Here is a 111636-nt window from a genome sequence, read left to right on the forward strand (position 1 = left end):
CGAGCACTGCTTTTTCATTCCTCTGTTCAGTAAGAACAGATGGAAAGCTAGTGCTTAGAGGAATTGAGCAGTGAAGGTAGAGGGGAAAAAATTGAGCTTCGGCATTGTCAGTGGCACATATGAATTCTTCACAGTGCTACCCCTTCTATTAACCCGACACACTTTTCACATTAATCTGGACATAATAAGCATGGCGCTACAGCTTGGTAATGGCAATGCAGTGTACTCTGCTGAAAGATAACACAGTCAATGGACAACCAACAGAATCGGTACTGTTCCTAATATGACAAGTGGTTAGACTGTACATGTTTTTCCCTCTAGTGCACTTTAAATGTCAAAGGCAATTATATGTGACTGTTGTCAGGAAGTGAATTCCGCACGGGTCCTGATTAGTTTACTCCCCCATAAAAGCCAGATAAATAGATTGAACTATACGAGGGCATTCACTGGAAATGACAAGACCCTGAACTCTGATCCCATTGATCTGAAACAGAAATCCAATCACTCTTCAGTATATCTAACGGGATTCCCTTCCCAGGTCAAAGGCCTGAATAGACGAATTACCGCGGCTGCTTCAGTTCATCCGGAAAATGCCAGGATATGTTTTTGGTTTTTTGAGCATGCATTTTGAGAAGATGGAGTTACGTACATACGTGCAGCTCCAGAACTGAAAATCCAAAAAGAAAAGGAATGATGGTTTTGGTTTGTAAGAGCTCTCTGTTGGTCCAGCAAGTGTACTGTCCTGTAAGACTATTACCTGTAAGCAAGGCTGACACTTTCTTTAATTTAAGGGTAGTATACAGAATAAAATGTAGTGACCATTTGCCAGAAATAATTGCTCCTAGAATTTATGCACCTGAATCAGCTTTCTATACATAACCAATGTAACTATAATATAGTGTTACATTGTAACTATAGTATAGCATGGTGCTCCTGTGAACCATAAAACCTAGTTCTAGCACTGGGTTCTCTATCCCTAGCACTACTTCTCTTGAACATCAATTTTTCCATTAGAATTGTTGAAATACAACCAATGGTAATCATTGCTGAATTGACTGTTCTCATCATTATTTTGTTGTTGATGATGATGATTGGCTGTTTAGACTGAAATCCAGAATCTATATCAGCTCTGGATCCAATTCCAACTTGAATGTTTTGTTCAGTGCTTTTTTCTGGAACCAAATGTGGTGAAATATCATGTTTTACAGATTTTATATCTTACCAGCTTAATTGGGACAACCTAAAAACAAAAAAATTATGAAACTTGAAACAAGAATGTCAGTGCCTTTCACAGGTAATTGGAAATTTTGTTGTCAAACAGTTGAGAAACACAAACAAATCAATGCTTTGGGACACAGCTCATTTTGATCAGGATCATCAAAGTTTTGGTACTGTAAAACCTAAGAGTGTATATTTATTTATAAAATATCCAAATGTCAAAACAAACAGTTTTATTCACATTAATATTTTTTTTCTATGCTCCGACACCTTACCGCAGAAAGGCAGCCCTAAAATAAGAATGGATTTGTGTTTCACACTTCCATCCAAGTCCATATTCAGCACAAATATGGAACCATAATATGCACCATTACCACGGGAGAATGCATGAATCATACGTCTGTTAGTGGAACTGGCGCACCAAAGGGTCGGTGGTATTTTAAAAGTAGAGCAGTCAGTGACAGTGGTGAGTAATCATTCATACCAGTTGCAGGCCGATATGACAGTCTCAAAATGTCAGAATCAAAAATCTATTGTTCCTAATCATTGGACAAGCCTTTTTAGAGGAATAAGTTTACAGTCATTCTACCCGAAAAAACATTCTTAGACATATTAAGAATGACACCAAATCAGTAGTTTCTTTCTTCATAAAACATTTCAAATGTCACAAAATGAATGCTGAAGTTAAACAAACAACAATGTTAACATAAAAGTTGAATAGAAGTAGGCTATATTACCCCACTGAATTACTACATCCACTTTCCCAGGGACAGGTAAAGCTCAACAGGACAAAAATAATTAATACTCCAGAATGAAAGGTCCATAACAATAGTTTTACATGTTCATAATCCGCTGGTTGTTGTTGTAGATAAATATGCAACCATCTCGTTCTACTGCAAGATAACAGGAATGAATGCAATGCCACAATTAACTGAATGAAACCATGAAACCAAACTTTAAAAAACATCCCCTACCTTGGACTGTAAAAAAGGTATCCCCTTATGCACATCATTAATACAACAGAAAAGCTAAAACAGCATGTTGGCAACCATGTAATGCTACACCCACTATCTCAGTGTAAAAATGCTGAATCTCCAAATGAAGCTAATTAATCACGTCCTGTTTACATCAATGTCCTCTTTGGTATTCTGGAACTTCTTTAGATGCAAACTCTTTCTTCTTCGCTTCATAGAGCTTGAGCAGGTACTCATCTGGGGTGATGCCAGCTTCTTTCAGCTCCGACATCGCCTTGTCAAGCTTGAAAACGTTTCCGGCACTCCCGATCTTGCGGGTGGCTATGTAAAGGCTGAATTCTTTAGAGCTCATTAGCCTGCAGGAGTCCAGGTTACAGAGGTTCTTTACGGGGACACGGGTCCGGTTCACTTTTGGGAAGAAAGTCAGCCCGGACATCCTCTCCAGGTCCGTCAGACTCACCTGGAACTCAGTCAGGGGGTGATTAAACCCAATGGGGCGGTTCGGTACCACAAAGGCTCCTAAAGCCAGTGTTTCTGATGGGAAACCTTTCCTCTGGGCGAGGATGACTTTAAACAGGTGAGTGGGGACCGCCACGTCATCTTTCCCGATTACCTGGCCAAGAGAAATATGCACTGTTAAATGTGCACAGTGATAGTAAAATGAATATGAATACAGTACACATAACTGTGGATTTCAAACTGCATTTTTCACCATAGGTCCTATAAAGAGCCATAAGCTCACAGAGTTAAAGGCAAAGGTTTTGCAAACTGTACCATATCATACTCGTACCCTGATACAACATGACTTCAATTTATGACTTCAGCCAAATTATTAGACTATAAAAAAGAGCACACTTTTATACCCAGTTAATTTATGGAGTAAATATCATATCCATCTACAATGTGTTCCTAATGGTATTTGAAATAAAAGTTACAAAACCCCATGCAGCATGTTATTAAATATTTCAAAGTAAAAAAAAAAAAAATTAACAAATAAAACACTTGACATTGTGCCCAATAATGTTTTAACAAATACACAGAAAGTCCATCACCACTGGCCAAGATAGAGTGAGGAGGTGCTTACACTCGCCAAAAAGCTGTTGTCACTAATAACAACTTAAATAAGAGATTTACTAGGGAAAAGTGGGCAAACGCCAGCCAGATGGCCCTGCTTGACACCATTTAATTATATTTCAGGCGGGTTCATGGTTTTCTCTGTGAAATGAGCTGGCACCTGACCCACTGTAAAAGAGAAATGAGATTGTGTGTGTCTGTGCGCGTGTGTGTGTGTGTGGGTATGCATGTGTCTGAGTGTGGGTGTGTGTGTGTCTGAGTGTGTGTGTGTGTGTGTGTGTGTTGTGTGTGTTGGGGGGTAGTCGGGACACACTCTGTGGGGCTGTCACTCTCATCCCTTCCCAGATGAGTTGGCGCACTAATTGCTCTGTGAGCAGCTTTAAAAATGACCTCGGCCATGAGAGCTATCGCACCGAAGCCTGACAGAGTCACTCTCCAGTAATTGTTGAAGCCATATGCCACAGGCCATGACAATCTCATAATGGTTATGAATAACATAAATACTGTTTATGCGCTAGTCTAACATTTTATTGTGCTGTAAAACATCAGTTATAAAAACATGCTATTAAATAGAAGATTATAATCAAATGTGCCTCTTTATTACCATACTCAGGGTTCTTCCTGTTTTCATAAAATAAATCTAGATTTTTTTGCAGATCCTTTTACCAAAACCAAATGAGCACATTTTCAAAGTCTGCCTTTCCCATTTGTCGCAGTTAATAGGCTATATGTTAATCTACACATGACCAAGGATATGCTATGCTAATTCCTTGTTATATGGTAGGATCATATGGCTGATAGTTACTGATTACAACCAGCATTGGGAAATTTGTCAAATTATCCATTCAGTAAAGAATCGTGCCATCATCATTTCTAAGCATCTTAGAAACACGATGATATAATCTAATCTTAACATGGCATTGATGAACAATTGCAAGCAGGTAGGAGTTGTCTAAACATCCATGCTCATGTTGTCTACTAGCAGTGTACCACAAAAATAGCAAAAAGACAAAAAAAAAGAAACTTTACAGTATCCTATTGCATTGAGACATACCCTCCGGTGCACTGGGAGGAACATGGTCAGGTGTCCTGCTATGAGGGGGACTGATGAAATGGCCAACATGTGAGAAAAGTAGGAGGGTGGGATAAAAGTCCTCCATCCCATACGGTTTTCCTCATAGCATGTGACTGACAGACAAATGAAATGTGGCCTGTGTACTCAGCTGAGATCAGTCATCTGGTCAGCAGCAGACAAGAGGCCATCAATACAGGCCTCCAACTTAATGATCCCCCCTTCATCCAGCCGAGTTCCCCCATGAGGACCGAAATCTTTGGTGTGCCCTGTGTTTTTGTCATGAGGATGCAACAAACATACGTTCTTTTGAAATCTCAACGGTGCTGGGGCCATTCCTTAGGGATTTTGGTCCATGCGGACTCGATGGGATCAGATTTTTCCATTCAGTCCATTCAGATTTTTTGGCCACAGCTAGATTGCTGTATTCATTTAATGTGTACTTGTCCTGGTTCAATAACGGCAAGGTCCCTCAATTTTGTACATAAAAATGGATTAGAAAAGTTATTCGAAAATTTCTAAAACCTCAAATGACTTAGTTTTTTTGAGGAAAAAGCATTTATGAAATCCAAAAGAATGATTTCTGAAAAAAAAATCTTCAGAGTAGGTTTATTAATCGGTCTCCTCCAGTAATAACTGAAATTCCCTAAATAAAAAACTAATACGTCCAATTAAAAAAAATGTGCCTAGAAAGAGTCATCTTAGAAAGTTACAAGAGCATGGACATTCATTATGGCTTTTACCCCAGGTGGCGAAGTTCCAACTGCAGCATTTAATTCTCCAAGCTCTGACACTCTGGGCCTCCTTCAGAAGTGGAGACTTAGCCCTGCTGATTACGGAATTGCATGTCTGCCCACGATAAAGCAGTCAAAGGGTCGCCGTTTGATGGGGCCTGCAGGACCGAGATACCGCACCGCGGCGCATTGTTCATTAATGGGAGGCCGGCTTTGCCAAGGCAACGGCGCTAGCGTCTGTGGGGTTCCCTAAAACCAAATCCCTCGAAGGTGACAGGACCTGGTGCAGCTCACTGAAAGGAATTATCATGCACAAATGTAAGGGGGCGGGGGGGGGGTGGGGAATCAGGAAACCAGATCATGCAGAGACTCCCAGGCCCCTGACTTTGTCTGATTGAAAGTAGCATGGCTACTTGTGAGAGGCTATTTGTGACGGGTAACAGGCAGCTGTCCATGTCTATTCAGCCATAAAAGAGACATGAAAACTCTCCCTGTGAAATCAACAGTAACAAATGCTCCCTCTGGAGGAAACAGATGGCACTACACTGTCCTGGTCATGATCACAGGGTAGGCTAAATGCACTGAATTAAAGAATATATGACAAAGGTTCCAAACCAACCTGCATATTATTGTACATACAGCTAATACTATAACAATCTCTTTAATTGAAGCATATGCTTACGGCATTGGCAGAGAAAATGTAACTAAGCAACACGACAGAAAAACAGACTCAAAGCTAAAGAATTTATTTGTATCACCATCCCTATCGTGAACTAGATCAAGAAAAACAAGACTGTGATATGATCCCAAAATTTGATGATCCCCAAGGTTACATTATAAAAGGCTCCCCAGGAAAAAGGCTAGGAAAATACAACTCACAATGGAAGACAAAAGCCCTTTTTCTTTAAATATTTCTCTAATTAATCTTGTGGAATTTCTCCAATTTTCTGAGAATAAAAATCATGCAGCAATTTTCAATGCAAGCATGCACACACACACACGGTATGCTAGCACTGCAAAAATATGTTACACATCATCTGAAGCACTGCAGATTTTACCTTGAGTAACAATGTAAAATGCTAATAGACATAAAATCAATGTACAAGAAAACAATGTTTTGCTATAACCTCAGCACACCACATACTGTACAGTAAGATACTGCAAAATAAAACTGGATGCACAGTTCCTAATAAATAGGGCCGAGACTCCTCAGTTTATGTTGGGCATGTGTGTGCAAGTCGTATGGTCTCATGCTGGTGTACAAGGTTCTTTCAGGGCCAACATCGCCACCTAATGCAAATTTGCTGTAAAAACCTTTTCATTTCCATGCAAAAAAAAAAGAACTTCGTATTGTCTTTTTTCTAAATTGGCTTCTCACTCCTGGATGAAATTTGCAGTGATCACTCACCTGTTTTACCTTGCACTTCGAATTAATGCTTAAATATCACAATCTTCGAGTATACTTTTCTGGCTATTGTTGTCCACAGCGGAGAACATCTTTCCCACTGAATTCTGTGTCGACATCACTTAAGACAACATTTCTACTGAAACATCAGCAAGTTTGACTGTCTTGGTCCCTAAGGTTCCCTCTAAATGCACCCCAACAATCACCCACCAATCACCAGTCAATGATGTGTCAGACAGTCATGCTAATCATGCTTAAGGGAATTGCGGCCTATACCGCAGTGTCATGCAGTTAGACAGTTAAGCATTGAAAACAATACTGAGAAAGGCAAAGCAAGTGGAACAAATGTTCTTGCCCTAGCCTGTTTTTTTGCAGCATAAAAATATTACAAATTATTATAAACATTTGGTTGACTTCTGAATGGTTTTGTGCATGGGGATATCATAATCACAATGTAACATCTTTCACCTCATAGGATATGGTTTTCTTCCCATCAGCCCCCACTGCAGGCAGGACAAGAGGCCCCGAAATGATCCACACATCCTGAAATCGTTTTGTCAGGTCTCTACAGTACATTTCCAGTCTGAAAATACAAAACATTTAAAATAAGAAAAATGCATTCAAAATGATTCCAAGTATTTTCATTTATTTTTATTTATATTGTTAAAAATTCTTCTTTTTCCACTCCAAGATTGGTAAATACATGACACATTTTAATGACTTTGTAAAACGAAACAATGCATCTGAACTCAAATTTGTTCAGAAATTGAACTAAAAAAATCCCACTAATCCCACAAACAAATAAATCAATTTAAATCTGTAAATTTGACCTTTAACGATTCTGAAACTTGAATTCTAATCATAAAACTGTATTTATGAAAAAATATTCAGATTAGACTGCACTGTTATACATAAAACTCTGTACCTTTAAATAATTATCTGTGCCTAACAAGACAGTGCAGGTTACTCATATTTTTAAGGTCCTACCTATTCCAGAAGCCGGAGTTATTCTCAAAGTTCTGCGGTACTATGTTGGACAGGTAAAACGTCTCCGCCATTGCTTGCTGTTGAGCAAAATGATTTTCAGTTTCAGTCACAATGACAGACATCAAGACAACGGTAAGAGTCATTTCAGAGAATGTAGTTTTGATGAGCACGTAATCCAAGCCGCACAGGTGTGGGCATGAGAAGAGCATGATGGGATACCTCAGAGTACTTATTGTCCCCCGCAGGGGTCATGTGGCCTCTGGACCAGCCGCTGCCCAGGTAATCCTCGTTGCGTGCCGTGAAGAGAACAGGAATATTGGGATCCGGCTTGAACTTACAACGCTTTCGGTCAGCATTCCCTGAAAAGATAAAGATCCCCTTTTGTATTTTCAATTCTTTTTACCCTTTCTATGTATGCTCCACTCTGTAGTGTGATGTTCTTATTCATTCTTTTTCTTCTTCCCACCCCCCTCCCCCCCCTTTTCAGAGGTCAACTTTATTTTTATTTACAATTATACTTTAATTATAATATAATCAATATAAAAATAATTCAGCAGATTAATATTGGTGATAGGTGAGACATTCATAGACTGAACAACCAGAGGGGACAGACATAGACAGACATGGACAAACGAAGACAGGACACAGACTGGGGGACAGAGGGGAGAGGGGAAAAGGTGGATTGATTTATGAATGCTATGCTTGAGAGTATGCATGCTTTTGATAATAGGTTATTTGTTCCTAATTTTTCCATTATACACCCATAACGCACAAAAAACCTATATAGCGAAACGCACAAAAGCAAAAGAGGAAGTAAGAATAAAAACTTGCACCATGCAATCTTTTGGTGAAAAGAACAGAAGAACACAAACAATACAAGACAGGACACACCACTGTCAAGGAATTGCAGAAAGTGAGCCCTTAGCGTTGCTGAACGTTTTTTCTAGGGTTGAGTGTTCCGTTAATAAATTGAATCAAAGGGTTATGGGTAGTTTTGTTGCCTTTCCAGCCAAGTAATATAACCTTCTGAGCAATCATTAGTTATATACGAGTATAAATGTTTGGTATTGAGGGGATGGCTGAACTGTAGAAACGTCACCCAGCAGTTAGAAAGACGGGCTGATAGGGATGCTATACAAACAGCAAGTGATCATGCCCGATAAAGTTGCTAGGCAAAGACAGCTGAACGACAATGAATTGATTCGACAGAGTGTCAGAGTGATGAAGCATTAATTGTAAGCCAAAGAAGTACATGAAAGAAATTCTTCATTATGTTTGAGCAGTGTGAGCACATGTTGCCCTCTCAGTATCCCTTAAGATGTAGTTTGTGGTGGGTGATGTGAGCTATATGTAGCCTTTTGTACTGTATAAGTTGAGTCTTTGAATTGCAGGTCATGGAGAAGGAGTTATTACACAAGGTTTGCCATTGAGTGTCAGAGTATTGTATAAGGTCTGATATCCATTTCTCGATTGAATGGGATTGTGAAAGTAGTTGGTATCAACTGTACTCTTTATCGTTTCTTTTATTTGGAGATAATGAAAGTAACAATTGTCTGGAATATTGTATCTGTCTGTATCGGAGTGAGAGCAGAGGGTTCCGGGGGATTGCGTTTGCGTTCCACCAGGCTTGTAAGATGTGCACTAATGGCTTTGGCTTGAAAGCAGCTGTGATTTTTTTAATGGATTTGTCAATGAAAGGTATATCCTTGATGATCAGTTCAGTGGTTATTGACTGCTCTGACATGATGGGTTTGCTTCTTTTGTCCAATTTTGTATGTACTGTAGTTGAGTGGAGAGAACATAATTCTAAAAAACGTGGTGCTCCAAGACCTGCAAGTGATTTGGGTTTCTGGAGGGTAGACAATCTGATTTGGGGAGTCTTCTTTCTCCAGTAAAATGAATTGATTGTGAAATTGAGAGAGGACACCCAGCTTGAAGGGGGATGTTCAGGGGTCAGGGAAAAGAGATAACTGATTTTGGGAAGGACATTCTTCTTGACTGTTGATATTCAGCCTATTATAAATATTGGTAGTCTTTTCAATCTTTCCTAATCTTCTTTTATAGTTTAAAGCAAAGGGGTGAAAGTGAGTTTAGAGAGTTCATTTAAATTAGGTAAGATGGGGATTCAGAGGAATTTGATCCTTGAGGTAATCCACTTTAATGGCAGATCTCTGGCCTCCAGCATTCAGGTTGGATTTGAACAAGCTCATGGAGTAACCAGATACCATGCCATACCTGTTGACAAGACTATGGACTGAGAGAAGGGAGGATGCAGAGTTTTTTTTTAATGGATAAGAACAGATCATCAGCATGTAAGCATGATGGTATGGTTTGTTCTGTATTCCTGTTATATTATTATTTTGTCTGATGGATGCTGCAATGGGTTCCATGAAAAGTGTGAATAGTAGTAGTGATAGTGGACATCCTTGTCTGGAACCTCTATGTATTTGGAATGGTTTAGAAATGTGTCCATTGGTTATTACCGATGCATTGGAGGAGTTGTATTTTTTTATCCAGTTGATGAAATATAGGCCAAAACCAAAATATTGGTGGACGGTGAAGAGATGAAGGCAGTTTGATCTGAGTTGAAAATACTTTACATATCATTTTAATGTCTGAATTGAGGGGTGATAATAGACAATAACTAGAACATAGTGGCTTTGTTTGGTTCTAGTAGAAGTATAATGAGAGTAGTATTCGTGTGGTATGGGATAAATGAACTGGAGAACAGTTCTGTCATTATTCTCAGAAACAAGGGTGCAAGAAGTGGCCAAAATTGGTTCAAAAATTCTAATGGGTATCCATTAGCTCCTGGTGATTTATTATGTGACATGAAAAAGTGCTCTTCTTTGTTCAACCAGAGTGATTGTTTTTTCTAGGCTGTCCAATGTTTTGGATAGTTTTGGTATGGAGACATTCCTCAGAAAAGCATCAGAATCTTCTGGTGTGGTGTAATGGTCTAGCAGGTAATAGTTTGAATAGAACAATTTGAATACATCATTCATTGGTTTACTCTATTTGGTTTTGTGTAGTATTGCCAGATGTACCCTGAATTGAAGTGATTAATGATTTTCTGTATTTTCTTGTTTTGATAGCAGTTTCTAGTCTTATTACAAAATTCAAAATGTTGCTGTTGAAATCTGAGAAGGGAAAATTCAGTTTATTTCCCCCTTATACATTTTTTGTCTTATTCATTCTAAATGATGTACTTTAGTTCAATTGTTCAGCAATGCCCCACCCCTGTGCTGTTGTGGATACACAATGCCATGCAAAAAATAAATAAAATAAATTTAAACAATTAAATAATAATAATAATACATTTAAAAATGCAATTCCAAAAGTCTCACTTACCATACAATTTCTCAGCTGATATGTGCTCTGCCACCCATCTTGGTGTTCGCCTGGCCTGGTCATATGACAGCGTATGATTGGCATAAAATCTTATGTCAGCACCCGTCAAGGGAAAGCCATATCGTCCGACAACTCCCGCAGATGGCTCTAAAACTAATACCATAAAAGATAATACATACATGGAATGGCAGTGGAAATCATTTAGCTGCACAGTGACAAAAGTAAAGCATCAAAGCGTTTACGTTGGGGTAGTATAATTTAACTATGGCTTGCACTACACTTGACCGCATATAAAGGCGGCAGTATACTTAAAATGAAATCAAACTTAAGAGTTCCTTGTCGTGCAGATAGTGGGCGCCGTCATGTTCTACAAATTGGAGCCAGAAAGGAAATGGGGCAGTAGGCGCAGTAGTGAAAAGCGGGACCATTATTTGGGCATTAAAGGGGAATTGCACTTTATAACATTGCTGCTTCTCATGACTGATATTGTCCTTCTAATGAATGTGTCACCCTTCATTTTTCGATTAGTTATTTCATTTTAAATGTCTAACGTTAGAAAAAAAGACCTATTTTTTTTAGCGCAAGTCCACGTAGCAGTACGCTTTCCGGTTTTTTCTTCTTCTTCAATTTCGTTTCGCGGCAAAATCGAGAAGCCAAGCAAAACGTTCCGTTAACTTAGCGTTGAAATCGAACAAACTAACGTTCTTTTGTTTGATGCGATATCGGTGTTATAATGAGGTGTATTGTACCCTGTTGTTATAATGCCCCCGTTAAACTTGCCTTGAAAGCACATTTTCATAGTTTTCTACGCGATGCAACTTTGTGCCCGATATGGCTGGATGTAATCAGACACCCCAACATAACAGTCGAAGAAGTTCGCAAACGAGGACTAAGTATACTGCCTACTTAATGCAGCGACCACTTGAAGCCGCCGACTACCAAGGCGGCCGTCTGAAGCCTGGAGCTGTACCCACGGTTTTCCCATCATTGGTCGAACCGCTCGAGGTAGGTACTAAAGGCTGCTTTAAGCGCTATCGCGTCTGTCTGTGATACATAGGATGTCTACGGTAACAGTTAGACAGCTTGCTGGCTGTTGTTATAAGGTTGCCACCATCAATTTATTTCGTCCTCAGACATTTTTAGTTTCGCTAGCTAGTAGTAATACAACACTATTTCTACGACCAACCTAATGTTATTGTCTACAGGTACGCCCACATCAGAAGTCGCGCAATGATATGCATCCTCGAGTTCGACACTAAACTGCCTGGGTCTACTTCCTGCATTTGTAAAGGAAAACAACAAAATAGCGTTAAACATTAATATAATTAAATAACTAATCGAAAAATGAATGGCGACACATTCATTAGAAGGACAATATCAGTCATGAGAAGCAGAAGTGTTATAAAGTGCAATTCCCCGGTCTTCCAGTAAGCGCGTGAGGTACAGTGACTAGATAGTGATGCGACTGTCTCTGATTCCTCCACAAAATATTACAATTTCATCCAAATAGCACACTAACTTAACCAACCCGCGCATGGGGAGACATTGGATGAAGAAAAAACACATATTGCGACTACATTTTCTTGTAGGAAAACAATGTTTACTTCGTATTTTTACCGTATTTACCATAGATTTACATTGAAAAGGGTGGCTGAAACACCCAAAATGGAGCCAACCGCACTGGCGCTATTGAGAAGCGTCTCAGCAAGACCAAGAAGTGAGCTTCAAAAACACAGCCGGTTTAATGTTACAGACTACATAAATATACGAAATATAAAGCATCGAACATGTAAGGTGCTCATGTCGTGTGCTGGTGAACTAATTGCAATCGAAATTCGGCGTTGCCAGCTAGTTCTAAGTTAACTCACCCTCCTCTTTTCCGTGAAAGATCTTTTCCTTGTAAATGCTCAAGGCTGCAACACACGATGCAGTGCTTGCAGCTGCCCCACAGACAAACCCACCGAAGAAACGCAGCGATTTGACATTTAGTTTCATTTTTATAACTTATCTGCGTAAGCTTTCAAAAGTAAGATGCGACTTCACTTGATTTCCATTGACAGAACTGTGAGCATCTTTATTTCCTTCCCTTACCCTGCACATGACCAGGCCGAACTGTCAACAAATGCTCACGGGGTGGACGTATCTAGTTGAACGCATTGAGAATATTTACACTGCCATCTGGTGGTTGGAATATAACCCCAGCAAGTTTAAATTCAGGGTTCAGTGATTTGGAATATGACTCATTTAATTTCTGTGAAACGCATTTGTGAGAGTTTTGTTGTAACTTAATTTTAGCAAAATTTAGCATTATTTTGGTATAAGTTTTATATGAATAATTTAGGAATTTATTTTGTTTTACAAGTGTATTGAATATATTCTTTGCGTATGTAACTTTTCCTTTTTAAGTTGGAAATGTTTTTGTTGAAATACTGAAGCAACTGAAGCTGCTCACACCACTTATCCATCAGCCATCCAGCAGGAAAGCGAAGGTAATTTCTGGGCTGCTTGTTCTACTAATACCAGTATCCCTTAGAAAGTAGATTATGAGATTGATTAACAATCAAAAACAAAAGACAACAATCACACAACACCTGAATGAACTTTTCATATCACCAAGAAGAAAGAAATCAACAAATAGATAACCACAGCATTGTTTATCGAAGAGGATAATGAAACAGAACAGGATGAGATACACAATAATTTGAAGAGTTTATCAGTATTTTATTGTTTCTTTTCATATACAAAAAGATAAAGTTGAAATAATCATTTCAATTTTTTCCCCTAACAGCTTGGGTGTATTTGTTTCACACTGGGCAAATACTACATTCATACTGGTTTATTCTGGCACCAAGTGCAGAGTTGAAACAAACACCCCAACAACTAGGCAAATCTAATTCAAACTCTTGATACTCAGTTCTAAAATTACCACAGTAAAAATGAACAATAATCCACTGCAAGTTAATGAACTATGTTACAATGATCTTTCAAAAATGTCCTTAATTAATTACGACAATACGATGAATGTTGGATTTCAAGGGCATTTCATAGATATAAAACTTTTCAACATACTCTTCAATCCAAAAAGGGTTACAGCAACAAGCTCAACTCTCTTTATACATTTTGTCTTTTACAGGATCCTTTTTTTTTCTTTTTTTAGTATATTTATGTTAAAATCAGTAGTACAAGCCATCTCTGTTCTACATTTTAGCTACAATAGTGAAACATAACCTACACCATTTACATTTCACATGTCCTGCTATAGAAACAGGACTTAAACATGACTTCTTGACAAAAAATAAAGAAAACCATTTTTTAAATCCCTTCTCTCACTCCCACCATCTCATTGTTGAATGAAATAAAGTAGTCTGTGCTTAAAAGAGTGATCCCCCCAATCAAAACAAAATGCCTTTTTTTAGCAGTAGCCACGTGGGACTGAAGTTTTCCATCACTGAAAAGCAACAAAATGGTACTGTATGGAACAGTGGCATAATTTTGGGTAGAGCAGGTTAAGAACAAGTAGGAATCTAATAATTACATTCCTCAAAAGGAGGAGGAGGCTTTATTTTAGATAGTGGCACGTAGTGTCAATACTACTACTCCGAAGGATGGGGATTAATACTGCAGAAGCAAGGGTGAGCATGAGTTCTGGCAATGAATGCTATCTCACTAAAGTTTGACACTTAACATGAACACTGATCTTTTGGGAAAACATGAGGTCACCCTAAATTCAAGTTCAGCAAGCCCAAGCTGGTAAATGAACACCATTTTATATTTACAGCAACAATTTTAAAGTTAATTACTGGCCCACAAGCTATAAGGCAATGCTATTGCTAATAACAACAGTAATGTAGTATAAATAATTACAGAAATTATTATAATGTATACCAATGCACTTCAAATCAAGATGAAAGGAATATGTTTGAATATGTTAGCAGAAATGGACACAGCATTGAAAATGAAGTTACATTGAGGGAGAATTGCAATAGTTGTCAATATTAATGTGTGAAGATTCATTTTTAGAAGTGGGTGTGCGCACATCAAGCTGACTTTTGGTCTGCATTATGAAAATGTGAGGATTCAAACTTATCAATTCTCAACGAATTGCAATGAAACATAACTGACTATTGTTTACTATAACTGCTGCTTTGCAAGCACTGACGATTCTCTTCCAGAAGACAATTTTATGTCACCATTTCATTGTATTCCCATTTTGTTGCATCCTTATTATGAAGCTTTCCTCACAGCTTAGCAGATTTGCAGGGAAAAAAATCCAGCAGATGTCAAATAATTAATAGTTCACAAAAACAGCATGACATGTTTCCATGTAAACCGCATTTAAAAAAACGTAAAAGAAACAAAGGAAGCACTTGAATATCTGCCACACAGTACCATTCTGTTGCTTGAAATGAGAGGGGAGAGTCATGAGAAGGGAGAGGTTTTCACATTGTCAACGGGTGCATTCATACATGTTACACCAGCATAAAGAGGTTTGTTTGTTTGGGTGTTTAAAATGTACATCATTTTGTAGTGTCAAGGAGTATCCAGCTAGCAACACTGTTTCACGTGAGGTCTGAGGTAATTGGTTCCTGAAATACCTGGATCTTGACTGCATCCAGAATTACAGCTGGTCACTTTTTGTTTTTTTTAGTATATGTATATTTTAACATATAAGCATTTCGATAAGTACTGCAACATAAACAAAAAAGAATCAGAGCAGTTGCTTCAATATGACAAGGGGAAATAAAGGCACAGCATCCAAACACCTCTCAATTTCAATTAAAGGACCGTACTATTTCCTTTTTTGACAGAGCATTGGTTTTGTTTACACATCACCCTCCAGAACTCAGTGTTTGTCATCATGAATCACCAAGCTGCATGTTATGTCCTATTGAAAGATAAATATATGATATTGTTTATCTTTTAATGTTTGTTCAGGCATTTTGCAAAAATTATGTAGGTTATGTCATCAAACCTTTAAATCATATATAGGCCCAACTCATAACCATTTCTTTAATATGGCAGCTGAATTTAAAAAATAAGAACTTCAAATAAAGCAAAAAAGAAAAATAACCTCCCAGCCAAAAAAAGACAGAATTATTATTATTCAGCTTAGCATCCATTGCATATTAGCACTACATATCTGTAGTGTGCACCTACTACTATTAAACACTCAAATGAGGGGACATGTGCAGTAGTAATATACATTCTTAAAACATACTACCTATTCCAAAATCAGTCAATTGAGGAGTATTCACAGAAAGCCAATTAAGGCCTCTATATTCCCAAATTCAATACTTTGCACATTGCACTCCCTTCAGATCAGACACCCTACTTAAAAAAGTAAAACTAATTCACTGTTTTCTCCAGTAAACAAAACTAAACACTGAGAAGTGTGTGACTGTACTGGAGGCCTGGAGACCTGTCTAGGAGGGGCCTACTTTCAACAGGTACAAGAACACATTTATTTGTTCCACCTTTTTGAGTAAACCAGCTACTTAGAAAATGACCTAATTTGGCAAAGTATGGATTGTCTACATTTCCCTTACGAACTGTTTTCATTTAAAGCCTTGAAACAAAACCAACCAAACCCTGGCAAAAGCATGAGCATGTCCAACCCTATATCTTAATATAAGGGGAAAAACAACACTTTGGTTACCTGCTTTCAACACATTAACTGGCCATCTTGAAATACACAAACCTGGGCTACTGTATATCTGTAGTTTCACTAATCACTAATCAGTTTTTGCACAGTTCCAACTGTGCTATTTGTTATGTTCAGTTGCATTAGTCAATACAATGCTTTATTTTACATATATACAAAAAATGATTAGTGATTGCTTTCTAGAAGCTGGGCAAGTCAACTGGCCTATGAAGCACGGTAATATATTTGTACTCATTTGCCTAAAAATTACGACAAATGCCTTTATCTGGGATAACATTGAGTTTGTGGATATCCATGAATACAGCTGATATTTATTGAAGTAATTAAGGTTAGGTCATCTCAAGGGCAATGCACCAAACTACAAATATTGTATCTGTTTAAATGCCCATTTCCCTACAATCCTTGCCAAACTGCTAACCACTAGCCTTACATATGGCACAACACAGCACATCCGATCTGTGTTGAATAAAATGATTTGGTAGATAGATCTAGGGCCACTTAAGAGTATGTTACACCTGAAAGAAATGTATATTGCTGTTTATATTGCTTGCTACATTGTTTCTCCTGCCGCTGTGTTGTGCCCTCACATGTTAAGTGGTTCCAAGATTTGTTGAATTTCCTGAAGATGACTAAAAAATGTGCAGATGGCCAATAGACTTGATGGTCACATCAATTCCACTTGATAAAAGCTACCTATTTTACAAGAGAGTTCTTAGCTGCAGGATCATGGAACGATAATTAGACAGTTAATGGGACAAAAATACATCATTCAAAAAATGTATCTGCCTTTACTGTGAATAGGAAGCCAAATGCATTATTACGAGTTAGATTTTTTTTCTGTCTAGAAACCGATAAACAGTTGAGAAGACATGAGAAAGATCTTCAGATCATCTCTCCCAGCAGTCGTCATCCCACCAAATCAGCCTTGGTTCTACTACTAAACAAATACCATAGATATAACTAGACCGTAATTGATCTGGTCTCAACTTCTTTGGGATATTATCGCAGAATGCAAGACACTTGATCCATGATGACAAAAACAAATAGTCTGGAGTCCTACTGTGCACCACCTATACCAAGGGGTTTCAGTGATCAGGCCCATACTTCAGTTCATATGGTTCCAATTACGCACACTGCAAAGAGAAAAATATGAACTCCAAAGATAATATATGGCACCAAAAAAAATAACTTAAAGCTCTCTGGAGGGAGTCATGTTTGGGGAGGGTGGAAGCAACTGCTGTGATATCTCCTTTAGTCAATGTGCAGAGAGAACAGATGAAAGAGTATGGATATCAGGGACATTAAATCTTTTTCTCAAACTATAAATCAATCAGCGGTGAACAATCACCATTCATATAAATATAATGTTTATGTCTTAAAGGTTAAAGTATAAATACCTCTAATTCTGCAATACTTAATTTTAGAGAAAGCTTTAAATAGTGAGACATGTAGAAATTTGTCAGCTTTTCCACTTGGCAAATTCAGTTCATTCTTGTCTTACGTTGAATAGTTATTTTCCTTTTACAGGCTTTAGGAAAAATGACAACATAAATCATTTAAAAATACTTCACACCAATGGTAAAGGCAGAGTGTCACATTGTGATGTGCACAATTGTTTAAAATACTACATCTGAGACAACCTGAACATAGGTTCCAGCTGTGAATGCATTTTAGGTATTGACAGAAAAGGTTTCACACCAAGGGAAAAAAAGACTCACTGTCCCTTTTACGTAACAGACATTAAAAGAATTGATGAATAAACAGATGGTACAAACAATGAATAATGCCCAGGTACCACATACAGGCAGAATTCTACAACTGTGTAGTTATTTACATTATTTCTTTTATACAACATAACATTACAGCACTTCCTAAAAGATTTTGGACTCATTCTTTTCCCCCCCACAACTTCTTAGTTATGAAAGCAAATTTACATTAAAATATACCTAGTACAAGACAACACAACTAACAAAATATATAACAGAACTAATGCACATAGAAAATCTGAGGTATTTCTGGTTTGAGGTGGTTTGTGGTCATGAACTATATATATATATTTTTTAAATGCTGTATTCTGTGTGTGTTTTTAAAAAATTTTTTAAGTGATTTTATTTTTTGTTTGATTCTGACCTCGGAAGCCTGGATTCTCTGCATGTGTTTGTATTTGTATGCTTAAATCTACTGAGTTGCATGTTTTACATGTAAAAAGAATATATATGTAGAAACATATATTCACCTTTGAGTTGAAACAGCAGCATTATAGACATTCACTGAAAGATTATGGCATACTGAGATTAGTTTTTTTTTTTTTTTTTTTTTTAAACCTGTGTCACTAAGACAAAATCGGTCCTTATTTGTATATTGAGACAGAGTATCCAGTCAAAAATATGAAAGTTGTCAGTTTATCTACTGACTTTCCAGATTGTGAAAACATCACAACAAAGCCAGAACTACCAGGTATACACCCATATTTGGTCCCTGTGAGTAGAGGTATAATTGAAGGGACCTGACGAAGGTGAATGGACTGTTCTTTCCATTCTCCAGTTCACTGCTGTGATTGAGGACCGAGGCTTGTCTGCTATAAGAATGTGTCTAGGTCCATAGCTTCTGTAATTTGAAAATGCACATTGATTAAATAAAAAAAGAAGTTGGACATCATTTAGACAGCTGTTTAAGCCCACTGATACAGACATACTTCATGGTCTTAACCAAACACACAAATTCACACACACATATATACAACAGTACACACATATATATTCCTTCACCTTGGTCTTCCACCTAATGTTGTTGTTGTTGTTGTTGTCTTAAAATGTTTATTGTTTGGGCACCTTCCAGAGTAGACTACATATTAACCTTGGCTCCACTGCCTTAAGTGGCTATGAATGTCATAGGATAAGCCCCGCCCACCCCTTGCTATCCACTCTGCCCTACACAAGTGCAGGTCCTGGCTCTCTTCTTACAATGACCAGTCAATGCTGACAACACCTTACCTCAAAAGCTCTGCCCCTTTATACCGGTTACCTGAGAAGAAGTTCCGTACCAAACTAAAAGTACTGTCCAATCTCAAAATGCAAGCCATTTCTTTTTTAAGCTGTCTTTCACCGTCTCCGTAAAACTGGTAAACCAACCTTCAAAAAATACCAGTCCTATAGAACAAAAACTGAAGAAATTAGTCCTGTTGCCTTCCATTTTTTGACGTGTTCTAGAGACACCCGTTAGTTCCGTAAAAGACACGTTTATCATTTTGTTAAGCACTCGCTTTCAAAAAAAAAATAGAAGAAAACAATATTCCCTTGAGGAAAGTAAATTGTGTAACAGTCTTGATGTTCCTTCAAGGTTTTGCAGCATTGTTATATAGTACAAGATAGTAGATGGTTGCTTGGTTTTTTGTCACAGGCAGGCCTGTTCAAAAGACAAAATAAAAGTAGAACAATAAAATCAAAATGACTGAAATTAAAGAGTTGAGGTACCTGCACCTTTGTCAGCATTCATAAGTCGGCACCTGAATGCATTAGAGATGTACATTTAGCTTATTTTTTCACTCTTGGAAAAAATACAGTAGAGAAGTGTGCTGGTAATATTGATCTGACCAAAAAGAAAAATAATTAATAAAAAATATCAGGATAAAATAGCAGCTGCATTCATGTTTTTTTTTTTTCTGAGATCTGCTGAGTCTAGAAAGACGAAGCTTTTCATTTTGTTTGCTTGTTTTCGTTTTCCGCTTTCGTTTCACGACAGACTCAGATACTGGACTCTTTGGGTGGCACGTCCACATTGGTGACCGACGTCACTATGGAGACCAGGCAGTCCGAGGTAGTGCCGCTAGTTAGCCTGCGGATCTGGGAGATGCGTTCCTCCACGCACCCGGCGGACAGACGAGCCTCCGCGTCGTGGTCCCAGCACTCCTCTATCGTCTCACACATCTGCTCCAGGCCCTGCGGCACCACAACACCAGAGAAACACGCATCAGACTATCCGCCTAACATTTCACAGGCTGCATGACGCGCATCACAAATAGACTTACATGTGTGATATATACCGTAGCATAGCGTTCAACAGCCTGCAACTCTACTGCTCTCCAGCCGATGATGTAAGTGACATTATTACCAGTGGGAGTTTTTCATTTGAGTGAGTCAAGAAATAGAAAAAAATAAAGAATGGACTCTCACAGCATGTTTTGCCCAGCAGTCCTTGAAAGCTGGCCTCATCTTTTTGTGGACGACACAATCCTGTAAATCCTCCAGGGATGGATGCTGCCCAATCTCCTCCTCAAACGGCAACATATATTCATCAACAGGACCTGCAACAGCAGTATGACAGTTCACAAAATCACACTCCTTCCTCGGCATAAACAAGTGTTACCAACTTGCAAGCTCACCTCACGTAAGACAAATAAGTTCTCTGTGATTTGCTATCCATGCTAACCTGTCGGAAATTCATTGTGGGTCAGATTCAAACCTATAACTTTAAGATTACAGGCAGGTTATTGTTCACTATGGAGCATGCCCTTTGGAAACAAAATCCAGAGTTAAAGTTGAAGTGTTGTGGAATAGATTTCCAAGCATAAACCGCAAATGAATAGTAAGTAAACGCAAAATTGAGGTTCAAGTGCTTACGCTAACAAATTGCGTGTGCTTCAGAATGATCGTTCATGAACTTTTGATCTTTTTATGACATGTATGAAATGGATACAATTCACAGTGTGGTTCGGCCAGAGTTTAACCCAGGTACTTGGGTTTATGATACCAGCAGCATTTATGGAATTCACCACAAATCAGGCTCTTACACAGAATTGCTGACGAATGTACATCCAATCATGAACATCAGTTGCATTTAAACACATATTATTATGGGCAACAGTTTTGTCATAAACAGCGAAAACTGAATTCTGAATGTGCCATACAAGTGAACCATGGCTATCAGTGTTAATTTTTTAAAATGTATTTTAATCTTACAAGCAGCCTATTCATACAAGTGGGCTGCAGTCAAATTAAAGAAGCATATTTGTGTAAAGAATATGTACTGGTAAAATCCAGGCATGTTTCATTAGCAAAATATCAGTCAAATGATAAGAATTCCATTCCACTACAATTGGTCTATTCTTACATCCGATATATTTAAAAATGGTAAAATATAATATAAGATAAAACATTTAAAAAGCTAAGTAGGAACTCATAAACCTATCATGTCACGGATGACACAGCCCCGTAATAATGGTGATCCAAACGTCCGACCGTTACCGACTCACCGTCCGCAGCTTTGCAGCGCGACACCAGCTCCCAGAGCACCAGGCCCATGGCATACATGTCTATCCTCAGGAAGGCGTCTCGCTGAAAGGTGATGGCCCCTTCCAGCACCTCCGGCGCCATGTACCTCCTTGTCCCCACCTGTCAGCGGAGAGGCCCGGCACACACACAGTAAGCTAACACGGTCTGCCGCCTCCGCGCGGACGATGACGCGCGCCTGAACGGCGACCTGCCCCCAGATGGCGACGTACCTGGCCGTGAGTGTCCCCTGGGGGCTTCCCCGGCTCAAACAGCACCGCCAGCCCGAAGTCTCCGATCACGGCTGTCAGGTCGGCCTTGACCATCACGTTCTTACTCTTGAAGTCCCTGAGGAGAAGTAGGCAAAAAACACTGTATTTACCAGGGTACGGCAGCTTAAGGGCTAGCCTAACTGAAAAGCCACTGACTTCAGTATGTAGTTCGAGCTGCCGTTGATTCGATTGGATTGCTTATGACTTTGTCTTTCCCTTTTGTCATATCAAACTCTAAAACGCAATGGAAAGAATGCTCACCAGATGGCAGTGAACATCCACAGCATATTTTACACCTGCTGAACACTAACTCACAAGCACATTTCTGTTATTATACATAGAATAGTTTAATGACAAGTGCCCTCTGGCATCCAACTACTGGAAAAATTGTGGTATCGATACTTTCGACGAAAATAAAGAGTTTTAGTAATTAGCAATCTGACCACAGTAACCAAGAACCAAGAATCTGTAGAGGCTAACAACCTGTGTCAGTGTCATTCAGTCAACTATTTAGTAATCGTTACAGATGGATTGACTGCAGTAAATCTGTTTAAATACACAGTATTTGTCATAAAGTTAGCTTTTGAGTAAGCTGTGATGACACCCATGAGTGACACACTTGAGACACAAGGCCAAGGGAGATGATTGTGTCCATTACTCCGTCCATCTGGTATTAAACTCCAACTCCTTTGTTAAAAAAGCAGGAAATCTACCTGTGAAACAGTTTAATCTGTTCTGCCTTCAGTAACTGTAAAATTCACAATCACAATAGAACTGTCTCCAGTGAATGCACAATCATATTACTGCTTCTATGGGGTAACCTACAGAACTGGACCACAGTGTTACCTGTGTGCAATGGCCGGTTTGGGTCCCTCTCCTTTGTAACGGGGAACGTCCTCATGCAGGTAGGACAGGCCGCAGGCCATGGTCTCCGCAATGTGACACAACTCGTTCCAGCTGACTGCGTTGCCCTTCAGATAATCTGTCAGGGACCCCTACACACACACAAAGGAGCCATGGACCTTTTAGCGCTCAGATATGGTTTAGTCAGGATTGACTAAAAAACAGCAAACAATGAAACAAATGAGTGCACAATCAAAGAGAGGAAGGAAAGGAAAAAAACATGAATCTGAAAACAAATCACCTTGCTAAAATAAGACTTTTATGCACTTTGTCAAAACAAAGACCTGCCTTGAATGTAAGGTAAAAAGAAAAACATGAGGTAAGTGCTTTAAATGTATCAAGCACACAAGACCATAGAGACTCTATTTTCTATTTTAAAAGACAGAACCGAAGGTCATCTGACACTGCCCCATGTGAGGCGTCATGCATGGAGCCTCAAGTGTCAATCATCCAGCGCAGGGCGAACTGCAGGTCTCTGGCTCACCTTCTCATGAAACTCAGTAATCAGCCACAGCTCCGTCTCCAGGCTGGTTCCTCGTTTCTCCGCTGCGATGTATCGCAGCAGGTTTTCGTGCTTCATCCCAGGCGTGGTGAAGATGTCTCTCTCGTTCTGCCATGACTGCTTGTCCTGGTCAGACACCCACACCGGCATTACCACATCAGCACCAACTTCAAAGCTATGAGAACTGCATACTCCAGTTCCTTTATTTTGTCTTACTGGAATGCATTCTAAGAGATGACTTTACATTTATGTCGACAGCTCCAGAATCAAAAATATTTAGGCCACAGTAATTTCACAGAAGCACCGAGTTATGTCGTACTAGAAGTGCTAGAAGGTTTTGGAAATGGACTGTTAAAATTCTGTGCACAATAGCACACACACGCGCACACATACACACAGGTACATTCACGCATGAAGCACATGCTGAGCATTCAGAAGAGCAATCCTGACTGACCTGAATGGGGAAAATCTTCACAGCTACATATTCATTCATCAGCTGTGCCTTCCAGACGCAGCCAAAACGCCCCCTAGCTTTGATTTCCAGTAACTGCAGCGGTTTAAGGCCAGCCAGAGGGGATGGAGGGGATGGGCCAGGGTCCTGATAAAGCAGGTAAGAATACCCAGCATGCCCAAAAGTTAAAGACAGATACAATAATGACAATTTTCATAATAGATATGAAAATGGTATCGCTACAGCGCTGCTGAAATTTAGATTACGTGAAAACTTGGTGGATTCTGTGACATGGAAACACTTGTTTCAGATGAAACCCAATGACAACCAGCAATAAGGCTGAATCAACACTAGGGGGAGTGTTTGCTAAACACCGTGACCCAGAGAGTAGCGTGGCTCAGAGAGCAGCTGTAGGAATGGCAACAAGATGGCAGCCAATGGAAAAGAGAAGTAGGAGAGGAAGCAAGAGTGTGAGAGAGAATAGGAAAAAGAGAGAGGGAAAGGGAGAGAGAGAGAGTGAGTAAGAGAGAGAGAGAGAGAGAGTGAGATAAATACTCACCTCATTGATGTCCACGTGGCCATAAGGAGGTTTGCGATGTCGGTACATCCAGAATGCCAGCAGCAATGCCATGGACAGTACAATGATGGGAAGCAGTGTATAGACTAGGATGTTGAGCAAGGGGGTGCGAACCACCGCTGTACACAACAACATAGTTACAAACCATCAGAGGGGGTAGAGGGGTAGGAACACTACTGTCAACTCTTTGTTTTACTGCAAAAGGTAAGAGTTAAGACTGACTCAGCAAAGAGGGCATAATTAGATATTTGCATGTACGACAAACTCATTTTAATGAGCATGGTTTGTTTTGACAGGTGTTTTGGAAGAACAAGGAGTAATACATGCAAAAATGCAGAAAGAAAATGCAAGACAGTTTCAGATCCCGAAATCAGAAAAAAAAAAAACTAGCACAACAGGTAGTTAATAGATCAAAATCTGTCAGTCTTATCAGTGGCCAGATAAATAGTTTTTCAAGTGGGAGCAGGTTTCTTATTTATGTCAAAAATAATTCAACTAAAAGACACAATCTTGAGGAAATTCATGGAGTATATTGATACTTGCTCTCTGATTTGTGAATAACAGCAACACAGCAAGAAGGGGGTATTTTTATTTAATTTTCTAAATAGACAATCTGACTAATTATGAGATCGTGAAACCTTTCCAACCTTTGCAGTACAGTAAATGTTGCTGAGACATTCTTACGTTTTCCTAAACATAATTTCCTTTTTAAAACAAGCCGAAAAGCAGATACCGTAGACATGCAAAATGAAGAAAGGCTCACCAGGTCTGGTGACGACAGGCAGGTGGGTGAACCTCTCATTGCAGAAATTGCCCTCGCAGCAGCAGAAAAAGACCTGGGGATTCTCCTCAGTAGCCACACACTCCTGTCTGTTCCCATGAAAAAGAATATTGTATAAGCTCAGGCTGTCAGACATAACGGCTCTTTAATGCCTCCTGGGGAGACAAAGGATTTTATTGGACACAGAGTGTGGAAACTCCATACTGGCTAAGGAATAGCCCTTCCACACCACTAAACCCTATTATGACTACCACTTTCACATTTGAATGATTACATACGAATGCATTTCCCCTTACCTACAGAAACGGGCGTGTACATAAAACTTTGTTTTTTTTACGTGTCAGAAGGCTTAGAGAAAAACATGCCTTGCCTATTCAGAGCTTTTAAGTTAAAATCATTGATTAAACATTGCTGAATTACTGGCCATCATAGGCAGCAGAGGGAGTGAAGATATCATATATTCTTACTAGTAATACAATAAATTACATTAAATTGCATACCATTGTACCCATGCAACATGACACAGAAAAGTGTAGAAATAATGTGAAATATCAGAGACATAAATACGCAGAAAACTGTGAACAGAGCTCTTAATTCATAAGCGCATTTGCAAGCGTATCTCACTTGATAATTAATTACAATAGGTTGGCTATAAAAACTGAAAAGTAAGACTTAAAAACAGCTATAAAACTTGCAGCTACAATACTACTCACACTGAATTATATTACCTTACCCAGGGTTCATAGAGGTTTTCAATGAAATCAGTTATTTTTTTATTGACATACTTTAATTTCATACAATTTAAACAAGGATGTTTGAAATATATGGCCAGAATTCCTTGACGAGCATGTGCCTGAGTACACCTGCCAGCTGTCAGTGAAGTGCAGTTTTCCCCATATTTCACAAATAACTTATTTTTTTAATGTAGTGTTCTTCTCTCTGTAGTGCAAATGTAAAGTATAAACACTTGTGTTGTAAAAAGAGCTTTTGTCCGTAATTTTGTATACCCATTTTGTAAAAGTATACCTGGGAATAACAAAGTACTGCATAGGCAGTAACTCTTATTGCCTTAAGTAGGGGAATGTCCACAGCAAATTAAATACAGACTGACATTTTTTTAATTTTCAAAGAAACCTTTTCAGCAACAAACACCTGGCAGATCTTAAAAGTAGCTAGCTAGTTACCAACTAAATTACCTTTACGGTGGCCTGAAGTGAAATTCTCCCCACTCATCAATAAGTTGGCTGGGTATCAATAAAGAGAGAGCAGAATGTAGGACCTGACCTGTCGTAGCAGTTGAAGTCGTCCAACCAGCAGCCCTTCTTCACTAGTTTGATGATACCCGTGGTTGAGTTTTTGAGCCAGGATGCGTAGCAATGTAGCCTCTTGTCCTTCTCAGCTTCACAGCGCTCCACTCCGCTCTGATTGGTCTTTTCACTCTCCCAGTTGACATTGTAGTACAAACACTCCCTGGTTTCCACCTCTCCATGGCTTGGTCCTAAGGGAAAAAGCGGGTCAACAGATTTTGTATTATATTAAGAATGGAAAACTTAATTCATTAAGAATGAAACCTGAAACCAAGCAAGATTAAAAACCAGTCAGCTCAACAGGCAGAAATCAAAATAAACAGGTCTCGATAAACTGAATTAAAATAACGCATTTAAAACCAAGCTTGAGACTTTGCTGGAGATCAATCTGTGCATGTGTGCTTTCTAATCAAAATGGGCAGTTGGTTGGATCAAATCTGAATGGTAAACTCCACAGATGTGAGAGATCAGTTCATATGCTTGACAAATAAAATGAGACATGCAAAAAGGTATTCAATAGATTTGTTACATGGATGTTCCACATAATTAAATTTTTTTTTTTAATTATGTTTGCTTGTTCAGCTTGAATGATCACCTTTTAACTGCTAATTGGCTAATAAAAAAGAAGAAACTCTATGTTTCACTTTCTCCCTTTGTTACAGTGTCAAGTTCTTTCTGCCTCACTGTTCCGTATGTGCGGTAAAACTATATTTATCCCACTAGTAGGGGTAAAATGAGAACCCACTGAAACAAAATGGAGGCTCTTTGTTTCTGACATGTTTATACTGTTCCTCAGGATTTATTTTTTATTTCTCAGAAAATCATGAAGATTCTCCTCGGTAACCAAAATAAAAGAGGGACTGTAACTGTAAGTACAAACATTTAACAAGGAGACTGTACTGCCAGAGTTCGGACAGAACCCTTGAAACTCTTGGAAGTGGCTTAATACTGGACTTCCGCTATTTTTACTCTTTAGTCTAAGCATCACTTTGTAAGTACATTGCCCTAATAAATACATTTAACTGAACTGTCAACTTAGAATATCATTGTGAAAGCTATATTTATGTCTATCTCACACAATATAAGTGAAACAGGTCATCACAAAGGTCTTCAAAAATAAAAGGCTACCATTTTAGTCAAAGCCACAGGTGGTGTGAATTAAATCATGCAACTGCTATTACTTCTATCACATCAATCCTTAAACTTGAGTTAGAATTACTATTAAGTGATGAACAATATGACATTACAAAATGGAAATGCCATAGTTTTGCCTCCTCTGGCCACTTTGCTCATTTCTTCAATGAATAATCTATCACAGTATAATCTAATATCAGTTTGCAAATTCTAATATTTTATGACATCTGCCTTTATGGCAAAACCCAAAAAAGAAAGATGATTAATTCTATTTGAACCACAGCTTCTTTGAGGATTATTCACAGGACAAATGCAAGGCCATTCTTAAAAGTGTAGTTTACTTTCAAAGCATTATCAAAGTAAATAAACCACTCTGTTGTAATACCCACCAAACTACTACAAAACGCTGTATGAGAACTTGGGAAAAGGTCACATAAATAATTGCATGCAACCACTAGCAAATAGAGACAAGACACTGTTTATTTTAAATAATATTAAAACATTTCAAAAAAATCAAAAGAACAGCAGGAAAGAGCCTTACTATCTCTCGCTGGAACAGGAAGTGTGAATCTGTGTTTACTATACAACACAAATTTGGCAGGGCTGGATACAGCAGATGTTCTCACAAATCTGTGCATTACGGTTGCTAGGCAACGTGAAATGTAGGGAGTATTGCCGTCAGCTCGTCCTCCAGACAAAGCCCTTTTCACTCAGTCATTCACTCACTCACTCACTCACACATAAATACACAAACACAATACACACACACACACACACAATACCCAAACAGCACTGTGAAAATAACTGAAATAAGGATGAATGCCAATGCTCTGCGTACACTGATGTACTGTACATGAATACTAAAAAGCTAGGTGCCTCAGTAAAAGACCCTGATCAACAGTCAAGAACAGAATTTACAAGGTTCCATAGCGGATATTAAGGCTAATGAAGGCTACAGTTGCCTTCAACATGGCAAGAAGTTGCCTGTGCTCTCAAAAGGTTACCTCACTCACTGATGCATGTTGCAACCAAAGGCTGACTTCAGAGTGAGCAGGCAGAACAAATGGAAAACTGCTGAACTCCCATGTAGCCTCAATTTTATTACAATTATTACCCAATAACTAATCTACACTGACACTTTTACATAATAAAACAAGCCATCTCACTGAACTGGCCATTTCATAGCTCACTCATACTAACCCTAATTCAGCACTGAAAGTTTACTCAATTGCAAAAATTATGCAGTTACTGTACACAGGTGAGCCGTACAACTGTACAATTTTAGTCCATTATCGACTCCCAGAAGCCTTTGGGGCTTCAAAGCATCGCTCACATCCAACCCCCAAGTGCTGTATCCAACACTGCCGTATGCTCATCCATTTATTTTAACAATTATGTAATATGACAGGTCTTTTTATGTACATGCATGTACAGCCACACATTTTTCTCAGGGTAGAGAGTTGTGTAAATTCACTGTCATAAAACTTGAACCATTTACAGCTCAGACAAAGAGAAGCAGACACACTACAACAAATTTGAGGTTTAGTTAAATTTCATGCAAAATTAAAAGGAAAATGCGGTGCTGGGACCCCTTATAAGCCAGAAGGTAAGATAGGACAGAAACACAGAAGCAACAGAGAGTAAACATATCACATGGGTATATTGGAATGTCTTGTTAACACATCAACTATCATAATGCCTAGAATCACTTGCAAGCCAGGTCTTTATATTAGTGTCTAACATGGCTCTGTGTTCAATATCTTGGACCACTGAAGATATCTAAGGCCACAAATATATCCATACTGACGCCAATGATATGATGGAAGACCTGTGAAAACAAGGTGTTGCCGGAAGGGTTTGGTGGCAGTTGGCCTAGAGTCCAAAGTCTGCAGGTATTTGATTAAGATATGCATGCGAACAGGGCTTGTGGTTGAACAAATCATTTCAACGTGGAGGAGTTTTACAATGGATTTCATTTTTGAACATATTATCCTCAATAAGGTTCTGAGATGTGAATTTTCTTCACTGACGATACACAAAAAATATTTTAGGGGGCCTCTATCCCTAACTGGGTTGATGTTTTGGGTTGATATTTTACAACTGAACAATGCCTACTATCTACTTCCTTAACACTTAATTAATGTCCCCTTATTTGCAATTGACTGTGGGCATAGAAGCTACTCAATTTTAGAACTATCTGATCCAATTTCTATTTTGAATGGAGAATTTTGTGGCAGTTCAATTTAGGCTCATGAATTAAAATACCTGAGAACCACTACTTCAGAATCTGAAGACTCTCTTACGACTATAATAGCTGCTATAAGAGTTATAACATACTGTTTGCAACTAAGTGATGACAAATATACGTCCATGTTTGCATGAAAAAGACAGGACAGTCTGCATTTTTATACTCATATTTACTGCTGAAATATAAAGAAAAGATTATTTCTTCGGCAAGATTAAGCCTTTTGAACACCTTTCCTCAAGTTTCATCAAGGCAAATTTAGCTCAACTGGAAACATTTAATGAATTCATGTAAAGATTCATAACTTCTATTAAACTACTGTGCAAGTTCATTAAATATCTGATCAAGAACATCGTAAGCAATCTTAGCTTTGGACCAAAGGAGAGATTAACTTGTGTATACAAGCTGTTATCACGTAACTTCAAAGATTTTTGGTTTGGCTCGGCTTCATGAAACCACGTGGAAAGACTAAAAGTGATTAACTGTCGGCAGCCTACAGCAACAGGATAACATATGCGCATCACAAGGACTGTTATCTTCAACAGGTGGAACACTGACATTCTCTGGTAGCTACATTGTGCAACCACTGGACTCTAAACCACAGCACTGTATGACATCATGTACAGTATAAAGCAGATTACAAGCATAATGTACTCATCCACGCCTGAGATACATATTTGTTTATTGCTGCAGACAGATAACCAAACCCGAAAAGCTGTAAAGAATAGGCTGTATCTCAAACTCTGGAACACCACCATCACAGGCCCATGTGTGCAAAAACTAAACTTTTTTTCCAGTGGAGCGATCTGATGTGCTCACCCATCACTAAACATTTGTTGTAAAATAACTAAAATACAATTTAGACATTTCTCTGCTGATATTAGGTTTTCATAAAAAATCTAATAAAAAGCCTAATAAAATTAATGTCATATACTACGTGCTGCTTGCATTAATCTGGTCCAACTTCACACTATAACACATTGCTAACACAAATATAAAAAGGGGTACCACCTGCATGCTGATGTCATTTACTGAATAACCAGAAAACACCAAAGGATTAGAAAGTAATCATAACAGCAACAGAAGATGTTCTAATGAAGCCACAATCATAACTGAAATTGATTTCTAAAAGATTCACAGCTGTATTGCAGTCATGCTTGCGCAGTTGAAGAATTCAATCACGGATCCAACACCTGTGAGCTGAATACCATATAATGCATCTAGTTAGCTAGTTAGCTACAACCCACTGATTACTAGGACAAGTTTACTCTCACAGTCTATAGCAGCGACACCTGTTCAGGAAGCAAGGGAAGCTGAGCCTCCTCTAAAAATAAATTTAAATATATTCCAGTCCAAGTCATATCAGTTCAAGTTTGTGGAATGAAATATAGTTTCTTTATGAAAAGCTGATGATAACAAAATGATTGAATCTTGTATAAGCTGACATGTTGCATTTTTTTTGTTTGTTAAACAAGCCCTGGACTTGCAGATGGCTGTCAGTCATTGTCTAGAATGGCACCACCCCAGCTAGCATGCTAGTTAGCTCCCTGCCAATCTGATGGAGAATTTTGCAGGCTTGTCATTTTAACTGGGCAGTCCAGATTGAGGAATAACAGAATAATGGAGATAAAAAGCTTTTCTCATCCAAAAACCAGAATGCCTCCAAGCACTAAACAATCCCAACCCCACTTAATTTCCAGCATGAGGCAGGAGAAGAGACAGGAGAATGCTATGATGAGAGTATTGCCAGTGGCACAATCCTTGATTGTTACACTAATTATTTATTTTTTTCTCTCTCCTTTTTGTTATTTAAATCAAGATTTATTATCTTGATTTATATCTTCTCGTAACCAAATTTTTAAGAGAAATCTTGTAGCACCAGTAATTTCAAATCAATTTAAATTCTAAAAGGGCATTCATGTCTCTTGAGGGAGTTTAATTTGGCTGATGATATTATTTTAAATATTTTTTGTGGTGGTAAACCTTCCCCCAGTATGTCAGTTGTGACATTTCAATCACATCTTCCACATCCAAGATCACACCTTAATTTGTGCCTGAAGCCATCTGAATGATGGCTCCTATGTTAATCATTTCACACTTTAACAGAGCATAACATATAATATACATTTGTGTTCTTAATTGCAACCCCTGCAGAACGATGTGGTGAATAGCACAATTACAGCACAATGAACACTCGCTGAGGACAGAAACCAAAGAAATAACACTTGTAATTTTGTCATTGTACACTACTACTATTACAACCACCTCCACTACTACTACTGCTACTAAGCTTGCAAGGAAATAAAATGTCCTGTTCAGCTGCACAAAAAAAAGGGGGGGGGGGGGGTTACCCCGAATATGCTCTCCTGCCACCCTGCACAGATGTTCACATACAAAACACCAGCACATGGGAAATCAATCATTTTTTACACCAAGAATAGTACTTTAATAATAAAGCTCTATGTAAACAACAGAAGACATCAAAGATCTAGAGACTGGTCACAGAACATCCATCACACAACAGCAAGAAGCATCATGTCGGCTGAAGGAAAATGACCAAGGCTTTTTAAAGGTATGTTTCCTCTTCCGCTTTAGAGTACTGAATGCACTGAAATGAATTTTAGCTCAACTGCATTTAACTTGCACATTTGATAGCCTATACTGCTCAGTGACATTACACATAAATGGTACACATGGTACGTGATTTTAGAAATGAAATATTAATCCGCACATAACCTAATCCATGCCTGCAATAAACATTGGACTATTTATAGAATTTGCCTCCTCAAATATCAGAAGCATGTGTTTTAAAAATACCACATTCAAACACTTCATTTTTAACTGGCTGTAGAACTGGTAATACTGCAAATTGACTGCTCGGACCCACATAGTTCTGTCTTTATTCCACTAAAATGACAATTCAAGCAGGTCATGTGCATTTCACTGCCGATGTGTCGTTTAGAAAAATAATGAAAGCTGGCAATGATTGAGCAAGATACAATCTGGAAACTTGTGCCTGATAATTTATTGAAATGCATTCAACTCTCACCTCTCAGTATGAAGTATCAACTCTCCTATGAGGAAATGTCAACAATGTCAACCATACATTTCTCCCTGCCAGGCTTGCCACCTTCATTTCCTCTCCACAATTCTCTCATCACTGGTAAAACATCTGTTCTTGCCAGATTTGTAATGACAACCAAATATTGCACCAGTCGTGGCCATGTCTGAAATGGCTTGCTATGGGTCATCTGAATCAGCATTTGGTGAAGCGGATAGGTAGAAAATGTCGCTCCATGCTCATGAGCCTGTATTCGCTCCCCCGCTCCACTTTCTTCTCCCAAAATCTGCCCCAAAATCATTCACCACTCAGAAAAAAGGTGTCGTTCAAAATTCTCTCCATTTCTTTTTATTCTTTTTTGAGTTACAGCATCATTTAACCCAGGCACTAATCACAAAAAATATTTTGTAATTTTGTATCTTATATTTTATATTTTTGAAGTAGAGTAATAAAAAACGATTTGTATAATAGTAACATTTCTTCAATGAACACAAGTCAAAACTCACCATTAGGCTACATAATTTGAAAATTGGCCTAATAAGGAAATGAAAAGAGCCTTAGCATTACAGCAGCTCTTTTGAGGAACACAATTTCCTTTAGGGTAGTAAAAATGAATTTATTTGAAAATAAATGAAAAAAGGAACCACAAGCAGCCTAGACTATGCGCAGTATATAGACATTGAGCGCTTTCACGGAGAAGAGCCAATCTATCGCATAGGTTATTTAATGGGTGTGCTTCTTAAATTTTACAGAAAATGGTGCGTTATACACCCATAACATGATGGAAAACAATTACTTTAGTTTTTACAGTGTACACAATATAGCTATATGTAAGTGAAAAGATTGTCTTGACATTTCTGGGCACAGCGCTATTTTCTGTGTGGGGAGAAGTGGGTGTGGCTACAGAGCATCTGGTTTGGGATCAGATTTCAGTGTTTGTAGCTGCCTACAGGGCTCATTCAAGAACTAAAGGCAACTTTGGAATTGCTTTTCCTATGTGGCATCAGTTGAACTTTGCCAAGGGGATGAAAAGCAATGTGGAGTTGACTTATTTTCTGTCAGGCCTGTAAGTGACTCTTCCTCCAGTATGAAGCAATAAAGACTTTCGCAAGGAGTGAAATTTTCTAAATAAAAGAACAAATGATAAAACCACTATTACATTCAACATAATGGAATTAAGCAAGCTATAATCGAATCTCAATTCTAACTGTCAATTGCTACATTAAGTGGGACATCCTGGGTGAGTTTGCAGGGTTGAAGACAAATGATACTTTTTTTGACTGTAAACACAGGACCACAGCAAGCCTAAAAAATCTTGTAAAGTATGCCTTTAAGCACAAAAGTAAGCTGAACTGAACACCATCAACCTAGATTTTCTTTCTTTAGTGGCTAGCTTGCTTGAGTAACATCATCATCTCTCAAAGAATGGGACTGGACTGTTTTCAGTAGGAACCTGTGACTGCCGTTGTCTGACACCCACCCATAGACTATGAGCTCCCACACCACTGTAGTCCACAGCAAAGCAGGAACCATGAGCATGCACTGTAGTTTGAGGCTATATGTCTACACTCACTGCAGGTACAGAGTTGGCTGAAAGTACATTTTAATCAGAAGGACAGCTATTCATCCACAAATAAATAAATAAAAAACCCAGGATGGAATTCCCCTTTAAATATGACTCTTTAGTAGGTGTGGGTGGAAGGATTTTCTTAGCTTCAGTTCTCATCCCTCAGTAATTCTACCACTTCCATGTTGAGCAAGTGCAGCACTGAGAGAGAAGTGTTGCTAACACAGGCATGTGTGGCTGGAATGCTTACCGTCAGCAGCCACACCACCCTATAGCATTCTCCTGTCATGTGGCCAAGTGGGGCTAGGCCTGGTTAGATGGGAGGCGTTCTCAGATGGCCCAGCTGATTGTAGGCCAACAAGGGGCAGCCTTCCCCTTGGATCAAGTATTAATACTCATGCCCCAGTGCAACGGTTGGCACACCGACAAGAAACCACATTTAGGATGAAATGCTAAAGTGTTGTCTAAGAACAAATTGTACGGTAATCAACATTATTTTACCAAACAAGCATATCTTGTCTAAGGCTTTCACATTTAGCTACCATTGCAACTATTGCTTACTAGTGTACGGCTAACAAAATTGCCAACATTGATTTTATATTACTTCGTACATATTGCTTCATTAATATTACAGTATTTATTTTGTTACATAAAAATTTCTCCGTAATGCAATAATGACCTAATTTGTTCAGTCTGAACAATCTTTTCCTGAGCATACTGAAGGCAAAGGGGCTAGTCTTATTTGAAATGCTTGGACCTCTGTTGTCAATGGCCAGCTGTGTCATGAAAGAGTAATGCTAAATAAAAGCTTCCTGTGGGAGGACATTTGAAAAGCCAAGATAGCCAGGTTTTGTAGGGATGTTAATCATTATCTGTATTTTCAGATTAACAACAAACTGGAAATAGGCCTACTAAAGGTTTAAAGAATAATGCACATTAGAATTAAAAAAAAAAAAAGTTATCCACAGAACAAAAGTCCTTCTAAATAATGAATATCAAGTATTAAATAATTTCTCAATTTAAGGATCTGCTAGACAAATGTTACAATGAAAAGTCATGCACAATGCGAATGAAATTGGACATAGAGTACTCATAAGCCTATGCATTACAAAAGGCTTTCAGAAATTCAATAAGCATATCTTTAATTGCCTAATCATAAAGGTTACAACTTTGCATTGTAGATAATCACACTGCTTGATAATATGCGTTGGGAATTAATGGACACACCACAATGTGCCTGTGAAACACTGGTTCCTATTGCACCTGTGTTCTCATGCTCCATTTAGCACTCACACTTTAGGCATAATAATCATGACTGATTACAGTCCAGTGGCATCTAAAATTACATTAATACAATACACAGAATCCTTCTGTTCACAAGAGAACATGCATTTAAAATCTGAGAAAAACTAAAAGAAAAATTAATGTCCTATAAATAAATAAACTTAAAAAAATATAGCACTTTACTGTAGTTTGTAACAGACTAGATTTCATATACTGGTTGATTAAATGAACAAAGTTCTACTGTTGAGAGTCCTGATATGCAAATTGGGAACTTCACATTAATGGGGAGGTTCTATGTTATCCACATTAATATGGTTAATATGGCATGAGCAGCTTGGATGCAAGAAGGTGACCACTGTACGTCACCATTTTGACGTGTCAGGATGGGGAAGCATTTCTGCCTAGCCCATGCTCATGTTCAAGACACCACAGAACATGTTAAAAGTCAGTCTGTCAGCTTTTCTACATATTGACAAGTTCACAGTCTGGATTTGGACAGGGACAAAATAAATGATGCACTGGACAAAAAGGTCAAGGTGAATGAAATATGCAAATAATTGCACTGCAGAGATTATAAAGTACACCTGGGGGGGGGGGGGGGGTATTTCATGAAGCAGGATTACTGAGGTTGCTGGATAACTATGCTGAGTAAAACCCAGAACAGCCATTTTTACTTCACTCCATGTTACCGATTTGGGAGAGTTCCAGGTTTTACTCAGTGCAGTTATCCAGTAATCCTGCTTCGTGAAACAGGGCCCGGCTGACCACAGAGACAAATTTCATAACCGATACAATTTTAGCTCGCTGAAAGTGTGCTGGTGATAGGTCAAGATGATAGGGGCTGAAAACTGAAATCTAATGCCCAACACCAGGAATGCTGAATGCTTTCTTGGCGGCGGCGGTGGTGTTGGTGGGGGGATACGTTGTGTTAACTTATCGCATTGGCTCTGGGCCTCAATGTTGAGGAATGCTGATTACCACATGCTTTTTTCTGTTCAATGGCTCAAGGCCAACTATTGACATTTGCCAAAGATGCAAGGGAGGTCCTGCAGATCATCCGCTTATGCCCCACAATTTACTGCCCGGCCTTCAAGGGTCTCTTTTTCTGCTTGCACTCTGCCTGTAAGCCTAAGCTTAAAAGCACCAGAGAAATTTGCGCAGATATCAACACAAGTAAATATTTCACAATCATTAAACTGAGTCAGGGTGCACAGAGAACTTCACCATGAACTTATTGTGCAAGGCATTTACTGTGCTGAACATAAGTGACAAACCGTTTCAATTTCTGTTTCTACACTACACTACAGGCACCGTCTTTCTACTAGCTGAATTCCTGTAAGAAAACCATTTTCTGGACTTTCTGTGTTCTGAACTTAATCTTTACTTGCCCAAATAATTTATTTATTGCATTCTTATTCTGTGGCTAAAATAATACAAATGTTGATGACACTGAGTATCTGAACATATTTCTAATAGCACGTGTGTTGTTACTGAATTAATATACACAGGGTCTGAAACTGTGAAAAGTTATCAAATGGATTTAATTAAAATGGTAAGATGTCATAAGGGAAAGTGCAATTCAATCAACAACAAAAAAGGTGACTTTGCCCTAGAATGGTTGGCAATAATTGAGCTCATAGGCCAACATATTGTAATAGGGATCAGGGTTTCCCCCAGAAAAGTAGGCCCGGTGGCAAGTATCTTTTGACAGGGCCTGGCGCGGGCCGGCGGCCAAGTGTCTTTTTTGACGGGGGCCCGGCGTGGGCCAGTGACAGACTGATGGCAGCATTAAGGTAGGGCCCTATAGTTTCTGTGAGAACAGAAAATTAAATTAAATTAAAATAAATAATATAGTCTATTTTTGCACTCTACACAAAACTTGAAAAAGTCCTAACTGGCTGCTGATTCTTACAGCCTTGGAATGCTGGGCACATTTCAACAACAACAAAATAAATTAAATTAAAATAAATAATATAAAGGTTTTTGCACTCTACAAAAAACTTGTATTCAAGTCCTGATTGGTTACTGAATCTTACAACAAGCCTCGGAATGCTGGGCACATTTAAACATTTAAAAAACTGTCTAAGGTTTTTTGGATTTTACAGTAGGCTACCTTTCCTCCTTGATATTATCCCTAAATGGCACCAAGGAAGTATCTGTGTTACTGACTGTTTGGCTAGCTAGCTAAGTTAGCTACATGACCACGTTGTTATAAAACTTTTTCCCGACCGTGAAAACTGCCTGACTTGTTTACATTTTGGATAGATGAGGCTCCTGAGTAAATCTATCGTTGTTTCCGTCGCAACACTTTAGACACGAGCAATATTGAAAAAATTCTGAAATTTCTTCTTACCGTGAAGAGTGACTGACCCTCAACCGTAGTGTTTTTTCCCCAAAGATGGTATTTCTAGATATAGCCTAATTTTTCCGCTGTGTTAACACATTGCTACGGTTGCCGGTCAGGCACTCTTCACCGTAAGAAGAAATGTTATGATTTTTCCGATATTACTTGTGTCGAAAGTGCTGGGACAGAAACAACGATGGATTTACTCAAGTGTCCAAAATGTAAACAAGTCAGGCAGTTTGATGACATCAATGTCATCAAGCTAACGTTATTAATAAACAAGTTAAGTCGTTATTTCGTTGGCGATTAATAAGTCATGTAATGTTACAATATATTGAACGTCACATTCATGCTTCTGGTTTAACGTTACCTACACACTGCTTAAGTTAATATTTAAAAAATGCACTTACCGACGAGATGAAGTGATAACGCAGTTTGTAGCGAGGTTAGTTAGCCTACTAAATAAGAAATGGTGGCTTGCTAGGTAACGTTAGCTTGTGATAGTTGGAAGCGTCAAGTGTTGAATGCAGAGACTGTAAAAATGTTGAATGTCACTCTACGCACAATGAGGGTAAAGGACACTGATCTCAGACCTGCTGTTTTCCTACTGCGTTCACGTTTTAACCAACAGATGCTGGTGAGCTTTTCAACCGAGCCGCCCCACTGTCACTGTAGTTTAAAAAACATCTTAAAAATACATTAAAAATATATATATATATTTCCCCGATGCTTAGGCCTGTCGGGGGGTTAACTTAGGCCCAGCGGGCCGCCGGGCTTGCAAAACACTGGCAGAAACCCTGGGGATGGTTAAAATATTAAAATATTCAAGAATAAATGCTTGCTCGTCAGCATTTATACTACTATATGTGACCTTGTACATCAAACAAGATACTTGTAGGCTACTAGCAATTTAATTTAGCTAAGCTTTAATTTAACCTTTGAGAGATAGCTAATTTACTGATGTTAAATAAACGTCAGTAGAATTTAGCTTGCTAGCTTGCTCTAGCCTTTTGATAATTTTGGAGCAAGGCGACTGGCTAACGTAGCTAAAACAACTGCAGTCACTTTGAATTTAATGTTGTTATCAATGCATGTGCTAACTGATGAGCTAACTGACCTGTTGCCTAAATGCACTTTCTTTTCAGATGTAGCTGCTCACTACACCGCTGCCTAAAGACTAGGAAAAAAAGGCAAAGCCTGTCAGGGAAAGTACATCACAACAAACCGTATTTCATTAAAGATTAGCATAAATTAATACAAAAAATAACAAACCTGAAGAAATAAGGCAAACATATTGTTCCTGCTTTCATGCATTGGGTGCAGCCAACATTTGTTCTTCTGTGTTCTTTTAGTAATTTACTCATTCGCATGATGTGCAAATGCACGGAATCACAATGCCACACTCAAGCTCCTCGTGCATTTATCCAATCAGCCTCATTAAAAGGCAGATAAAGCGGATAGCCCTTCTTCAATTAATGAGAAATGTTTCTGAGCAGACAGCCTCACCCTCCAGGACCAGTAATTCATACAGTGGCATGTGTGTGTGTGTACTGGACTCCTTGTCTGCCTTTTGGCCTGCGACCCAGGACACACTCTTTGTTTTGTTGAGTCCTAGCCAGCTGGTCTTCGCCAGCTCCTCCTGGCATGGGCTCTCCCACGCTGCACTGTCAAAGCGTCTGTGAACTCCAGTGTTTTTCTTGGCATATGGCGTACCTGGACTGCCGACGCTCTCTTCAGACCCAACAAAGAAAGGATTTCTTCCTGTAGATAAAACCCGATGCTGCACAGGGTCCCTGTGACGAATGCAACTCTTTTATTTTGACATGCGATTCACAAATGAAAATCACACCGGACAGTTACTGCAGGGGTTAACACTGAAATATCATTTTTTGTTATATTTCAGTGACTTTATCTGAAAATTAATACATTCATAAATTCAGTAATAGGAAGTATATGAGATTGGGAGTAACATACGTTATATCATTATGTTACATCCCAATATAAATTTCAGTTTTCAAACAGCAAAAACTTATTTTAGATAAATATCAAGCATGTGAATTCCATAACAATCACTTGAAGCATTACACGAATCCCTCCTAAATATTACAGTTACTTTATATCACATTTCAAAGCAACGTGCCCCTTCGACAGCCTTATTTTCTACGGACTACAGTCTTAGAGGTTGAAGTTTAAATATTATGCTAAATAAAGTATACTTTCTTGACTAAAACTAGGTTAGTGACTGCATAAGTTCACTGTACACTTTATGTATTTATGTGTGAAGATTGGATATCTGGTCATGTGTCACAATTAAAGTCAGGAATAGTTTTGACTCCTAGTTTCCCATTGCGGACAAAGTACTCTGGCATGTTTGGGTGCAAGCTGTGTTGAATATATTTCTTAAAATGCCATTATGGAGATATTAAGTAGAAGGTTACTATCTAAAGATATTTCATTTTTAACGTTCTGCTATAGTGTCAATACTCTGACTATATGCATTTGAAAATGAAAACTATAAAAAAATAGTAGGTGTACAAGGTTTTGTGAAATGAAATAAATCCAAAATTTGGAAGCACCCATGATAAATATGGGCCTTTCAAGTTTTATTTTCTCAGATTTTCGAAATGAAAAACAAGTCATTCATTTGACACAGCTGTCCATTATCCAGTCGGAGGTACAAAGGCATCCAAAGTTAATTACTTAGGTCTCCAAACATCTGTCCTCAGAAGGATTACAAAGGATGAGATGCAAATGTGTAATTAATGCAGAAAGGGACAGTCAAGCTGGGTACACTGGGTTGCATTGTCACTCGGGGAAAACAGAGACACCATTGTTGCATGGGAGCACATTACATTAACTGTCACAGAATGATCCTGGCACTGAGGAGCAGGGGACTGCGTTTTATATTAGACCACAACTCACACTGAAGCCTTCACTATTCAAATGCTGTAAAATACGGTAGCTGTTTTATTATTAACCATCAGTAAATATTTCAGAAGGGGATGAAGCTTAGAGCACAAACCGAAATGAAGGCTTAAAATCATATGCTATATGCATTTAATACATTACTATAATTTATTTGCTTAGCAGACCTCTTGTATTTACATCAAAACTACATAGCCTACATTTCAAATATAACATACTCCATTGACCTGCCGAGTGGTTAGCACATTTTGTCTGAAATGAAACCACCGATAGTACAGTCCCATTTGTTAATGCACAACAGTGTTGGAAAGCACTGTCATGATATTGCTAGATCAAGAAAAGTGCAGTGAACAATTTCAAGTATATAAATAATAAAATTAATTTAGAGCTGTATTTGGCAATATTTCAAAAATTTGTGAACTGTTTACAGGGGAGTCTGACGTACTTCCTGACTGTTAACATATATTGATTCTGAAATGCGTACAAGGCCTCACTGAAATGTTTTATTTATTTTTCAAAGCACACAGAAACTAGAAGGCATTGAAGCATCATGGTTCATACGAGTCCTAACAAAATACCTATGCCTAGTGTACCCAACAACAAATGCCAGTAATTTTGCCAAAAGTCAACAGTTCAATAGGAATTAACATTATTTTTGATTTAGTTAATGGCATAGCTACAGTTGCTACCAAACATTATGGTATTTCAGTAGACAACCACACTAAATGCAACAGTTCAAATAGCCCCTTGCACTTTCACAGTTTTCACCAGTGTTTTCATACTTTTAAAATACCTAACCAATAAAAATAATAAATTTTTTCCAATCCAATACAAGTTCACAATAAAATCTCAAAACATTCCAACTTAATTTATGCAGGGCGTTCCTTGAGTAACAATAATGCTAATAAAATCAAATTAACAGAAACCACAATTGTAGTTGCAGAAATATGTTACAATTAACACCACAACACCCAGCCAAGATGCATTTATTATCTTTCAGTCAATAATATTAAATATATGTGCAAAAAAACATAACATAAAAAAACGTAATTCTTCATCAACTAATAACAAAATTTCTGTAACACAGATGGTACATACTAATTTTCAGCTCAATGTGCATTAGAGAAAACATAGGCTACCCCTCAAAATCTCCATTAACATGTCTGTGACACAATTACCATAGTATGATGCAAGATACACAAATAGTGCCACCCCTTGAATCTGCACATACACTGCTGCAGTCATGAGCTAGGCTCCCGGACCACTTCACTTCACTTCACTTCACCAATGCCTTCACTGAATCTACTGCAATTTACCACAATAACCCCAATTACTGCTTTTATCATGTTACCCAAAGTCTGATTACATCAAACAAATGGTTTCCAGTTTCTAAACATGGACAGGCATAAAAGGACTTTTAGGAAACTTGATGGAATTGCCTGCTCTCTCTGTTTTCCAGAATTCTCCAAGTTGTCAGGTGACAACCCAGCCAACTGTGTGTACTTTATACATATTGTCCACTCACTGTTCTCTCAAAACCATGGAACAGGGATTAAAAAGTCCAATATCGCAGACAGAAGCGCTGAGACTGATTTACTTCTTTATAAATTTCAAACGCTTTCATATCTATCTTATAGGGTGGTCGCCAGAACTGCACACATCACTATCAGTCTCAATGTGGTCTGATTGTGCACCACTGATAAAATGTTCTTTGATTTATTCTTAATATATGTTTTTTTTTCATACCTCAGGATCCTGTTATCCTTCTATTTCTGGTAGAGCGCAACACTTAGTTCCTTATAGGCTTTATCCATTACGGTCTCAAGTCCTTATCAGATTGAACATTTAACTAATTTTGCTCCTTCCATAAAATAATTGGGTCTTAAATTTTACAGAGCTTACCATTTAGCTTCATTCAATCATTTGCCAGGTATGAGCTTACTTCTGGATTCTGATTTGTCTTTACTAGTCAAAGAAAGCAGGAACTGGTAAGCCAATGTAAAGGTCCCTTAGTGAGTAGTTTTTGTTCCAATGACTCCATCCATCCCTCCAATATCTATACCTACTTATTCCTGTTCAGGGTCACAGGGGTTCTGGAGCCTGTCCCAGCGTGCTTTGGGTGAGAGGCAGGAATACATTCTGGACAGGTCGTCAATCTATCGCAGGGCTGTTCTAATGACTATTTTACCCTATTTATAATTTGTGGAATATCCACAATATGTACTGTGATGCAGCCACAGGTCACACGGTGAACAGAATAAAATGACCTCAAAGATAATTCACTTAACACTTTTTTATTTATCCAGGAGCATAAGGCCAAGAGGAATCCTTCATAAAACAAGAAAAGACAAAATGGGCAGCCAAATACCTTCACAGGCCAAGGCAGGACAAAAATCCACACCAAACAAAACCTTATAAACCCGCAGCAGCCGTGCAGAAGCCTTCCTTTAAGCCTGGCAGTAAGGACTTTCATTACACCGAATGAGCAGCTGCCGTGGAATAGATTATGGCCAGCTTGCTAATGTTAGTCTACTTTTCATGGTCATGGATCATAATAGAGTTGATGTGGTTGCTCACCAATAAGACAGAAGATGTTAGGGAATGATACCTCTGGCTATGGAGTTGGATCATTTGTCCACTCTGTAACCGCATAAGGACAGCTCTCCAGCCCTTTTCGGTTTATTTTGCCAAAATACTGTACCTGTACTTTACTTTAGTGTAACCCAGTTGGGAAAAAGGGTTTGGTTTAATAAAAAGTTATTAATTTGGTTCAGATATACGATGTTAAATTTGCAATGTTAAACTGTCGAAATGTTTTTTGAAATATGTCTTTTTCATTATTTTGACATACTTATTATAAGTCTTTTATTTTGACACACCTTTTGTAAACGAATGGCCAATCCGTAGTAAGGGTCAGGGGTGATGATACAGAAGGGATGGCACATGCGATGGGGAGAGAAGAAAGGAAAGTTCGTGGATTGTAACAAAAGGAAAGTTTAAAAAACGTAACACGTCTTCTGTGAGTAATGTCTTATAATTTACAAGGTTAACGACATATTAATCTAAGGTGTAAGTCATAGGAGTGAGACTGGTTAATGTAACGTAAACTTCGGCAAGAACTTACTGCTGTTCATTTGTCGGTTCCACTGTTAGTATAACAAGCTAGCTAACTAAGCTAACTTGAATGTGTATCTTAGTACGGATAATTAGCGACGTTAGCTAAATCAGCAAACATCAGCTAAGCCCCGGAAAAGAAAACGCACAGTGAACAGATTAACCAGATAGCGGTTTCAGCTACCGGCAACGCTCAGACTTCCTCTGGCTACGCTGGAGACTCGCGCTGGAACGGGCCAAGGATCGTCTTCCTCTTCGCTGCCATTCTCCTGAACTGTGAGTCAGTGCATTTTTTGTCTTTGTCTCGCAAGAGTGTAACTGACGCTTTTTGGATATTTTCAAATCAGGCCTGCAACGGGGGGTTTTGAGTACTCTTTTTTTTTATGTTGTAGCGTGCCGGTTGTAGGTAACATGTAATTGAGCTCGTAAGTGAATACTTGTTATTGTGATTGGATTTGATAACTCGAGTGTTAAAGTCATTTGGACTAAAGAAAGGGTGTTGAATGTGAATTAATTTGTGTTGAGCTACAGATATAACATGCCTTTAAGTGCACTATTCACAAACAAGTGTTTGTGATACATAATACTGTATTGAGACATTTTATTTTATTTGAACAATAAGTAAATATTTCAATTACTTGTCTTCTTGTTTGTCTAATTACTAAGTTAATTATTCATAAGTTAAAGGTTAAAGGGTACTCAGTTCATGGAAATAAGCCTACTAGGAAACTCAAACTAATATAAAAGTGAGTGACATTAGGGTAAACGATCCTAGGGCCCTGCCCTCAACAGCTATGGGGGTTAATGGGGCTATATTAGGAAACAGTGATTCAATAAAATATTCTGACATTATAATAAAATAGCAATAATAGCTAGTAGGGATGCACTGCTATTTCGGCCAATGATCAGTATCAGCCAATAAAACTAACAATTTGCACAATCGACCATCGATGGTCAGCTCTGATAATGTCCTGTCAATTAAAAGGAAAAAAGTTTATTGTTTAGGCATACTTGTAATCCAGGAGTTGGTTTTCATTTGCCTGTCAAATACAAAATAATTGCTCTTAGTTTTCCATATTCAGTGCTTCCCCTATTGTACAGGCTTGGTGGGCTTCCAGGTGAACAAAATCCTTTTTTTTTTTTATTCTAAAAATAACACCAAATATTTATTCACTTGAAAATCAACTATCATTTGCCTGTGGGAGCCTCTGTGGGGCGCTGTTCTGAAACATGAGTCAACTTCTGTGTTGTTACCTGGGAGACTTGACATGATGAGAACACCACTGCAGTCAATCCCTTTCTGTTACTGCCGAGCAACAGCACAAGCATATGCGGGTACTGTTAGCGTGGAGTGGAGTGGGTCGGTGACCTGCTTGCTTTCTTTACCTTATCAAAGTGGGATGCAGCATTAGGTGACCCAAAATAAAATGAATCCTTTTAATGGTTAAGCCAGATTAACGTGAATGTGTAATGAAGAATAATTGATGAATCTCTGCGACCAATCAAAATAAAAATGTCAGCCTGCTTTATATAGGTGTTTATGATTATTCTTATTTAATTCGATTGGCAGTGTCTGCTTCTGCCGTACCAAGTGAACAACCAACATGGTTAGCTTCCTAATGGCTCAAAGATGTGGATTTGCAAGAATAAACACAGTGTCAACAGTGTACTCTAAATGATGGCATTAAATAATTTAGATAAGTTATTATTCTGGCTTAAATTTAAACAAAACATCTAGCTATAACCTTCAGATATTCAACAATGAGTGAACCTAGGCATAAGTATTAAAGGGTAGAATATTGACCATAGCCTGGATGAATTAAGACAATGAAAAGCTTTACAAATCAAGCAACTGCTTTCAAGCAAAAGCTACTCAAGGGAAATTGTTACCTCAAAAAAGAAAGTTTTAAATTAGATGAAGTATGCATTATGAAAACACAGGCGATTCAACACGTCCTTCCTGCAAGGATAGAAAGAATACACAAAGGCATGTCCGAAGTGATATAAAAGTTTACGGTGAACTGACTGCCAAGGATTCTTTTCCCTCACTACAAGCTTTGTTAGTCACCACCTGATGCTTTACTGCTGAAATAAAGATCATCTGATTTGACCAAGAGTCATTACTAGAAAGTGGTGCAAAGAATATGTCACATTTAAATATAACTATCCACATAATCTAAAGGTCCAGGAAACTGAAATCTGTGAATTCTTTGCTTATTTGTTGTTTTAATACTTTTTGGCATTCACAAACGACCGATAAAGATTTAAAAATGGTTATTGCAAAAAGATAAAAATAAATTAAAAATGTATAACAATTAGTGCCAAAATTTGCTTTCTTTCCCCTTTGGCCAAATTCCAGGTTTTCAGTGGGCGGGGTTAACTGTGAAAAGTCCAGTGAAACCTTTCGTACATGTAATATGTAAATGACGGTCTTGCCACTTTTCTGTGGGTAAGGCAAGCTAAGTTGAAAATGCCTAAGCATTGTCCCTTCTCTGGATGCTCAGAAAGCAATATGCTTTTTTCTTTTCACAAAAAAGAAGGGACCTACCAGAAAATGGGTTTTATTTTCGGGGCCCACAGGCACTGAAATATTACGATAACCCATACAGTTAGTATTTGCAGTGATCATTTGCTAGTGTACAATAACTCAGTGTTACAACGTTATTACACATTGAATGATCTTCAGGTTTAACTATACAATGATAAAGCCTAGGTTATATTGCTTTCTTTCGTTTTGTCTGGTAGTGTAAGGTTACTGTTCTAACCGAGCTAGCAATGAGGAATGGTTTATATATGACGTGGCTTACAGATATGAATGTTAATGAGCACAGGATACACGCCCACCCTGTCCTTGTCTGCTGAACAGGTCATAATAATCTAACAGTGTTTATTAAAATCGAATGGTCATAACTGGGTTAAACACCTGAATCAATCTATTGTCACTTCTGGGGAATGTAACCACAATTTCAATCCAGTTGCCTGGACAATGAACTAAAAAAATGTGTTTAATTACTAATACTACTGTTTTCAGTCTTTTTTCTTGAATATTACGAAGAAAATCCTTTAAAACTGCACTCAACCATAAGAAAAAAAGAGTGAACACATTCACAGTGCAATGTAGCAAAGGCTATGGACGCAATATCACCAAAGACATGATGTGTCTCTTCTTAGTTGATTCTTAGTGTAACCTTATGGAGTATAGAATAACAGGAACTCAACTCACACATCTAGACTGAATCTATCATTTCAGTACCAATCACTAAAATATTATTCATATCCTGACGCACATTTAAGCTATATTATTGCATTAAATGTATATGCTTTATATGCAATTAGGCTATTAAATATTGTTCTACGACAAACCCGTTTTGATAACTGATAGCCCTATATTTAAACAGCCATGCAGAAATCTGCTCCACACTTCCCTTTCTTTGCACATTTTTTTTTGTCATTCAAGCAATCAGGCATCCAGAGCTCATTTAGATTTGCTCAATCATGCATATTCAAAATGTACGAGACAGAAATATGCGAGTTGGCAAGCAATGAAGGATTTTTGTTTACTGAAATATAGAGAAAAGCCCTGCCTTTTAAAATGTAAAAATTACTTTTAATACAGAAGTCAATATGCTTTATTCAAAAGCCTGAAGTGAAGTAACAAATTGAAGTAACAAAGTAACAAATTTTGTCAGCTTTTCTGTAAAGCTCTTCGGTGAAGTGTGTTTTACAGTGTAGCATGTTGCTAATAACTCACTGTTTGCATGCTTGTCACTCCACTAGGAGTCTGTGCAGTGGGTTTTATCAGTACGCAAAATACAAACATACCTTTGGAACATTCAGACACTGGCACTGGAGCGATAAAAAACTTCTTGGTCCTTCGTTCTTTTAATAACTAGACACATACGGCGGAACAGAATAAGGCCAGCATTGCGAAACCTCCACAGATGGTGCATAAAGGTCAAGGGCAATTTACAAGGACATATCATATTATGGTGGGCTATGTTACCTTCCTGAGTCAACTCACATTGATGCCATATACATTTTTTTAAATTGGTAATAAAAATATGTGGTCTGTGGTTCCCCAAAAATAATCCTATATTCCAAATATCCTTTTCCAGATATCCAGTTTTAAATGGCAGCGAAAACTACAACAACCCTAGAGTTAACCTGGTTTACTTTTCACAGAATGTGGTAGGGCCTAAATCTGAAAGGGTTTCTATGCCAGATTTGATCAGTACAAAGAGGATTTTTTTCTTGTAAAACTCACAAAATGATGTCTGCTGTGTAGCTGCTATAATAAAACGTTGGATAATCATTTGACAGGCTATTGCACTAAATAAAAAGACTTAAATTCTAATTCCTACGACGTGAGTAAATGATCTGCTATTCCTGTTCACAGGTCAATGGACATACTGTAGCACACCAGTCCCTTTGAAAAGTGAAAGTATGTTAGTAGTGATGCATGTGTCAAAGAGGTTAGGCCTTTCTGGTGCACTAAAACAGGTCAGCTAAAAGGACTCTACTTGCTTTGGATGGGATTAAAGGTGAGTGCTGCTACAAGTTTAATAGTATAAGAATAAACTATGGGCCATAGAGTGGGAGAAATACACTCTGGAAGTTTATACCAAGCTTCATAATGTAGCATCAGCCTAATTATTTTGCAGGACAGAATGAGGTCACCTTTTACCTTTTTGTGGTTAAACACATTCATAGCACATATATCAAATTCTGCTCTGGCCACTTCATGGTGGATTTGACCAGCCCTGAGCTTGAAAGCCTACATTATTTAATTTTCTGATGACACTATTTTATGTTATTGCTAGACCCCAGAGAAAATGTTATTTTGCATGTATTTCAGTGTCATCACGGGGATAAGAGGGCCTGTAATTTAAGCCATACGTCATCGAGTTAATTGCAGAAATGATCTCAGTTAATCACTCAATTAACATTTCATCAGGTACATCAGAAAAATAATGGCACAATGTTTATGTGCATTGACACTTATCACATCAAGCTCAGTGTTCTGTCTTAGATAATGCAATAATTTAAAATGTCTACCAAGAATACACAGGACGTAGGAACTGTTGATTTAAACAGAACAATCTCTACAGTGTTACAAAAACAGTGTAAATATTGTAAAGATTAAGCTAGCTGTTTAAGTAAAGGAAAGAGTCTACTGCTCTAAATTGTGCACAAAAATGTATTCACTGTCAGTTAGCTTACGTTTTCTTTCATGGATTGACGTTGATGTGTGAGAACCTGCCCATAAGAGGATACACTTCTTTCTGAATCAACACAATTTGTAACAACTGACAAACGTTTGGCCTTCTGTGTTAAACTGGGGAATATATTTTTCAGCTGTATCCCAGAACTGACCCAAAGAACCATGGGTATTTTCCCAACAGCAAACTTGTCCAGCCGTCATGAATTTATGAGAGGGGTGACTAAACCATGTTTTGTTTTCCAATTCTTTGGGGGTGTAAGATGTTACTTCACTGAACATTTTAACAGATTTACAATTTACTGTTCTGTCTGTTGTAACAATGTTAATATGCATTAATTATCAATTGCTCAAGCTTATTGCAGGTTTTCTATATTCTGCTTTCCTCACTCTTCCCATGTTCCACAATGTTCAAGAACCAAGCTGTTAATGTCTGCTAACAATGCCTTAAAGGGACAGTTCAGTCAAAAATGAAATTAGGGTATGTTTCCATTTATCCACAGTAGTGTCTGTCCATCCAGATAGTTTTGCTGAAGGGTGACAAGTTTTCTAGATATAGGTTGCAACCAAATTTCCTCAGAGGTCCATCTTCATGTGGCCTCATATAGGCTACATTCAAAATTAAACAGCAAAATCTCTCTCCAAATTACTAGTTACTCACGATCATCAACAGGGATTCATTTGTAAATACTAATCTGGGTAAGTGGAAATATACCTATATATTTTCATTTTTGGGTGAACTGCCCCTTTAAGCTCATTTAATGTACCAGAACAGTGAGTCGTGTTTATCTCCAAACCCTGAATAAAATCCAGTGTAACCAAGTTCCCTATCTAAAATTGCAAGGCCCAAGAGGCAGTCTTATTTTAAGACTGCAAATGTTTCTCTCAGATGTTCCGTCTTATTTTCCTGTTTGGACAATGCTTTACCACATACTTACAAAAAATGCGCACTATTTTGGATAATCCACTTTTTAGGCTTCATTTAGGTCTCTCAAAGATCTCTTTTCCCTTGTACGTTTTGACAGAAGTTGCAAAGAACCCATTCTTGTGTCTGCCTCGGTTGTTTTTTTTTTTGTGTTTTTGTGGCTTTAAGCTGTGGTCTGGTCTGTTCTGGCTGTAATCTTTGTTACCATCATGTGGTCTAAAGGCAAGTTACAAGATGTGGGAAATAAATTTCATCTGTCAGGATGCAATGTACCAGTAGGATATTGTTTTTCCTCTGTCATTAGTCTTGATGTCGTATATGTGTCCATGTTTAATTTGTCCATACTGATCCGTAACTGTGTCACTTTATTGGTTTGCACTGATGAACTCCTCATAATTAGTTCCTGAGTGTATAATTAATCATGCCTGTACTGATTGCTGAATGATTACTGAACAGAAGAGTGCCTACTGGAACACCTTGTGGGTAACTACTGAAATTCAGGTTGACAACCCAGATGGCCACATGCTCATATTTTCTCTGGGCTCTTATTGTTGCTAATGGCAAATAAATGTTCAAACAATAAAGTAATTTTTCAAAAAAGTAAAACTTTGCACATTTTGTAATTACACTTGCAGTTATTGAAGTGTTGTATTCTAGTCTAATACAAAATCAAACAATTGTGTCTTGCGCAAAATTGCTGATATGCAGTGCTTAAGTTAATAAACAGGCCATTATATTACATGTAACTGTGGAGATAATGGATGCTTTTCAGAAGCATAGTAATTGTAGTGGTATCAGGCCTTTCTCATTATCAAAAAATAAATTAAATAAATTATACATTTTATAAGCCTTGGGAGTATTGCAATGTTGGAAGTTTTCATCTGCTGTAACTGTTGCTTGCATAACAAAGATGAATGAAGCCATGCATATGTGTTTTTTTTTTTTTTTTTAAACCTACGGTATTAAAATATTCTCTTATTAGCTTTTGTCAACAACTACTGTCTAACATTTCATTTCTGTGGTTGAGTTGAACATGTTATATTTAATTAGCCTACATGGCCAGATGTGATAATCTAATCTAAGCACGCAGTAACGGAGAATGCAACTGAGAAAAGTAAACCGCAGGCACTCACAGACTGTGATTGGCTACTGTACAGTGAGGCAGGAAATTCTCTGCTGACTGAAACACTAACTCCTAAAGTGACACTATGGGCAGTGTCCCCTCATGGGACTGCCAACCACAGTTGCCATTGTCAAGATTCGATTAGGGACTGAACAGAAAACTAGTACTTTTGGAGGAAATGCCACACAAGATCATTGTCATACAAAATTGAATGCACTGTGTCCTGTTTGGAACACCATACTGAAGGAAGGACATCACACAACCATGGTTCTAGATGTCAAAACATATTTGCAAAAAGAGACATACACTCAAACCTGTTCCCTCGTTTTAATATCTTTATGAACTATTTGCATATGGTTTGCTTATTTTACATCTTTACTTGCATGGGATAATTGAACAGGAATACACCAACAAGTTCAAAATGCAAGGAATATGTGGACAATATCCAGGAACCACGGTGGTTATCACTGGTATAGACTTTAGGCATCAAAATGATGAGCTTAGATGTGCTGCATGGCCAGTTCCCATCACTAATCAGGTTCCTTGCTGACTGTCAACCATCAGTGCTTAACTACCGGTAATAACTTTATCAACACGCGATTAAGGTGGTGCAACTGAGATAACTGTTCGATAAGTGACTTGACAAAAAGGCCATAATTATAACACAGATGAAGTCACTTTTGAAAATTGACACCATGTTACATATCACTGTTTCATCCAGAGCTTTGTATTGACATCATTGGTTGTATCAGCCAATGAATCCCATTTGCTCATGCACAGTACAAGATCGCTCCACAAACATGATGCCAAGGTTAAAATGTAATCTTGTTTTCAATAACATACCCCACAGGAAGTCTTTACACTACAGTGATGTAAACAATTGCTAGAATATGGAGGGGTAGTTTTATGTTGTCTTCTTTTATAAGAATCATATTTTCCTTTAAGTTCCCCTGTTAACTGTGCCTTAAATATTCTGATATACAATTCGGTTTTTTGCCAATTTTAGGAATGTTGGAGTCTATTCTGTTCATTTTAAAACATTTTTCAACATTTGTACTTTGTGTAAATGAGTCACTCATGTAACTACAGATTTGATTCTGTTCGTTTTCTCAAGGTTCAACAAACAAGAACAGCCTTCATTCTACTGGGGCAGATTTTTCAAAAAGTTAAAGAAATGGTAATGTGGTCTTACATCTCAAAAGAGGAAGCTTGGCGAACTCTCATTCAGACTTGTAGAATACTTTCCTTTCATGGGGCAAAGAATGAAAAAGATTGCTGACATAATACTCTATTAAGCTGAAATTGGAAGCAAAATGAGAAAACGTGCAGTGGCTCGTCTCATTCACAGGCCTGTTTCTGAGCAAAAAGCCAGGTCCTCACACAGCACTATGCTACCTCCAAACACTCAGCCGACGTGCTCAGCCGACTGTTGGCAGGCAGCCAGCTGGATGCCAAAAAGGGCTTTTCCTCCTCTGTTGCTCCCCCTCATTCAGATGCTAACTCTTACACAATTCTATTTATAGCCGCTGGCAAAAAACCAACCGCAACTCAACTGCATAACCACGGTGCAAAAAAATATATAATAATAATGGAGGAGAAAAAATAGCGTACATGCACCCAATGATTCCGCTTCCGATATTACTGGTGTGTGCCAAACAATTTCAAGGAGGGAGGGAATCTGAGGTCATTCAGCACAGGGAGCTGGAGGAAGGCTCGCTCGCTCTCTCGCTCACTAGCTCTCCTGCGCAATGAAAAACGGCAAGGCAGAATTCACACCGCACGCCACATCCTTGGAGTCAATGGATTCCAGGATTTAGAAGCTGCGCACACAATTATTTAAATGGGTAGTATTTATAGTTTTGATTCCAGTTAGCTCTTAAGACTGGAAATCATCACATTTCTGATGATCTTATCGTGCAGTACAAGTAATGTTAAAACACAGGGAAATGCTGGCTCAGTTATTTGGAAGATATAGTACCGTTTGAAACAGAACAATAGCACTTAATGCTAAAGTCTGAAATGCAAATACAGGTAGGCCTATATGACAAATTTAGTCAAAAACTTCTAATTAAAGCACAATGTATTGTCTTATTTAATAAGCATACAAGTGCTAAAACTTTTTCACTAAAACATTTCTTATTTATACTGATTCATTTCAAATAAAGGGTGCAAAAAAAGCAAATTTATTATATATTGATTAGAGGCATATGGTTTTGTCAATAATTTAAAACAAACTTACTTTCTTTATTTGTACAACTGAGAAAACTTGCTCTTGCCCATATCAGAGCACAGTGACGTTTGACAGCTGGGTCCTGAGACAGAAGAGGTCACTAGACAGGCCACAAAATCAAGCTTAACACTCCCTACCGCCTCCCATCTGGAGTGGGAAGAAAAGAAAAATCAACCAGCATCTGTTGCATCTCCATCTGAAAGCAAAATCCAGCCAAAGGAAAGCTAGATGGATAAAGCCCTAGACCAGACAGGGGGAGGGCGGCAGGCCACCAACAACAAAAGCAATATTCAGCAGATGAGAATAATCAGCAGTATTGACCTTGGATTGGTCTCCATGTATTATGCAGTAATACTTCGTAACACTGATTTCAATCTGAGCAGGGTGGATGAATTTATTATTATTATATATGAACTGAATTATATGCAACACGCAGGCCCAAATTCAGAAAGTTATGTAAACTACTCACACTATAAATATCAGTCTATATTTTCAACGACAACCACAATGAATGGATCCAAATAGACAGGCAAGGACTGAAGGGGACTGCCTATGGGAGCCATTTTCAGCAGGCAAACACAAAGTAATTAAGGAGTACTTGAGCTCCCAATGCATTATGTCCTATATTATTGATGTCCTATGGTGTTTTGAGTCCCTCAAAGTACTCTGGACTGATGTTTTTACAGAACATGGTTTTCATTTGTTATGAATGGATGACCTCCAACATATCAGCTGGAAGGACTCAGAGAAAAATAACTGGCCAAGTGTTTGGGTGGAGAAAAGCCAAGAGAAAAGAGAAATTATTCCATTTGAGGAATGTTTTTTTATTTTTTCTCACTGTCAACCGTTCATGCTCAATAAATAAACTAGTGGCTATGCTTCTGACCTAGCTTGAATGTTGTGGTTATTATGATACATGTTACTGCTACAGAAATGACCAGTACTCAGCCACAACATAGAGGAACAAGAAGAGAAAGAAGAGAGAGACATTGTAATTGTGCCATTATTTTCAATAATATCTCAGAGTTTGGGGGCTGTGTAGAAGGGACATGACCACATGTAAAACTACCTGTGTCACCTCACTACCTTAAGAAACATATATGCATATATGCATACGCACGCTTCAATGATAACCTGTTGTTTCATGACAGGCAATGCAACAGAAATGTTTAAAAGCAGATCAGCTGGATATTCAACAAGGATTGCAGTGAATCAAACTCAGAGCTGCTTGGAGTTAGCTACCTCCAAAACCATGAAAGCCACCAACAGTGCAACATCCTCTACCCTATTCGCATCTGATGCTGCTGGTAAAAAAAAAATTTTAAAGTTAAAAAAGGCATTTTTTGTGTCAGAGACAATCTTCACCTATGTCCCCCTTTCAACTTGCTTAATCCACAAATTAACACATTTAAAGCTAAAGGAAAACTTAAATCTTGACATTTTCATGTTATATAAGAGGTGCACATCTATCAACTATGTGACACAGTGGTGTGTGAATTCTATTGATGTGCAAATGAGTTCAAGATGTCACACATAAACAAAAATGCATGGCCATGGTTTCCAAGCTGCACACTGTACTTCTCTAACGACGATTTGGCTACTTATCATGTTGGAAAGCGGTGGCAATAATATTTATAGGATGAGGCCATTTGTATGAGGCCGAGAAGTATGATCAACAACTAAGATGATTTTGTCGTTTAAGATGCCTTGCCATGTTTGGCACAAGCCGGCGAATGCTATCTTTAATTTGCCTGGCACAGTGAGTGTGGCATGCTAGTGTTGCTACATTATGTACATACTCTACCGAACAGAAAGACATGTCTACCTAACCTGTCTAGCCATACATCTAACGTTACCTCTTGCAGCTCATTTTACAGTAATTTTTTGTTGCCATTAATTTCCATATTTTGAAACCCCCCTTTCTTATGATGTGCAAAAGTCAAGTTGTCCAAAACTGCCTGATGGTTAGCTGAACATATGGCAAAAAAGTTGTTAATATTGCTTTTGGATAATGCCATGGCTGTCAGTACCCCAAAAATGTGTATCACTGCAAATTCATGGTTTTTGTCAACCTTAACTTCAAGTGAAATTTGTAAATCACTTGCAAAAATACATTTTAGGGACTGCTGGGTGGTTCATTTGGCTAGTATTATTACACTCAATATATCCATTTATCCTGCATTACTGTAAAGTGCATTCCGCAAGGCACACTACACCTTTTGAGATGTCCCATTCAAGATTCAGTGGTCCTTTATTGTCTTGGACAATCCCTTTCTGAAATATACACTCATTTGTAATGAATGCCTGTATACCTTCTGAGATAGCTGTGTGTACAACCACACATGCCGTTTATACCATTGTGGCTTGTTCGAGTTGATTCTGTTTGTTCTGCAGTTCTTTTATCCAGTAGAGGGCAGCAATAAAAGATTACATACTGAGTACAGAAAAAAGGTGGTGTTTTCTTGAAATATGGGGTGTATGATTACATACAGTACAGGGCCAAAAGTATGCGGACACCCGACATCCATCTCATCCAAAATTATGGGCATTAATATGGAATTTGTCCACCCTTTACTGCTATTACAACTTTCACTCTTCTGGGAAGGCTTTATAATAGATGTTGGAGCATTGCTGCATTTATTTGCTTCCATTCAGCCAGAAGAGCCTTAGTTTAGTCGGGCACTGATTGGGTGATTATGCCTGGCTCGCAGTTGGCTTTCCAATTGATCCCAAAGTTGTTGGATGGGGTTGAGGTCAAGGCTCTGTACAGGCCAGTCAAGCTCTTGCACACTGATCTCCACAAAACCATTTCCAAATGGACCTCGCTCTGTGCCTGCAGGCATTGTCATGCTAAAACAGGAAAGGGCCTCAATGTTTGCCTTCACTGGAACTAAGGGGCATAGCCCAAACCATGAAAAACAACCCCAGACCAAGTGGTGTCGAGATACTTTTGGTCATGTACTGTACTTAGATGTGTGTACCAAAGCGTGTTATAATGCTTTTGCATTGTAAATGGTACAAGTGTCTTGCTTGTGTCTTGCTTTACTTAAGCCATTTTCCAAGTCTCTGTGATCTCACATCCAGGGTTAGATGTTAAATAGAAAACAACATAAACACTACATAAATAGGTGAGGATTAGCCAAATTTGGCATCTTTACACTAAGAAAACAGAACAGACAGAAGAATCTTTTTTTCTATTTAAGGCTATTTGTATATTAATTTTAATAGTAGAAAAGCAAATGTACCTACCACCCGCAAAGCACTGCAATTCTGCTTACACCATGTTTTGTGTGTTTTCCTCAGCAGGCTCTTTCTCTATGGTCCAATGCTTCATCATCAATTCAAATGTTTCGTTTTTGACAAAAGAATGCTGATAACTGAAATGTGCAACTACAGCACTGTTGTTTGTCCTGCTTTATTTACTTCCCAGTGCAGAGGTTAAAATAGCAACCTATTTTCCAATATTGGCCAACCTCATAACCGATGCATCCCCATTTGAGAGATCTCTGTAAATCTCCATGATTTCCTCTTCAATACTAGTATATTTATTTAAAATCTGTCTTGTTGGGAGTCACAACCTTCTTGAAACCTTTCTTCCTTTCAAAGCGATTTAAGACTCATTGAGACATTGCAGTTTGATGCATGTCATGTGGTTCTGTGATCTTGTCATAATCAATTTACATGTCTGAAAGAACTTTATAGGCTAAATGTTAAATGACAATAGTCAGCCTGCAATTCAAAGACACATGCTGGCTATTGACCATTCTTCAGAACGTCCATAGACTAAGCTTTGATGTATTTTAACAGTGAACATGGACAAGGTGTATATTATTTTTATATGTGGATTATATTCAGTTAATATATCACTAACTGTCTATGCGGTGTGTTGACACCTATTAAAAATCATAGACATTCCCACCATTACAATTTCGGTCCTTATTTGTTAAACTTTTCTTTTTATATTTCTACACTATTTTCCCCCATAAAGAATCGGACTGTGAACAGTTAGTTAAACATTAATTATCAACCCAATGCCATCAGTGTACCAACATGAAGGTATTATTAAACTCCTATTCATTTAGAAAGATAATCTACACAGCATAGGACTTAGGCTAATACTTCAGTTGGCAAGATTTATACTCCAGGGGCTGCTGGGTGTCTTATCTTGTTATGCCACTGTTCTAGTGCATGCATAGATCCCACGGTTTGGTATAAAATCCAGACCATGTCAGTGCTGAATGTGAACAGCAGTCCTGCAATGTGATGCACAGTTGGCTTAGACATAAACTCCAGCATCTAGGCATATGAAATGTGCTTCATACACTTTTTTTTTCCTGTGTGCACAATAGATGTAATGGATCACTATAAAGAAAAATATCATATTTATCAAATTATCATATGAGTAATTCCATTACAAAATCAGGGAATGTTGTGTAGTTATTTAGCCTATACATACCTGAAGGGTATCTACACAAATGTTGGGATATTTCTTTGGCTCTGCCATCTGCCAAATCTAGCTCTGGCAAAAATTAGCCTACATTTAGCATGTAGCCTATATATATTTACATTCCTTGCATTCCATACTGCTTCGGCAAAAAATGTATCTGAGCAGTGAGGTCATGATTGTCAACCTAACGGAGTTTGTATCAACAATAATAAAAATAACATTTGACCATGTGAATGGCATGATGGTAGCAACATGTCAATCAGATATAACTGTTGTGTTTGGCTTGCTATGCCAGTAGTCAAACTTGAAATAACAAATATTTCCTTTAAACTGATCATTGTTTATCTGGTTTTCTTTAATTAGTTTGACCAACAAGCATGCCAGTTGGTTTAGTAATCCACAGTTGACTAATCTCAGAGCTCTCACTTTGTCATCTCGTGCCATAGCAATTTTCTTCTAATCACGTAGGGGAACAGCCTGATTCACTCACATAACACAAGCAAGCAAGGTATTGAGGTGTTTTATGAAGATATTAAATTACGAACAGCTGAAAAGCTGTGTAGATCTGAGGCAGGTTTAAGATGCTATAAAACAACAGAACAAAGTAGAGTTGGCTGTTTTCAGCAAGTTACAACTCTTGAAATCGGATTATACGATTTCACTACGAAATTCATCAAAAATCTCACCCATCTTCCAAACCATCCCCCCCCCACCCACCCAAACTCAGTGTGTTAGTGTTATTACGTCATTTGCAAGTTGAGAAATTATAATAAAAGTTTAAGGAGAGGGGCCTACTTATTTTACTTGAGTTAGTGGGAAGCACACATGATGTATCACACTTTTCGCATTCACTTTTCATTTCTTGCTCCCGCATGTGGTGCATCAATCGCGCAGTCGTTCAGAGCTTTTATAGAATTCGGTTCAGCAAAGAGAATGCTTTCATTATACAGAAGACTACCACAAAACAAGCCTTGAAAATACATTTGCTCCAAGTAGCAGCTCTATGCATATCGTTCCTGTAAAAAAATATATTTCTCTTTATTCTATGCGGTTCCAGGAAGGGACTGGAAAATCCAGATAACTAGACCAAGTGTTACTGAATTCCTCCCGAGGATTCCATGTCCTCACGTGCTTGTGTCCCAGTTCTCTTCTGTAAGACATCCAACTGGGGACTGCCTTATTAAAATGACACAGTAGGAACTTTAGTGCACACAGAAATTGTTCTCTTTTCAAATAATCATAGTTGTTGAGTAAAATGCGAAGTAAAATTAGAGAAGTTCAGAAGTCACAAAGTTCACCCCAGATAAGTGCTACTCTTTTGAGCTACATTTAACAATGAACACTGTTCCTGCCAAGCTTTTGATGGTACAAAATCATGGCATGCATTTATTTTGTACACAAAAACACATATAATATGACTGTATCCATAGCACCAAGATTTCTGCATGGATCAAGTACGAAACAAGCATAGGCCTAGTTCATCTATTCTTTCCAGATCACCATCAACAATGGCAAATAAGCCAATCTTCCTCTTCTGTCTGCTTATAACTTATTTAGCACTTGCATCTCATTGCCAATTTGCCTTTTATTTTCCACAACTTTATTATTGACTTGTTGTTATGGAATTGTTTTCTTGGCTCAATGCTGCTCAGACACAGTGCACCACATTTACTAATGATTACATTTCTAGTACATTTATAAGTGGAATCAATAAATTTCCACAGGTGATACATATGAACATATCAATTTTACAGCATTCATTCACAGTAATACATGCAAATATTACTTTTATATATTGTGCTGGTAGCTTGCACGCAGCAGTCTCAGGTTGCAGACACTACTGGAAATAGGTCCAACCAAAAATAAGACCAAATGTAATACACATACAAACTCTGGAAACATAATACTGATGTACAAGCTGCTTTTTTTTAACTTGAAGTGTATTTTCTTGCTTGAGACCACAAACCCCCGAGAACCCCAATGCCAGCCACTGTAAGGCTGGCAGATCCTCAGAAACCTCTGTAAATACCTAAGAAATCCTTCACCACATACATAAATTGTCCGGGAATATATATCAAAAACATACACTAAAACTGAAATATTATTTTAAACACCAGGAAGTGAACTATCCCTTTAACATATCAGTTAGAGAAAAAAATACACACTGTCTTTTTAAATTTCTGTTCTTGCTGAAGGCAAACCATCCCCCATCTCCCCAGTCCCCCCACTCTCTCGCTCTCGCTCTCTCTCTCTCACACACACACACATTCTCGTGAAAGCATAGGGCCAAAATGCATAAGAAAAACATAGCCTACATCTATAATACAACAGATACTGCACACACTTTGCCCTTTCTGAGTTCCAGGTTGGGGGGTAAGGTTTAACAGTAACGATATCAGCCCACAAGCAATCACAGCCTCCAACCTCACTCTAAACTTGAGAATTCACCACAATAGCACATAGAGCACACCGTTAAGATTCATTGTTGCTCCTGACCCAGATGACCTATGACTAGAGGTCTATTACAACAGTGCGTCCAATCCAATCCCTCCCTCACTGACAACAGCTGCAGAAACACACCCTGCCATTTACGCAAGCATGGATTCATAGTCAGAGATGATCAACAACCAGAGCTGCAGCCCCTGCCGTGCAGTCAGAGGCAATTCGGGGACAAACGAAAGGAGAGCTGCACAGGCATGAATGAAAGCCAATCACTGAGTAGGCTATGCTCTAAAAATCCTTCTTTATTAATTTATTTACTTATTAATTCATAAATGACCATGCTGAAATGATTATATTTGCCCTTCCTGAAATGTATTTCCATTGCTTCTGAATGATCAGGATGAAGAATGAGTCTTTTCCCTTTTTTACTATCCATACACTCAAACTGGGAAGAACAAAATGTACTCGGATAGAGCATCATACAATAAATTCTGCAATTCAAAGAATTTTATGGAATTCTCACAAGAATGCATAACCATTTACAGTTCTAAATTCAATGCCCACAATACTGACAAGGTCAGCTCCACATCTGATCTGATTCACAGAAAGAAAATGCATGCCTTACCTATTCTGACTTAATAAAGGCTCCAACAAAATATGAACCCTGCCATTCAGCAAGTAACCTATATGCAGCCATGTAACTGATTAAACATTTATGTAAACAATGTGCCACAAGCAGAGGGAAATGTGTTATCAAAACTCTATATTAGTAAATGCGCTAAGCTGAATATTACCTCTTGCCATTCCTTTCTAAAATAAAGGCAAATTTCCACATGGTGAAAAGTAACATTTTTACCTTATGTCCCAAATTTACCAGATGGAAAGGCTGTACAATACAAGAGTGTCTGCTTTAGTTGCAGTATAAACATGTTTCCTTGTTAACTGTTTTCAGCTAGTCAGTCCGCTTTTAACAATAGATGCCTATTACGTAGCACAAATACCAGATATAGCCCAAATCTGGACGCTTAAAATGTACTATTATATTTTGCTTATGTAATAACATTTCAAGCAGAAACTAAATTGGAGTTTTGGTGTGCATCTATTGTCAGGATCATGATAATGGTGCCACTCAACAATGTTACCAATATATCCATAAAGAATGGATGAAGTCTTGCATACGCTTTCTTTACATGTTAGCTTCGGTATTATTTATACAGGTTCAGTATGCCAAAGTTAGTCATTTGTGTAGTAGAAACACTGAATTTATTAGGCTACATTATTAGACAATAGACAATATGGCTTACAATATGTGGTATGCGAACGATATTGTTTTTACATTCAAATTTTAAAGAATATTATTCATTATTCAAATCACGTTCACGAGGCACTTCGAATATTGAATCATCTATCAAACGAAGACAAACAAAGCACATTTTCACCGTTCATCGTTTTAAACATGTATACTGGGTAGGCATATAGCCTACTACAGGCAGGCAGGCAGGCAGGCGTATTTCTGTTGATGCTGTCAAACTCGTATATACAGAGCAAAAAAAACTCTTTTAAACTGAATGTTTATTTTTCGCTTTTGGGGGGAAAATAAAATAAAAGACAGAAGCATCGTTACGCCTGTGATGCATTAGTGTAGGCTAACTGTGTGGTTCGGTTTCCAAACACTTTATCTAGTTTAAACGTTAGTCTGTGCACTACATTTTACTTGGATTTGGCGAAAAATGAACTGAGAGGCGTTTGTTTAGAAGCGATGAAAATGAGCACAAAAGCTTCGATTTTTCACCCTCTGTCCCCAAAATACCCCTCCCCCAAGATGGGCAAAACAAGGGAACTGCTCAACAAAGCAGCCGTGCAGGACGCATAGTGAAATAATTATTTATAGTGAAAATAAACATGATTATGACGACAGTTTATTAATGGAATAACCACGCATACAATAATTGGTCTTTGTGATTCCAATAACATAGCATATTTCACACATATTTCGCAAGGGCAACAAAACAGACAGTTTAAGTACCAGTTAAAATAATTATTTCTGTACACATGGCGATCTAAACGCTCAAAATAATGAAATGCTATGGCACCAATACCTACAAATAATTATTTCGCGACAACTGCATAGATCCCATTATTATCAACAGAAACAATATCACCATCAGCATTCCAAACGGCATCACCATATCGTGCTTCATTATGCTGGAATGAAACCTATCTGCTAAATTACGGAGTACTGCTCTGCTGCACGTGGCGATCCAAATGTGTGTAATAAAGCAAAAAGAAATATTCAAATAGGATTTGTTATGCATAGTATTATTTAGTTTTGTATTACTGTCCCCAATAACAAATACGGGTAAAACCGCAAAACACGTATTTCTTATTTATATTTCATTTGGAAGACAGTCATACTTCCCAGCAGTGTGCCAGAATTACAAGCTTCAACACTGACGTGAACCTTCCATCGTTCAGCAAAAGCAAAGTCATTACAAAACATACGAAACGATCGTTCGTTAAAAAATAAATAAAACTGGTCGGGTTCTCAAAATATACCCATCTTTAAAATATGTTCTGATGCTAATAGTAAAAATGCACATATCAAAGCACTTTAAAGTGTTACACATAAATGTATTATTATTATTATTATTATTATTATTATTATTATTATTATTATTATTATTATTATTATTACGAGGCTTCTAATATTTCGCAGCAGCAATAGTACATAGTAATAATAAAACCAATAAATGCCGGTATACTGTGAATTGTACCACTGGCACCAAAAGAAGGTAAATGAAGTATAGAGATACATATCATACAGCTACAACGTAACAAATAATAGTAAAACAACACTCATTAGGTTATGTGTGGTTACAACTAATAAAATGTTAGTCATTAAATGACTCTATAGCTAAAAATTCACTTTTTTAAAAATGTATGCCACTTATGACAGCAATCAAGTGTCTCTTGTTATTCATAAAACCAGTTTCCAAGTCCGTTTTGAGTTTTTTGTATTTCCTTGATATAATGCGCAAAAAATAATGCAGACGATAAATTCATAAACATGGGCTTACCTGCATAAAAAGTTCCCCAAAGAAGTGCAAAACTCAGCCAGGATGCAACCATATTCCTTTAATTACAGAGAAACACCAGATTTTCTCCTTTTCAATCGCTTTTCCTTTTCGTACATTTAAGAAGATGAACGGCACACCACAACGAGCCAAAGTGACCCACGGCCTCCGATGTCCACCGCACCGAGAGTTTGCGTTGCTTTTGTGTGTATAGCCCCCCAATGCAACGAAATTGCACGGGTGGAAAAAAAACTTTAAAATATAAAAAAATCCATTGGGATAGAATCAATTCCAGAATTTTGAATCGGTACAACAAAAATGAGCGCCTACAACATTGCCCGTTTTTCCCTCCTTGCCGGTCGTGCCCGTTAACCTTTTTCACTCTTAAACACTGAATGGCCAGAGAGTGGTCTGAAATTGACATGCAAGAAACTGAACTGAGTCCAAAATGGCTTCTGAGAGGAGAGTAAGCACAGCCAGTAGGGAAACCCGGATGTTTAAATACAAAGAGAGGAATGCAATCAAAGAGGCAAGGGTAGGGGGAGTGCAGTTATGTTGGTATAGGGATTGTTGTGGCTATATGCCCAGGCTGGTCGTCAGGAAACGGTGAAATACTTCAAATAAATATATCGGCTCCGTAAGAATCAAAACGTAAGGCTCTATAGCTGTTTTAAGAATTTGTCACTGGAATGGGAAATCATTGAGAAAACACAGGTATATAGTGGTAAATACAGTGGGAAAATGTAAAGTACATGCTGAGAGTAGCCTATGCGCGTACGTGTCAGGTGAATAAACGCAGCGAATATCAACAATTTGCCAAACATAGCCGTATCAATACAGATAGCTTCAAGTTTGAAGAAGGCATCATCCTGCATCATATTACCGTTATCTGTACCATACGTCACAGATATATCACAATATGGCAACTCTTACGCAAAAAAGAAACTGTTGTATAGCTTACTGAAAATCGGCAATATATTGATAATTGAAATATACATTTGAATATATTGAGTCTTTCCAAATATATTTTCAATAGATGGCAATATATTGTCATATATGCTTAATAATGCATTCCATTTCTTATATTTAGATATATCACAACAAAGCAATAGTTGGACTGTTTTGCTATTTTATCACTCAATGTTTCTCAGTTCAAATGATAATACAGAATATTGAACATTTGTTGAAAGTTTCTGATTTCACTAATAAATGTGTAATGTTTGGGGTTACATGCTAAAAAATATTATCAGAATAGCCTTCCACTGTAATGAAAAGGACATATAAAATTGCCATAAAATCTATTTTAGTTTAATATTTTTTTCACCTTTGTTATATATTTGCCTTTCTCAAAAGTTAGAATTTAGACTGACTATACAAATTATATGTGAAATGCAAGATTTTAAATTATTAACAGCTACTTTCTATCAGTCATGTCTTTTGATAAATTGACAGTTTTTTGGTATTTGGTAGTATCGTGTAGGACTCCCTTTTGCCTTCAGAACAGCTTGGATTCTTCAGGGCATGGATTCGATAAGATGCCGGAAGCATACTTTTGGAACTTTGGTCCATGCTGACTTGATTGCATCATGCAGTTCCTGTAGATTTTCCAGCCACACATTCATGCTTGTGAACCACCCATTCCACTTCATCCCAAAGGTGCTCCATTGGACTGAGATATGGGGAATGTGCAGACCATTGGTATAAACTGAAGTCACTGTCATGTTCATGGAACCAGCTTGAGATGATTGCTGCCTTGTGATGTGATGCATTATCCTGCCAGAGACATACATTTTTAAAGGAGTAGACTGTGGCCATTATGGGGTACACATGGTCAGGAATAATGCATAGGTATGCTATGACATTCAAATGATGCTCAGTTGGTATTAAGGGGCCTAATGTTTTCCAAGAAAACATTCCCAAGACCATTAAAACACCAGCAGCAGCCTGCACCATTGACACAAGGCAGAATGGATCCAATTCATGTTCATACCAAATTCTGACCCTACCATCTGCATGTCACAGCAGAAATCAAGACTTGTCAGACAAGGGGATGTTTTTCTCATCTTCAGTCATCCAGTTTTGGTGAACATGTGCCTGCTGTTGCCTTATCTTCCAATTCTTTGCTGATAAGAGTGGCAACCGTTATGGTCTTCTGCTGCTGTAGCCCATCCACTTCACACACACACACAAACACACACACATGCACACAAACACATACACATGCACTCATCACACACATGTATACAGCACATCAGGGCTACATGTATACAGCACATCAGGGCTCACCATTCTACAAACTAGAGAGCATCCAACACTGCATCAAGCCTAGACTTGTGCACCCCAAGGGGCTCTGTCTCTACTACATGAAATGAAAAGCTGTTTCATGTATGCTCCGGACAGCTCTCTGTGTAAAGAAATTCTTCCTGATATTTGTGTGGAATTTACTTTTTGTAAATGAATGGTGGAATTTGCACTTGTGCCCACTAGTTCTGCCGATTTAATTCAACCAATTTTAGTTCACTGTGAATCCCTTTAAAGAATTCACAAACCTCCCTTAGTCTCATTTTTTTGTTGTTGTTTTTTTTTTTTTTTGCTAAATTGAAGAGATTACATATCTTAAGCCTTTCAGCTCTTACATTTCATACATTCCATCTTTCCTCTGTGTGCGCCGTAATGCCACTGGCAGTAATGTAAGAGAACACAACAGTGCATGTTCTGCTCCAGTTTATGGTTACAGTTTGGTTACCTATTTAAAAATAAGCTAACCGTAATGTTAGTAACAATTCTGACAAAAGGATTCAAAATCTTTACATTACATTGATGTAAGTTACCATAGAAACATTTAAGTTCAGGCAACCTTAATTCCATACTAATTTATATCCACGGCTGTTCTATAGCACATGTAAATGTAATGTCCTTTATACTTGTATGTATGCACTGGCAACATCACCAAAATAGCACGTAGCATCTGTGTTTGAGTTAAAAGGTGGTGTGGGTGGGTTTAAAACACAAATCAATTATTCAACAAAAACTTAGCACAGCACCAAATGTTTTTATTGACACACCTACCCCTGTTGATACATGTTGTTTTTATTGCAGACCTCAAAATGACCATACCATACCATACAGAGAAAAAAGAAATGGCCTGCTTTCAAAGGACTAAACTAGCAATTCTTCTAGTGCCCAGGCACATTTGCGCTACAGTTATTGTCAAAATAGGGCCACAGAATGTGGACAGCGCTGAGTTTGGAAGCTGACAAATGGGTTTTAAATGGGTGCCTATTGAAAAATTGTCTTTGTGACCATGCTCTCTAAAAGCCTATAGCTTGCAGCATATGACAATAAAAGCTATTGCTCAGAGGTATGCAACATTTTTTCCCCCTTTTTTTCCAGATCTGTGGTACTTATTCACATGTAATGCTGCATACTTAAAGAGGTCCCTGACATGCCTTTTTACACCATGTACAATTTTCTTGTAAGTGCATTCTATTTACAGAGTGCTAAAAGATCCTTCAGGCCTTTATTTACACTAGAGTGTATCTTCATGACTTGCCCATCAAAGGTCCTCATTATGTTACGTAATGAAGAAACCAATAGACGAAAGGATTGTCCTCACTAAACGCTGTAATTTCAAGAGTAAACATTTATATAAAGTACTAGACAATAGGAAGACTCACACAAATGCAGGTTACCACCTCGCTGTCAAATAGCAGGCGCAGTGTTTCCAATATATTTTTAAAATGACTGCTGTTATTATGTGAAGCCTGAGTAAAGGATTGTCAAGTAAAGTCAAGAACTGCCAGGCTTTGTGAGCTTGGTTTAGTGTTAATCATGTCCAAAGATCTGAGGAGACAAGGAGCTCATTTGATTTAAAGCAATAGATAAATTTTTCCGATTGTCCTGCTTGCCGGACCATATATAATAAAATGAATTAGAATGAACAGTATTTGTAATGGAAATTGTATTAATACTCTATGATTGTATATTCCTAAGACCTGGCAACTCATGCTTGAGATCACTCTAGTTTTAATCTCAAGAACCATATACTCTATTATGCAGAAACCTATGCCACAGGAGATTCAATAAAAATAAAATAAATTATATTTTTATAAATATAAATCTTTGAAAATATTTTGTAGTATTATGACGCTTGTAGTATTATGTCAAAAAAATGAAAACACTTAAACTTTTTTGTGTGTTTCAGGGGGGTGACTTATTTGCTCAGAAATCCCTAACCAAACCTGGTTACTGAGCCTGAAAAAAGAAATGTACTGTGAACATTAGGTAATGCATGCATGCACATCAATTTATTCAAATGATTTTCATTTCACCAGGCGCAGGTGCTTTATCAGCAGGTCAGTAAATATCAGTAAATATCCAGCTGTATAAATGGATTGTATGCTAAAGAATCTAAGCTGTGTAACTCACTTTGGATAAGAGCATCTGCTAAATGTCAAAAAATGCAAATGTAAAAGTGAGACTCTCAAGAAACAATTTGCAACTTGCTGAATGACCAATACCTATAGCATCTCTGAAGATCACTTTCCCAAATTGCTTTCATAATAAAATGGGGTAAGTGAAGTGTTGAAAGAAGTGGTGTAGTCAGTGTGATTGAGCACACAGTCTGTAATCTTGGAGAGATTTGATGCCCTTTTTCATCCACACCCTTCTCATCAGACAGAATTTGTATTGGTTGGAAACAAAATGATCTTGTTTTCTTGCACCCTCTCTCCAACTAAATGAGACAAACAAGATTGAAGCATTAATTACAAGGATTTATTCACAGCAAATTCAAAGTACTATCGTGCATCCTATTGTTGTGTTTTCACAGGCTCAAGTTGGGCCATATTCACAGAGATGAGAAAACATAAGAATGGAGTCGATCCATCCACGGCTCATAAGTGCACTCTTCATAATTTCCAGCTCATTCTTGTACTATCAAGTCAAGAAAAGCATTTTAGAATGCTTTACATGAGTGTCCTATATTGTGAAAAATGATACCTGACAATTATGTCGAGAAATCAAGCCAGACAAATGTGGACACAGCTACATCTATTTGTCATGCTCAAAAAAATACCTGTTGGATCTAATGTTTAGAACACACTGAAGGTTGTGATGATGTTACTTCAATCCCACAAATCTTGGTAACAATACTGCATTGTAAAATATAAACAAAGATAGCCTAGTAACAATACATCATAGAGAACAGACAAGCTACAGAAGTTTTGAAATTCTGGAATCCAATTATATTTACTGTACACAGCTTAGGACAAAAATCTGCATAAAAGATTAAAGTTCAATATAAGAATCAGATAGCTTGGTGATCTTAGTTGCAAAACAATTTCATTTCTGTGGCTATGGCTCATTGACTATCAATGATTTTAAAGTAGCAAAGACATTTGTAGTATTAATTGCAGAAAAAATACTTCCTTCTGGTCCATGGTGGGCAACCAAGAAGCCAAACCTGTGACCCTCAAGTTACTATCTCATTTATTTAACAGCTCATTCATACTGGTAAATTATCAATGAGAGCACTTCCATGATCCATATGGCTCAGTCATAATGATGGTCCAATGAGTTTCAATTAGTGACAGTACAGACGTGGATGCTGTCATTCGCATTTTTGTTAGTCAGAATGTTCAGTTAAAAATATAATGCACTACTAATTTTGCAACAATGTTTTTCAACATACAGTATAGATACAAATAGAATTATACAGCCATATGTGCTGTCTTTGAATTTGTGTAATAAAATAGGTCTTCTACTCAAAATAGCCAATGATCACAAACCCATCTGTGGCAGTCTTGGTCCAGTGGAGAGAGTCGTGGCAGTCTGGGGTCACGCCTGCAGGAGAGGGGGTGCACACACTTGGATTGCCTTGGCGAATCAGCCCAGGGCTTAAAGGTGTGCTTCTTTCCAGAGAGAGAGAAAAGGAGAGCCGAGGTGAGAAGCTGAAAAGCATCCACTGTGTTTGGTTCATTTTTACTTACAGTATTTGAGTTTAGTTGTCAACTGTCATTAACGCTTTCTGAAAATGCCCATCTGAAGAGATGGACCTTTCTGCATTGACAGAGTTGGCTAAATGGGCGCATAACATGTTGCCTTTTGAGTAAGATAAAGAAATTATTTCTTAAACTGTATTCAAGAGCTCAGCTAATGGCACTGCATTGTGGAGGAGATGGAGGACAAGATGAAAGAGCTGGCCGGTGTATTAGCATCAGCACCATTGAAAAGGCCCAGCTGCGGTCCTTGGAGCTGATCCATGTGGCGCATATTCAGGCTTTGATAACGTTTAAATACCATCTGAATAAAAAGTGAAAAAATTTGAGATTATTCATTTTTTTCTGGTAGAATATGTGTACTTAAGAACACATCTGTTAAATCTTGAATGACATCCAGACAGATGATTCCCCATCAATGTTGGTCTCAGGCTAAAATTCATGTCTGATTGTTTTTATTTGTTCATCTAGTGTTATGATTGTTTTATTTATGGATAAAATGAAAGTTGTAAATTACATCTGTCTGTGTGCAGTGTTCCAGGTGGATACTGCAAAAAATGTCTTGCATAAATGCATAAATGTCTTTAATTTTTCTAAAAATGACACTAAGGGTTGGGTTTAGTAAAGGATAGCATCTGCATATCAGGCAGTGATGCTCAGCAAAACATTTACTAATCTGATGTAATGGGTGAAAAGCTGATATAGTAAGATATAGTAAAGAACTGTGATACAGTACTAGCTGAACTGTGCCTGTCTAATAAGTGGGTAATCCCACACCATCTGTAGTCGTGCTATGTGGTGGGACACCATTATGGCCTTATAAATGCCAGGCTCCAGCAACATGCTACCTCTATACTTTCCTCTAACATTTCTCTGGAGTGTGGCTTCACTTGCAGTTGAATTTATTTTCCCCTGGTGGGGTTTGGCCACATTCATTCTCCTGAGTTGTAACCCTGTGTCACTCTTCGCTTGGCTTGCAAAAACCTTGCTTGTCTGTCAGACTTTTGTGTATAGTGTGAGGTAAATAATCCCAGGTTGCCTAGTTCTCACTCCAGTGGTTTGTTGTCTTTGTAAATGTCAGGCTAGTGTCACTCCACCTTCTGCTTCAAGAAAGTTAGGGCACTCTGTTCATTGCTTCACTGAACTTGAGTGTAGCCCATGATTCCCTGTGGTAATCCACGATGTTACTGTAACATGGCCAGCCCTGGATAAAGTATCCAGGGATATCGGTGAGCCCAGAAGATGGTATGCTGAATATTGCGGCCCATATGTTCCACTCAGCCTGGACTGAATCTCTGAAAATCAATTTTCATGTTATCATGTGCTGTTACCATCTTTTTCTCCCCAGTTTAAGAGACCCAGTCGCATTTTTATCAGCAGCACAAAACAGAGAAAGTCCACCTGTTGTATGTTTTGGCAATCACCACACCTTGTTGGCTCTAACACCAATATCAGGCCGACAACTAGTGCATTGACGGGGTCTGGTTAGGACTTCAGATGTTACCTATCTCTCATTGAGTTCTTCAAGTTTATGTCCTTCATGTCCTTAAAATAGGTTGTTCTGAAGCACTCATGTCTCAATATATATGGCAGGACAGCTCATATAGGACTTAATATGACGCACGTCAGTCAGATGTCAGATTTTTAAAGAAGGTTTGGTCATCTAACAACATTGAGGATTTGGTATGAACGAATATGAATTACTACCTCAGTAAGATTTTCTGCGATAGATGTCCTGAATATTGAGTTTGAACTGAACATGTTCTGCGCTTTGTACATGGAGGTGGCAAAAACATTTTGGACAGTTTTTTTAAATTATTTAAGTGCAATCAAATAATGGTTGTGGGCCTAACCTACAGCTACTATTTGATGCACATAGACTATTTTTAAATAGCTTTAGATAGTGCTAGATGTGAAATATATTCATACATGTCGACAGAGGGTTCTGGCCACCAATGTAGATACTGTAACAGTGGAATATTTTATTAGTTTGAGCCTTGAAATTTCATTGCACAATTTCTATTAATTTTTAAGGAAAATAAATCTAAAAACCATGCATTTTAATTGCTACGCTTAAAAGCCTGCTGTTGTAAATTGCCAATCAACTGCCATTTTTGGCAGTTGATTGAAACTCTGTTTCATTGAATTCAGAGACATTGGGCCTGAAACTTTTCTTAAATTATTCGTACTTTGGTTATTAAAAATGTTCCAACGAAAGACCAATATGGGATTCATGACACATGTGCACACCTTTGTTTTTGTGCATATCCCAGGTGTATGAGATGATGAATGCTGTCTCTGTATATTTTGCACGCAAATCTGTTCATGTGATAAGCATAAGGAAACAGCCATGAACAAATACAGATAAGAAAATGATGAATGCCGAAATGTTCTTGGAAATGTTCATACACGCAGTTTATAATCAAATGTGATCGTACACATGTTTCGTGAATGAGGCCCATTATTATTGTTATTTTCAGCAAGCAAGTTGTTCTTACTCTCTTACTGAGCGACAAAAGGGTCACCACCACTAGATGGTAAAACATGAGAATGATCTTGTAATAAGGACACTTTACCACTAGGTGGCATTTGCGAAACCACCAAAGTAGTCATAGTCTCTGGAGAGACTGTATTATGTTCTTGCTAATATTACCACCAACTTGGCATTAGTACATAGGTCAAAGTTTATTTACCTGGCCGTTGCAAGCAGATAGATGACCAATAAAATCAAGTAGCCTGAAATGATATATTTTCCTTTCTTAAATATTTGTTTTAGTTTAATAATTGACCAAGGAAAACCATGTGCAAGTATGCAAATTTGTGAAAACAGTGGATCGGCACAGTGCTCCAAATGTTGTAGACATACTATTAAAGATGTCGAAGAATAACTCAGTTCTACACTGAGACTTCACTCAGGTTTGATAAGCTTTATTACATGGTATCATGGAGAGAAATACAGAGTCTGCAGTTCTGTGTAGTTCTCTGAAAATCGCCAGTTTAATTAGCAAGGTTTACACCTTCCAGACAGACTGAGAAGCTTACATTTTTTGCAAAGAGATAAGGAACAATTAGCATACAAATATTTCTCTAAGGGCACTAATTGAACGTGGGAGGTTACACATTTGACAACATACCAAAACTATATATTGGGCAGCTCATAAAGTAATATAAGGCACTAGACATAAGGATATACACTCAAAATAAGTTTTCTTTGTAATTTTCCACAAAAGAAAAGAAAGCATGTTAAATTCATCCACAAAGGGGCATAAGAGCAACACTACTGCTGTTTGTAGGATTGAAGATTGTCTGAAGGAGTTTGAAGAGAGTTACTGTATTTTATAATCAAGAGCCATATGAATTTTTTATGATTCAAATTATTCATGTTTGCTGCTGACCACTGTCCTTTTTTCATTTATATTCATATTATCCGGCTGTTTCTGTAATCCATTAAGGTAGACGGGTATTATCAGTGCCCTTTAGTTGCATTGATTACTCTTTGCATTTAATTAATTAAATTCTGCTTATTAATTCAGAGTCAGAAAGCCATACTGCTTGTTTGCAAAAAGCAGCCAACTGCCCTTTTTACTGGCTGGCCCCAGCTCATGAGTGATACACGGTGTGTTTTTTCTAGCATCTTTACAGTTTTGCTCTTTAGTCATATTGATCTTCCTGGAAAACACATTGGTCTATAAAACAGAGAATATTGTGGCCATTGAAAGCTAAATGCCAGATATTGCACAGCATTGTGCCAGAGGTCATTATTATGCATGTTTTCATTGGCCACACCAGACACATTGAATATCCCCATGCTCAGTGTCAGATTCTGTAAGCCTTGACAACAGTACCATTTCATTATATTAGAATGGTCCCCCCAAAACAATATTTTGTTGTTAGGTTCTTTTTGTTAACTTACTTACAATTTGGGTGATACAAATGCAACAAGACAACATTTTGAATCTTGGATAGATAGCTTGGTGAATGTTCAAATAAAGTAACCATCCATCCATTATTTATGCCCACCCCACATCCTGGGTGGGGTCGTGGGGGGGTGGTGGTGATGGAGCCTACCTCAGTATGCATTGGGTGAGAGGCAAGAAGACACTCTGGACAGGCTACCAGTCTATCAGGGCATTATCAGAGCATTCACTCGTACAATGTCATTGGACTGTGGGAGGAAGCCGGAGTGCCCGGAGGAAGCCCACGCGGACATGAGGAGAACATGCAAACTCCTCAGAGAAAGGTCCAGGGTGGATTTGAACCCACCACCTGTGGGGTAACAGTGCTACCCACTGCACCAACCTGCTGCCCTCAAATAATGCATGTTCTTTCCGTGAATCAGATACTGTATCATGCATGTGCTATTTTGTTTTTTAAATGTCATTTTACATATGTACTGGAGAGCCTTTTTAAGTTAAAACAAAACTGTAAGAGAGACATTTGAGACATTTACAAAAGCAATGTGTTGATCTAATATGAGGAGAGTCAGAAAGGAAAGTGAGCACGGATAGAAGTTTAAATGCCAAGCATTTCTTTCAGCCAGTGGTCCTCACTCCTGGTCCTGGAGATGCACAGGGTCTGCAGGCTTTTTACTTGTTACTCAGCATGTGAGCAGCACAGCAATTGATCAGCTAAAGCAGTTGATTACACTGTTAACTCAGGTTACTTGGTTCTTGGGTCTGAATTGATCTTGATCTTAAGAGGAAAAAACCCCCCAGCAGACTCTGTGGCTCTCCAGAACCAGGACTGATTATCGCTTTATGTGCAAGTTAAATGTAATATAACAGCTCTCTTTTCTAATGTGTGCATGTCCCACTGCTACTAACAAAACCTATCATACCCCTGTACAACTAAAAAAAAAAGTAAATCATTGTTTATGCATAATTAATAGAAATTACATTATCAATTTAGATTATTGAGGTGGTGCAAATGGGATAATTCCTTGAGAAGTGGCTGGACAAAGAGGTTATCATGACCTCTAGCTGGCAGAGGACTGAAGTACCATGAAAGAAAACAAGGGAAGACAATCTGGTGGCCGTTAGCATAACTGACTGTAGTGAATTTCAGTTCCTTCGCCTTTTGTGGAGGTTTTACATTATCCCTTTTGAAAGAAAACCTTCTTTTGAGGTGCACAAAATGTCATTAAATGATCCAACACAACACAAGTATCAAAAAAGAATAACACAGAAGCTGCATCTAAGTGAAAAGATGGAGCAATTTGCATCAATAATCAACATTTCTAAAGAGAATTTCAAAAAGAGAATATTTATTGACTAGTTGTTGAATACCCACACACTGATACAACATATCATAGTAACATTGCTGCATGGTATGCCATCTGCCAAGTTATGCCTTTGCAGGCATTCCCCTTACCTCAAATCTATACAACACCGAGAACGATTATGCACTGGTATTCCTTACAAACATTAACTACTGTACCCTGTGGACCTCATGCAAACACACAAAGTTCAGTTACGACTACAAACAGACACATATTAATGCCCAAACGTGATTTATTTTGTGTTTCTTCCATATCTTCCCACTATTAGTAATTTCCCCCATGGTTCAATATATGTCTCAGCCACAATGAAAAACTGCTAAACTTTCATATTAGCCAATTGTAATACACACAGGTATAAAATAGAATAGCTTTATTTGTCAAATGCTTTATAGACCTTAGGTTCCAAGTGTGTGAAATAATTCTGAAGACTATATTGCATATTAGAATGTATGATGTATGTTTTCTCACACTGACTCAGGGCACTACTAAAATACCAAAATACATTTTACACCTGCATTACTAAAATAACAATAGCTACCAAAATACATTTGGACAATACATTTTGATCTAAATAGTGCTTGGCAAATATCTACACACACACACACAGAAAGCAGAAAGAGAGTGAGAGTGAGAGAGAGAGAGATGGCTTTTCTGTGTGGAGTTTGCATGGTCTTCCCATGTCCACGTGGGTTTCATCCTGCAGTCCAAAGACATGCAGGTAGGCTAATTGGAGACTCTAAATTGCCCATAGGTATGAGTGTGTAAGTGAATGGTGTGCATGCCCTGCGATAGATTGTCCTGTCCAGGGTGTATTCCTGCCTCTTGCCCACTGTGCGCTGAGATGGGCACCCCCCGTGATCCTGACCAGAATAAGCAGGTATAGATAATGGTTGGGTTGATGATTACTGTCACTTGCTATGTATTTTATTCACACTCTACAATTTCTAACTAGCAAAATGTTATAGTCAAACACAGTCCATCAATCATGGCCCATGATCTGCCAGACCATGAGTGAATCATCTTGTCAGGACAGAGACATTTTCATGCATTATCATTATAATCTTTGTGATTCATGCCCATGTTTGATAATTTTAGTACTTGTATAAATAGAATGATATTCCTTTGTGGTGTATTATAGCAACATTCTAAAAGACGTCTTATTGAGAAGGGAGCCACATGTATGCAAAATTTGATTTACTTGATTTTGTTGGATTTAACTATTTGCTTTCTGGGTTAAATCATGGGGTAAGCGCTAAGGGGGATAACCAGGAGTGAATTAGTTGATCTCTTATGAGATACTGGCTATAGTGAACATATCCTTAAGATCCAGTCTCATCATCTATTTAATAAATAAGAAGCTGATGTATGCGGACCTCCAATGATTGGACAGAAAAGCATATGCTTTTATCATTGCATAACTATCTGCCTTCCAGTTTTAACATTATTCTAAGGTACCATCAGGCTGAACTCGTATCACTTATTTTTCTGATGAAACATTTATAGGCCAAATATATTTCAGCAATCATTATGTACATTTTTACCACAATAACAATACATTTAATACAGCTTTTTACTTTAATATGTAAGACTGCTGTGGTGAGTAGGGAAAGGGGGTTTAATTTACATTTCAAAATTGAGTGCTGGAAGCTGTCGAAATCTTACATTATTCTCTTATACACTGACAGCAAAAGTAAAGTTACCGGGATTTCTGGAGCAATCTGAGCCCTGTTACTTGTGGTTCAGCAGAGAGAGCATCACTGGATCATGACATTACAATATAAATACCATAAAGACCATTCCTGATGTAAATAAAAATTTTTTTAAAATGCTCTACTTTCTGCAACTGAACTGTACATCTGAATTAATTAAACAACTGAAATAAATGGCTCTGGTATCTGAATTTCTGTGTGACTGAACAAAGGTTATTTTCATGGCAAGAGAAAGCAAGTTGTATTTCCATTTCGTATGAGGTCATCCAACTGCAGCAGTGAAATATGCAAAACTGTATAAATGTCTTTCAGCGTATCAGGTCTTAATAGTTGCCATGGGAACATGAAACGGGTTATGATTCTATAAGTTTTTCTTTAGATTTACATGTTTTCAAAACCCACTGTTGAACCAGCGCATAGCTCTGAGTAGCCTTTTTGTTCCTTGTTGTTGTTGGTAAACAAGAAACAACCTTGGTTGCACCAACACACAGTGGAGAAGATGATGTTTCCTTTTGTAATGCTTAGGATATTGTCAGGCAAGGTTAGCTCATGTTTTCTATCAAATATCCAGCATGACAGTTGTGTATTCAGTGTCCATAGTGCACTACCTTCTGTACAACAGAGTGAACAGCACTCAGAACCAGCAAGGCTCCGTGTAATATTCTCTAAAATGGATATGAAATTACAATAAGAGGCACAAGACAAATGGCAAGTTAAATGCATTTCTGAAACATTTGGCACCTGAAACGTGTTGCATGCATGAGACATGGAAATGGAAAAATACTGTCTGTCTGAGTACACAAAATATGCAGAAAATCAGTACCGATCTTTTTCAGTGCATTGATTTCAGCATGCCTGAAGCCAAGCCATGACTCAACATGAAACACAGAGAAACTAACGAATCAAGCAACGGGAATGCCTGGCTGATAATGTTTGAGAAAAGCTGATGTAACTAATGTGGTTATCAATTACTAATCAGAATTGTAAATCTTGAAAGCTGAGTGTAATCCAGGGAACAAAAACACATGTATGAAGCATATACCCAAACAAATAGAGAGAGGCTAGGCAGTGTTATTGTGCTGAACACACCCCATTACATATGTAATGGAGCAAGGGGCTGAACCTGTACCATTACTGGAACAGTGAAACATTATAATCACATTCAGGCACATACCCTTGGATTATGCATTATAATTTATTATAAGAGCTTATGATCATGTTAACTTCCATCAAGAGTTAATGTCCAAGAAAAACAAAAACTGTATTTTTGGGGGCAGGGAGGGGGAGGAAAAAAGACAACCTGACCTCCAACTGGCCCTTTGACTCAATTTCCTGCCAATGCGGTCGGACGGAAAAAAAAAACTACAGGTTGGTTAGTTTAATGGGTTTGACTTCATTACTTTTGGCTATTTGTATAAATTTTGGTGCGGCCGTAAGGCAGATTACCTGTCCGGTATTAGACAAAAGCTCCAAGGCTGTCCAACATGAAGTACAAAGGCTCAACTTGGAGCTAGGCTTTTGTTTTCTTTGTTTTCCTTTTCTATATCTCTCCGCTGACCAGTATTTTCAAAATAAGTCTCGGCAGTTCTGGTCCGGAGCCATACCAACTGTGAGACTGTGTTCTGTTGCACCACTCATACCCTCCTGCTCCTGGTTGACTGACACAGTGTTGGGTCACACCTTTAAGTCACACTGGCCTGTATTCAGCGCAGAGTGGGTTGATTTGCATTCATTGTTTTTATTATGATTAAATTTTCAATCAATCTGGTCAAATGATACACCAGCTGAAAGTGTTAAAACTCAAGGTTCTATCTCTATAAATTATTTTGTGATGACAATGTTTTAGCAACAATGGTTCTTTATTTTTAACATGTCGGGTGGCAGAAGGAGCTTGGAGGGGGGCTCAGCTTTGTGTTTTGGAAATTCATAGACAAAATCACAATGAAGTCGGTATGCTTGTCACCGCAAGAAACCAGCTAAAAAATCCATAGTCATTTTTAGTCTCAAAAACATTCTTATTCTGAGAAACCTCAATAGAATGTCCATTGTTTACTTAGAAATTCTCTGGAGGAATTACCATTGTTGTGTATTTTGCTGTTGCATACTTGCCACAAGTATTGTGTAGAAAATAATGTTGTTATCTCCGATTTGTATTGATTCTCTGGAACCAAACGGGCTGACCTATAAGCTTGTCTGACTCTCAGTACTGGTCAAGCAGTCCCTCAGTATAGCTAATGGGACCTGCAAATACTCAATAATTTCTGCCTGGTACACTGCCCCAGTGGCAAGCTACTATAGTGATGACTGACAAGCATTTTACATTTCTAATGGTGTATTGGTTGTTAGGCTTGCATAAAAGCCAGGACATGCATTGTTTGTACTATGTAAGAAAACCACAGTGGTTTCTGTTGGCATGCTGAAAATGTTACACATGAGTCTCAATGTTCTTGAGTCTTTATGTCTACAAAGGTTGCTTTACAACAAAAATTTATTTAGCAAGCCTAGGTCTAAAAAGAAGAGCATTTGTAGGCCTTGGAAGAAATCACTCATCTGAGTGAATATTTCTGAGGAGGACAGTGAAAACAGCTTTGACTCCACAGCAGAGGGCATGTTCAAGGACTGTCCAATTTGATAACAGTGGGCATCTAAATACATCCTCTAAATATTTTTAATTATTAATTAGAGTATGCACACTCCTTATAAATAAGGAGTGGGCATACTAAATAATGATAAAATATTCTGAGAATACTGAGAATTTAAAATATTTTGACATGGTGATGGGGGTGGTGTAATTGAGGAAAACTTCAATCAATTGATTAGTCAACTAGATAGCTAATGTATTAATTTTCTACAAGCTTCCATACCTGCAGCTGTCAGAGGTTGCAAGGGCAGAGCAAGGAGAGGGAGGTAAAGAGAGGGAGAAGGAGAGGGAGAGAGAGGGGGGAGGATGAAAGGAAGGGAGAAGGCAAGCTACTTTTACGCGTTCTTCTTCCATGAGCATATAGTAATATAATACAATATATACAATTTTACACCTTTAAAGACCCATAAAATCATTTTGTTGATGTGTCCTTTGGGAGTTTCCAAATGGCCTTTGTGGAAACCAGCCTAGACACACCGGAGCTCAGAAAAAGAAAAAAAAAAACATGTAGAATGCTCATTTTGGTGCCATTGTCATCAAATTAAAGCCAGGATTGTGGCTATGGCTACATTGTATTTGTAAGCCCACCAGGCACTGCCACAAGAATCTGTGTCCACCCCCAAAAAAATATATACTGTATAGCTATATATTTTAGGTGAAAAATATTTTCTTCCACAGCTTGTGTTATGTTTCAGTAATATTCAGTATGTTTCAGTAATATTTAGAATAAATCTGGCTCTTAGAGACAAACTCGAAAGGGTTACCTTTCAGAAGGATAGAAGAATACCAGGATTATGCCAATAGTTAAACAAGGTTCAAGAATGGTAACCATTTTATTTTGGCTTTGTCATTTTCAAGCTTGTGTTAAAAAAGGGAGCGCTACAGAAGGGGTTAAGGATGAGAGAACCCCTTTTTACATTTGTTTAGCTGTGACATTCTACTATCCCACATATGACATCTATTGTATTTCAGCTCAGCAGCAATTGCTGTCAATAAATGATGATCATTTTTTAAATGTCCTTTTTCACCTGTTATTTAGGTGAAAAAATAGCAGATGGGATTTCCATATTCACTCTTCCTGGCCTCCAATTATAAGCAAAGTTCCTGAAGTGATAAACTACTGTAGTCACTGCGTACTGCATGTTTTGTCTGATAACACCAAGAACAGATTTCATGCAACACAGAGTATGAGAAGCTGGATGCATTATTCAAAGGCCCAGAAAGTGTACACTCTTCTTTAAAAGCCCATAATTCACATGACATTTCATTAAGCTGTGTTTGTGCACTCTGTTCTTCCCTCTCCACATGAAACATGCATGCTAAGCCCCAGATGGTAACCGAGCTCTACCACGTCTCCTCAGATGTACCCAGATAAATAGGCTCACTACAGTCCATATAAATGGCTTTTGAGCTACCAAGAATGAATTGTTTTGTTCAATTAGAAAGGGGGTTGTTAGACATGGTAACACTATGCAGCAGCAGAACTTGTATTGGCCTCGACAACGAACAGAACTGGGTTCTAGCTCCAACACATTAGTGAGTGAACTGACCATTTCCTGACTTAAGAACCCACATGTCATTTCAGGCCCAATGTATGGTTTGGTTTTTTTAATTCCTTGAATAAAGTAGATTTGGATGGTTTAATTTGGGGAAATTCTTCCTGAACACTTAATTGCTTGCAAGGAAGACATAGCTGCTAGTTTATGGAAATTCTCAGGACCAATAGTAGTGTAGAAAGTAGTGTAGACTGTCATAGTCTTTGATAAGCGTTATTTTGTCAGCAATTGTACAGTACGTCATGATGGTGCCCCACTCTAAATTACATTGCCATAAAACTGTAAAAATAAATTTATGAGATCTGCAAAGTGCTGGGCGATATAAAATAACAGTATTGCACATATTTTTATAACCACATCATGAAGTAGGCTAGTTATAAAAAGTACATTTTGCCTCTAACATAAAATTGCATTCCCATGAGGCCAAACATTTAAGAGACATTAAATGAAAGGCCCAACACTGGGATCTAACGCATACACACTTAATCATCCCAATATAATGGTGCCAGTTTCTATTACTTCTTAATGGGAAGTTTTGAGGGGTGCCATTCCCCTCCTTTTGAGTGAAAATCTCCTGCTATTGCAAATTATTAGATGTGTGCTCACCTTTATTCATACACCACCCAATTAGAAGGTCATGGGTTTTGACCTCTGAATGCTACCTCTCAACTCAAATGTATGGGAGTGGGTGGCAACACTGTAAGAACTCGAGATATACATTCGTCCTGTGGAAAATGGTTGGAGCACCATATTTGCCCCCCCTCACACAAACACTATATTCTACATACTATTCTTAATGACTCATAATACCAGACTAAAAAGGACTTCCCCAGGTCTTTCTTTAGCTGTAAAGTAGTTTCAGGTCACTTGACAATTGCCCAGGGACCATGCTTTGAACCAAGAATAAAGCACTCAACTGTTTGCTAAATGAAATAACATTGAGTAAATGTAGGAATGATTTCTCCAGTGTCCTTCTGAAGAAGTCCCTAAAATGTTCCTGCATTTCTTTCACTATAATATAGGTGACTTACCTATTGATGTATTGTAATACATTCTTTAAAAGAAGAAAGAACTACATTGTCGAAACTGCCACACTCAATTTCCCACAAAGGTGTCTAACCTTGTAACAGTTATTACATTGCACAGAAATTGAATCTCCACTTTGCTTGCAGCATTCAAGGATTGGCAAGAGGCAAAGTAAACGTGCCACTGATATTTGGAAGCTGCTCTCACAGCACAAAGGTTACATCCCCCTGACATTCCCCATCAACAGACATTTCCATTGTAAAGAGTGAACAACATTAGTGGAATAGACGTGCGTGTGGGAGGTTGGGAGGACGGGAGGGTGTGGGTCTGGGGGTGGTATAGCAAAAAAGATATCTCCTGATTTGACTTGTAACTGTCATGCAGTCTTTCCTTTTTAAATCACAGCACAACTTTGTATCAACAGTATACATTTGTTTTATTTTTAATGACTGTGATGACCTGGTAAAAGATGAAACTGACACGTTCAATGAATAATTGACACCAAACTGATTGTCACCTATTGCTATTGTGTGAGATACCACTGATCAAACAAATGGAGCAGGAGAGATGTGGGTGCAAAGGGAAATGAAGTAAGCCTGTCTGGAGTGGCAAGATGAATTCTGAAAGATCCATGCACGAGACTAGCCATAGTGATTTAGCAAGGTGAAGAAAAGAGATTATAAAGGATTTGCTTGCCTTATTATATCACAAGTAACTCTCATACATTGTGTATGTTTTTTAGTAATATATTATTCAGCAACTATATGCTGTGGCATGTTCAGTTTCAATGGAATTTATCCTGTCATGTTTAGTGTATAAATTTATCATTCATGGAAATGATTTTAATCTCCAGAACCAAGTATTGTATAATGTTGAAACCTACATAACAAGGACCATTCAATGAAAATAAAGTAAATAATATTTTTTAAATATTTTTATTGTAACATGTTTTTTGTATTATCCCCCCAAAAATGTTATACTTAAAGGTCCAAGAAACTGGATTCAAATTTTGGTTATATTGCTCAGAATTGACAATTGTCATGACCTGTTTAGCAGACAAGTGTGTTTATACTACGATCATTAACATTCATATCCGTAAGACACATCATATGAAATCCATTTCTCATTGCTAGACTAGAGCCAGTTAGAGCAGATTTCCCCATGCAGTAACATTACACTATCAGACAAAATGAAAGAAAGCAATATAAACTAGGCTTTACCATCATATAGTTAAACTTGAAGACCATTCAATGTGTAATAATGTTGTAACACTGAGCTACTGTAAACCAACATTAGATTCTACAGCAGTCTGAAACTCCAGACATTACGTCTGAATAAAGAAAGCTTTTGATTCCACATGTATATGCTTGAAAGCATTTAATTATCACTAGCTAATGGTAGGCTTACTAACGGATCCACCACACATCTGTTCTGCAACAGGTTCCGGACAAAAATGGACATTGCAAATATTACTTGTAAGGATTGTTGAAATATTGCAGTGCCTGTGGGCACCAGAAATATAACCCATTTCTTATGGATCTCTACATTTTTAGGAAAAAAGCGCATTGCTTTCTCTGCATCCAGAGAATGGGCAATGTTTAGACATTTTCAACTGAGCTTGCATTGCCCACAAAAAACTGTGGCAAGAGCATTATTTACATGTTAAACGTAGGAAGGATTTCACTGGGCTTAGCATTTTTGTTACATACCTAGCATCCAGCAAACCCTCCTCTCCCCCCGTTGAAAACCTGATGTTTACCCAAGCGGAAAAGCAAGCCAATTTTGGCACTGGCTTTTATACATTTTTTTCTATCTTTGCAAGAATCATCAAAAAATATTTCGGAGCCGTTTCTGAATGCAAAATAAATGAATAAATAAAATAAATTATTTTGCTAAGAATTCACAGATTTCAATTTCCTGGTCCTTTAAACTTTTTTCTGCCAAGTCTTAGGAGGTTATGGTGATCGATTCTGCAGCTTATTAGCATGCACTGTTTTCGATTCTGTTTTCATATAGGGTACATAAACTTATTTTTATGGATTGGTCATTTTATGCTGCACTTATGTTGTACAAATTTGTAGGCTCCAGACAGCACATGCACCATTAAGCTCAAATTAAACAAAGCTTTCATCTAGTAGGAACCACAGAGAGAAGATGTAACAGAAGAGAATCTGAAAAATAAATAAAGTTAAAAAAAAAGGTAAATTTCTTCTGTAAAATTACAGTAAAAAAAGTAAAAATATCTTTTGAAAACTATCTAACCAAAATCCCACAAAAATCTAATCTCTCAAATTTGCAGCATGTACATTTTTTTAGAACACATGTTTGGTTAAATTACCTTCACTTCCCAACAGATGTCAATAAATTATAAGCTCTAAGAAAAAAATCTGGTCTGTCTAACTGCTCCTGGCTCTGAAATCAGCCACTTTAAATTTCACAACACCTGAATCTTAACAGCCAATCATGACAGCTCTGTGCAAAAAGGCTTGCCTACCTGCCTATCAAACACGTTGCACATTCACCATTACAGTGCTGTCAGAGCAGGCAATTAAGAGCTGGGCAGAGATAGAAATAGTGCTATAGCTAGCTAGTTTCCTATAAAACATAACAAGAATGGCAGAGAAAAGTCTGCCAAAAGTACCAGGTCTGTCTTTTATTACAATGGTATATACTGATTTTTTTTTTTTTTTTTTTTTTTTTAAAGAGACAAGACTCCAGTGAACATCAGTTTGGTGAGAGCTCAGAGACTTGAAGGGCTTTAAAAGTGATACTGAGCTGGCAGTATTTCTGCTGGACAGGTAACTATTTCTCTGACTCTATTTCGGTTGAAAATTGTTGTCAAACTGTGAACTCGAACTGTGTATCTGACATAGCTAGAGCATGTTATCTAGTTAGCTGACGTATTTAGCCCACTGTTTTTTATTATAGTTATGCTGTACAATAGGTGTTAGCTTACCTGTAGCTAGCAAGCTAAGTTTATAGCTACCTACTGTATGCAATTCAAGCGAGAAAAAAAAAATGAAAACAAATCACATACTCCAGTTCCAGTTAGTGATGTGACTGACATTTTAAGATAAGATAAAGTCTCTGCCTCATTTCAGCAGAAATTTCAACTATCAACTTTACATGGTTACTAATAAAATAATTCTGATGCATCACAATATATTCCAAAAATAGATATGTATTCCTATATTGCGGGCTTTGTTCCTGGATAAGAGAACAAATATGATCGAAACATTGATGAGATTTGAATGCTACATCGCTCAAAAAGTCTTTAGAACTCTCACTTAAGCCTGGTGCACTTTGAATCTTAACCGATTTTAAAAACGTGGGAGACCACAGATTTTTAATATTTTAATCGTAAGAACGCACACACCAGATGATTCAGTCAAGACGCAGGACCACACACTTGGCGTTTATACTAAACAATTTCAGAGTGGCGATTCCAGGGACTTTTTTTTATTTCCGCAAGCTGATTCCCCATCTCCACGGAGACCACACTGCCGGCAACGTTACAATAATTACATATTTACATAATACAATAATATTGATACTTTTGTTGCTACGTGCAGTTGCCTAACCGCATCGAGTATAAAACAATTTTGTCCGCAGAGAACTTCTATTTCGGCAAGCCGAAAAAAATTTGGTTGGTGACGCTTTCCGGTCAGCTCACTCTCATTGGCTGTTGCGGGTTTCTGCTCAATATTTCATTGCTTTTCCTTTCACACTACAGGATTTCAAGTTGTAAATATCAAACATGTTTGATATTTACGATTCGAGATCGGGGAGACTCCGATCCAGTCGGTAACATTAAGATTATATCTGTAAACCCCTCACACTACAGGATCGTTTAGGCAGATAATCGGTTCAGGCCAGCCTCGAATCGGGAACGCCCCCGCGGTTGTCGGGAAGAGCGAATCGGGCACAAAATCGGCCCAATTATCCTCCAGTGTGGGGCTAGCATTAGCAGTAGATATCTCCTCATGTGGTCTTTCTACAAATAAAATATTTGGTGTTATTTTAAATGAACTTTTAATACTTTACCCTCCTTGTTTTGATAATTTCAGAATTGATGTTTCAAAGAGACAGATGGACTGCGACTATGATCTGCCATTTTTATCATTATTTTTTGACACCTTAGCTGTAGTGATTCTGCTGATTTCCCAGGATCCATTGCTGACAGCTCTTGACACCTCAGGCTGGGGAATCTTTCTGTGGAGAATTGGCCTCTTGGTGAAAGAAGGCCAAAGATAAATTATAATTGTGCAGCATGCTGAATGTGCTCCATTAGTGCCATTTCCCCCCAGGGAAGCCTGGCTGATTTATCACATATATTGTCCATCTGATGAGCATGTGCAGAGACATGCTCTGATGTGAGAAACCATCCACAGCACTGCCACTGATCCCTAATCAGGCCTTGGCAAATTTGTTACGTGCTATAACCGAAAAGAAAATATTAATTGATCAATGAAAATATAATAGCGGAGTTTGCTATTCCATTCCCAATGGACATAGCATTACTTTCTACTACTGTATGTGGGAATAACAATGCAATTTTCATAAAAATAGAAACTGAAAACCTGGAAAGGTAATTTGGTTTTATCACATATGTTCTCTAGCCATGATTAATTTCATTTTGCAATATGGTTTCATTTCAATTTGAAGCTTTATGCATGAGTTTATCTGGGTAGAAACTGTCTTCAGACAGCCTCCTTTCCTCTTTGATAAGGTAATTAAAGTAGTTATCTCCTCCATGAAGGATTGTTCTTCTTATCAGTCAAGAAAGCAATTCAATCTGAACAGTGTGGTCGATAGTAACTAGGCTAATCTGTGCCACAAACGTCTGATATCCAGGATCAGGCAAAGGTAAGGAAAGCAAAGGGAGGGGACTAAAATGTGCATTTTCACCATGTGCAAATGAGTCGCTTCCAATGCTACATTGGTAATCTGGTTTGAATTTGAGGAAACAAAGAAGTGCAGTAGTTAAATTATTTATTTACGTTTGGTATGGCCAGACTGCTAAATGACAGAGTAACCATCGAAAATGGAGGGAAACATGTTTCAGTTTTCAGCTGAGATCTCTCCCTGTCTATGTGGTATTTCGTTGCAAAAGCAGGTCAGCAATGTTACAGTTACAGAGAGAAATAAAAACTAGGGCAGGCTTAACAGTTAAGTCTGTTGCCACTGCATGTGCATTCATTGCCAGCTATTTCTTTGATGATGACTTGCTGGAAGGATTCCTGAAATCAAATATGACTGAACAGGCTTCTGAAACTAATTTAAGTCATTAAGGTGCTTTGCAGCCACCCACAGAAGAACTTAAGTTACCTTTGGGAATGTTCATCCCTGCTTCTTGTTTATGCTTGAGTGATGCTCAGCTTCAAGACACATTATATAATCTCTATTATTATCTTTGTATTCATTGTTCATGTTTTAAATAAGCTATTCTCTTTGATAAATGTGTTACGGCATTAATCAAACAATATGTACAGGGGTATTACTTAGCTGTGTCATTCTCTCAACTATTAAACATTTTTCAAATTATTTGTCTACTTGGAGACATAGAAAAAAACATGTACATTATTTGTCATATGAAATATCAAGGCTTGAAAAACAAATTCAAATAAATAGTTATAATGAACATCCCTAATTGCTATCGGTGAATTCCAGTACCACATTCTCATGACAAAGTTCTGGTTTCAAATTAATTGAATAATGGTAAAGAAAATCTATGTACTCTTAAGCACAGCGCAGTTCATAGAACATCCACCAACATTTTAGATACCCTGACAACCTTGAAAAATTCCAATTATAGTATTAAACCGTATGATCCATTATTATCACATGTTATTGTCAACAATTACCCTGTAAATAACTCAAGAAGGGCAAACAATTATCGCAACAGTCATTCAAGGTGGTGTGATATTTTTAATAATAAAAGCAGGTGTAAAGGAAAATAACTTTACATGTAATATTTTTCAAGGTCTTAAACATTGCTTGCATACCCAACAATACATGTGTGCAGAGCACTGTGCATCTACACACTAAAATATTGGTATTTTTAATATTTATTGGGATAAGAGAGATGAAATGATACCTAAAGTTAATTTCTAGTGAACTGGAAACTTGTTCACTGTGTGAACTGTAAGAAGTCTGTATCAATTGTAACTGATGTCCAGTAAAAGCATACAATTGACATTCAGCATTTCAGTGTTGGGGACACATCTTACAAAACAGTTCTCTGACTGAGTTCAACCTTCCGTGTAGAAGACGAGTCAGAAGACGAGAGGGAACTCATAGAGTAGAAGTTGCAATGAAGAGGTCCTTCAGGTAAAGCAGATAATAAATCAAAAGCCAAGCCAAGGAGCATGGAATTTGTTGAAAAGCCAGAGGGAGATTGGCAGCAGGGGCGGGAGATGATAAGGAGAGGAAGTGCACATATCTCAGTGATCAATTTTGGCATGATTCATTCTGTGTGTGTGTGTGTGTCATTTCAGTAATTCATTTCAGTAATTCAATTGTGGTTCATTTATCAAGGCATACATAAAGGGTTTAATTAGAGTCAGGGATGGACTGTCTCACTTGTTAAATATTATGACTTTTCCACAGCTTGTAATATGGCATCGCATACTGGTTCAGAGGGGTAACCAGCTGGCTTTATCGCACTGCAATTAAATGAATGTCCATGAGTTACAGTGTTATTTTTAGGACCCTTCAATGAGCTATTTTTCTTCAGGCTCGCAGGCTTGCCCAACATTAATGTGGCACTACATATTAACTGCACTATAATCAAGGTTTTTATTCAATTGAATATCAGTTTAATCCAATGTTCATATGCAGGGCTGGTTCTAGGCACAGGCAACATTTCCTTGGGCGCCATTTTTCTGGGGGCACCAAATGAAGGGAAATAAAGAAAATAAAAGTCCATATGTTGTAAGTACGCAAACGCAAGTGACAACACTGGGGTCATGTACCACAAATGCACTACGTCGTACATACTCAATGTCCATTCTTACAGTGTCTACCTGTGGAATTAATAAACCCAAATAACTCCTTGCCGGCCACAAGGTAGAATGGAGGAGGCCATTGGGATGCTAAGGTAGGCAACTAATTTCAAAGGTTGCTAGACTAAACATTTTTGTGTGCATTTGTCAACAGCATCATGTCTGAATTTGTGATACATCCAGAAGGGTTCAGCGTATGACAGATTACAGATTCCCAGACAGATTCCCAGGCAACCATACTTCACCATCCCAGCAAAATGTGCCTAAGGGATCGACATCATCCTAAATCTCAAACTGATGCGGGAACAGCTTGACATCTCTGTTTTCAGCTCTCAAACAGTAATTGGATAAAATTAAGATCGTACCGTGCACGTTAGCTTTGTTCATAAATATGCCATAATCAGTCAATGACAAAATGAACAGGAAAATGCTAACTGATGAGCTTTTGGTTCAGTGAGGAGTGAAACGTTCAATCTGTTGGAGCTACAGTCTGTGGAGTGCATGCACAGCAAGTACTATGGTGATGCACAAGGGGATTTCTCTGATATGGAGGTGTGATGATTGTTGCCCAATATGGAAGCCTATCGCTTTGATGATTCCCTTACTATGCGACATCACAGAGACAATGCTCCGGCCTCACGCATCGCACCACGCTCGGTTGAAAATAACAGCCACAAGCGCATTCCTAGCAGCACACTGCTCAGATCACGAGCTCATTTGTCAAACTGTGCCGGCACGGGAAACGTGTTCAATGGACCGGCGCCCTGCTCACCTGACATGAACCCCATGAGAGCACCTCTGGAACAGCGTGTTCCTCATCAGGATCCACGGCCATGGCCGCTTGCTGCTGAGCTGTGGGCAGCCCCTTTTTGCCTAGCGGAATCTGATTTCCCGGCGAGAAATAATGACTTGCAACGTCAATGCCATGTCAGTTACAGGCCTTGCTGGGAACAAATGGAGTACACATGAGATATTGAACTGGGGCACTGAAACAAAGCACCCTTTTGGTATTTAACCTCCTTTGATTTGTTAATGTGTTTGAATGCTTTACATGGCTTACGTAAGTGCCTCAATGTCATGTGTAGCCAGTTTTTTTCTGCTAAAAATAAAGAAAAAGAACATCGGTAACATTTGTTCTTGTTAAGTAAACAGGAGTGAAATTATTTGTGTGTTTTAAGAGCCTCTCAGCATAAATAATGTATATTTTATACTAGACCATACCTTATTTGGTTTCACTGTATGTGCTAATCATGTGTCAGAACTGCGTGGGCAGAAATGTCCTTGATGTGTGGGCACTGAGCAATCAAAAAGATGCATTAATTCTCCACATTTGAAATGTTACTCATACAGTATATAAGAAATCCAACACACTTAGCATGTAAAGAGAGAATCCAGCTTAATGTTTTCTTTTTTATTGAAAATGAAAAAAGTATCTGAGGACGTTTCTGAGCCACTACCACTTTTACATAAGTTTTTCACTTGTTTCTGTTGTGTGTTTCAGTTTATGGATTCCTTTCAAATTTTAATTGGACAGATAAAATGAGGAAACTTTTTGTGTGAGGAATTTTTGAGCCCCTGCCCCCCAAAATGTCTGTACACCTCCCTGTGCCAGTGATTTTTTTAAATTTTTTTTACCATTGCTACCAGTGGTTATGTCACTAATGTAGAATGGTGAATAATGTAAAAAGATATTGAAATGATATGCTTTTTGTCTTGGTCATGAAAATATGAGTCCTTCAATCCAAATTAGTCAATCCAAATTAGTTGGGACTTAAAGTAAAGCTTGAAATATCAGATTTTCAGCTTTGCTGTTGGTAGTTATTTGGCCATAATCATGTGTACAGCAACTTTGTTAAACCAGTTAAAGTAATGCTACTCACTTCTTAAGTTATTTTACTGCCTTTTTTGTTTGTGGTTCTCATACCATTCATTTATATTTCTTTGTACATTTTGGAAGCAGTTCCCTCTCATGGCTCCTGCTTTCCTACCCATTGTCTCGGGATCCACATTATAGCAACGGCATTGTCAAAATTCCTTTAACTCAAGGAAATAATGTTTGGCAATGTTATCAGACCAGGAGTTCACATACACTTGGGGTCAGTCAGCAAGGACGTCCCCATCTCATTGCATACGAGCCACTATGACTGGCTGTGTGAGCACAGTCTCCCTGCTCCAGTTGTACATCAAGTCTATACCTCTGACACAATGACTGTGCATCTCAGGGTAGTTGGGCCTCTGAATACAAATTCAACTGAAGGAATCCAAATGTATGTATTTGAAAACAGTCTTTTAGTGACTAACAGATCGTATAGTTTTCAGAGCATGCTAGCCTGCTGGGATTGCTAGAGAGGCGAAAGTGCAGACACCACGCCCCCGCTCTCCGCTGCTATGACTCATGTATTAACTGCTAAAAATGTGAATATTGCATTCCATCTTTAATGTTTTGCCAATTAAATAGGCATAATGCAGCTACTTTTAACATTTCCTTAAAGCTTATTCTTATTTGTCTTTGTTTAAGGCAAACTAAGAATATGCACGTTCATAGTTCATCTTGACTTCCTAAATAATATACTTACTCAATAATTCTCCAGCCCGTGGGAAACTGGGGATAATGAAGTTAATTAGTTACCAGTACTCAGTGGAGTTCAGATTTTATTGGTATAAAGGGAATTCATTTCATTCACAATTGATGCTTGTAAAAAGGCTGAGCAAGATAATAGGTGAAATTATTGAAATTAATCCTCAACCATTCATTCGATAGTGAAGCTTTTATTTATATACAACTAACACAAATGAAAATGCTGTGCTTTTATTCATTTTATTACTGCCATACTGAGTCTGTAGAGACTTCAGTATCCATGATCAAAATTTATTTTTAAAATGTAAACATCTGGGTAAAAATAAATGCACACCCCAAACTAAAATTACATTTGACATTCAATGTGTTATTTAAAGATGGAAATCCAGTTGAAAAGGTTACTCAATTTACAATCCAAATACCTTTAGAACAGAATTTGAATGAATACAGTGGACCGCATATTATGTTACAGTAGTTTCAAGTATGCGCCGCTATTTAAATCTTTGGATGCAGTGTCTTTGTTTGACTGTGCTTAATATTTTGTAGACCAGCCTATAATCAATTTTAATATAAAAGTTCTTTTGTGTGTGAGTGTGTTTTTAGGCTGTGTTTTTGTTCCAAAAAGCAGATAAGCAAAGAGTGCCATTTGAGAGAGGCAGCCTTGGTTTAACCAAGTGAAGGGCCTCTCTAATCTAATACACAGTGAAACTGGGCAAGGACAGATGTTCAAATACTGTTTCCCTGCCAACAGGAGGAGTACGCATGCCAGGAAGGGTGAAAGGCTAAAACAACGGAATCTCAAGAAAAAAGTCCTTCCAGCAGCAGATAGGCGAAAGCTCCAGAGGCCAAAGCAGTCTAATGAAACATGAGAAATACGTTGTTATGGGATACACAAGCTTTCCTTTGTAGCAATCATATGTTTTTCAGCACAAATGATGATGCATGGAATCAATATGATGGATTTTACTTTTCAAATGTCAAACACATAGAGAAAAAAAATGTCCACACTACCCTGGCTTTAAATCCCCTTTCCATCCTAAATTGTGATGAGAAAAGGAGCCTGTACTTTTGAGTTTGCCTTTTGATTTAACTTCTCACCTCTACTGGGAGAATTGTAAACATGCTGTTATTGTAGGAAGCATTCTAAAAAAATCCAGTCCAAAAGGCAGACCACATAATGTTATAGTTAATAAAAACAGGTCTTGCTTGTGTTTGATTAATCTTCTCTGGTGGGCCACTTATTGGAAGTAATTGGTCCTTCAAGTCCCAGTAAGAGGTTTTTCCTCTTTGGTGAGCATGATATAACTCACCTATATTGTTTTCTAAAATAGGATGTCCACTTCCTTCAAAAATATCCAGCAACAGGCAGGGAGTGGTAAATTAAGCATATCTATCATTTGATTCTTGTCTCAAAATCCTTTACTTATTACTTGCATGCATTTTTAAAGGGTGATATTTACAATTTGTTTACAATTGCATAGAGCAATGTACTATGGGATTGTTGGCACTCTGCTACCAAAAGCTGCCTTTTTGAAAGGGCATTGATCATTCTGGGTATGCAAGTGGATAGTTTTAATGGTTACTAATTTGCTATAAAAACCAGGAAAAGGTGAACGCATTGATGCAAATCAATTTATATTAAAACCAAATCTTTGATACAGAGAACAGTAAGTGCCTCTTCAAAAACAAATGTTGAGGCCAATGAAAACCCATAATGTACTGCTCCATTGTGTTTGTAATCTAAGGTCTCAGCATTTCAAAATGTGAATAATAAAAGTAAGCAGAGATCCAAATAGAGCAGAATTGTTTTATTTTATTTTTACCCTGAAGGAACTTCAATTGTGGAATCAGCGTTTGAAATTAAATATACAATTGAGACATAAAAGAATACTTCACAGTTCATTACACTGACATGCATGCAACACAACCTATAAAAACAGTAAAACAAATTACAGCATCCCAGTCATTAGCTATTCAAAAACAAACTAACAAAAACTGTTGAGAGCTCTTAACTGTTAAGGATTCTTTTGGCTTTAACCAACGGGCACCGCAGGTAAGCAATATCTATACCATTCTCTGCATTGTGAGTTTTCTGCGGAGGTTCCCCTATAACCTATTCTTATATCTTTTTTTGGAGGTGGTAGACTTTTCTATCCAATTGTTAAGAACAAATTAAATTACATTTGGACTAGGTTTTCTCTTACTAATGCCTAAATTTAAACATTTTGAATAAAATATGTATTGGTGAAGTTGAGGAGTTTCTTCTCAAAAACCATCATAATAAAGCCGTCTGAAATTTGAGTCAGCCCAACCATCAAAACCTAGACTAAGAAAATCATGTTTCTTTCATTACTGAGCTTTAAAGACATTTTCTCTTTCACCCTAGTGACTTTGTAGCATTGTATCTCATAACCATCAAATAACCAGGATTTCTCTCGCTGCCAACAAAAGTGTGGATAATGTGAGCAGGGTGAACAGAGGAAATAAAATCACCAGAATGCTGCGCAACGTGCCCTTGGAACAGAAAAATATCCACTCTGGGGTATGTAAGGCTTGGCATCTCATTTTCAAATTGTTGCAATTTGCAAGTCAAGACTGTCACAGCCACTGAAAGAAGCTGTCTTAGATTTAATTTAAAAAATAAATAAAAAACTCTTCAAACATTCAAATGGCTTTTGAACTGTTGTTTTGTTAATTCTCTTTGGTCCTTTTTGAAACATTTATGCTTAAAGAATATCATCTTCAGCACACTTTTCTGGTATAACCCGTAGCTTGTGAGCCTAGCATTAGAAGCAGCAAACAATATTTGCAATCCAAGGAGCACTGGCTGTCTGAACCACTCAGTAGTCTTTTCAAGGAGGCTAATGGCCTATATCAGAAAGTATTGGACATGTACTGTATGTCTGTATCAAACTCCAGCCGCATAAATTAGTAAAATGCACTTTGTCAACTGAATATGTGCACCTGCTAAGCCAATCCTTCATGAAATTGGTCTTACTCCTTTGGGTGCAGTTAATACGCAACTACAAATAGCCTGCTGACTAGACCTACATAAAAACTAGCATATACGTACAGTACATTCTGTAAGTATTTGGACTGCGACATGTTGTTGTTCTTGTTCTTGTTCTTGTTGTTTTAGTTCTGTTCTTCTGCACATTGGATCTGAAATTAAACAATGACTGTTAGCTCTAATTTGAAGGGAATGACATCCATATTGGGTGAACCATGTAAGAATTACAGTCATTTTCATACATAGTTTCTCTCATTTTAGGGAACTGAAAGTAAATTGGCTGCACAGCCGTTCTTGGCCAAGTTTGTGTTGTTGCATCGTTAGTTCATGAACAAGAAATCTAAGAAAAAGGTCTACAGTTGATTCTAGGTGTGGAATTTGTCTCAACAGATTTCAAATGCAGAAATGCTGTTGAACGTGGAAATTGTATTCTTCATGGTATGTATAGCTTTGGCTTACGTTTTCTCTTTAGCATATGAAACACTTGTCCAATTGGATATAATACGAGTGAATGGCATGCTTTAGCAGTATGTTTTGGATCATTGCCTTACTGTAGGATGAAGCACCAGCCAGTGAGTTTGGAGGTATTTGCTTGAACTTGAGCAGATAAGATGTTCTGTATACTTCAAAATTCATTCTTCTGCTGCTATCAGCAGTTACATTATCAATAAAGACAAGTGCAGCAACCATACATGTCCAAACTATAACACCACCCATACCATGTTTCACAGATGTAGGGGTGCTTTAGATTTGGGGCAGTTCCTTTTGGCTTTCAGATTTTGCTCTTGCCATCATTCTGATACAAGTGAAATCTTGGTCTCATCTGTCCACAAGACCTTTATCCAGAAATATGCAGGCCATTTTAAGTACTTCTTAGCAAATTGTAACCTGTGTAGCCTCTGCAGTTCTGTTCATGTAGTCATTGACACATCCATGCCTGCTTTCTAAAGAGAATTTCTGATTTGTAGGACAGTTGTTTGATTGTTTTTCTTATGGTGAAAATTATTTGGTCATTAACTATAGAGATTTGCCTTGGGCTACCACGCCTGTAGTGATTACTGAGCTCACAAGTGCTCCTCTTCTTAATGATGTCCCAAACAGTTGACTTTGGTAGGCCTAATGTTTGCCATATGTCTCTGACTGTTTTTCCTTTTTTCTGAGCCTCATAATGGTATCCTTGCCTTTCACTAGCAGAGCTCTGGTCCTCATGCTGACAAACAGTGATAACAGACACCAAAGGCAATCAAGAACCAATAAAGACTAGATACTGAAAGCTCTCTTATACCTGCACTAAGGAATTGAACATACCTGACTAATCAGAAATACCTGTGATAAGATTTCGGTCTCAGACACCTACTGGGAAGAAAGTACACTTTAAATACCTGGATTAATTGGTGATGCACTCCAGATGCGTGTGCCTACTTCACCAGTAGGCGTGGTCCTGCAATTTCCCTGAACCTCTCCCACAAACAAAGCCCTGCCACACTCATATTTTAATGAAAGGAGGACAACTGCCTACTTAATCATTAACCTCTACATGACTATTCTGTTGTTATGTTTAGTTGCAGCCAAAGTTGCAATCCCCTTTTCTTGTGACTGACAATTACTGCTAAAGCCGAGTTCACACTACACGACTTTCAAAGTCGTCAGATCGCTGTACTGTTCACACTACACAACTTTGTCTTGTAATCGGGAATCTTGAAGTTGTTGTGGTTTGCACACTACATGACTGATCAGCGACAGGGGGTCTCACATTACAAGATCTTCCACCAGGAGGAATCCCCGACAAGTCTGTCTGGTCTCCAAACTACGTTTTGTCATGAAAACACACGCGAGAACTGACACGAGAAATTATGCGATACCATGCGCGAAACAGGATTTTTTTCTTCCAAAAATGGATGTGCGCAAAAAACGAGCGTTTGTGTGCAAGTTGTTTGTGTGCTGAGTTGCAGCAAAAAAAACAAGGAAAAAAAAGAAAATAATATGGGTGAGAGAATGGATTGGGATACGCGGGCAGCAAGGATAGTATGTTCTGCAGAGAGAGTTGGAGTTAAATAAAGCCTTGTATAAAATAAAGCCATAAATAAATAAAATAAAATAAATAAATAATAAATAAATAAAGCCATAATGTAGCCATGCTTGTTGATGTTGTCGAGTTGCAGGTGTTACGACTCCTCCCCCAGATTTCCCCTCACCCCGTGTCATTGGCTGTAGCTCGTCGCCGCCCTCATTGCCAGTCACAACAGTTTTCACACTACAGGATTTGGACAGGTCCAGATATTTAGCCTGCTTGATATCTTTCGGGCGTCTGCGATGCATCGGCGAGTCTCTCGGATCGCATCTTTGAACAGTTCACACATAGTGATCCAGCACCGATTTGCGAGCACCGAGGGAACGCCGATTTGCCTCCAATCTGGGGCTTTTGTCGGCGATCTCCAAAAACTGTCGGTGAGTGGGAAATTGGGGCTAAAATCGTGTAGTGTGAACTCTGCTTTAGTCTCATGTTCTTTATGTAACTACTCCAGAACACAAATGAACATAGTTCACTGAAATAAAAGTATAATTAATTGCCTTCCAGAAATAAACCATATGTGTAATTTTACCAGCTTTGGTAGAACGACCAAGCAAAAGCATCTCAATAAATTATTGATCACAATCATGCAGTTTGTTTTATCACATCATAGAAAATGAGATTACTGAGGCAGAACTGAATGCTACACAGTTATTGTCGAGCCACCATCTTTCAATGAGTGCTTCAAAGCTTCTTGGAAGATCAAAGTCAACAGTTTTACTTAACCTGAGGAGAACTATGATTATCACAGACATCTTGAGTGATGGTATTTAGCACATATTTAGTATGAATGGCATTTCTGACTGAAACCTTATATAATGAAATGGAAAACTGGTGGTATACTTGTAATGGTCGAGACCAGGCATACCCATAATTACGATCATAGGGATGCACTGATTTGGGGGTATAATAATAATAAATAATAATAAATAGTGACCACATATCACTCAAGCTGGGCTAGAGGTTAAAGCTATCTGGCATTGCTGATGTGACAAGAATAATCCATCCATTTATTGTTCCAGTTGCCAATACATTCACTGGAACACCCCAAGGAGCTCAGCATTAATCTTGCTCCTGAAATCAATAGCGAAATTGCATCTGTGCTGATATTCCTCCTTGACAGCTGACCATAGAGGGCCTTGATTACTGAGGATGACATTTGTCCACTTGTAAGTGAAAGACCATTAAATATTCTGCTTTCATGATTGTGTAAACCACTTTGCACCACTCCAGGGTCAGTCTGCTTCTGCTAGTTTTGCATGACACCTCTTATTTACTGAAACTTGCACTGTCAGTTCAAGGTCTTGCTATCTTAATGAATGAAATGATATATGCCCTCTTCACGGTTAGCAAGTTAATTGTCAACACCTGATGTTGCAAGGTTTGAAAGCCCTATTATAAAAACAGCTGTCAATGTACAATGCAATATGTTTTTCAGTACAAACCCCTCTTAACTGCTTGATAATTCAATGTAGTATATATTTTAATTAAAATAAAAGCTACAAACAAATAAATCATTAATTTTCATTGGAGTTGAAAATATAATATGTACAGTGATATATAATTGTATAACTATTTGATGACCTAAATTATACATTTTCTGCAAATGGTGTAAAAGTGGTTAATGCAGGTGTATCCTGAATGGCTGACTTTGCAGTTATGCAAATTATTTAAATGGGTAATGAGTCTCATGGTAATATAGAGTAAGTGCCTCCAGAACATTCTTTTTTTAATTGTTGAACCATTCCTCAAGGTTATTAATTCCTTAAGCTTGTGGGAAACATTTTACACTACGGGAGCCTTATTTGTTGACACCATTGATAATAGGGGGTTCATCTACTTATTCAGAACTGATATTCTCTTTGTGAAGACATGAAACATGTGCTTGTTGAACCTGTTCAATGTGTTTTTCTCTTCCTTTTCATCTACAAAATAAAGAGAAATTGGTGTCAATTAATTAGCAGTGCCCATGATAAAAGCAATTCTCTCTGGTCTGAGAATCTCAGAGAATGAAACATGAACTTTGCTCCAGACTTTTATTGAGAAGGTGACACACATTGCCCGACATTATGGATACAGATAGAGAGGGTGTGCTCAAGGACTATCATGCTATATATCCAATTTTATGTATTTAATTATGTTCTAAACAAATAACATAAACATGTCCGGAAAGTAGATATTTGCTATTGATGAAATGAATGCAATCTTATATCTTCTTTGTGGGTGTGCAAAGTGAGTTTCTTTCCCACAAACTACAATTCAGTAATTTTGAGCGCACATTCAATTTTGAGCATGGATCACATATGTTACCTAACATTGTTTTAAGCAAGTCAGTATTGTTTAATAAAATCTAATCAAGATATACTGTACTTCAAGGTTTAAATGTCAGTTATCCTTATTGCGATTCATAACACCAGCACCAACCCACAGTGCATTTCCCTGCCCTTTGGCCAGAGCTCAGAGCTGATGGTGGCCAGGTTTCCAAAATAATTGGTCATAGCACCACCCAGAAAGGGTTTCATACAGCACAGCATTCCCTACTTCATTAAACAACAACAGTTTCTTTGCTCAAGTCTGTCAGCACCAGCTACTTTACGCTTAATGGTGCAAAACCTCTCCTGCTCAGCTGAACTGCAGAGTGTCCTCCATGGTGAAGTAAAAGGATGGACTGCTAGTTATTAGATTAGGCATTCCAGAATTTAGAAATAAAGAGAAGTGGTGATTAAAAAGTCTAATTATTGCCATATCATAATGGTAACTGAAATAACTGTAATGTATTCATTAGACATACTAGCATGGAATGCTCTGCTTAGCCAACAATAAGTAAAACATGCATGCCATTTTAAACCAACTGCTGGTTTCTTTTGATGTCTTTCAGTTGATCAAAATCTGGAAGTTAATTATTTATCCCAGCTATGACATTTTGATATATTGATATTTTGACATGAACAGCATCGTCTTACCTGTATCAGGTAGTAGGAATGCTCACATGTGCACAAGATGGCTATCTTACAATATAACAGGGACAATAATAGGAGTGATATGATTAAAATGAGTGAGAATTTTCTATCTATTGCTGCTCCACACCTTCCAACAATCCCTTCAGTAATTATATTCAAAATGCAAAATCTGGTATTAGCTAGATGCATAAACTGCAAATATGATTTTCGAATGTAAATGGAAGGGAACTGTTTTTTGGCCACAGTTTAGCATTACAGGTACTGACAGACACTTCTAAAAATAGGAAGCAACCAGTCTACAGTTTAAGATGTTATACAGTAACACCCACTAGCTAGGTAATGCTAGCTAAGTACTGAGAGAATAAAACTATTTTTATATATAAACTAAGATTAGTCGGCAAAGATGAGAGCTGAGATGGCTGCAAACATTCTTAATTTTTCTGCATTGCTGAATTCATTTAATGACCAGACAAATATTAGCAATATATGTGTCTGATAGAATTCATAATTTAAGAATGCTATGTGACTAGCCACTAATGCATGCATACACACTAGGGGTGGAGGGAGATGCCACTACTTGTATTTGTATCTGTATTTGTTCAACCAACAAAATTATTTGTATTTGTATTCGGATTAAGAACCAAAACTGTGCATGGTCTAAACCGTACAGTAAAATGGTGATCAAAACAGTCAAACAGTCAAATAAAGTTTCAAACATAGACAAAATGTTTTTTAAACATCAAAAAATTGTTTCCTTACTCTGAACTGAGTACAAACTGCATGAACCCCACCACCATCTCTACCTGAGGGACAAACTGCATGAACCCCACCACCACCTCCTCTACCTGAGGGACAATCTGTGTGAACCCCACCACCACCTCCTCTACCTGAGGGACAAACTGCATGAACCCCACCACCACCTCCTCTACCAGAGGGACAGACTGCAGGAACCCCACCACCTCCTCTACCTGAGGGACAAACTGCATGAACCCCACCACCACCTCCTCTACCAGAGGGACAAATTGCATGAACCCCACCACCATCTCTACCTGAGGGACAATCTGTGTGAACCCCACCACCACCTCCTCTACCTGAGGGACAAACTGCATGAACCCCACCACCACCTCCTCTACCAGAGGGACAGAATGCAGGAACCCCACCACCTCCTCTACCTGAGGGACAAACTGCAGGAACCCCACCACCTACTCTACCTGAGGGACACCACCTCAACCTGAGAAAATGGTTTCCTCATCTTCATTATGAACTATGGTATGCTATGAACTGCTAATGAAATAAGGAGATAACATTTGGCGAGAACGCATTACTCAAGTGTTGCCGAATATGGTATCTGTATTCGGCACTATCTCTAATACACACACGTATACAAAGTCCTTAAATTTGGGAAAACACTTGTATTTATGTTTTTATTTAAAGAAGCCAGATAGTACCATGGTTATGAGTTATAGAGAAAACATTTGTATGAACTGGATATTGTGACAAAATGATATTCATTGTTTGAATAAAAAATGAACAGGCTATCATTATTAAATTTCTCATGAGAATTCTTGCTTTCCATCAGCTGTATAAGCATTCAGATTTTATACATGTTACAGAGCTACACAGTGATCTATGAATAGCATTCAAAGCAACATTCTCAGAGAAATATTGTGCTCATTTTCTCATTCAGTTCTGATTCTGTTCTTTTCACACAACATAATTTTTTTCCAAGCAAGTGGAAAACCATTGCATTGATCAGAAGCAGCAGTTCATTCTTGCAAAATCTTGTGAGCTCATGCTATGACAAAAAGTACATCATATTTTAATATTTAAAGGCTTTAGAAATGCTACAGAACATCCACCTAAAGTAAAGTGTTTCTGATATTGATTCCATATTTCATTTGGCCAATGAATTGTAGAATTGTGTTATTGGGGCCATTATGAGTCAGTATTAAGCCAATAACAATGCAGAAATCAATATTAATATGTTTCAAGTGTCTCTAAGATTTTACAGATCTGTTCATATTTCCAAATACATTTCTCATGAATAGACCATAGAAGGAACTGTAGTCTACTGTAGAAATTGTGGGACTGATATATATATATATATATATATAGATATTAAATTTCACTGAAAATAGAAATTATTTTTATTATAAACCTCCGTTGTATATATAAAAGCAAATAATATCTTAATTTACTTAGAATCTGTATTTATTTCTTTTTCTTTTTTTCTTGAAGGACATATCAATCACATTTCTTCATAAAAATGTTATTTTTTCAAATGAGGAAAATCATAAGAGACACGTTGACGTTATGAATTTCTTTAGACTACGGGTTGAAATGAGGCTAAATCAATAAATCATCTTCCACAAAATCCTCCTGATAACCAACAGAATTTTTCTTCCAAAATGGTGATACCTTTTCATGAGATTAAGGTTAAGCACCTGCAAGAGGGAAGAGCATGGTTGTTATGTATTATTGAGGAATATTTATTTTCACAATTTTAATTTAGACCAAGCTCTTATCTGAGACTGCACACCTTCGTTTGTACTTTTCACAGGTTCCTTTCAGCAATAAGCTGGTTAAAGTGTTACGGTACACTGTACTGAGCTATAGTAACCCATCTGGGATTTGTTCCCAGTTCTTTCTGGTCTCAGGCCCAGCTCATCAATTTTGGCACTTCTCTTCCACGGACACAACAGCTCCCAAACACGTCTGCCTTGCACAATTCCCAAACCGATTAATTTATTGATAGAGTATATGGATTTGTGCATTGTCTGGTCATACCGGAATCGCATATAATACAAATGAGAATACAAGCTGTTCTAAAAGCCTTTTTTGAGGCAAGCTTAATAAGACAAATCCTATACCTAAGCACTTTTGTAAGACAAATACTAGGATGCTAAAATGAAAGCTATTGCTGCTTTAGCATAAAAACTCATACTAACAGTTAGTAATCTACACATTCCTTGCAGTTGACTTGCAGGCATTTCAGTACGCACATTTAAAATACCCTTTTTATGCATGTCACCTGCATTTCATAGCAGGTGGCGATGTCCTATGACAGAAGCTCCTAAAAGGTAGGCTCTGGGTGTGCTGCTTCAGATTGCATCAGCATGAAAGCACATTCAGTATGCCAGGTGCCACAGCAGAATGGAGCACACCTGTGTGAATGGGACCCTGAGGTCACGCAATTATTACTTGATGATAGGAGGGAAGGAATGTGTAGCATTCCGCAGGATAAATACTCATGCACAACGCCAACGTTCTACATTATAGCAATAAAAGTTAGAAGTTCCTCAGACAGATAAGGCTTTTAGTCCAGACTGAAAAAATAAATGTGTGAGAGAAACCTTTAGAAACGTAAGAACTAATATTTAGTGGTAAAGCAGATGTTGAGCTCTGTGGGTAGATTTTCAGTTAAAAAAAAGGACCATGGAACAATGCTTCCATGATAATGATTTCAGAGATTTCTTTTATTCTAACTGATGTTTGTATAAGGTATATCAGTAGTGTAAGGTATCCATGTGTCAAGACCTCAAGGAAAAGGCACAAATGAGACATTCAACTTATTCAACGTAATTATAACATATTTACATCTGCAATGGCTTCAGCTATACAGCTAATCAGTACATTAGTGAGCTACAGTACCTAAAATCCATCCACATCATGTGTGGGAGTTATAGTGGCACAGGGCAAAAAATGAGGCAAACAAAAACACTGAACTTATTTCCCTTTAAAAAAAAATTTTAACCTACAAAATAATATCATATGTTATTCAGCATCCCCTGATGACTGCAATAATGTATTAAATGAGTCTAATGACATACCTTAAGAAGACAAGGTACCAAAAAATGCTCTACCTTCAAAATACTAATTCAAAAGTTTGTCACTTGCACTCTACTGCAATTGTACCATTTGACTTCTGGAATGGCATTTACCTGACTGCATATCCCAGCTTGCTGAAGAAATAATTGATGTAAAATGTCATGTGGTGAAAAACACTGCACCGTTCTTCCCAGGAAAGTGTAGATGATACCGTACATCAAAGTATCTACATAAGAACATACAAATAGATGCTGAGAACAGGCCATTCAGCCCATCTAGAATCACCTTTTACCCACAAACTAGAGAGTATCCAGCACTGCATTAGGCCTGGACTTGAATGAAAAAAAAAAAATCTAAGGTTTTCTGTCTCTGCTATATGACCCGGCTGTTCCATGCATTGACAACACCCTGTGTAAAGAAATATTTTCTGATATCTGTGTTGAATTTATCTTTCATTAATGTCTGACTGTGCCTAATTATTCTACTGCGTGACCTCCACATTAAAACCATTTGCAATTCCTAGCTACTTCCTTTAATGAATTTAAAAACATCAATCAAATCCCTCCTTTTGCTAAACTTGAACAGATTACGTATCTTAAGTATTTCTACATGACTTTTGCATTTCATGACAGGAATACATTTCCTTGCCTTTGTTTGTACTTTTCCCAGAGCTTCTCTGTCTTTCTTATTGTATGTTGCCCAGAAATGTACACAATGCTAAGTGTGTTCTGACAAAGGTATACGACATTAATATAACTTTCTTTTATTTATACTCATTGCTTTTTGCTTTATATCCTAGCATACTAATGCTTGTTTTTCTTTTTCTTTACTGCTACAGCAGTGAATGGACTTTGATAGGTGTTGATCTACGACTCCCAAGTTTTTTTCCACATTGAATACATTCTAATTTTGTCTCTCCCATAAAATACTTCCCAACTTTTTTATTTCCCACATGCAGAAGTTTACACTTACCCTTACTTTGGATTCTGGTTAAATCTTCTTGGATCTCCTTAGTGTCCAAACAGTTTACTAATCATGCCAGTTTTGTAATTAATTGGCTACTAATGTCACTATGAAGGTCACATGTAAATAAGGAAAAGAAAAGGCCCCAAGGCTGATCCTTGGGGGACACCACTTCCCACAGCACTTTGGTCAATAAGATCCCACCTACTGTAACTATTTGTGTTCAGCCCTGGAGCCAATTCTAAACCTACTTTGAAATAATTGTTGAAATACCTGCACCCACATCTTTCTAAGTTATGTATTATAATGCAAAAGAGCACCTTGTTATAGCAAGCTCATTGCTGTGGTGGGTATACCTTGACAATGTTTTTTATTGTTGTATTAAAATTAGTTGGACCTAGTGACACATATCAGTCTTCACCTTGCACCCAGTGAGCCAGGATTCAGCAAGGGCAGCAGTAGTGAAGCTAAGGTCTAAAGTTGGATATCTACTATATTACATGAGCAAATTACATCACTAGCATATTACTAGTGCTTCAGTACTATTTTTAATGCAAGTCCCAGAGAATATTTAATGGGAGCCAAGATAAGAGTTGTATTTCCTTTTGATGTGTGTTAATGAACAGCTAGGATACCAGTATTTTTTTAAAGCCATGCATTAGGAATAATTGCCCTTTTGATAATGATGTAAGTTTTAACCAGATCTGACAGATGATTCTGAAGGGCATTCTAAATGAGACAAATTTAATGAATCATAAATTTACAATCTGTTAATGATCATTGATGAAGTTATCTTTAGCTAGAAATTTTTTTGCATGACATTTTGGGCGTTCTCTATACTGTCTTAATTAATAACTGCTGGAACATTTATTAGAAAATAGGCTCGGAATACACAGCACTTTGTGCCTTTTCAAAGCATGACAAAGAAAATTTATTTTTGTGGTGACAGGTTTAGCTCACCTTTAGGTGACAGCTCCAACCTTGTTATTTTCATATAACCCATAGTGGCAGCAAATGCTTTGCAGAACCACTTTGCAAATTTGCATCATAACCAGAGCAAGTCTACCTACACTATAAATTATATATACAGTATAGCATGTACCAACATACAGAAGATTCTTTACTACAAAAACCTTCGGCCAGCAAAAAAATTGAGACTCTTCCTTTGCAAACAAATTAACCAGTGGATGGTCACAAGAGTGTTTAATCTTTTTCAAACCACTTCTATTTTTGTTGAAAATACTTTCTTTGCAATACCAAGTTCCTTGTGTTCCAGTATTATAAAGCTCACTGTTATTGACCATAAAATCGTAAGTCAAGTGAAATCTACTATGCTGCCTATCATTCTAAGGTATGATTATTGTGAGAGTAATGTACAATTTTATGAGTTTTACTGGGGAACATTGTCCATGAGTTATGTATGACCTTATGTGTGACGTTATGTTGGCTAGCTCATTAAAAGCCAGTTACAATTTGAAAAGAGCTGTGTGAGAAATGTGTGTGTGTGTGTGTTTACTTTCAATTCAGTTCCTTAAATATGTACACAGCCCTGCGGTTAACCTCTGCAATCAAACTGAAATTAAAATGGTTTCCTCTATATGTACTGGATCAGTCAGTACTCAACATAATGCTACATATACTCAACTGTCAAAATCCTTCCACATTTTGCATAGCACTTAAATATATTTTTTCATGTGTTTAAAAAAGTATCATTCTATTCTGGGTATAAAAGCAACGGTCAAATTCAATGGCCCTTCTTCAGAACTAGAAGAACTTCAGAACTATTCAATATGAATCTCTTTAAAAAAAATTTAAAAACCCTTCCTTTTAGTATTGCAATAAAATATGGATTATCTTGCACTGTGCAGGCTTTGGGGATCAGTTGTTGGTGAATATGTGATGGATAATCCTTCATAGATTAATACTATGGTATGAGATTAAACGCAATTCACATCAGTTACAGGATAGTCCAAAAAACACAGCTGGCTTATAAAAAGGCACTATGTGAGATATGTGCCAGAAATGTAGAAAATGACATTGGTGCAATCTAAAGAATGGTGAAAATCTAAGCAGTTATTACATTCTAATGGGCTCGTTAAATGAAGAAGGGTTTCTTGCATGCATCGATCAGTGTCAACGACAGGCTTTGTGATTGACAGCAGAATTCCATTAAAGCTTGCAAATCATGAGAGATGAGCAAAGCCTAGTGTGCCCTAATCATTATTCATATACCAGCCATTTGTCATTGCTGTGGGGGCGGGCCATCTTGTATAGAAAAACCATGAAGCAATGCTTTGCCACATCTATTGGTTCACATGAGGTGAGTATATTTCACTTGGAATGCATGTCACTATGAAGTATTTTTATTAGTAACTATTAATCTCTGTCCTCCACCCTATTAAAGTGACATTTTGATTGTTTGACAGACCACCCCAACAACCCCATTATATATTGTAGGAATACTGTATGAATAATTATAATATTCCATCTTACATTTATTCATCTAGTAATGCATTTGACTCTGTTCAATTATTAAATTCTGGGTTAATTTAATCACTCATTTAGAGCATTTTCATGCAACATTCACTGGGAATGAGGCACATTCAAACTTTTTTTTTCTCTGTTTTGACTTGCATCATTTCAGACCAGGAAATTCCAAAAAAACATACATGAATACATGTTTGCTTTGGCTATTATATCATTGTGACATTTGGTTCGATGGAGAAGCAGATTGGTCTCAGCTGTGCCGGCTGGTGGAGAGAGCGCACGCGCCAGGGTTGCATTAACTAATCAACTCAGGTGCTTAAAAGTGTGTTGCTCTCCACAGTTTGGGGCCGAGACCAGGAGCTCACACCAAGAGCAAATTTCTTTATTTGAGTTTGTTTGAGTTTAGTTTCTTTGAACATGACTGAGAATGTTAACCCTACACTGAAAAGTAGTAAGATCTGGTCTGGTGGAAGGCGGGCCAGCTATGAAAAGTGGTCGCTCGGTTTTACTTTCTTTTGTCTTTCTTATTTTGGTTTGTTTTAGTTTATTGCTTTCGTCCGGAACCCGTGAGGGGGAAGGGTGAAGATGTTTGTTTTTTAATTTCGTGTTTGTGTGGGTGCGCCTCTCTCTCTCTCTCTCCATGCGGTGACCAACAGTGTTTCCCATAACAGGCACATCTCCCTCCCAGGGGTGTCATGCTGGTGTGTGACAATCATGTAGAACACATTTCTACCGGTCACACATTGACATTTTTCAATTGTGAATGCGTCAGTCTCCTTTTTTCTCTTTATTTAATAAATATCGTCCAAGAAGAGTGCTGTACTTCATTTTTACAGTGTTCAACACCACCTTTTTTGATTTTTCTACTGTGCTCAGCTTGCTTGCTGTTCAAATCCAGCAGAAGTTCTCTGGAGAATACGTTATCTGTACTGGCCCTACATGCTGTTTTGTTTCTTTCACTATGCATTATTGTTGCTTTAAAAAAAATTAACTGCGATTTAAATGAATAAACAGATGGTTGGTTTATTTACAGAAAACATTTCCAAGCATTTCATTTGTTCTTTCAAAGTGGAAGAAGTGCATGTTCTTGTGTTCAAACTTACTGGCAATATGCCCTGACATTTAGTGACAAATAATATCACAGAGGATATGTGTCAAAACATTTTAAGAATGTATAGTACCTGAAACAGCCAGTTTGAGTCAGATTTTCTCAGTCTGCCTGAAATGAACATTTTATTTACTAAGGCTACAGCTAATGAAACAATCAGTGAATGGTACTGCCTGCTGTTCAAATTTTTCATATGAAGCAGATCTTAAAAGGCATAGTTCAAAAAAAAAAAAATCCTGTTTAGTACAACGAATTCACAGTAAAATGTGTTAATTCAACTCACAGTTTAATGGACTCATATGACTGTAAGCTGATTGAACACTGTCATATTGTGATATTCCAGCTGTGGCAGCAATTACCGATTGAATAAATCTAGATGCAAGATAATGTAGTATTGCCAGGGTGTAATGGGGATGTTGTGTGGAAAGTTGAGTCATCTTTTATTTCTCTAAGAAGGGTAAGTATTTATATGGCTGTGTGTATGTTGCAGAAGTCACTGGTGTCACAGATTCCATTATTTTGTCTTTTTTGTCAGTGCCATGAAATTCAAGGTTTTTAGTGCTTTCCGTGATTTTTTGCCAAGTTTGAGAATGCAGCATGCAGTCAACTGTTGCAATCAAATGTTTGACAGCTCCTGTCAACAGTGTTGATGCTGAGCACTCTTTCTGTAGCTATGGTTATGTTGTCAGTGACAAAAGGTGCTCAAAGACTCAAATCTTGTAACATGTACCAAATCTAACTTTAAAGAATTAAAAAAGCACAGCAACCCTGTGTTTTATTTAGTATGCCAATTTGAGGATTCTCTGTATGCTCTGTTTCTAACAATGTTCTACTAAAGACAAAAAGCATGCTTTTTCTGTGATTTTAATGCACCAGCCTATCAATGCATTTATTTGTATTATTTACTAGCGGCAACTGCCCACTGATTTTTCTGAAACTTCAAGCACGTGTTGTTGTTGCTACAGCTGTTATTTCAATAATTTCCTACTGCTGCACATGAGATTAATTAGTTACATATTAATAAATGAATGTTTTTAAACACTTTGTGATGTCCTCTTTTTCAGTTTTATGTGATTTTTATAACTTTTCTGTGACTGCTCCGTGACTTTAGTCAATATTTTCTGTGACAAACGCCCAGCCTTTTTTGCTTGGATATCTATAATTTGTACCGTTTGATAATTTCTTGCTCTGGAAGTCAAATAATGTGATTCTTGTTGCAAAGATTCTCACAGTGCATCTTGGAGGACTATAGCTGTGTCTCAGTCTTGCTTGTGCATTGATTTGCATCTGCTCTTTAGAAGCAGAAAAATGTCATGAAAAAATCAACTTGCATTAATTGTGTGAACTTTGGTAAATTCAATGGAATACATAATCAGCACAATACATAATATCTCTGCTCGTCATCTGCGCGATCCGCCCTTAAATGCATATGCATTAACGCAAGAGGTACACCTTGTGATGATTCACATAGATGACACACATACTGTGCTTCCAGCCCTGCGTGCCTCTTTGATACATAAGACACATGTTTCTGGGGCAGAATGCATTATATCTACGTCTGAAAATAATCACAAATATTTTAGTAAATCTGGCTCTTATAGTGTTGTGGATAAACATATTAATTAAGAAAACACATTTATTAAGTGTTAGGTGCTAATCTGAAATATGTTTGAAAGGTGGTTTGAAATTATTATTTTTTATTTCACAAAAACAACAATAACAACAATGGTAGGGGGAGGAGGGAAGGGAGGGAGGGAAGGCATCCTGAAAGAATGGCATAGTTAAGGGATTCTAAAATATGTGGCCCAACCATGTTCCATATTTCTATGTACAGGTTGAGAGACAAGCCATCCAGCCCAGGTGATTTTCCTCTCTGTAAAGGCTCGCATCCTTGAGCTCCTGTAATGTCAGAGGGGCAATGAGTTGTTCACAATCAGATGGAGATAATTTAGGTAGATCAAGCTCATCAAGAAACGCCTTACAGACTAACCCATCCAGAGTAACATCTGATTTGTATAGTTTAGTATAAAAGTCTTTGAAGACAGTATAAATGGACTCTGAGTTAGTAATAATATTTCCCTCATTATTCCTGATGGCAGTGATAAAGAAAGGTGATTTTGCAGCATTTTCTACTGTATCTTCTTTTCAGCTAGGAAAGTGTATACCAAGGCTTATGAAACAAATTTAGTTCAGGCTTAGGCCATCAATGGTTATACATAAAATACAAGAGAAGAGGTTCATGGACACTGCTCCCATCTAGATACACACCATTTACTGACTGCTTTGTATTTTCTGATTGATATTGATTTCTGCTTTGTAAGAAATAAAAGAAAGAAACTATTTCCTAAGTAATGTCCTGTCTCACTCTTGGGCTCTGAACTTGTTCAATGCCAATTGTAACTTTTTTCAAGGAAGTGTCTCAAGGTTGAGCCTGTTACACTTCTCCTTAGCCTTTTTTGCACTCAGACTTCATATTTTTATTGAATATCTCATACCAAGGCTTTGCATCTCTGACTTAATTGTGAATGCAATTCATGATTAATTACAATACATGTAACACACACACACACACAAACATACATACACACACACCTACTCTCTCTGTCTCTTTCTCTCTTTCTGGTCTCTCTCTCACTCTCTCTTACACAGACACACACTCATATATACACACAAAATTTTTTGATTTTGGAATTTATAAATAAACATGTTTCTGTGAACGTGATCATCCTTGGTCAGATATTTATTTTTGATGCTAGCTCATTAAAGGATTTGAAAATAGAATGTTTTCAGTTTATTGTATAAACACCACAATGCAATAAATACTTTGATTGCTCAGAGTAAAGACAGATACAGACTGTATAACATGAGTTGGGAAAAGCTTAGATGGATGTTGATGCGCCAAATTAGGGAAAGTCAAATCAAACCAAAACAATTTTACTTTTATTGCACTTTTCACAACGATGCTTTACAGAGAAACAAGGAACAATGGGCAAAAACCAGGCCTGAACCCCAACAAACAAGCTAGGTAAATAAAAGGTTAATAAAACAGTTCTGAGAAAAACGTTATGGGAGGAACCTGTCTACAGAGGGGGATAAGGAGCAATAAGCGATCTATCAAAGCAAATAATGAAATGAATTGAGAAGGTTACAGTTGAGGAATTAAACTGGTAAGTAGAAGGTCCAAATGAAGGGATGTATAGTGAGCTCCATAATGTCTGGGACAAAGACTCTTTTTTATTTGGCTTTATACTCCAATAAAAAAAAAATATATATATATAATATATATGCACTCACCGGCCACTTCATTAAGTGACTGGAGTGGCACCCGGTGTGGTCTTCTGCTGCTGTGGCCCATCTGCTTCAAGGTTTGACATGGTTTGTGTTCAGAGATGCTCTTCTGCATACCTCGGTTGCAACGAGTGGTTATTTCAGTAACTGTTGCCTTTCTATACAGCTCGAACCAGTCTGACCATTCTCCTCTGACCTCTGCCATCAACAAGGTATTTTCGCCCAGAGAACTGCCGTTCACTGGATATTTTCTCTTTTTCGGACCATTCCCTGTAAACCCTAGAGATGGTTGTGTGTGAAAATCCCAGTAGATCAGCAGTTTCTGAAATACTCAAATCAGCCCGTCTGGCACCAACAACCATGCCACATTCAAATCACTTAAATCACCTTTCTTCCCCATTCTGATGCTTGGTTTGAACTTCAGCAGATCGTCTTGTCCATGTCTACATGCCTAAATGCA

The 111636-nt window shown here is 37.8% G+C and overlaps 2 protein-coding genes across 3 annotated transcripts; both read right to left on the reverse strand.

Annotated features, from left to right (window-relative positions):
- Positions 1–1830: 1830 nt before the first annotated feature.
- LOC135252699 (nuclease EXOG, mitochondrial-like) lies at positions 1831–12937 on the reverse strand. Its single transcript, XM_064331081.1, has 6 exons — positions 12684–12937; positions 10816–10968; positions 7684–7823; positions 7465–7541; positions 6946–7060; positions 1831–2805 (listed from the first exon to the last, which is right to left on the reverse strand). The coding sequence occupies exons 1-6, from the start codon at positions 12808–12810 to the stop codon at positions 2347–2349; spliced, it is 1071 nt and encodes a 356-aa protein (XP_064187151.1). The 5' UTR covers positions 12811–12937; the 3' UTR covers positions 1831–2346.
- A 578-nt stretch (positions 12938–13515) lies between these two features.
- Positions 13516–64130, reverse strand: LOC135252700 (activin receptor type-2B-like). Of its 2 annotated transcripts, XR_010329460.1 has the most exons (12): positions 63674–64130; positions 26515–26728; positions 25213–25319; positions 24432–24568; positions 23876–24019; positions 23404–23547; positions 22863–23011; positions 21978–22092; positions 21729–21867; positions 20650–20780; positions 17421–20415; positions 13516–17268 (listed from the first exon to the last, which is right to left on the reverse strand). XR_010329460.1 is itself a non-coding variant. In XM_064331082.1 (11 exons), exons 1-11 carry the CDS (start codon positions 63723–63725, stop codon positions 20221–20223), a joined length of 1527 nt encoding a protein of 508 aa, XP_064187152.1. In that variant the 5' UTR covers positions 63726–64130; the 3' UTR covers positions 13516–20220. The 2 variants fall into 2 exon arrangements, 1 of the variants encoding a protein (XP_064187152.1); XM_064331082.1 differs by having other exon boundaries at positions 13516–20415.
- Positions 64131–111636: the final 47506 nt, after the last annotated feature.

This window comes from Anguilla rostrata, chromosome 4 (genome assembly GCF_018555375.3).
Source record: "Anguilla rostrata isolate EN2019 chromosome 4, ASM1855537v3, whole genome shotgun sequence".
NCBI lineage: Eukaryota > Metazoa > Chordata > Actinopteri > Anguilliformes > Anguillidae > Anguilla > Anguilla rostrata.

Excerpts from the sequence above, each read along its gene's own strand:
- LOC135252699 (XM_064331081.1), bottom strand. The coding sequence starts at position 12,810 with ATGAAACTAAATGTCAAATCGCTGCGTTTCTTCGGTGGGTTTGTCTGT. Across the intron at positions 7,542-7,683 it reads GGGACAATAAGTACTCTGAG|CAAGCAATGGCGGAGACGTT; the intron begins GTATCCCATCAT and ends TTTGCTCAACAG. Across the intron at positions 2,806-6,945 it reads AGAAAACCATATCCTATGAG|GTAATCGGGAAAGATGACGT; the intron begins GTGAAAGATGTT and ends TCTCTTGGCCAG.
- LOC135252700 (XM_064331082.1), bottom strand. The coding sequence starts at position 63,725 with ATGGTTGCATCCTGGCTGAGTTTTGCACTTCTTTGGGGAACTTTTTAT. Across the intron at positions 26,729-63,673 it reads TTGGGGAACTTTTTATGCAG|GACCAAGCCATGGAGAGGTG; the intron begins GTAAGCCCATGT and ends TTTTTCCCTTAG. Across the intron at positions 25,320-26,514 it reads GACTTCAACTGCTACGACAG|ACAGGAGTGTGTGGCTACTG; the intron begins GTCAGGTCCTAC and ends TCATGGGAACAG.